Genomic DNA, 108,892 nt, shown 5'->3' on the forward strand with positions numbered 1-108,892 from the left:
ATTTCAGTGGTTGAATATCCAGAAGATTGATAACAGTACAGTACACCATAGGCAGTAAGCTTAACATAGAACATTAAATGGCTATCAACCATGGGTGATTTAACATTTGAGTGAAGAAATTTGTGAAGCATCTCTAAGCATACATCTGGATCTGAAAGAAAACACTTATCTTTATAAATTACATAAATTTTTGTTTAAAAGTTATTATTTGACTGGTAACCTCATGATGGTTTGATCTGAATCTCTTAGCTGGAACACAAGAAAAAGGCAGCAGAAACAATCCCAATTTTATATTTGAAGGCATTAATATACCATCAGATCAGCAACAACGTATTGTCTTAGTTATATGAACCTTAGTTGAGGTGTCTCTCATAAGGCTATGGAGATTGTTGGAGACTCCAATTTATAAACAAGAGCTGGTAAAATTACCAGGTGGTCACTTTTCCTGTTTATCAATTGAAGTCTTGTCCAATGTCTCCTCACCCCAAGAGATTTTCTTTAACCAGTTTTAGCACCATTTTGACCACCTGGAAAACTAGGTGGAAGCATGTTTTTAAATCTATAACCCAAATAAACCTTGATTAAATGGTTTGAAATTCCAAAAAAAGGAAAAAAATTGTTGAGCTCAAATAAAAAGGAATAGTTATTTACCGAGCAGGCAAATGGACATGCATGGACAGATGATCTTTACATTATAAATGGACTGAAAAAACAGACAACAGATATATAGACTGATGGTCATCTTATAAAATTAGAGTGCACTCAAATATATTTGGCCAATTTGAACTATAATAAATAAGACTAGTGTGAACCTTTCTGTAGATCAATTAATAGAGATCTCTTTAAATAAGAATGCCAGAAAAGTAACCTACTTTATGGCTAATCTGATGTAAGTCATAAAGGGAGAAAGGCATATGTATTTTTTTTAATTTTTATTTAAAAAAAGACTAAGCAAAACAGAAAATTGGTAGAAATAATACATTCAGAGAAAAAATGAACAGTAAGAAATCACTAGTTGATGATTACAGATTGTCCTCTTACAAATAGTTGTTCAAGATACTAAAGTGGAGCATATAAAGTGGGGATTCAAACAGTGAGATTGTAACCAGTTCTGTTCAACTATCCAAGAAAAACTTAGAAATATGGTTTTCAATCCTATACACTTAAACATACATGCAGTTATCCATATCTTCAATTATACTGAGATTGAATAAACCCAAGCAGGCTAATATCACTCTTAAAAAGAATAATACTATTGCTGGGTTTCACATTATGACACTTCAAGATCAGCACTGGCTACGTTAGTGTCTCTTTTTCTTCAAAGTATCTGTTCATTTCATCATGTTCATAAAATCAGTTCTCATAAACTGTTTATAGATTCTACACATGCATGAGTCTTAACAGCTATTTCCTTTCTGTATTACAGGGAGAAACAAAACAAAGCAAGGCAAAACAAAACATATTCCTATAAACACATGAAATGAAATAAACACATAAGACCGTTGCACAAAGAGTTCTACCATGGTTCCTGTGTTGTCTCGTTATCTCCAATAGAATTGGCTATATCATCAGACGTAGTATAATTGAATATATCAGTACATACAGTACTAATAAAAACACAACTTTGTATATAGTATAGAACTTCAAAAACTGGCAGTTATCAAACCAGAATGTGTATTGTAGAGTCTTGTCATCTTCAGTGTAGTTGTCTATACTCTCAGACTTGATACTATCAATCATATAAGTTTTGAATAAAATCTTCTCTGCCTCATTTCTGTTATGCTCTTTTTTTGCTATCAGTTGTCTGCTTATCTTCTTCATTCTGTTTTCTGCTCCATGCAATGAGGCCTCTCTGCCCCTGTTCCTGGAATTCTAGTACTTTTCTCTCTCTCTAGAATGCCCTGCAGTATTCTCTGTAGAGTTGGATTGGTGGTTGCAAATTTCCCAAGTTCCTCTTTGTCTTGGAAGCATCTTGTTTCTCCATTAATTTGTAGAGACAGTTTAGCAGGGAATATCAATAAAGGTTATTTTCTTTCAGGGCTTGGAATATTTCACTCCAGGCTCTTCTTGAATTGATGGCTTGTGTCAAGACATCTGCTGTTATTCTGATGGTCATTCCTCTATAGGTTATCTGTTTCTTGTCTCTAACAGCTTTTAATATTCTGTTCTTATATTGAATTTCTGGGATCTTGATTATTATATGCCTGGGTGTAGCTCTGTTTTTGTTGTAGGTGGCTGGAGTTCTCTATGCCTCATATATCAGAATATCATTTATTTTTCCTATGTTTGGGAAGTTTTCCTTAATTATTTCTGTGAATAACCTTTGTAGTTCCTTTGTTTATAACCCTGCTTCTTCATTGACATTTTTTATTCTCAAATTATAGATCCTTTTGTTGTCTTCTAGCCTTTGTATTTTTACTGCTTGTTTCCTTGTTATTTTTAAAGAGTTTTCCCTTTCATGTTCCCACATTGCAAAATTGTCCCCCAGTTTGGATAATCTATCCTTAGTTTCTTTTAAGCTGACTTGCCATATTTCCATAGAGTTTTTAATTTCCTGGTGATCTCTTTGAATCTGCCTCATGTGTTCTATATTTTTTATATTCTTCATCAAATGGTTCTCTCTTTTGTTGGAGTTCCTCCCTTCTTCTGTCTGTGTCTGCTTGAGGGGTGCTTAGTATCTCTTTTATTAATCTTCTTATATCTTGCTTTATTTGGCTAAATATTTCACTTTTGAACTCATCTATGAGGTCCTGAATATATCTCTTTATGTCCACTGGCACTGTGTCTGATATTGCATATTTGCTGTCTTCATTCTCCTTTGTATCTACCTATCCTGGGTCCATGTTCTCAGGGTTGGGACCTGGGGACTTTTTGTTGCTGCTTCCTCTTTCTATCTTTTTTGCTTCTTCCAGGAGGCCCCAGTTTCTTTCTTTGTTGGTTACAATTCTTCTGAAGCGTGCTGGCTAGGTGACCCTTCACACTGCAGTGTGCTAATGAGTTGTAGACAGGGACAGCGTATGCCAGCCCTTCCCCTCCGGATCAGTCAAGCTGCTATAGCCTGCAATGTATTTCTTTGTGCTGCCTCTCCTCCAGGTGGCAGCAGCAGCGGCAGTGGCAGCAGGGGCAGGGGTGGGGGCAGCCCGTGGGCACCCAGTCACTCTGCTCCTCCAGCCTCCAGCAGGCCCACAGCAACAGGTCTCGCCAGTGGCCCAGAGGCACTGGAGGCGGCTGCACTGGAGGTGGCAGCACTGGGGTCAGTCAAGCTGCTATGGCCTGCACTGTCAGTCAAACTTCTGGGGTTTCACTGGGTTAGTGTGGTTAGTGTGCGCCACTGCTGTAGGGACTTGACCTTGGATAACCTATTGAGTCTCAGCCAGGTCATGTGACCCAGGCCTCGCTCACTCCACCAATCCTGTTTGGGAAGGGAACAACTGACTAAAGTCACTGCTGTCCCTTGTACTTGCCAGTCCTGCCTAGTCCCAGAATGTCATCCGCTGGAGCCCCCCTATTTATGGAATGGCTCCACTCCCGTCACTCACCACAGGTTGATGTAGGCACCCTGCCAACTCAACTCTCCTTTTGGCTCGCTGACCTCCGAACTCAATGTTGAAAGGGCAGGACCCCAGACAGCTCAGCAAGTTGCAGCAGGACCTCGGATGGTAGGCAAGTCGCCATAATTTCTTCTTGGGATAAGAGAATTCATCTCCCTCTGTTTGGGGCTCCCCACTCTGTATTATGTTGAATTCTAAGTTGACTATCTCAGAGAGCTTCTGTAGCCACTTGTTATTTATCCACCATCTTTGCTTCTCCCCCAAGGCACATGTATATTAACAAGTCCCTGGGGCCAGCCTTCTCTTGAAATAGGAGCAGAGATTGAGGAAGTGGAGTAGATGATCATTGAGTAGCCAATTGTCTGGCAGGCGTGTATGGGCGATTATCCAATGATTAGATATAAAGCTGCTGCCCATCAACAGGAGACAAGGAAACACAGGCTGCTGGCGCCTCACTGTGTGCCCTGCAGTGATTTAGCCGCTGCTCGAAGCCCAGTGAACTGTCATGTGGGCCACACCAGGGTGATTGTTGCTGATCACACAAGGGGGCGGCCATTGACCATGAGACCTGTCCCAAGATGGTGGCACCCACCAGCGGTGGAGGGCCCTAAAATGGCAGCTGTCCCCCACCTGAGCTGCAGCAACCATGTGGCCCGCCAGAAGGCTGGAGTGCCCGAGACCTAGTATGGTGAGCTGGCAGAGAAAATGTCGACGAAGGAGAAGGAGACAAAGAATCCTCAGGACAGACAGCTCCAGCAGAGGGGAGTGAGAGGTCAGAGACTGGGGAGAAATGCTAAGGGAGGGGATAGAGATGCTGGGGGAATGCTCGGAGGCCCTAGGGGAAGAATTAGGGACCCTGGAGGGAAGGGAGGATGGCTGTGCAGAGGGAGATAATTGCATGGCAGGAGCAGGAATCTTTGATTGAGAAGGCTGCAGGGTTTGATCTGAGGGACAGGGAGGAGGGGTGGGTTAAAGACTGGGGAGACCTCGTCCAGAGGGTCTTGGGGGCAGGAAAGGAAAATTTGTGGTGTAGTAGAGCTAGCTGAAAATATTTGAGCAGGTGTACATGATTTAATGAAAGAAGAATATGTTCTTAGGGTAAGGAAGGCCTGTATATATGGAATTTCTGCTAACTTGTTGCCAGTGTAGCAAAACTCATATAAATTTTTGAGAATACAGGGGTCAAACATCCCCTCTTTAGGCCACAGGCTGCTGTTAAGTTTGTAGATCAGCCAAGCCTCCTGGCAGTAAAAGATTAATTGTTTAGTTCTTATGGTACCCAGGTTACAAACCAGGCACCCCAAAGGTGTGGTTTTTGGGGGAAAGGAAAAAGTATTTCCCATGATCCAATCACAGTAAAGTGAGCCAATGGACCATGACCAAAGCAGACCAGGTCATCACCTAGCCTTTTGGACCAACGGTAATCAGTTCCAACTCGTCCCACTCAGCCATCATTAAAGGGCACGAGTGGAGTCCTAGTGGATTAAAGTAACAGCTCTGCCACGGGCTGCCCAAGGGATGTGAGAACCACTACCCCAGTCCAGGGACGGAAAGGAAGATCCAGCGTGGGGCCCGGCCCATGACCACGGAGTAATCCTCGGACAGAAATTGGTTCACCTGCGGTAAATGAATTAGACCAGTGTTGTTTGCAAACCAGCAGTGACAAGTTCAGCAGCTCCCGCATGTTTAGAATTGAGGAATTAATCCAGGATGCAATCCAGTCTGTGAATCGGCAGGGGACTCAGATTGGGAGGATGCCTGAGTCACTCACCCACCGTTCCCGGTCATGGAACCAACTGATAGAATTTTCAGTGTGCTAAAAAGATAGAAATATGAAATTAAAGTGGCCTTTATTCTAATAACGTGGAGAGAATACCCCACAACCACTGAGGTCTGGCTTTTCTCTGTGCCAGACACATGGTGAGGGGGCATACATGTAGCTTTGGTCTGCAGTGGTGCCTAAGGGGCACTACTGATGCACAGGTAGCCCACTGGAATTAATTTCACGCCACAGATAAATTGCCTAGTAGCAGGGAAGATGACCTCAAGATAGAGCCCCTGGGTTCCGCCTCCTAGCCTCCCACCGCTGCAGTGTCCAGGGCAAAACGCTTTCACTGTGTCCTAAACATGATCCAGAAAAGTTTCCTTACCTCAGTGTCTTAGTTTAACCACATATGGAAAGTCCCTGCTATGTAAGTTAAGGAAGTCACAGGTCCAGGACCCAGAATGTAGATTCGGAGCCAGAGAATTTCCCCATCATATATCGGGGAGAGTCAGCCATGCCTCTTCAGCCTCAGGGCCTTGATCTCCCGCCTTCTGGGAAGATTGGCAGCTGACAATTCCCAGTAGCTCCCTCTCCAGATGTTGCTTTTAACCAAAAAGAATCACTTTGCCCAAAGTCACACTCCATCACCAGGGACTGATTGCCTGAGTCCATGACTGACAGATACAGGAGGGAATAGTTCTGGCCTCCAGAGCTACCTAACTCCATCCTTGGCCCTTGCTCCTCCCTCTTCCTACAGGAGCTGGGTCCCAAGTGCAGCCCCAGTGAATCCTGTCCCCTTCCAAGGTGGGCTTCCTGGGCTAAGGCGATACTAACCTTACAGATATACAGTAAGCCACCTTTTGAACTGTAAGATCATTCACTGTACCTTTTAAGAAGTAAAATTCATTAACAACAACAAAAAAAGATGAAAAGTGGAAGCCCAAAGACTGGCTTAAAATACTGTGGATATTGAAAGATATCAAATACTTGGCTTAAGGAATTAGCCATGGATTTTGAAAGGATTGGTGTAATCCAACATTTCAACATAATTTTCAATGAGAATTAGCCACTGAATAATTCAAGAAGGTCAGGGTTAACACTGCTAATCTTGACTTTCAGGTCTGGTTCTGTTTGTGCTTTTTAATATCTTTAGGTTGTGGTTTCCTTGCCTACAAATAAGATAATTGGTTGTCGGGGCCTAAAATGCAATCAAAAGAAGTATATTCATACTTATTAGAAAATCTGAGAAATGAGAACCAAACAACTGGACCTTCGAAAAAAACACTGAATATTGTTTCTTTCAGCTATCAGGCACTCAGGTGGTTCCCAAGCTCTGAAAAAAAGGCAAAGAAAGGCCCAAGGCCCCACAAATGGCAGGTGGCCATTTGAAATATGCCTTTGAAAATACACTGTCTTATTGTAAAACCCTAAACAGATTCCGACTTCCATATTCTACACTGTGTAAATTTCTGATACAGGTTAATGAATGATCAGCTGAATATGTGTCCTCATTTATCACTCCATTTAGGATAGAAATATTGTCCTATAGATTACGAATACAAGTATTCATATAATGCCCTATTCTAGAATCATACCTTTTGTGTCTATTAGGTCATTAGAAATAGTAAATAAAATATTCTGTATTGCTCTCACTGGTCGCATTGAATGGCTGAGGACAGCATTTTGTTTTCCTTTTATTTACTTACTTATTTTGGAACTAGGGATCGAACTCACAACCTTGCACTTGCTAGGCAGATGCTTACACCACTGAGCTAAATCCCCAGCCACAAGGATAATATTTTAAATGAGCTGGCAAACATAGCAGATGCTTTCTGCAGTCACCGAGCCACTGCATTTGGGGCTGACCCTGGCAGCACACACCCAGAGTACCTTAGGTGCGTGTGCTGGAAGGAGGTGTGCTGTGGAGTGCACACGCATCCTTCAGCTCTTTTATGAATGACTTCACTGTGAATAAATCACTCCACTTGGCTGGGCTTCTGCAAGTTACAAAAGCATTCATTATTCATTAGTTTTTTATTCAACAAATGTTTCTTGATCATGCACTGAGTGCCAGGAATTGGATTGGTAGCTAGAGATTCAGTTGTGAGTAAACATGGACATAGTCTCTACTTTTCAGCAATTAACCCTCAGCCTGCTTCTCTCCAGTACTGCAAGAACTCAATAAACTAATGTACTTGAAAGTTTTTTGTTACAGTGGAATAAAGGTAGATGCTAAAATGTCAGTGCCCACCACTCTCATTCAGTTGTTAAAGTATTCTTAAAAGCACAGGGAACAGCGTAACAAGCCTGTGTGTATCTGTCCTCCAGCCCTTGTCACCCTCACGCTTTCCTGATAGTTTAAACTCATATCTGTCTACATCTTCCCAATTTTATTATCTGTTATCTGTTGTCAATTGTTTTTTGTACTGGATGAACTTGCAGCTTCTGGCTGGGGCAAAAGTAGCCTGAAAATGGATTTTTCTGCTTCTCCAAGACTTTCTCTGGGCCAGCATCCTAAGGAGATTATAATTTGCATGAATGTCCATTTGAAGGAGTGTCCAACTGCAGTAGGCAGCCACAGCATTGCGTAAGGAGCCAGACTGGCACTGGGCAGTTGCGCAACCACTGCCAGCACTGGCCCATTTTGACCAGAGGAGAGGTGTGTGATGGGAGAGAATGCATCATGTCCACAGCAACCAGGCTTGCGGGTCAGCAGGCTGGGCAGGCACCCTCATGAACTCCCAGTGATGCCCACTCCCTCCTCTCTCCAGGTGACAGACCCAGGCTACTTATAAACCAGGACTTGGAAGGCTCTCTGGGCTACTCGTTGGTAGTGCCTGGGAGGCAGGGTTTGGCAGATGGACAGGACCCAGCCAGGCAGAAGAGGTATCAGTCACAAGGTGGCACATGTTCCTATAAAGCTCTGTGTGTGTGCCAGGCACTAACCTCTCAGTTGCTGGATTTTAAAGAGGTGGGAAGGGAAGTCCTAGCGAGACTCTGGAGTAGTGATGAGGTAGGAGGGAAGGGCTCAGCGCTTCTCTACAGGTACTTTTCTTTTCTCTGCTGCTCCCCGGGATCCCTCTAACCTTTGCGTCTGCGCAGGCACTGCAGCTGCTTGGGTAGATCCTGGCTCTGGCAGCAGCTTCTTTTGCAGACCTCCCCAGGTGACCCCACCTGCAGCCTCTGACTCCTCCCTCTGTAGTCCTCCTTGTTCAGGTCCATGAGGGACCTCTCCTCCACCCATGACCGCACAGACAATCTTACATTGTTTATGCAGGAACCAGACTTTTGTCCCTACAAAAGGGTGGGCAATGGTACAGTTGTTAGGAGGCTCAAGAACAAGCCCACGCCTGATTTCCCTCCTCTATGTGGCTAGGAACTCTTGTTGGCCAGTGACAGTTACATTAGGAGCTGGGACACCTGCGGGCCCCAGCTGTACCCAACCCGCCTGAAAGCATTTCAGTACCTTAACTACAGTGTGTGGAAGTTGTAGCAGATACCTCTTTCTCTGACTTTGAACAATATTTTAGGTGTTGATTTTTTTCAGCATCCTGAAAAAAATTCATGGTTCTCTGAGTTTTACTGTTGGTGCTGAGAAGTGTGCTCACGTATGTTTCTTGTCTTGTATTTTTAAGCTCTTCATTCCGACTTTTCAGTTTTCATAGGATGTGTCTAGCTATATCTATGTTTTATTTATTCCCATTAAAAATTGTATTTTCTGAATCAGAGACATGTCTCATCAAATAGTGATATTTCAGATGTTATGTCCTTGAACATTCCCCAACTACATTCCTTCCTGGTTCCCCATCAGAATTATCATTACACTCGCCCCTTCCATGCCCCAGTCTGTTAACCTCTCTCTCATGATTTCATCTTTACTGTTTGGTTTCCCACCGAGTGAGGGAGAAGAGACAGGTAACAGGAGGAAGGAAAACAGACTTTATTGAGAGCACGAGAGGGCTGCTGAAGAGAAACCAGCAGCCTTAGACGCTTCAGGAACAATCATGGACTGTTTTATCTGGAACCTAACAGGGGTGGAGGTAAAGGAGTGAGCAGAATGACGCACTGACAGCCGCTAGAAGGAACCTTTGCACATGCGCAAAGAGCGGGAGGTTTGACTTGCGGGTTTACGAAAAGAACACAAGGGGGCGCTGTCCAGTGCCAAAGGGAGCTCCTACATGAGGAAAAAACGTATCATCGACATCTTTGGTTGTTAAGAGGCTCTATGTCTCTCTGACTACTTCCTGTGGAACACGGCCGTTGTGTTGGGCATTGGAAGGGTTAACAGGATGGCAGGTAGCTTCACATGAGCTCACATGGTGGAGATGTTGCTGAAGACAAGGAGTTCTTTGGCAGTGAAAGCATGGGTCCTATACTGAATGAACCTCAAACCAAGTTTAAAGGCACAAGGAGCTGTGAGCAGAAAAAGAATAATGGTGACGAGAGGGCCTAGGATGGGAAGTGGGATCGGGGCCCATGAATGTAACGTAGGCCACTAAGAGACCAAGGAGTGGAATTGGAGGCTGTGTACCTTTGACAAGTCCACTGAAGTTCTCTGAGCATCTTCACCTGTCCTTTCACACCATACCTGACTGATTTACAAAGTAACAACATTCTTCCCCTGACATTGCAATACCCCCTTTTCAGCTGTGAGTACATCACGCATAAGTCCCTGCTGGAGGATGCCCACAGCCAATGAATCGATTTGGTCGTGAAGTGAGTCAACAGATTTTTCTTTTTTTGGTACCGGGGATCAAACTCATGACCTCCTGTTTTCCAGGCAGGCACTTATGCCACTGAGCTAAATCCCTAGCCCAAGTCAACAGTTTTTGAGACTGCATCAATAAAGGGTTTTAGGTCACATGATAATGATAACTGACTATGGTAGTGGGCACTCATCCTAGCCCCCCTACCCCCATTCCCATAGCTGAAAAGACTCCTATTCCTGTCCAGATAGAAGTGCAGCAGCTTTGTGGGTAAGTGTATGAGGGATAAGTGAGAGAGAAATCTGCTGTCATATGAGTTATGTTTCTGTATGGACCGTTGCTTGTAGGGCTACGACTGCTACTATACATCAGCCCTGCCAGACAGACAAGAGGCAGGAATATGCTCCATGTCCAAAGACAAAGAATTGTCCACAAGGTGGACATATTGGTGAGGACTCATGAAACACATTTTATAAGTGAGTACACGAAGATAAAGTACCTACATGTGGAATGGCCTTGGAGTTGTTTGCATGATGAATCCGTGTAAGATTTGCAGGCCAGAGTTATCCAGGAGCTAGCAGGAGGGGCCCAAATTTTGGCCAGTGGATGTGTTTGAAAGGTGGATTGGTTCACCTGGACTGGGTGAGCCATGTATAGATCTTGTTGCATATACAACAGTTGGAGAGAAGGGTATTGTCCTCTGAAAGCTGGATGCTGCTCTCACAAACTGGTAAGTGTTGTTGAGAAGGAAGGCAAGGTATGGGCAGGGAATGTGGGCAGGTCTGGGAGTAAGGCAGGTGATAGGAGGGTGTCTGTGGTGCTGTGTATAATAGAGAACAGCATTTGTGAAATGCTGTAAACATGCGTTTAGGGGTGTAGGGGCGACATACAGATGAAAGCCCCACATTTGACTTCAGGGAAGTAGTAGAAATGTTTCTGGATTTTTTTATGTGAACATGCAAGACCAATGTATATGTGTGGTGGTTATGTTTATGTAAGAGTAATCATCATGAGTTGTCCAAAATTGAAAATTACTACATCCTATGGCTTCACATCCCTGGAGGGGCAATGAAAACTGGAAAAGTCAAAATGTGGTGCATAGTTGGGGTTTTCAGGGCAGCCGTAACACTGGGGGACAGCAGTTCCATATACAGGTTGTCCATTACGGTAACCTTTAACAGTGAGCACACTCCAAGGGCTGTTAAACGTTAAAGGTCCTGAAATCCAGCTGGCTTGAACAATAGTGGTGTGGGGTAGCCAGCAGCTCCTCCATGTTTGGAGAAATGGAAGTTATAGGTTGGGGAGGGCAAGTGGTGATTGTGACAGGGAAATAGGAGTAGTGTCCAATTGGGAAGAAGATTATGTTTGCTGAGACAATTGAAAACAGTGAAGAGGCCAACCATGAACAGGAAGAGCCCTATGAAGGCAATCTTGTGTATAATGTTAGCATCCTTGAGACAGACTGTTAGAAAGGCTACCATGGCAAACAGAACTACAATACCTTAGAGAGCCAAAAACCAGTCTGCATAGCAAAGCATCTGTCAAGTGGGTGTGTGTAGCTGTTGATTTTTAGTGATGTGGAGACGGGTGGGGACCACGAACTGGGAGGACCACTGTGTGTGTTTAGGGCTGAGATTACCAGATAATGGATGATATCTCTTCGTCTGGGTGATGTGGAACCAAGACAGTAGTCTGGAGACCTTGACAGCAGTTAGAGACACAAGCTACATGAGATAAGGTCTGTCCCACTTTGGTTGAAGTCTTGTACCTGTAGACTTAGGAAATTTGAGGTAAATTATGTCTCCTGAGATATAGGAGGGTCAGGAGCTGTTCCATCTGAAGGTTGAGGGAAACAAGGTCAGCATGCTGACACAGCAAGTGTTAAAGAGGGGAAAGAATTCAGCAAGAGGAGGAGAGTCTGGGGAAGGGGGGAGGTTGCATAACAGGAAGGGTTGTCCATACATGAGCTCGAATGGGCTTAAAAAGGTAAGTGCCTAGGGAAGGACCCTAAGTTCAGTTAGCCCTAAGGGAAGAAGTTAAGGCCAAGGCTGATCTAATTCTAAAATAAGCTTGGTGAGGTGAGTTTTTATGAATCCATTTGCCTTTTCTACTTTTCTTGAGGATTATGGACGATATGGTACATGTACGCACCAGGAGATATTGCAACTTGCAGAAACCTGTTGAGTGATCTGTGAGGTAAAAATTGGACCATTATCTGATTGCACACTCTGAGGCAGACCTAATCTGGGAGTGATTTCTTGTAATAAGGCTTTTATGACCACAGTTTCCCTGGTTGTTGGAAAGGACTCTCTACATCCTGAAAACCTACAGACAAGGATAAGAAGATATTTTACAGTTTGTGTCTAAGCATAGGGGTGGAGTCTATCTGCCAATCCTGCCGTGAAACTGGTGAGTAGGAAAAGGCAGGTGGCACGTGTCCCTGAGGAGAGGTTTTAGCACAGAGCCGTCAGGCACGAGCTATCTAGTAGATGATAGCCGTCCAGTAAGGATGTGTGACCAAGAGTCTCTATAGTGCCAGTAATCCTATGTGAAAACAGTTGTGTAAATTAGTAACAATATCTCGAACCTGCTGATCTGAAAGAACAATTTTGACTCTTGAAGATCCATCCTTGTGTGCTTTGTGTATATTCTGGTTTTTGAAGCAACTGTAGTTGTTGCAAAGAATATTTAGGAGAAGGAAGACCACTGGGGACTAGTGGAAGAAGATGGGAGGACACGGCTGATGTGCAGCTGCTTTAGTTTGTATGTCCACAAAGGCATTACTCTGACAGATAAAGTCTGGTGAAGACTTGTATCCCTTACAATGAATGACTTCTGTCTGTCCTGGAAGTTGGGCTGCCTCTAGTAGTTTAAGAATGAGGGTGCATTTGTGATAGGGACTCCCTAAATGCTGATGAGAACCCTTTCCTGCCATATCACAGCATGAGAGTGAAGGATACTAACAATGTACTTTGAGTCTCTGTATATATTGATTATTTTATCTTTGACCAGTGTGAGAGCTCATATAAGTGCCATGAGTTCAGCCTTCTGTGAAGATGTTCGTGGGGGCAGTGCACTTGCCTCGATCACCCCAGACTTGCTGACTACATAGCACATCCTGCTCGCTCCTGAGCATCCATGTTTGTTGAGCTGCCGTCTATAAACCATGTAAGCTGTAGGTAGAGGTGTGCTGCTAACGTGAGGAAAAGGAGTGGAGTCATCTACAGGACTTCAATGCAGTCATGAGACAGGGAATAAAGGGCTGGGTTGAGGGCTCTTCAGATTGTGACTGTAAGATCTTGTGTAAGTGTCGGGTGGTCCTGTTGTAAACAGGACGGAGTCATCAGAGCAGAGAGTGCCTGATGTGAGCATAAGCCAACAAGACAATGTGGTGAATAAACCATGACTGTTTGTCCTAAGGTGAACTTTTTTGCCTCCTGAGTTAAAATAGCTGCCACGGCTAGTGCACAAAGGCAAGCAGGCCATCAAACTGTTTGGAGAGATACGCTACTGCCTGAGACGTGGGTCCCTTTTGGTGTCCTACGGCCCCTACAGCATTGTTTTTGAGTTGAGGTATTAATATAAAATGTAGGGTATGATTGGAGAGGGTTCGAGCCAGAGCTTTAAGCAAAGCATCCTTAAGTTTGAGAAATGAGTGAATTAGAGCTGTGGGGTCCAGCGGTTCCAATAGGGGTTCCTTCAAAACCAGTATAATGGTTGCGCCAAAGAGGCAAAGTTGGGAATCCAAAATCAAAAAAAGTTTGCTAAACCTAAGAAAGACAGCATTTGTTGTTTAGTAACTGGCATCTGGAGATCACAAAGTAAAGTTTTGTGATCAGAAGTTATGGAACATATGGTAGGAGTGACGAGCCCTAATATTTGACCTTTGGTGAAGCTATCTGAGCTTTGGTAGGGGAAACTCTGTATCCCCAATCAGAGAGAAAGTTGAACAGGGTAGCAGTGTTGGGTATACCTGAAGCGTGGGCAGGGGAACAAAAGAGATCATCAACATACTGGATAAGTGTACTGGGTTGGAGGTCAGTTGCTGCGAGGTCAGTGGCAAGGGCTGGACTACAGAAGTGTGGGCTGTCCCTGAGGCCTTGAGGTAGGACCATCCATGTGAGTTGTGCAGATGTCCAAATCTTTCCACATAAAAGCAAAGAGATCCTGGCAGTCAGCGTGAAAGGGTAGAGTAAAGAAAGCGTCCTTGAGAGAGGTGGATGGGGGAATACGAGACTTATAGTATAGGGGTTTGCTACACCTGGGTGAACTGGCATGACTGTATTATTTATAGCCCTGAGGTCTTACACTAATCAATATGAACCATCTGGTCTGAGTACAAGGAGAATCAGTATATTGTAAGGGGAATGTGTAGCTTTTAAGAATCCATTAGGTAGCAGATAGCAGATAAGAGGTTTGAGTCCCACAGGTGTTTGGGGGCTATAGGGTATTGTGGGAACTCAAGGGGAAACGGAGGGATCCTCGAGCAAAGTAAAACCAGGATAGCCATGAGTGGCATGCGTAGGGTTGGCAGTGTCCAGACTACTGGATCAGCAAGGGAGGAGGGCGGGGGAGGGGGGGAGGTTTAGCAGTGCATCAGGATCGGGGTGGGAGTGTGCAGGCTCAGAGAAAAGTGAAGGTGAGAAAATGAAGTTTCTGAAGTAAGTCTCTTAGTAAAAGAGACACAGGACAGGTCGGGGTGACTAAAAGGTTACGTGTAAAGAACAAGTTGTGAAATTGAGAGGGCATGAGGCTGTCTGTAGAGGCTGTTGGTTTATCATCGGTCTCCACAACAGAATCGTGCCTGAGAGTATCAGCCTATAAACACAGGTATCACATTATATCCAGCCCCTGTGTTGATAAGGAAAGAAAGTGTTTTACCTGAAATATCCAGCAAAATTTGAGGTTCTGAGAGAGTCACCTTGGTGGAGGCTATGGACCCCAAGCCCTGTCATTCGTCTCCAGTGGCAAATCCAAGCAGATCGCTCAAAGATGAACCTAGAGGCGGAGGCGACCATGTTGTTGGTGCCTGTGACAGCAGGAAAGCTGTTGACTTACCCACTATCTAGTGGACAAGGCAGGTGACCTTCCAGTAGCCCTCTTGATTGCAGAGGAGACATGGCCCTGGAGGAGGCCTTGGATCAGGGCAAGCTCATGTCCATGTCCTTCCTCGTTGCATTTGAAGCATGGTCCTGGAGGGGTTCAGGGCTTGGATGCCATACTGGCAACTTCACCGGTTGGTGTGTCTCTCTGAGCCCTGAGTGCCACCGTGAAAAACTGACTTTAGAGTTTGGCCTAAAGTCTAATCTTTTCTAAGGCCTGTTTACCTTGTAATTTGAGCTCTTTTAGTTTGTCCTGTTTAAGTTGTTACTCTCTATTTTTAGAAACGAGAAAGGCTACATCTAAAAGATCCTTTTGTGGGGACTGAGGACCTGGATTAGATTTTTAAAATTTGGTTTATATATCCTGTACTGCCTGAGAAATGAAGTGAGAATTGAACAGAATAAATCCTTCAGGTGTTGCAGAGTCTACATCAGTAAATTTAGTAAGAGCTTCAGTAAGCTGAATGAGAAACACCACCAAGTTATCATCTGCCCATTGGGTTCGCTCTTCCAATGTTAACCTGTTTGTGAGAAATTTTGTGGAGACCCTGTATAAGACATTCAGTCATATGGGCTATATTTTTGGAGCCAGCAGCATCAGGTTGATAACTCCATTTGGGGTCCTGGTTGTTATAAGCTCAAAAGCCCAAAGTGTGCTGTACTTACAACTTGTTCTCTTCCTGTAAAACTTGTGTAATTGCCAGTTAAGTTGTTAGCTTGTAACATGCCCACCAGTAACCCCTTCCCTGCTTTCCTGGTTCCTGTAACTGCTTGTTCCGCTCCCTGGTTCCCTTTATGGGGACAAACTGATCCTAAGACTCTGACCCCTCCCCTTGCAGCTTGCTACTTTACAACTCCCTGCAAGCCCCTGGCTCTGGCACACACTTCCCTGGCTGCTTTCCTGGGACAGCATTGCCACTGAGCTCAGCTAATAAAGCATTGTTTTTAATTTTTTTGGAGTCCGTCATTTTTCTGTCCATATCACAGGTTGGGAACAACCATCACCCCTATAGGAAACTCTTGCTTAAATTTATGTCTCTTACCTGCAACCATCTGAGTCACTTGCTGTAGCTCCAATTTTTGAGTGGGAGAGAGGGTGGAAGAGAGTATAATCTGAATATCCTCATAGGTAAATTTGTATGCCTGAAAAATGAATTTGAGTTGTTTGGTGAAATAAAAAGGGTCCTCATTGAAAAAGCCTACATGGTCCAAAATGTGTGACAGATCAGCTGTAGAAAAAGGAACATGACCATGGACAAGACCTTCAGTGCTGCCAACTTCACTAAAGGGGAGGAGGGGCCGAGTAGGGAGGCAGAGGAGTTGGTTGTCATATAAAGCACCACCATACTGTTCTGTATGCACCGTCACCCTGGTAACCTGTTTTCTGTGTTAACCTTTGTTCCCTTTGCAAAGGACAATTGTTCCTGGAATCAGTCGACCTCAAGTTACCTATATTCCTCTCAACCTTTGTCCCCTTTTGTGAAAGATAGTTGATCCTGAAATTAGTAGACAGAGGACTGTAAATACTTGCTAAACTTCTCTGCCCTCAAGCAAGGGAAACAAACGTCTTCCTCATTCGTTACCCCACCCAACATTTACTTTGCGATTGTTCTTTCTATAAAAGACTGTCAAAATTTTAACCCAGTTACACAGCTTTGCAAACTCCAACTGCACTGTGTCACTGGTGCCAGCTTAAATAAAGCACTCCTTTTGGGGCTGGAGATTTAGCTCAGCGGCATAAGCGCCTGCCTTGCAAGCAGGCAGTCGTGAGTTCGATCCCTGGTACCAGGAAAAAGACAAAAAAAATAAAAAAATAAAGCACTCCTTTTTCTTTGCAAAGACTTTTTGCCCCATTTTTTGGATGACATCTCAGGGTCTTATTTTTGGGGTACAACATTTGGGGGATCATTTGGGATTACTCAGGGACCCCCTCCCCAAATAATTTTTCTCCAATCAATCAGCTTAAACATCTGTACATATTTGGGTCTTTTTGCCCATTTGTAATTTGGGTGCACACATTTGTTTGCAGATGAGCCCAATGCTCCTTCTGCAACGCAGTGGGACACCCTCCAGGAGCTTTTTGCCCATTTGTCTTTATTTTCAGTATTTTGGTACTTTGGAGTTCTCTGCCTATTTGAATCTGTTACTAACTTTGGGGTTTTTTTGGCCATTTGAACTTGTTGAATTTGTTATTAACTTAGGGGCTAATTGCTCATTTCTGTTGCAGGATCCATGTAGCTTATTGGACTCAAGAATCACAATGAAAACTATTTCCCTTTAGTACGCTGGACTGTGGACAGAAAAGCCTTCATTTGTGTCTTTAATGTTGGTCTTTTCTTTTGTGGTGCCTTGTTTAATGTTTTTAGTCCTCAACTGGTTACTTGCAACCTCAGCATGCCTTTAAAAAGTATTTTTATTTCTGGTTTAAAAAAAAATATATATATATATAGTTTTAAAAATCATATTAAGTTTACCAAGTGAAATCAGGTCATACTGTAATTGAGCCAGAAAGTTATAGTTTTTAAAGTGTAGCAATTTAAGGTGGTTAAAACACATGAAATGATTCAATATATATTTTAGACTACTGAAAGAAAATTGCTTCAAGGATTTTGTTGAAGGTTTTAATGTTGTCTGAGAAGTGAGAGAGAAGGTAATTGACTGGTAATAAGTAAGAAAAGAAAAACAGGGACAAAGAAAGTGGTTTTGTCTTTAAGTAAAATGTCTGGCTGTGCCAGAATGTGAAAGAGGAAAAGCTTCATTTGACAATGTGTAGTAAGTAGCAGAAAGCTTGAGGGGATGTGAATTTTGTTTGCTTTGAATTATAGTACCTATAAATAACAGGCTTTTTTTAAAGAGAGAGAGAGAGAGAGAGAGAGAGAGAGAGAGAGAGAGAGAGAGAGAGAAAGAAAATATGTTCAGAATTTGATAGAATTGGATTAGTAAACCTTTACTGCAAGATGTTTTGGATACATATCGATTGATACCTTATGATATCAAACATTTGGCACAAATGTGCCTGTCTCCTGCTCAATTCCTGCATTTTGATGTAAAGCTAAAAACTCTTGTCTTGGAGCAGGGTCATAAAAATAGAACAGGCCCCAATCTGTGTCCAGCAATAAATGAGGAAATGCTTTCTGGGACAGGAATTTGGGGTCCCCCACCTGAAGAACATTTAGACTTGTGCTGGAAAAAGCTGATCTAAATTTAAAAGAAATAACTATTGTGCCTAGTGTGATTGATGGTGATTGTAGAGATAAAATACTGGTTCTTGCATGTGCTGTGAACATCTGGGTTTTTGAACAGGGAGATGATGTGGCACAATTGATTTTGTTACAGAGTGCCTCACCTTTGGCTCATGAGAGATCCAACCAACAAAAAGGTTTCTTTTTACCTTATGTGGCACCTATTCCAGTTAACTTTTGGGGAAGAGATTTGTTACAAAAGTGGAAAATAGTGCTGACTAGCAACTCTGATTATTAAAATGGGATATAAGAAAGGCAAAGGACTGGGAAAAAAACCCCTTTGTCCCAAACCTATCGGCCCCCTCCTCTGACACCCTTGGCTTCAGAACTGGAGCTCTCCTCTTATCCTACCCCTCTGTACCATTGTTTATCTTTGTCCCATTCTCCACCTCTGACTCTACAATTGGAAACGCAGAACCCACTCTTTTTCTAAGGATCCCCAAGGCTTCATTTCTCTTCTGGAATCTGTCTGTTTCACTCATCATCCCACTTGGGATGACTGTCAGTAGCTACTGCAGGTACTGGTTACTGCAGAGGACAGAGCACATTCGTACCCTGGGATGAAAAAGCAGTGTGGGATCCAGATGGAAACCTGTCCTCTGGTCCTGAATGCTAGAACTGTGTTTTCCCTTTGTCCTGCTCCATTGGACAACCAGAGAGGTAAGAAGGCTCTTGATCAGCATTGCCAGTTGTTCTCAGAAGCCCTTAAGGGTGCCACCAGAAAAACCCATCAGTTTGCCCAAGGTAGCAGAGGTGAGACAATTGGCTAATGAGTCTCCCTCTGGGGTTTCTGGAAAGATTGCAAAAGGCCTATCACATTTATACACCCATAGATCCGGTAGCACCTGAAAATGCAAGGGCTATTAATATTGCCTTTGTAACCCAGTTAGCCCCTGATATTAAGTGAAAATTGCAAAAGTTTGAGGGATTTTAGGGACCGCCCCTCAGTCAGTTATTAGAGATTGCTTAAAAGATATTTGACAACTGCGAGGACCCTAAAGACCAGAAGCCAACAAAGTCACCCAGTCCAATTGAAGTCTCATCCACCCCTAGATAAAGATCAATGTGCTTATTGCTAAGAGAAGGGGCATTAGCAAAAGAACTGTCCCAAGCTCTTCCTTGACTGTTAGATGAGCTGGGCTATAAGGTCTCTGCAAGAAAGGCCCAACTATGCCAAAAGCATGTGACCTACTTAGGTTACCAAATTCATGAAGGAAAATGGACTCTTTCCTCCCAGCGGGTGCAAGCCATCCAACAGATTCCAGCCCCTGTGACTAAAAAGCAAGTGCAAGAATTTCTAGGAGCTTTAGGATATTGCTGGCTTTGGATTATTAATTTTGCTGAGATAGCTCAGCCTTTTTATGATTCTTTAAGGGGAGCCACTCAGGACCCTCTAGAGTGGACAGACTCTCAAGCCCAGGCTTTTAAACAGCTGAAACTGGCCTTAATGAGGCTCTTGCCCTGGCACTGCCAGATCTGCTAAAACCTTTTTCCCTTTATGTCAATGAGAAGCGAGGAGTACTGACCCAGCTTTTGGGACCCTGGCTGAGATTTGTTGCCTCTCTTTCCAAGAGACTTGATAATGTGGCAGCCAGATAGCCACCTTGTCTGCAGGTGATTTCCTCAGTGGCCATCCTAGTAAAGGAGGCTCAGAAATTTACTTTTGGATGGAAACTCTTTTTTTTTTTTTTTTTTTTTTTTTTTTTTTTTTTTTTTTTTTTGGTCTTTTTTCATTTTTATCGGTACTGGGGATCGAACTGACGACCGCCTGCTTGCAAGGCAGGTGCTTATGCCGCTGAGCTAAACCCCCAGCCCCTGGATGGAAACTCTTAATCGTCCCCTCCCATTCACTGGAGACTCTCATCAAGGCTCCGCTGGACTGATGGCTGCCTAACTCCTGATTCATGAACTATTAGGCATTACTTCTGGATCCCATTACCATCAGTTTCAAGGGGACAGCAGCTTTAAACCCTGCTACTCTGCTGCCTGGTGATGACCCCTTCTTGCCCCTCCACAACTATATTGTGGTTATTGATCATCTCACACGGCTTTGACCAGACTTGACAGATGAGCCACTATCTAGAGTTCCTTTGTATTTCTCTGATAGAAGCAGTTACATCTATCAAGGAGCTGCCATTACCACAGACTCTCAGATTCTATGGGAACAAACCCTAGAGCCAGGAACATCAGCCCACTGGGCTGAGCTCATTGTCCTCACTGAGGCCCTCAACTTGTCAGAAAGTAAAGATAAATATCTATACTGATAGCAGATATGCATTTGCTACTGCCCACATTCATGGGGCCATTTACCAAGAATGGGGATTATTGACTTTAGGGGCCAAAAGATCAAAAATGCTCCCTGAAGTTTAGATTTGTTGGCTGCCATTTGGATGCCAAGGAAAGTGGCTATCATCCACTGTAAAGCCCATCAAGTAGGAGATGATCCTATTATACAAGGAAACAACCTGGCAGATGTCACCACCCAAAGGGTGGCCACAAAATCAGTGGAGATTGAGACAGCCCCAACATTACTGCTGATCCCACCTACTCTATGAGAGCCTATTTACACTCAAAAAGCCTTGCATCTAGCAGCTCAACTTTGAGCAAAGCCTAATATCCCTGGGGGCTAATATCAAAGCTTACCAGTCTGTGAGCCTCAGATGCCCTCAGTGCCAATCAGTGAACCCAAAGCCACAGCAACAAATAGAAACCACTCGCTACCATGGGACCATGCTTGGAGAACATTGGGAAATAGATTTCACATAAATGGAACAAGGCAATAAGTACTTTTTAGTAATGGTTGATACTTTCACTGGCTGGGTCGAAGCCTTTCCTACTAAATCTGAATCAGCTCTGATAATAGTCAAAAAGCTTTTATATGAGGTTGTCCCACAATTTGGCCTCCCTTTATCCCTGGGGTCCAACAATAGCCCAGCTTGTATAGCCCAGATAACTCAAAACCTAACCCAAGCTTTGCAGATTGATTGGAGACTCCATTGTATTTACCAGCCTCACAGTTCAGGACAAGTAGAAAGAATGAACCAGACCTTAAAAATGGTAATAACTGAGACGGGGATTTAACTCAGCAGCCTAAGCACTCATGTGGCAAACACAAAGTTGTGAGTTCAATCCCCGCTACCAAAAAGAAAAAATAAATAAATAAATAAAAATGATAATAACTAAAATGGCCTTGGAAACTGACGAAAATTAGGTGAGTCTCCTTCCTTTTGCCCTCTTGTGTGCATGATGTACCCCCTATGTTGCAGGTATTTCCCCTTTCAAGGCTTTGTATGAGAGACCCCCTCCCCTCATCCCTAAGATTTCTGAAAAAAAAAGAACCTGGCTGATCTAGCTAACCAAGATCTTATTAAGTCCCCTCCAGATCCTTCAGCCAGTTATCACTTCCATCCACTGGTTATTTTAACAACAACATCCTCTGCCCGCAGCCCATTCCGAGAATGAACTCCCTGCAGTGGAACCGGGAACACTAGTTTTCATCAGAAGACATCACCATAAATCTTTCAAGCCATGGTAGGAAGGCCCTTACACTGTGATCCTAATTACTCCAACTGCTGTCAAAATCGCTGGGAAACCTGCCTAGATTCATTGTTCCCACTTCAAGATGGTGCTAGCCTCCGATGATGATCAATGTACAGATAAGTAGACTGTTGTCCCCTTCAAGGACTCTTTAAAGCTTAAAATTGTCAAATGTATTTAATAATCTTGTTCCTGTGTGTTCTACCTTATGGAGACCCCAGAGGTATATCTCATAACTGTTGATTTGAAACTTGAAAGATAACTGATTACAATACTAGTGGGATGTTGGCAACCAACACCACTGTCCATGAGATAATTAAACTAGATTTATGTGCCCTGTTAAATAAGATCCCAATAAAAATTAAACAAAAGGGGATGGAAATAGGACAGTATGCCATGTAATATGTCAGGCAGATTAAAAGAAGACAAACTGGGCCTTGCAAAGTCCTAGAGAGTCAAAAGAGATTACAGTCCATTGGCTGGTACCTCTGCCCCCAGATGCAACAATGAGTTACTGACCTTGCCCATATTGGATTATCTAGAGATCATACCTAGAGGTGTTCATAGTCCTTAGAGACAAAACACTTTTGTAGATATTGGGTTGGCAGGATCAATGGCTGTAGGAGTACCCAGTCTAGTAATCTGAGACCAAAATTACAGGCACTTAAGTGCTCTTATTGATCAGAATCTAGCCACACTCAGTGACTCTGTCTCCAAGCTGGAAGATTCCTTGAGTTCCCTGGCTGAGATGGTTTTACAAAACCAATGGGGACTAGATCTCCTATTCCTAAAAGAGGGAAGTCTTTGTTTGGCTTTAGGAAAAAAACTGCTGCCTGTACGCCAACCATTCTGGGGTCATTAGATAGAACATGACAAGCCTTAAAAGGCAATTTCAAGAATGAGAATGAGCCAGGCAGGCTAAACAGAGCTGATTTAAATGTTGGTTCTCCTTCTCCCCTTGGTTAACAACTTAATAACAGCAGCCTCAGGACCTTTGTTAATCCTCCTCATCTGTGAACTATTGGGCCTTGTATTATAAACAAATTGATAAGTTATGTTAAAAACCAAGTTCAAACTGTTAAATTAATAATCTTAAAGACACAACGCTATGATCAGGTACCACTGTCTGAAATCCACAAGCCAATGATTTGGCTCACTAATGAAAATCAGTGGGGAATGTTATACTGTAACTATAAAGCGCTGCCATACTGTTCTGTATGTGCCTGGTAACCTGTTTGCTGTGTTAACCGTTGCTCCCTTTGCAAAAGACAATTGTTCCTGGAATCAGTCGACCTCAAGTTACCTATATTCCTCTCAACCTTTGTCCCCTTTTGTGAAAGATAGTTGGTCCTGAAATTAGTAGACAGAGGACTGTAAATACTTGCTAAACTCCTCTGCCCTCAAGCAAGGGAAACAAAGGTCTTCCTCATTCGTTACCCCAACCAACATTTACTTTGCGATTGTTTTTTCTATAAAAGTCTGTCAAAATTTTAACCCAGTTACACAGCTTTGCAAACTCCAACTGCACTGTGTCACTGGTGCCAGCTTAAATAAAGCACTCCTTTTTCTTTGCAAAGACTTTTTGCCCCATTTTCTGGATGACATCTCGGGATCTTATTTTTGAGGTACAACATTGGTGACAACAGAAGAAGCTGGGGGAGGGTCCCATGAGAAGGTGTGCAGTGGGTGGGAGGAGTGGAGGAGGATAAGGGGGGCTAGCAAGGAGGAGTGAGGGGGAGGATGGGTGGAGAGTGAGAAAGGTGAAGGAGGTTGTGGGATGGATAGAGATGGCGGAGATGCCAGAGCAGAGGGAGAGGAGTGCGGATGAAGGGGCCTCAACTATTGCAGGAGACTGAAGTAGAAAAGGGAGGGGGACAAAGCAGGAGACTGCCACAGAGGCAAGAGGAGTGGGGGTGTTGATGATGGGGAGGGTTGAGGATCAGCCTGAGAAAGGGACTGTGATGAAGGGGAAGCCGAGAGCATGCATGGATACAGCAGAGGAAGAATGAGGGATGCTGTCGATAGGGTCAGGAGATAAGCGGGGTCCTGGTAAGGGATTTGAGTGGCTTTACAGGGCTGGATAACGTCGGGAGGGACGTGCCTGGAGCTCAGGAAAGGCCTGAACATAGGGAAGTCCCCTCATCTGCCCTTACAGTAGCAGTCATTATCTAAATCTCTAATAGCATCATAATCGAAGATACCTTGCCATGGCCAGCACTTGGCATCATCGAGGGTCCAAAAGCCAAGTGGTTTGGCAGAGGAAAAGAAGCTGTTTGGGTCTGATCACTTGTTTTAGGTAGAGAAGACCCAGGTGCATAAGAGACGGCCAAGAGTGAGTCTCTTCAGTAAGGAGTGAGCATGTCCCCTAATGAGCCAAATGAGAGGCGAGTCGACCAGAACGGGTCCCAGACCTGAGATGGGTTGTCACCAACCACAGGAGCACGTTCAGGTAGAGGTCCCTATAGCTGTGCCCCTGGGCGTCCCCAGGTGAGGAAAAAGAAGAGAAGTCCTGGAGGACAAGCAAGGAAGCATCCCAAAACATGAAGAGATGAGACTGGCCAGTTTGGGGCAGGTGACAGCTGGTACCTGCAGCAGCGGGGATTCCCTGTAACAGGAAAGGAAAAAGGAAAGAGAGAGAGAGGCCTGTGGCCGGGGCATATAGCCTCTGAGCAAAGGCCCCCATCCACTGCAAGATGGCACCAACTGTTTGGTTTCCGTTGAGTGAGAGAGGGGAGAGATAACAGGAGCAAGCAAAACAGGCCTTTATTGAGAGCATGGGAGGGCTGCTGAAAAGACCCAGCAGCCTTCACAACTTTCAGGAACAGTTAGGGACGTTTTATCAGGAACCTAACAGGGGCAGAGTTAAAGAGGCGGGAAGAATGATGCAGTGACAGCCCACAGGAGGAGCCTTTGCATGTGCTCAGAGGTTTGACTTTCGGGTTTGCAAAAAGAACACAAGGGGGCCCTGTCCAGTACCAAAGGGAGCTGTACGTGAGATAAAACCTATCAGATACTAAACCCTGGGTAACTGCTGGGTAAGATTTTTTATTACAAAGTAAGTTTTCTTTTTATCTTTTAAAAATGTTTTCATGTATCAAGGTAAAATATGCAAGTAAATTTAACAAATGGGCAACCAATTTATTTTTTATGGACTCTTTTGTATATGACTTTTGTATCACTAAACTACATGCTCTTGTTGCTGGTTCTTACTTTTTACAGTTAGAGATTGGGTCCATTTTTACTGTTATAATGAAAAATAGTGTCTGAAAACAACAATCCATTCCACCAAGTAACAAGGTGATTCTTCTGCTTCATAGGCTGCCAGCTAAAATGCTGGATGACTAGGTCCCTCTGCCCTTGCCACGTAGCTGGCATTTTGTCCTGGTGGCCAGCAGGGAGTTCAGCAGGAGCTGTCAGCGGACCCCTGCAGTCCTCTTCCACGGCCTCCCACGTGGCAGCTGGACTCCCAGAGTCAGCTATGAGTACTTAGTATTTAAGATTGCTGTGTGTTGCTGTTTAATGTGCCGTCTCATCAGAAGGAAGCATTCCCTTTGATCGCTGGTGATGCTCCCTGTGTGGACATCTAAGTGGCCTGATGTTAATAAATCAAATCAGTTCTATGATTCTGATAAGTGTTCTTTATGGTGATGTCACCACCATACTTACTTCTAAATCCATGGTTTTATATTAAAAGTGACTCTCGGGCTGGGGTGTAGCTCAAGGGTAGAGCACTTGCCTAATATACATGAGGCCCTGGGTTTGATCCCTAGCAAGGAAAACAAAGGTGAATCTCTTGTGAACAACGTATAGTTGGGTCTCGCTATCCTAACCTGTTTGAAACACTCTCCACCTTTTCATTATTGTGCTGGCTTAAGTCTGTTAACTTATCATTTGTTGTCACTTGTCCCTGCAGGTTTTTCTTATTATTCTTGTTTAATGCATTTTTTTGCATTAATTTATGTTTAGTTCTTTGTTTTTAGTGTTCCTTTTATGTATTCTATTGGCTTTGACACACAACTATTTGGTATGTGTAGTGGGGGGGTGTGGTGTGAGGTGTGTGTGTGTGTGTGTGTGTTTTCTTTACTGTGTGTCTTTTAATGACTCCACAAGGCTAGAACCTTTCAACAAAGGGTGATATTGATCCTCAAGGGACATTTAGCAATGTCTGAGGAAATTTTTCCTTGTCTCACTGGAAAGGTAGGTGTAACTGGCATCTAGAGAGGAAAGGTCAGGGATGCTAATAAATCTACAATCTGACAGGACCTGGCCCAAAATGTCAATAATAAGGAGATGAAGAAGTTCTGCTTTAGAGATTAATATAGGCAACTTTAATTTACTATAGAATACTTTGAAATTACACTAAGCCACTTCTCTACTAATAAAAACTCACAAAATATTTACATTTAACATCTTCGTTTTATTTGCTATTTTATCATATACTTTACTTCTACATCTTGTTGAAGAATAGTGTCATTTTTGCGTTATAAGGTCAAGTTTCCTTTTAAACCTTTAAAGAAAATATCATGTTTTATACTTGTCCAAATCTCTAGTGTTGGGTCAATGTGTATCTTCCTTATAAATCTGAGTGGCCATCTGGCAGTGTTTTCGTGCAACCTGAGGCACCTCCTTTAGTGTTTTGTGGTAGTAAAAAAGTGTGTTGTATTAAATTTCCTCAGACTGTGTTAGTCAGAAAATGTCCTTACTTTGCCTTAATTTTTGAAAGCTATGTTCCCTAGGTTCTAACTGACAGGGTGCTTGGATTTTTTTTTTTTTGTTTGTTCAAGACTGTACTCCATGAAGATACCATTTTATCAAAAATTGCAGTCTTTCTTAAGAAAAGTCAGACAGCATTTTCTTTGCATGTGCCAGAGGCTTCTGGCACACTGATGTTTTTCTTCCTGATCTTTTTCTCTCTGGGTTAATTTATGTTGTTCAAGTTCATTGATTCTTTGATTGCATTCTGCAGTCTGCTGTTAAGCCCAATTGCTACAATTTTTATTGCTGATCTTATACTTTTTACAAAAAATATTTTAATTCTAAATTTGTTTGCTTCTCTTTGATATTTTATTTATTTCCTGAAATAATATGTATTTTTACTTATTACATTCATGTTTCATTATTTTTGCTTACAAATGTTTTAGTAGTTTTGTTAGATTTCCTATCTATATCTACATATTTACATCTACATATCTAAGTTTAGTTTTATTGACTGTATTTTCTCTTGTTTAAGAGTCTTATATTTCTGCTTATTTCCATTTTTGTTTTGTTTCCTTTTTATTATTCTCTATGACGACAGCCTCTTAGTAACAGTGAAGGTGATTACCATCTTGTATTCATGTTGAATGGAGTCAAGCCACACTCTTATTAAAGCTTTACTTTGCCTTTAAGTAGTCTAATTACATTAACTTTGTCTCTCTCTGATTTTGTTTGTTTCATTTTTTAAAATTTACATCTGCATTAATATCTACACAGGACCAACAATCCAGTCCTTCCTCTTTTTTAAAGGATTTTCCTGTCAATTCTTTCCTGGTGTTCTTCCAAATAAAACTGTAATTAACTGGTACTGATCTTGAAAAAATTGATCCTACTTTTATCTGGATAGTGGTACATTTATAAGGCACTTGGGGAAGAATCTTCGTTAGGATATTTGATCTTTCTTGCCAAGAATGTGGTCTTTTTCCATTTGTGCCAGGGGGATTCCATGCATGTCAGGCGCCCCAATATTTTCCTTACCGAGGATTTGAACATTGCTTACTGAGTTAATCCCTAGATATTCCATTTCTGTTCATTCTTTTTCTCTCACTAATAGGACCCTTTATTTCCATTGTGTCTTCTAATAGATTACTGTGTATAAGTGTGACGTGTAATGGTTTAGCCTTTAATCATATTACTAAATTTCATTGAATTTGAGATGTACTAACTTTCACCTCCAATGACCACAAGGGCTCCAGAAAAACACTCACTGATGAGGTTTCAGGCTTCCTAGTTTTAGCCTAGGTTGACGTGGCCTAGGGTAACATAGGTTATCCTGAATCAGTAGAGCAAAACAAGTGTCATTAAGAAGGAATTCAATTACAGCCAGAAAAGGAGATGGGAAGGAAATGCCCAGGGGAGGCAATTTTCTGCAGTGATGGAACCCGCTGTCTCAATGGATTTGTGTTTCTCTCAGCGACGCACACTTGTCAGGAGGCGCGGGCACGGGCGGCTGAATCTAGCGTGTATCACTGCATAGATTTTACCTGAATAATCTTTTAAAAAAAGAGTGCTTAGCTACTTTTCTGTTTTTTATTCTAAATAATGCACATAATTATTTTTCCATTATTCATTCTAAATAAATAAATTTCTGCTAAAATACATCAAATCAAAACTAGAGGCAGTTAAAAGTCTGTGCCCTTTCCCCAAGCCTGCTCTTCAGGGTGTTTCTCTAAACTCTGAGGACAATATGGGCCAGGGATATAGCTCAGCAGCACAGCCCTTGCCTGGCAAAGAAGAGGTCATGAGTTTGATTCCCGGTTTAAAAAAAAAAAAAAAAACACTTTGAGAGCAGTATTCTTAGACTTTATATAGTTTACATAACATATGAATTCTCTTGTGCTGGGGACTTAGTGGTACAAGTGCCTGCCTGGCAAGCATGAGGTCATGAGTTTGATCGGTACCAAAATAATAATAATAATAATAATAATATACAAATTCTCTCTGGCTCTTGCCCCTCCTCACACTGCTAAGAGTCCAAACAATCCAGACTCAGTACAGAGAACCTTAAAGGAACAAAATCACGATCCAAATGCAAATATCAAGTGCTTTTTCTCCAGCATAATGACAAGAATGCGTAGTTCACAATTGTATTTCTTAAAATCCTCCTTTTCTTTTCTATGAATTTCCAATACAAATAAAGGCAATTTGTCAACTTTTGGCAAAGATCTGCTGAAAAAAATCTCTTCCCCGTTGTCAGATAACAACTCTCTCTTTTTCCCTGTTTCCTGGCAATCATGATGTGAGCAGCTTTCCTCTACTCTCTCTCTTTTTCCCTCATCCCTTTGCCACTCCTACATCACTAAGACAAAGAACGCCCAGAGGGCTGCTTACACATTCCCTGTTGGAGCCCTGGGGAAAATAAACACAATGAAGGAAGCAGAAAATACCAAGGGGAAGAGAGCAAACCAAGACCAACACCGGCCAATATAAAATTAGATGTGCACACATTTTTACGTATTCAAATTATAGTTCCATTATGCAATGTCCTGCAGTATGATTTTTCTTTACTTAATTGTAAACTCAAAGAACTTAACTATACCATGGACATATAGCTGCTTTACATTATTTCAGGTCCCCAAAAGACCAAAATTCTAACAAGATGGAAGATAACATTATGAAATGACTCTTAATGCTAGAAGTAGGGAAAAGAAAACTATGCCAAGATTTTTAAATGTATTCTGAGTATTATTAACAAAGTATAATGTGCACAAATAGTGTAGTAACTCTCTGGAACATATTAGTAAGCAGATAATTTCAGAGCATACAAAACACTAATAATAGAAAGCTAAGTAAAATTCATATTAATTACATGCTACAAAAATAAATAAGAGGAATTGAGGAGTCCTTAGTCACTCACATATTAAGATTCAGAGGTATGAGTCAGACAAAATAGCTAGGTAGTAGAATTGGTTATTGACAATACTAACTTGGTTGCAACTTGATTCCAACTAAGGAGCATTCTCTAGAGCTTTGAGACTGAACTCTGTCTTTGGTTTTGTTCAGTCTTGGCCACTTTCTCAGCTGCTGTGACAAACGCCCATAACTAAATGGAGGAGAGGTTTATTCTGGATCATGGTTACAGTTCGTAGTCATTTGGCTCCAAGGTAGAAGAACATGAGAGAAGGGCTTGAGCACAGGACAGCTGCTCAAGCCAGGGCAGCCTAGAAGCAGAGAGAGAGGAGCCAGGAAGGGAAAGACACCCTTCCAGGTCACGTCCCAAGTACTCACCTTCTCCAATCAGACCCCAACTCCTAACACCCCGGTCAGCTATGCTGCTCCTGTGGTCCCACCCTCTCCCAAAAGCTCCAGTGAGCACATCAGGCCTTTCATTCAAACTTTTCAACTCTGCTTTTTGGTCCCACTTTTCACAGTAGATAAATAGCTAAAAGGTACCAGCCATATCTGTGACATCACTTCAATACTGGGATGCCGTGAAATTTCTTCTGCCAGACTCCACCACCCTTAAATTCAGTCTCCCACAAAGTCTCAGGACATGAGCAAAATGTAGACAAATTTGTACCCAGAGTCCAACAGCCAAGGAAATTCTTGTTCTAAACTGAAACCCATTGAGCCTGGCCTTTACTGTCTACATTCCTGTAAGTCTTCTGTTCTGAGATCAGATCAGAATCCCCCATCAAACTTGGCTTACAGAATTCTAGAGCTTCTCCAGTAAGCATCTCTAAACCATTCCAAACTCCTTTACAAACCAATTTCAAAAGCTTCTGAACCACACAGTCAATTAGTCACAGCAACAAGTCCACTTCTAGTACCAAAATCTGTCTTAGTCACTGTCTTTATCACTGGGACAAATCCCCAACACTCACAATTTAAAGGGAATGAGGTCTGTTTTGGCTCATGGTTATAGCTTATGGTTCCCTGGCCCCAAATCACAACGGTATAAAAGAAGGGCCTGAGTAGAGGAAAGCTGCTCACATCATGATTGCCAGGAAACAGACAGTGAATGGAGGAGCTAACAGGGACACAGAACTTTGTAGGCCGCGTGCCTGGATACCCAGTCCCTCTAACCAGGCCCCACCTCCTGACAGCAAGTCAGCTGTAGCACCTCCATAGAACAACCCTCTTGTGAAAGCCCCACCTATGATCACATCAAGACTTTGGAGAGACATTCTTCAATATAAACCATAATAAACACGTTCAACTTTTTCCAAAAAATTTAGAATAACATATAAAGTCATGCTTCCCAAAATTAGGTTTGGCACAAGGGTAAGAGATATTACTAATTTAATAGATGATGTAATCTCAATTCAAACTATTCATAAAGTGATAAAAGCAAAAATAAAAAAAGATAAAACATAAAAGTAAAATAGAAAACTTAAAACATAGAGTCAAAGCATCAATAACTACAAAACAAGAAGATATGGGCTAACAACTCAAAAAAAGAAAGTTTTTCATGACCAAAAAAAAAATGTTAAGTAGTAATACTCATAATATCTAAAATAGCTAACATGTTTGTTAATTTACATTAAGAAGAAGTTAACATCAAGATCAAAAACGGTCACAATACCCACAATAACATGACAGTGACCAGCTTTGTTGGCTGTTTTAATTTCCTATGCCTGACTTTAAGGAGGGCATTGACAAACAACAGTGTGCGAGCACAGGCCAACAGAGAGATGGGGGAAAACTATTTTACCTAAACTACTAGTTAATGTGAGCTAAATGAGTCACCTATAGAAGCCATAATTTAGTAGCTGAAGGACTGACATGCGTGAGAAGGAAAGCACAGTGTGTACCATCCGAAAAAGGAGAACAGGGTTAACATATTGAAGTTACGTAAAGGCTGTGCTGATAAGCGATGCTCTTCCTCTTCCTCGGCCTTTTACTATGCCACTGTTATGTATAAAGAAGAAAGAGCTATGCACTTTAATTTTAGGGACAAGACATCATTTACTTAATGTCTCTTCTACTTTGTTCATCTAAGGGGTGACAGAAATGTTTCATCTTAATGTGTCACTGCCAGGACATTTATCATTGCATAGTTACATAAAAGCTGTATATTGGCCGAACTGCCTGGCAAAGATCCAGTGGGAGTAAGACTGGAGAGACAGAAGAATTGTGTAAATACACCAGTGTCTCTGGACCAGAGCAGTCGTGCCATCTCCCTAGGAGGTATTTGGAAGGATGTGAAAATATTTTGGTTGCCACCATAGCTGGGGGAGCATGCTGTCATCTGGTGAGTGATGATGAACATCCTGCAAAACACCCCAGGCTATTCTTGCAGCTGCAGAGAGAAAACCCCGCCCTGTGTTCTGACAGTAGTATGCTGAGAAACACTGCCTTAGGCCATGACTGTGTTCTTGCACACTTTGCTAGGATTGTAGATTGCACAAGGGAAGGTGTGCGAGTGGAGCGGTGCAGTGCTACAGTACCCCTTAGGGGACTTCAGGATTGCTTTTTTGGGTAGGAGCGTTCCCTGCCTTGACTTCCATCCCATAAACTCATAGGTCAAATTTTTACTTGCTCCAGTGAGCACAACTCCTTTTGTGCCAGCGTAGTAACAGACACTGCCCTTCCTACGTTCCTTGTGGCAACTTGGGCTCCACTGCTCGCTGTGCCTTTCCCCCGATAATGAGGTATGATTGACTTCACCTCATCTTAGGCAGTGTGGCTCTGAGCTCAGTCTTCTAGGCTTAGCTAGCATGGTTTCTCTTCTAAGTTGTAGCCAAAACCCAATGGGCCAAATCTGGTACAACATTCATAGGGGGTTCTCGGCATGTTCCAGAAAACGACTGAGAATCAGAGACACACGTGCCATCCACTGTGGGACTTACCAACTTAGGGATAATTTGCCCAGCTCATTCTTTTCACATTAAAAAACTTCCTTTGATACTTTTACCACAATGAACACAGAAGTTCTAAGTAATTTAATTTCTCAGGAGTTTCCAAATGAATACCTCCTGTCTTACCTTTATCTTTTTCTAAATGAATACTCTCTAATGAGTACTGATACCTGCAACTGGTAGGCTCTGCCTTCTATTTCATTTTCCATTCACCTTAGTGAAAAATGTCTCATCCTAGGGTAATTATCAAACTCTTTTCAGTAATAGAGAGTCTGTGAATCCAATTGTTCCTTTGCCAGAACATTTTTTATTCTCATTAAATATAAAGGGAAGAAATTAAAGAAAATACAGGAGAAATGGACAAAATTGTTCATCAATGGACAAAATTGTTCATCAAAGAACTTTCTAGCTTAACCTTTGAGCCACAAAATTGGGAGTGTGCTATAAGCCAAAATTTTTAGATTTTAAAGAACTTTGCAATATAAGGAGTGAAGTGGGGACTGCTGTCTTGCCCATGTATATAGAGAAATATATAAACTATCGATATAAATGCAGCTAATGTCAGTACAACAAATGAGTCTCCTAAAATGCATTGGCAAACTAAGGCCTGTGGCTCACATCAGACTGTCACATATTTTTGCATGGTTTAGAAACTGAGAATCATATTTATATTGATAAATGGTTTAAATTAAATAAAATAATATTCCATGAGATGTGAAAATGTTACATAAAATCCACGTGTTGTTTTTTGTCAATAAGATTTTATTGAGACACTATGCTATGCATGCTCCCATGCACTGTGATTGTTTTGGCACTCAAAAGCTGTTGAGTGCTTGAGTAAGGTGAGTAGTTGCAGCAGGGACTGAGTGGCCCTGAAAGACTCAATGATTTACTGTAATAGTTAATACACTGTATCAATTTGAGAAGTTTAGAAGCTTAATGAAGAAACTCAGTTTCACAACTTAGGGTAGAGAGCACATGCCCTAGGGAGGCTGCTTACACCCTAGGATACTGTAATGGTTGATACATTGTGTGAACTTAAGAATTTTAGTTTAACTAAATGACTCAGCAAGGGGCTGGGATCCTCACTGTGTAAACATCCTCAACCTCTGCAAGAAGAGGCCACAGGGATGGTGAGAGTGCTACACCTGCCTTAGGACAAGTACCCTGCTTACACTATAAGGCGGGAAAGAAGCTTGTTATTCCCCTTTTTGCTCTTGTTGCTGTTTTTGCTGTCTTCTACCACCATGAACTGTGGCCCCTCTGCATGCCACCCTGCCTTGGAGCCAGCAGATTATGGACTGGAACCTTCACAAACTGTGAGCTAAGAAAACCTTTTCCTCCTTAATTTTGGGCATCAGTCATTATAAAGATGTGATGCATGTGTGTTGATTTCCCAAGCTGAATGTTACCAAACATGTAATAAAAAATTTAAAGCAGTACCAGGAAAAGCAAAATCCCTGAATCTGCATCCCATTGCCGCTCCAGTGATAAACAATTCAATCTTCTTACTGTAATTTACTCAACTGTAAAATAGTGGTGAAATTTTTTTGCCCATCTGTTTAAAAATAAGCTACATAACAAAAGGCTAATGTACATGATACAGCACAGGTGTGCAACTCCAGGAACATTAACAATGTAAGCAAACACATAGTTTGTGTCCAATGTCCACCCCAAGCCTCATGAGGTCCAAGGGTTTTTTCTTTGAAGATGGCTGAATCTCGACTGTGATATTAATTCATAGCACAATGCAAAATTACAGAAAAATGTTTTTATTTGTTTTGTTCAAATACGTATCCCCAAAACTTAGTTCCTGGCATGAAGAGATAGTTTCTAACAGTAATGGAATCAAAATCATGTAGATGACATAATATATCCTGACCTCATCAATACAATTGACCAAGCTCCTGCTTCACAGGGACAATAGAAAAGAGAGGACTGATCATAACTGCAATAAGTTGATCATTAGTTAATAATGTTTCCAGTGTTTGTGTATTAGTAAATTCAAGTGATCCTGAAAGAAATGAAAACACAAACACAGTTTTGAACACTCCAATTGTGGAACAGATGGGAAGCATGTCATCCATCGCCATCGAGTTGGAAAAGCTGCCACGGTCCACCTCCAGGCAGATCCTCTAACAAGGGTTATGAACTCCACGAATTGTCCTTCACATTGATCACCTCCTCCAGGTAGCAACCAAAGTTCTGTTTCCCTCTTACCTAGTTTCACCTGGAGATATCCCTTTGGTTGTCTGGCAAACCAGATGAATCCTGCTGATGAGAAACTGGAGCTCTGAGCTTGCACAGCCCAAGGGCTCATAGCAAGTTACATCCAGGATTTGCAGAGAGCAGATTTCATCCCTGACCCCACCTTCACTGGCTCACATCATACACCACAAGTAAATGTGGCCAACTTTGTCCCCTGGATCGACCAGACCAAGTCAAACAACAAAGCCTCATAAAGGTTCAAATATGGGTAAGAAGGACCACTCAGTACAGCTGGACACATCTTCCGCTTATTGTACTATTTCCTCAGTCACCAAGCAAAAGGGGTCAGGAATGTCGGAGGGCACAAAATAGGTTCTTCTGTCACATTTTTCATAGAGAAAAGAGCACAGTTCAGTGAAGAATCCACACATCAAACAGCCCCAAGAATAGAGGCTTCCTGATTTCATCCCAGTAGAGAGAGAACACTCATCAACATAGAGTAGAGACAGAGCATCATGAGGCTACCACACTTTTCCTCTTCTGAGTATCTCTCACCTATGGCTCCTTTAGTACTTAAACCCACACACACTGTGCACTTGCTCATGGCCCCTTCTGCCTCCCCCTCCAGTTCCCCACATTTCACTCTCCACTGAAGTCCCTCAGTCCAGGAGTGGCTTTGGGGGAAGCTCCAGGTAAACAAGGCCCACCCAATTCCCTTCTGTAGGTCTGCATCTAACCTATAGGAAGAAACACAAGACTCATGCACAGTTTGGGAATGATAATTTTTTTTGCAACTGAAGCTTTGCTTTTATTGAAATACTGTGCACATAAAGCACATAAATCAAGTTGTGTAAAAGCTAGGTGAAAAAAGCCACTCCTTACCTTGCAGCTCCAACGCCGTCTCTACAAGCCACTCCTGTGCTTGGAGCCAGCTACTTCCACGCCTCTTAACTCACTGGTGTGGACATTGCAGTGTATGTTTCCAAATAACGGATTCACAGATTCTTAGAGCATTGAGTTATTACTGGGTCTTTGGTGGCATGATAAAGAAACAAGTTCTGTTTTGCAGGTTCCTTGGGATTTGCTTTCACTTTCAGGTACACCAGTGGTTTCCTCATAAAATGACAGATTAGCTCAGACCCAGAAAAATCAAATTGCAAATCTGCTTAGAATTTTAAAAAATGACAACAATGGGCAGTTCACCCCAGGAAAGAACTCCATGTTTTGCTGTAGTAAGCTATACTATTAAGGTCTCAACTAAAGTCACATTATTATTATTCTAGGAACCAAGTGTATTTGCTCACAGATACATTTGCTAACATATTCAGAAAATAGCTTTTAAAACCAAAACAAACACTTGTGCTTAAAATACTTAAATATTGTAAACCCAAATATCGAGTTCAGTCATCCAAGTCTTATAATCCGCTCTCTAGTTTTCCTCACAATCCAAGAAGATACTTTTATAATCCTGTTGAGACATTATTGGAATCCCAGCAGGTTAATTCCAATCTACCATCACCAATGCAACCCACGGCAAGGGTAAAGACATGAAGGCATATTCCAAATTAAGGGCAGCCAAGGGGTCCTAAGTGCAATCCTCCTGAGGACATGTGGACAAAGGCCTGGATCCTAGGCCTCTCCCAGCATTTATTATCTTGTGAAAAGTGGGGGGTGGCTCAGGGATCAGTGATAGTGAGGATGTTGGGAAAGAGGTGAGTAACCTGAGCTGGCTGGCCAGGTGCAACAATGGCATCTTGTAAACTGCAGAGATAGAGACATGCAGAAGGGTCAATTTACATAATCCAGATAAGGTAGCAGTGGAATTGTTTGGGGGGATTCTTGCTTGGTTTCTCATATGCAAACTCTTGTGCCCTGGGGAGTCATAGCATCTTATCTTGAGGCTGTACCCAGTTGTCACTCCTGGAGCTATTTGCTCTAACATCTCCTGTGATTATCTTTCTATCTCTATAGAATATCCTTCAGGACTCTTTGCAGAGTTGGTTTATTAGTCAGGAATTCTCTCAGTTTTTCTGTGTCATGGAAGTATCTTATTTGTCCATTAATTCTGAAAGACACTTTCACAAATTGCAGTAATCTAGGTGGCAAGTTGCTTTCTTTCAGGATTTGCAACACTTTACTCCAACCTCTTCTTGACTTGATGGTTTCTGTTGAGTAGTCTTTCGTGATTCTGACAGGTTTTCCTTTATAGGTGATCTGTTTCTTTTCGCTAACAGCCTTTAATATCCAGAAAAACCAGCCATCCATGGCCTTGCACGCCTGCCACCATCAGGCGAGTCTGGAGAAGCCTGCACTCACAGCTCACTGCCTCCTTGGGAACTTAGGTTAGGAGACAGCCAGGTGCCTGGCCCATACCCCTACATGGCAGATGGGCAGCCAATGTGGGAAGCACCTGGGACCGCACAACCAGATTATCTGTAGGACTCAGGGAAATGTCAAGATGAAAGGGCAAAAGGCAGTCTTAGGTCTCTAGCCCACACAATGAGTCTAGGAGACAAAGACATGGAATAAATTGGAAGTTGCACAACTGAAATTTCTAAAAGAATAGCAACTGAAGTAAAGAAACAACTTCATGAGGCTGTAAAAGTAATTCAATCAGTAATAAAATCTCAGGTAAAAGAATAAATCACAAACACAATGCTGAGCATATCTAAAAAAAGACATAGATTTTTTTAAAAGTACCACAGGAAAATGATGGAAACCTTGAATGAACAATATAGGAAATAATTACAACATATTAAACACATTCCGAGTCATCCAGGAAATAAAAACTCTACAGAAAGCTAGAAAAACCACTTGAAAGAAACTGAAGATGCACTTTCAGACCTTGAAGACAAGATTGCATCTACTGATCACAAAAGAAAGACTGCTTAAAAGTAACAAGGAACCAAGAAATAACAATTCAGTGGCTGCACAGTGATGCAAAGAAAAATAATTTAAAAGTGATAGGTGTAAGTGAAAAAGCAGGGCTCAACACAAATGACATAAAAAGAATAGTTAGAGAAGAAATAGCAGAAAACTTCCCAAGCATGGGAAAAGACCAGACTTACAGATAAGTGAGTCTTACAGAACTCCAACTAGCTATAACCAAAATAAACCTACATCCAGACATATAATAATCAAGATCCCAGAAATTTAACACAAGCACCGAATATTAAAGGCTGTTAGCGAAAACAAACAGATCACCTATAAAGGAAAACCTGTCAGAATCAGGAAAGACTACTCAACAGAAACCATCAAGTCAAGAAGAGGTTGGAGTAAAGTGTTGCAAATCCTAAAAGAAAGCAACTTGCAACCTAGAATACTGCAACTTGTGAAAGTGTCTTTCAGAATTAATGGACAAGTAAGATACTTCCATGACAGAAAAACTGAGAGACTTCCTGACTAATAAACCAACACTTCAAAGAGTGCTGAAGTATATTCTATGGAGAGATAAGGATAATCCTAGTTCAGGAATAACAGCAGAGAGGGATCACTGGGCAGGGCACACAATTGAATGGAAGGTAAAAAGTGGGGGGCCAAAGGCAGGAAAATAGCTTTGCAGAGATGAGCCAGAGCATGTTGACCATAACCATTAATATAGATGGCCTAAACTTGCCAATAAAAAGAAACACAGACACAGTAGATCAGGAGACAGGACTCACCAAGATGCTGTATGCAAGAATCATATCTGACTCAAAAAGAAATTCATGATCTGAAGGTCAGAAGGGAGAAGACAATGCTCCATGCAACAGGGATACAGAAAAAAGCAGGAGTAAGTTGCCCATCAATTGCAGAATGGATAACAAAGGTATGGCATTTTCATATGATGGAAAGCTGATTCCGTTATATAAGAGGACAATCTTGAGACCCTTGTAGATAAATGGATGCAACTTGAGATCATACTGACAGGTGAAATGGTTCAGACTTACAGGGGTGAACACCACATTGTCTCCCTAGTATAAAAACCTGTGGCAGTTAGTGGGATCCAAAATTTACAGTAGATATTATGAAATTAAAAAGGGAGGAAAGATCTCAAAAGGGAAGGTGGTAGCCATTGTTAATTTCCTATTATCTTGTTTGAAGTCCTGTATCACTTGCCTTGTTTTGTTTGGTTTGGTTCTATTCTTTTTTGTTTTGTTTTGTTTGATATTATGTCAGAAGGTATAGGAAGCTATTTTGAAGATAACAAGATACATTATGGGAGCCATGGCTGATTTCCTATTATGTTCTTTGAAAGTCCTGTATCATTTCATTGTTTGCTTTTGATTGGTTCTATTTTGTTCTGTTTTGTTTGATTTTATTATGTGTGACGGTGTGCAGATTATGAAGCTTGTGAAGATAACAAGAAGCATTATGGTGGCCTTCCTATGATCTTGCTTTGAAGTCCTGTATTGAGCTTGTTGTTTTCTTTTTTTTTTTTTTTTTTTTTTTGTCTTTTTCATTTTTTATCGGTACCAGGGATCGAACTCAAGACTGCCTGCTTGCAAGGCAGGCGCTTATGCCGCTGAGCTAAATCCCCAGCCCCGAGCTTGTTGTTTTCTTTGATTGGCTTTATTTTGTTTCATTTGGTTTGATTTTATTGTCCTTAAAATAAAAAAAAGAAAAAAGAAAGCAAAAATAGTCTCTTATTTGCAAGTAACCCATTTGGTATACTGTTGTATTGCTTGTTACATCATCAAGAAGTTAAAGGCAGGAAAACGATCAAATGATGACTCAAAATAGTGTGTATGAAACATTTTGACAATATAACAAACTAGAATACAAAGAAGATGAGAGTCCTACTGTCAGAGAACTCAGTGAGTAATAAGGAAGATACATGATACTCAGGGTAACAATAACACACACGGTGCTACAGGAAAGCAGGGCATAAAGAGTCAGAGGTGATGTTGAAGATGATGTTGAAATGATTCCAAAAGAAACAGGGGTTAGTCATACAAGAAGAAGAAGCAGCTGAAATATATCTGTGGTATAAATGATGAACAAAAAGGAAGGGTTAAAGAACCTTTAAAAAGAGCTGGGGATGAGTCTCACGGGATACTACTTGTGTGGAATACATGCGGCTCTGGGTTCAATCTCCAGTGGTGTGAGACAGAAAAAAAGGGAGAAAAATCCAAACATTGCACTGCTGATTATTAACTGTGACTGAATTTAAAAGTGCCCCTATTTTTTCTCTTAAGCATCTGTATTTTTCTTGAATAGCAACTAGAAATTGCAAGGTAGGGCAAAGAACTGATTTAACTAAATATGAGGCTAGCTTTCAGGTTTTTGAGAAACCTGGAATGCTCCTCATTGCTTTGGGAGTTATCAGCCTGACATGGTACATAAAGTGATTAACAGGACAAAGGACAGAGAGAACAGAAGTTTTTAAATGAAGCTGTTAAGAACCACACATCCAAAACTAAGGCTGAGACAAAGGCCTGCAATGGAGGGCAGAGACAGGAGGCCAGAAAGCCAGCTGCACACCAGGGAAGAGAGTAAATGAGTGTAAGCGAGCCAGCTGAGAACCCCACTCAGTATCTGCCAGCACCGCATGGTCATGACGGGGGGTAGTAGTGACGGGTGACTTAGTAAAACTCAGACAAAGAAACGGTAAATTTCATAATCTAAAAGCCAAGACTGCAGAAATGATAAAACAATTCTTCATCTTGGTTCTGGTAAAATGAAATGATTCCATTCATCAAGCCTCATGAGAACTGAACCGAAATGTCTGAATCCTGCTGTGGAATCTGCTGGACATGGTTGGTCCTTTGACTCTGTGCAGCATTATGCAGGGTAATCAGTAGGCTTTGTTCACTGGCTCAGTTCACTGGGTTAGGTTGCTAGGCCCAATTCAAGTGTCAGACAACGTGGTGCTGCTCTGTGTGTCCCCTCCCTCGGGCTAGCTTGGGCCCATTAGCCTAGCAGGACATGGCAGAAATGACTCTGTGCCAGCTCTGGCCCTAAACTTGAAGAAGCCTCTTGGTTTCACTTCCTGATCTAGGAAGTCAACTATTACAAGCATGGCTCACTTTTGTCTTAGTGCGGAGATGAAATACCTGATGCCCAAAATTAAGGAAGAAAATTCTTAGGTAGCTCTCACTTTGTAAAGATTTCTGTCAGTAATCAGCTAACTTCAAAGTATGGTGGCATGCAAAGGGGCAAAGATCATGGTTTCAAAAGGGAGCAAACACAGTAAGATCAAAAACGGGAGAGCGAGCCCCTTTTCCTCCCTGCTGTGGTGAGCAGGCCACCAGCCAAGCCTGGGTGTAGCACACATCTCTGGGCCTCCTCTTGCACAGGCTCACCAGGTTTACAAAGTCAGGAGCTGGCCCCTGGGTTGCTCTGTTAAAACTCCACAACTTTTCAAATGGGCTCAATGAATCAACCATTACAACATCCCAGCGTGTCAGCAGCCTCCCCGGGGCATGTCCTCTATGCTCTAGGTTGTAGAACTGCTTCCAAACTGCTCAAATTGACACAGTGCGCCAGCCATCACAGCATGTCTTCAGCCTGCTGGAGGTGTGTAGGCCCCTTCCCACAGGGCACCTTCATCCTGATGAGGACGCGTTCTGTGTTCCCAAAGCAGCTGCCTTTGGAGACAATCCAGCACTCAAACCTAGTAACAAATGCAATAAAGCAATTTGAAATGTCCATTTGTTTACTTATTGTATACATCAGAGGAGAGATTTTAATAACATGGGGAGATGTTGAGGCAAATTATGGATATCTGAAAGTTGATTGGGGAATGACATAAAGACAGTGACCATAGATCACTTTGTTGATAAAGAAGGAAATAGGAGGCTTCTAGACAGTGGGAGAGAACAGAGGAGCAACCAAAAGCTCACAGATCGTGGGAGGGACCTGCGGGACTCACACCTTACAGGAGAGAAAGCTGCTGAAGAGAGGGTTTAAACATCTATAGGGAAAAGCTGCATTTGCTAATGTAATAAATAAAAACACAAAAGTGAACAAAATGGAATCTAACATTTTAGAAGCTCCAAGAGAAAAAAGTCTTCCTAAACGGGTGAAGGTAAAGAGGAGACAACACACTGTATGTGTGGGTGATTTAAAAGATGAATGACTGACTAGAAGTGATGCATGCTGGGTAAGTAACCCATCGTACGCGAATCCCACCACGCACGTGAGGAAATAAGCGAAGGGGCAAAGGGCTGTTTCAGTCTAAACGGATGATTCAAAAAGTAAAATCTAAATATGAGTCAAATCAAAAATGGCTGCTAAGTTCCATTAATCCTTAGGGATTCAAATTAAAGTGATAATTAAATGTCCTTTTCCCTATAAAATTGAAACAATAGAATCACTGCATTGATAATATCCAACAGTAAGACGAGGATGTGGACACTCACCTATTCTTGGTTGTGACATAATTGGACAAAGTGGGGGGGTCACTGTGAAAGAACACCTGAATAAAGTACAGACGGACCGGACTGTTTTGTAGCAAACAGAGAAAGACAGATGTATGTATTTATTTCTTAGTATAAAAGGCAAATTTTAGGTCAATAAATATTAAATGAGTCCCTTCCTGATAAAATTATGCAGTAATCTGTCCATAGAGATTTCTTAAATACACTAAGGAGTGGAAAAGAATTTTAATGACTATCAGGCACTTTAGGGAAGATGAAATTTGATAAAAAGATGGGAGAGGAAACATTCACGCTGGACAACCTTACATAGTTTTTATAGTAGTGGAATTATAAATTATGTCATTGTGGAGTGGCTTAGTCAATCCAACTAGCATAATAGTACATCACATAATTTTTGTAGCAAAAACAGTTAACATTGGTTTTCCTGGCAATTCAAGAATTTTAGGGGCTGGGTATTTAGCTCAGTAGCAAAAGCATCTGCCTAGCAGGTACAGGGTCCTGAGTTCGATCCCCAGTGCCAAAACAAAAAAAGTTTTTTGCTTCCGGTTTTTTTGTTTTATTTTGTTTTGGTTTTGCGGTAGCAAAAAAAATGAAAAAAATTCAGTGTTACTTTTTTCTTTTTCCTCTCTTCCTTTCTTCTTTTCCTACCTTTCTTTCCTTCCTTTTTCCCTTCTTTCCTGTCTCTCCTCCATTCTCTCCTTCTTTCCTTTCTTCTCTCCTTTCTTCCATTTTGTCATACTATTGATTGAACCCAGGGCCTTTGCACTGAGCTACATCTTCAACCCATTTTTAATTCCTTATTTTCAAGCAGGGTCTCGCTGAGTCACTAAGTTGCCAAAGCTGGACTCAAACTTCTGAACCTCCCGCTTCAGCCTCCCAGAGTGCTGGGATTACAGTCAACGGCCACCACCTCTGCCTAAATTTTTATCCTTTTTCAAAATGAAGACCTCATAGACTTTTTGAAGTGCTAAAACATATCAGAAATCCCTTCATCCAACTCCTTCATTTTGTGCATGAAAAAAAAGGGGGGTTACTCACAGAGAAAAATAATTTTCTGACCTGGTACCTAAGAAATGTTGGATTTGGACTGACCCAAATCAGAACAGTTTTCATGATGCCACATAAATCCTCTTTAGCCATGATTAAAAGGAAGGACACATTATGCCTGTGATAACTACAAATAGATGTCTTCCAAACAAGGACAGGAATTGTAGAGTAGCTATTAAACAAAATGTACTCCCACCAAGGAGAAATATGACTAAGATGATATAAATATATTGCTATTGTATATTATATAGCATGCATAAAATAAGAGAAGACAGGTGACTTGAATTGATGTATGTTTTTAATACATTTAATAATAATGAGCTTCTGCAAATCCTAAAATTTGCACCATGCTGAAGTTCAAAACACCATGAGAAGCTACTCCATGCTTTCTGGTAGGATTACAGTGCCCCCTTCAGTTTGCTGTAAATAATACATTTTGGGGGGAAAGTAATTAAAATATCAACTGGCATGCTTTAGAAATCCACTTCCCCTTCTTGAACTGCCTGAGGAGGATCAGACTTTAAGCAGAGCACACAGTAGCATCCACAGCAGACACCTAGTTGTGTAAAAAGATGTGCACTATGGAGCAGGATGCAAACGAGCACATCCCTGGGTTATACTGATGGGAGCAGCTTGGCAAACGGGACAGCTGCTTACAGGCAGCTACTGGGATCAACTGTGGGAAGATTTCTCACTGCAAATCGTCCTGTGCTCCTTGAATTTGCTGACCATATGCACACATGAATATTTCAGGTAAGGAAAAGTTAATAAATGCTTTAATTACCTATTAATGCACAGTATGTGTCCAAATTTTAAGCCTCTCTGTCCAGAAATTTCGTACCTCTGGAGAAGTCACTGAATCTTCATTCTTCCCCTGCCTACTTTGGTTAAGTCGCAGCCTACCTCCTGTTACCTTACTCCACACAGCGCCAGTGTGCCCGTGACCCGGAAGCAGTGCATGCAAGGTCACAGCTGGAAAGCTAAAACTCACCATTGGGCCATAAACTGCACTCCGCTTAATAATCTGGAGAGAAACTAGTATGCACACAGTTGGACTGTCAGTAATTACAAATACTCAATGTATGTATAATGATCTTTGTTCCAACTCAGTCCGCCCTCTCCAAATAAGTGTCTGAAAAGAAGAGAAGCAAAGAAAGGGAAGGAGCAGACAGGATGGCTGCTGTACACGGGCAGCGTGAGCTGAGCAGGGCCATCTGTGCAGAGCCCGGGATCCCAGGGATGGAGGAGCTGGGTGGAGCCCACTCCCTGGCAGGCGCAGCAGGGAGAAGGGGCCAGGCTGTGACTCAGGAAGCTGCACAGGGCCAGTGTGGCTGAGGTAGACTGAAATGGGGAGTCAGGCCACAGGGACAAGAAGCCAAGGCAGGCTGAGGGTGTGGCTCAGTGGGGAAGCTGCTGGGAAGCTCTGAGAAGCCCTGATCTCAATTCCAGAGAAAACAAAGGGAAAGGAAAGGAAAGAGAACAAAGGAAAGGGACAGGTCCTGAGAGAAATCAGGCTGGCGACAGTGACAGGGTGACAGCAGCGTCTGGACAGAGGTGACCGGCCCAGAGCTGACCACTCCCTTGCTGTGTTGAGAACACACAGGCCACCAGGTGGTGAGGGGGGTACGTTCCACAAGAAATGACTGAGTTTGGGAGCAGGTGGGCAGCAGAAGGTGAGGTGACAGCTGTTTTCCAAGGAGTCTAGAGGCGGCCCCAGAGGAATTTAGAGACACTGAACACTGACTTGGAGAGAGCAGGAGCTGGGGAGATGGCATTGAGCTTGTAGCCTGGGTACAAAACAGAAGCCTAACCCAAGGCCGCAAGCTGCGGACTGCACAGGTGGGGAGCAGGGCTGGGGCGCTAGGGGCCTTGGGTTTGCAGTACCCCAGACATCATGGTGGGTGAGGAAAGTGAGGCATCTGCTGGCTGCTGAGCCTGGCCAATAACAATGATGGGGGCACAGGAGGCAGAGGGGCCTCCAGGGAGAGTTACAGCCTGCAGGCAGCCTGCAGGCACAGGGCAGGCAGGAGGGTGGGCAGGGGACAGGAATCCACACACGGTCCTCTCCGGGAGCTTTTGACTTCACAGTCAGATAGCAGAAAGGACTTACCTGAAGGAATTCATGGATCCCTTCTGATTCCCTTGTTTTGGATCCTGGGAATCCTTCACAAGCCTCCCCTTCTCCCCTTCTCCCCTGTAGTCTTGTACCCAGGCTACAGGCTCAATGCCATCTCCCCAGCTCCTGCTCTCTCCAAGTCAGTGTTCTGCACAATTGGAGATGCCTCAGGACAGCCTCCAGGACCCGGCCCATTGCCTCAGGAGCAGGACCACTGCATGAGCCTGGGGGTCTGTGCCTCAGCTGTCCCGCTGTGTGCTCAGCTCTGCCCTTTACCCCCAAGCTGACTTCCTCTTAGCTGTAGATCTCACCCCTGATCTGGCCTGTGGATCAATCTGTGGGACTCACCTGGAGAGAGGCCAGGGATGGGGGGCTGGGCAAGAGGAAAGAGAGATGGAGACAAGTTGAGAGGTTCCAATCAAGTCTCGTTTATTCTGAAAATGGTGACAACTATTATATAGGATGGAGATGGGCCAACAGTGCAGGAAGAGGGCATGGAGTGCTATCTGATAGGTCATTGTCACATCCGGATATATGACGTGAGCAGGAGAGGATTATGGGTAATGTAGGCAGATGTGAGGATCATGGGAAATGTAGGCGGATGTGGCAGAGGCCCACAGGAGGGTGAGATAAGGTGGCAGCAGTGAGATATGCCACTCCCTATATCTCCTCCCTTTTTATTTATAATATCAAGAGTATGGCAGGCCTTGTGAGGACGGCACCTGTCTTGGGTCACGGCTCTATTTGTGACCCCAACCAGGCCTTTCCCGTCTTGGGCCTGCAGGACAGCAGTTTGTCTTGTGCCTGTCTTAGATGGCTTGGCCGTGTGACACAAATGTCCAAGTTGCCCATCTCTGTCTGCCCATCCAGTGCCTCAAGGCATTACGACCACATCATTATGTGGTCAAGCAGTGGATGTTCTTTCCTGATAAGTTTGTTGTTCTGCCATGTCCAATTGATGGTAATATACCTGAATGGGCTTTGCCATAAATGCGCCAATCCTGTTATTAAGGAGTGTCATGATCCTCTGGAAAATACAAGGGCCTACAGTAAGGAGTAGCAATAAAGCAGCTAGTGATCCCAAAAGGGGGGCAATGTAAGGGAAGAGACCCCCCCCCACATGGAAGAGAAGGTAGTTTCTCTGAGGCACTCCTTTTCTCTCTTTGAGGTGTTCTCTTAGCTTAGCCATGGACTTTCTGACGACTCCTGAGTGGTTGGCATAAAAACAGCATTGTTCTTTGAGGACAGCACATAAGCCACCCTCCTTCATAAATAAGAGGTCTAGTCCTCTTCTATTTTGTAGGACTACCTCAGATAAAGACGTCAGGAATGCCTGTATAAAGCCATTACAGATCTTTCTATTTCTTTTAAATCTTGATCTAATGCCACCTGTAATTGAGCTAGATGTTGATTTCCCAACACTAGAGCTGTAGTCCCTGTTCCTATCCCCATTGCGACTCCTAACCCTAGTAATACAGCTAAGGTGAGCGTGGCAGGTTCTTTTTTATACATATAGCCAATTTGTGATGCCTGGAGGTAGTAGTCTCCTGGGTGGAATGTTATGCGAGGAAGAACCTGTACAAGATCACAAAAACCTGTAGACTTGTTAAAAACAGTAGTTGCTATGCAGGGTGAGAGGCCAAAATTGCAGGCCCAAGATGCTCCTGGGGGAAGGATGAGGTAATTGTTTGGTTGGAACTCTGAATGAAGCTGGGCACAGGTCGTACTGCCAGTGCTGGTGGGTGGCTGGAGTCCCCAAGACAGGTCCCTCTACCGGAGACGTCAGGGAGAGTCAACTTGTGGTGATTGCCCCAGTCACAGGCAGATGAGCTAGAAGAACTGTTAAAGGTTAAATTGAGGGCCTTTCCTTCATAATATGGAGGAGGAGCAACCAAGCATAGCCAACAGGTTTGGGTGAGATCAGGTTGGGTGTGATTAAGGCCAACATAGGCCCCAGAATTAGGTTGTACAAGTTAAAGTGTGGAGCAAGGGTGGAACTTAAAGGTGCTGGAGCGGCTGAGAAAGTTTGGGGAGAGCTTAAAGAGGGGCAGGCAGTTGTCAATGGGGGTGAAGTTACCACCTGACCAAGAGACCTATGGTCGTTGGGTGGGACCAGCACCGGATTTGGGCCCACTGAGAGAGGTGTGTTGTAATGGGTTTTTTAGAATTTGGATAAGGTTTCTATGGTCGTGGCCCTGTTTGTAGAAATGAATGCCACAGGTATGCCCCGAAGTCCAGCCTTGTTCTTGGGGTGTGGTGACATTGAGGGTCACATTTCCGCAGTTAGCAGTTTGGCGGGAGCCCCACCCCCATATTTTATATCCTCTTGGCTCATAGCCGAGCATGACATGAGTGTCAGAGATTGGGGGAGACCAGCCGGATGTTACCACCATTTCACAACCCCACTAGGCACAAAAATAATGGCCCAGGGAGTGCCAATAAGATTTTCCTAATGTTGGCGAGGGGCACATGTACAAAGGCTGCTTATAGCAAAATTTTCCTGAAGACATTGGAATGACATAACAGGGATCAAATCGAAGGCTAGGGCTTCCAGATCCCTGCCAGGTAGTAACGGGGCACCAGTCTCCTTGGAGCCCGTCCCATTTTTGGACGGTCCATAGGTTGATAGGGATTATCAGTCGTTGTGCACAGGTGTAATCGTGTTAGAAATCCGATGATTGTCCATGAGATGTTATGGTCAGTATTTTTCTGTAAAAAGAACACAGAGAAAAAGCTTCAGGGGGCCACATCATCCCTGGGCGCATGAGAGGCCTGTATTAATTTGTCTGTTTTGTTGTGTATCAACTTGTCTTGTGAGCCATTTGGGGAGCCTAGCTCCCTTTTTTGGTGGGAGTAGATGCAAACAGAGCCTCGTCCCCAGATAAGGACTGGCTCAGGGCCATTCCATGTGTTGGTTAGGGGATCTCTCCATAATACAGATGCAAATTGTGTTGTTGTCTGCGTGTGCCAAAAACGAGATGCCACTCAGCAGCTTGAGGCATCCAGGGATAGAAAATTCAAAATAAAGAGAGCATGTGAAAGAATATTTCTAGGAGACCCTCGGGTTGGGTACCAGGTTCCCCCTTTTATTTTATCTATGGTAGATTTGAGGGAGCGATGTGCACGTTCAACAATACCTTGTCCTTGAGGATTGTAAGGTATACCTGTGGTGTGTAGAATACCAAGGCACTTGCAAAATTGGGCAAAGGAAATACTATTATATCCTGGGCCATTGTTGGTTTTGAGCTGTTGGGGGCATCCCAGAACCGAGAGGGCTGATAGCATATGGGCTATAATATTTTTGGTAGCCTCTCCAGTCTGGAATGTGGCAAAGATTAAGCCACTATAGGTATCAATGACCACATGTATATATTTTAAGTTGCCAAATTCATTAAAATGAGTGACATCCATCTGCCACAAGGCATTGGGGATTAAGCCTCTTGGGTTGACTCCTAGGTGTTGAACAGGCAAGTGAACAGCACAAGAGGGGCAATTTTTTACAATTTGTCTGGCTTGTTCTTGGGTAATTTTGTGGAGGAGGTAGAGAGTCTGGGCAATGAGATGGTGTAGCTGATGAGCCTGTTGTGCCTCAGATATCTTGGAGTCATCTATAGGCTCAGAGTGGGTCATGAAGACCTGTGTCTGTGTGGCAGTATCGGCCAAATGATTTCCCTGAGTGAGAGGGCCCGGGAGACCAGAATGGGCTCGCAAATGGCCAATAAAAAACTTATGGCAGCAGAGCTGTATGATCTCTTGTAACTGCCTGAACAGATTTGCAGCTGGGGAGGCGTGACATATGGTTGCAACAGTTTCTAATAACAGGACAGGCTGGTAGGCACTATCGGTGAACAAATTGAGGGGTTGGTTGGGGTAAGTGGTGAAAACTGCCAGGATGGCCTATAATTCTGCCAGCTGTGCAGAAGAGGTGTCTGTCTGGAGGGTAAAAACATTGTCTTGAGCTACATAGGCAGCCTTGCCGGAGGAGGAGCCATCAGTAAAAAACACTGGGGCACCAGAAAGGGGCTGTGAAGCTGTAATTTTGGGGAATACAAATGGGTGATGATTAGCAAAATCAATTAACTTATTTGGAGGATAATGATCATCAACCATCCCTGAGAAGGAGGCTAGTGCAACAGGCCATGCCTCAGTAGTCTGGAGTAGCCAGTCTACCTGATCTTTGGTGAAAGGTTAGATGATGACATCTGGCTCTTTACCAAAATAGCATTTTCCTTGTTTTCTGCCTGGGATTATCAAGTCAGAGACTGCTTGGTGGTAGGGTAACAGGACCCTTTTCAGGGAAATTGACAAATGAAGCCACATAAGAGGAGCTTGTTGCCAAAACACTGCCGTGGGGGAAAGTTTTGTGTCAAAGATGAGGAGTTGTAAAGGTTTGTTGTAATCTATGAAGGAAACAGTTTGTTGAGCAATAGCCTCTTCTACTCTATGCAAAGCTCTTCTGGCTTCAGGTGTGAATTCACGGGGGAGGTTGGATCAATATGTTCCTTAAGAATTTCATAAAGGGGTTGTAATTCATGTTGGTCAATTTTAAATAGGATAAGAGCCAACTAGTATCTCCTAAGAGTTTTTGGAAATCGTTAAGTGTCTTAAGGCCATCAAGTCTTAGTTGAGGCTTTGGAGAAAACACCTGAGTGCCTTGTACCTGAAAACCTAAATATGTATATGGGTCAGTAAGCTGGACCTTGTCAGGGGCTATTTGGAGCCCAGCCTTTTGTAAGGCAGCTTGTAGTGCCTGGTAACACTGTAAAGTCTGGTCTTGACTATCTCCTGCCATGAGAATATCATCCATATAATGGGAGATATATATACTTGGCCAATGATCTCTGACTGGCTGTATTGCGGCAGTGACAAAAGACTGGCATAGTGTAGGGGAGTTAGCCATTCCTTGTGGAAGTACCCACCACTGGAATCTTTGCATAGGAGCTCTAAAGTTAATTGATGGAAGACTAAAGGCAAAATGCTTTTGGTCATTTGGATGTAAGGGAATAGAAAAAAAGCAATCTTTAAGATCTATGACAATTTTTAAAAATCCCAGGGGGATGGCACTGGGTGAAGGGTGGCCTGGCTGTAAGGGTCCCATTAAAACCATGGTCTTATTTATTGCCCTAAGGTCTTGTAGCAGCCTCCATTTCTCTGACTTTTTTCAAATAACAAAGATAGGTGTGTTCCAGGGGGAGTCACTAGGGACAATGTGGCCTTCATCTAGCTGGTCCTGCACCAGCTGTCATGTGGCTGCAAGCTTTTCAGAGGTAAGGGGCCACTGATCAACCCAAACAGGTTTATCTGACAACCAGGTAATCTCTTTTACATGGGCCGCAGGAGTGTCAATGACCCCTATTGAAAATGGCCTAAGCCAGCTTTTGTTAGGTTGGGGACAAGGGAGATGGGGGCCTTAATGCCTGTGCCCTGTTTTCCTAGGCCCTGATTTGAGAGAAATCCTTTTTTGAGCATTTGTGCTGTGACTATACTGTTGGGCTACCCATAATTATTCCCATTTGGGTAAGTAAGTCTCTCCCCCATAAATTAAGAGGGAGTCCTGTAACAACATATGGCTGTATGTGTCCCTGGTTGCCTTCTTGATCTTTCCATATGAGAAGGTTGGCACTACGCTGGGGGTTTTTTGATTGTCCAATTCCTTGTAGATGGGTCATGGAAGTTTCTAAGGGCCAAGTGAGGGGCCAGTCTCCTTTTTAATAATAGTCACATCAGCACCTGTATCTATGAGGCCTGAAAAACTTTTTCCATCTAACTGTAAGGTCATAAGGGGCTTATCTTTAGATATGGATTGGGCCCAATATATATCTGAGGACCCAAGAGATGAGTCTCCCCTATAGAAAGCCATGGCAGTGTTGGAAGTCTGAACCAATGGCAAAAGCACCAATTGGGCAATACATTGTCCCTGTTTAATAGGGATGACACCAGAAACGGAAGAAGCCATGATTTTAATTTCTCCTGTATAATCACTATCTAAGACCCCGGGGACAATTTGTAACCCTTTAAATATGGTACTGCCATGTCCAACTATCAACCCAAATGTATTGGGAGGAGGGGGGGGCGAAAATCCCTGTAGGGATGACTTGAGCACCCGTATCTGGGGTTAATACTGTGTTGGAGGTGGAACAGAGGTCCAATCCTGCGCTTCCTGGCATGGCCCAGAGGAGGTCTGAGATGGATTGTTTTGTGCTGGGTTGTTTTGTTGTGGGACAAACCTCATAGCCCCTGGGGCTTATCCTGGGTAGGGGGTATGGAGCTGACCCTGATTTCCGATTCCCTGCTGGGGGAGGGGGTTGCCCTCTACATCCATTTTTGATCTGAATTCATTAGCCCAATGATATCCCTTTCTGCATCTCGGGCATAAGTTTGTGGGTTTTGGTTTGGGGTTATTGTGTTGGGACTTTTGGGCCGTAGGGCAGTCTCTGGCAAAATGGCCTGTCTGATCACATTAAAAACATTTGCCATTATTTATTTTCCCTCCTTGCTTGTGTGCGAGGAGGATCTCCTTTACAGCTGCAGCTGTACTTGCAGCTGTGACCTGAGCTTGATGGTAGGCAGGGCCTATGTCAGCACACAAGCGAATATAACCTGATAGATCCTCCTTTTTTGGAGGTTTGATAGCAGCCTAACAGGCAGGATTATCATTTTCATAAGCCAATTGTTTAACAAGGTCAGAGTTGTCCTCGGAGGTGCCAAAGAAATGCTCAGTTGCCTGTAAGAGGTGATCAATGAAATCAGAGAAGGGTTCCTCAGGTTTCTGTTTTATTTTGTAAGGGAAGAAGTGACTCCACCAGAGGGAAGCTTTTTCCATGCTTTGCTTGCTGCCAGAGTGATCTGAGCAAAAAGGCCTGCCTCATATCACATTTGAGGTTGTTGTGTAGCATATCGACCTGTTCCTGTTAACATGGAAAGAGTATAATGATTTCTCCTGTTAGCATTATCTTTAGCTAAAAGTTCACATTGGTCTTGGAATTCCACCTTCCAGAGCAGATAATTGCTCTGGAGAGTGTAGCTCTGGTTAAATCCCTCCAATCATTAGGCGTAATCCAGCCTTGGGTTAAGGAATCTAAAACCGCAAGGGTGAAGGCCACCGTGGGACCATATTGGGATACTGCTGTTTTTAATTCTTTTAGAGCAGTTACTGGGAATGGTATATGGGCCCTACTAGTCCTCAGCGCTAGGGATGGTGGGTCTGTGTCTGTATCACTGTCATGTGGGTCAGAATCATTTTCTTCTTCACTATTATCAGTTTCTATATCCCATGTCTGTAGGCGCGGTGGCTGTCTTTTTTTGTTTCTCCTAGTTGTTGTAATAGTCTGTGTTTTATCCCTTCCATGTTCCTGGCTTGGGGATCGATCCCCACATCTAGTTCGTCTTTTTTGTCTCCCCCTTTCTTTAGTTGTTTCACTGCTGCCATCTTGTGGACCGGCACCATCTTGGGCAGGTCGAGTTGTCTCTCCGCCATTTTGTAAGTCATTGCCACCTGTGCCAGTTGGAGCGGTTTCCATTACCGGAAACAGTAAAGGAGGCACCATTTTTAAGGTATCTGTTTTTGGACGGTGGGTTATTTCTGTTACCGGGAACATCATTGTTGGTGCATCTAAAGGGGGATGAGAGACTACATCTAGCGACTGAAGTTGTAAAATGAGTCTTTGTTTCTCCTGTTTTAATTGAAGCCACTGTTGTAAATAATGGATCTCTGTCTCTAGATCAAGGAGATCAGGAGGTGGAACGGGCGGCTTTTGGAAGCCAAACGGAGGGTTATCTATCTTTTTTGTTATGCCTTTTGTCACTAAGTTAGAATCAACAGATAGTGCAGGGGCTGCAAAAGGGGGTCTCTCACCCTGATACTGAATAGCCCCTTCCTCTAGTTGTGACCAATTAATCTTTGGGAAGTCAGAAAGATCAGGATATATAGGCTTATATGATGGAGGGGGTGTGATGGCACCAAGCTCTAAGGAGCACTGGCAGCCAGTTTGAATGGTGGCGCCATTTTGAGTGCCCCCATGTATTTCAGAAAGGGGAAATGGTGGCAAGTCACCATTTTGGGAGTCTCCAGAGGGGGAGAAGTCGCCATCTTGAGGGGCTCTGGAATATCAAGAACCACAGAGCCAGGAGAGCTGGGTGCTTTGGATAAGTCTGGCGGCTGTGGGGTACAATTGCAGGAGGCAGATAATGCAGCCTCACCCTGAGCAAGGGTCTCTGCAATCTGGGGATCTGTATGACGTTGCGTCAGCAGCTTAGAGATTAAAGTCCAATATGCATAAGAAGTTACCAGAACCTTTTCCAGACTGAAAACTCTATAATAGTCTTTGAGAGCGTCTCCTACTCTTTGCCATCTTTTTGAGTCAATGGAGCCCTCTACAAGGAACCAGGGACACACAGAATGCACAAACTGAAAGTACTGTAATAAATCTTTAGTTTTACCCTTAATCCCTCTAACCTTTAGTGCCTCCCTGAGGCCATTTACAAACAATTTGTGTTCACTAAGTGCTTGCCCATGCCAATCCTGTTCACCTACCATGATTCAGGCGAAACGTAAGGTGGCCATCCGCACGGATCACAGGGACAAAGTCCCGAAACAGTCACGCCAGCCGGCGATTTACTCCCATGAACGGTCCCGCATCGAAATCTCTCATGCCAGGTCGAGCCCCACGTTGGGTGCCACTTGATCTGGTCCACAGATCAATCTGTGGGACTTGCCTGGAGAGAGGACGGGGATGGGGGGCTGGGCAAGAGGAAAGAGAGATGGAGACAAGTTGAGAGGTTCCAATCAAGTCTCATTTATTCTGAAAATGGCAACAACTATTATATAGGGTGGAGGTGGGCCAACAGGGCAGGAAGAGGGCACGGAGTGCTATCTGATAGGTCATCGTCACATCTGGATACATGACGTGAGCAGGAGAGGATTATGGGCAATTAAGGCAGACGTGAGGATCATGGGAAATGTAGGTGGACACGGCAGAGGCTCACAGGAGGGCAAGATAAGGTGGCAGCAGTGAGATATGCCGCTCTCTACACACCCCAAAGCAACCACCCCAGGCCATTCTCCAGCATTCCACAGAAAATGGCCCTTCCTGTCATCATAGGTTATTTTTCCTACATGTTTATTCTGTCATGTCTGCTACCTCCTAGAGACGGTCATTCATAAGAAACCAGCACTCTGACCCCACCATATCTACCTCCTGCATCCCACTCTCCTCTCCTCCCTCTCTTGATCCAGCTTCATTTTTCTTCTCAGTACTTGTTTGTATGTGGTGTGTGCGTGTGTGAGTCTGTGTGTGTGTTTAAAGAGAGAGAGAGACTGAGATACAGATAAAGAGAAACAGAAACCAATAATCAAAGGTATCTGTGTGCTGTTAACCATCTATCTTAAGAGAATGACTGCTGACAGCAGGTGCCTTTTCTGTTCTATGCATTCTATGTCTTTCATCCTAGAGCTTTATGGGGTACTTAGTAGTTACTCAATGAATATTTCTTTTTAAACTTTTGTATTTTTTATTTTATTGGTACATGTTGGTTAATGAGTATTTCTTGATTAACAAATTGGTAAGTTAAATGTTAAGTAAAAATAGAGTATGTAATAGAATGTGTCATACCATAACTCTTTAATAAACATATAATACATACACCTACTACACTGATGACATGAAAGACCATCCATCATAAGCCAGGCATGGTGGACCACACTTGCAATCCCAGCCTTCTGGAGGCAGAGGCAGAAGAATCAAATGTTGAAGCCCAGCTTGGGCATTTTAGTGACTAAGCAAGACACTGTCTCAAAAACTAAATACTTTTCAAAGGGCTGGGGTTGCAGCTCAGTGTGAAAGTCTTGAGTTGCATCCTAAGAATGTAACAAAGAAAGAAAGAAAAAGAAAGACATTATGGCAACCTTCATAACATAGCACAGTGAAGGGCAAATGTGACCCCTCTGCTCTTGAACCAACCCACTTTGTCTCATCAGAGATTTTCATTAAGTATATGTTGCTTCTTCTTCTTCATAAACTCTCTTCAGTTAAATATGTGCAATGTTTGCCTACAATTGAAAAAATAAAAACACATCTTCTTATCTCTGTTTATCTTCTGTGTCAGTCAGTTTTCCAATCCAATGAAAAGACCTGAGATGAGTCAGCCCATAGAGGAGAGGTTGGGCTGATGGTTTCGAAGGATTCAGCGCATGGTGACTTGGTCATATTTGAGCTTGTGGCAATGCATCTTGTGGGAAGTGCAGACAGAGGAGGTCCTCACCATGGGGCTGGAAAGCTAGAGACAAGGCAAGACTGAGATCCACTGTCCTCTCCAAGGGTACAACCCATGGCCCTCTCCTAAGCCTTCTTTTCTGGGTGCTGCCATTCTCCCTGCCCCCCAATTGCAGGCTGTCAAGCTGGTAGCACACAGGGACACTGATCCACACTCTAGTGTCTTACCAGATATAGCCAAATGGCTTCATTCCTAGCATCAAAAAGGGAAGTTTATACTAATTCATGGTGGTTATTCAAGACAAATCTTATATAAGCACAATGATTTTTATTTACTGTTCTATCAGTGCTTGCATGATTAAAATATTAATCATAAAATAGTATGTAGCTGGGCATAGCGGCACATGTCTGTAATCTTAGCACTCTGGAGGCTGAGGCAAAAGGATCATATGAGGGCAGCCTGAGTTACAAAGTGAGTTCAAGGCCAGCCAGAACTGCAGGGCAAGACCAAAAAAAGACATATATGTATATATATATATATATATATATATATATGCAGTGTAAAGTAGATCTATCCTCTCAGGCTTCACTACAAGAAAATTAAGTGTAATCTATATATTCTTTCAGGGAGTATGTATGCAAATCCAGACGTATAAATTGTTCTTGAAAATATAAAACTGGACCACTCTTCACACAATTCTGCATTTTGGGCTTCTTTCAGTTAATGATGCATCTTGGGTAAATTTCAAAAGTACACATAAACACCTAGACCATTCTCTACTGTCTCCATAAGGTCCCATGTATTGGCATTTAATGCACTTCGATCATTTATTCCTGTAAACAGTGTGAAATTAATAGCTTTGCCTGTGTGTGTGTAAATGCACTAAGTGTATGCAGACTATTTAAATGTACCTGGAAAGACATTCATAAAAGTAGAATTACTGGCATAAAGAAAACACAAATCTTCAGTTTTTGTTAATATAGCAATGATGTACTACAACATTTTTAGTATATAAGCAGGATGTAGCCAGGTGTAGTGGTTCATGCCTGTAATCCCAGCACTTCTGAAGCTGAGACCGGAGCACCTCTGTGAGTTCAAGGCCAGCCTGGGCTACAAAATGAGTTCAAGGTCAGCCCTAAACTGCACAGTGAGGCTTTGTCTCAAAAAGACAATAAATAAGAAGAATTTTCAACTCCTTGAAATCGTAATTATAATAATTTAAGGTTATATCTTTGATTAAGGAAAACAATTCTTTTTGGTGCCAGGGATCAAACTCACGATTGCACGCTTGTAAGGCAGGTGCTTATGCTGCTGAGCTAAATCCCCAACCCAGGGAAAATAATTCTTTTTTTTTTTTTTTTTTGTCTTTTTCCTTTTTATGGGTACCGGGGATCGAACTCATGACTGTCTGCTTGCAAGGCAGGCACTTATGCCGCTGAGCTAAACCCCCAGCCTCTAAGGGAAAATAATTCTTGACGCTCCCTAAATCAATCTAGAAGCCGACTAAAACTACGCCTAAGAAAGGTATTAGTACACAGTATGCCACACTTACAGTAAAGGAAAACGAATCTCTACTGGGGCAAAGCATACAATTCTTTTCACTCCAGAGGCAAAGGGAGTTGGAACACGTTGCTAAATGAGTTTCCCAGGTTCTGGGAATTCTATCCATTAGGTCAGTCTCTTAGGAACTGACAGCTATGGAAACAACACAGAGAAAGAACAAAATCTGAGCATAGACTTGCTAAGGCATGCACCAGGCTCCTTATATTTCTGAAACAGTAAGTTCCAACTCTTGTCCTCTGGTTTTCTGTTTTTCTGTTTCGGTTTTCATGTTAGGGAGGTTTTCTTTAAAAGATTGTAATTTTTTTCGACATATATGTGTGTGTGTATATATATATATATATATATGTACACACACACATATACACAAGTACGTATATATGCATATAAACACATATATATCGTTAGATACACACACACACACACACACACACACACACACACACACATAGGTGGAGAACACGGTGCCCGGTGCCCGGTGTCTTCCAGCAGCTGCCAGCTTTGCACTTCTCACCTGGACACCTGCAGATCCAAATCCACAACTCTTCAAATTCCTCACCCTCCCTCCAGGAGGTGGACGCGCCTGCCTCCTCCCAGCTCGACGACGCGGGTGGAACGGCCCATGACGTCACTCCAGGGCGCAGCCCAATGAGGCGCCGCGTCGGGGAAAATTTAAACCCGAGGCGGGGCAGCTGGCCGCAGCGCAGAGCGGGTGGCGGCGGCCATGGCGGAGGCAGCGGCGGTGGCTGTGTGCGTGCGGGTGCGGCCGCTGAGCAGTAGGTGGGTGCGCGGCGCGGTGGCGGTGGCCCAGGCTTGGGGGCGGAGAGCCCGGGGCGGCCGGAGGTCGGGGAGGCCGTGCCCGGACGAGCCCAGCAGGGCCCCGCGCCCTTGGTCACTTTGACGCGGGCTGAGCCCTCCAGCATCCGTGCGGACCCACACCCTTTCCCGCAGGGAAGGAGCCGGGAATAAAGTCAGAGGGGGGCTGCCAGTGGCGGCGGGTTAGTGATCGCTGCCCAGGAGAAGCAGGGCGGCTGCAGAGAGTCTGCGTCTTGCTGGCCTCGGGCTGCGGCTCGAGACGCTGACACTGAGTGAAAAGTTGTTTTTCAGCACCACCTGGAGTTCATCAACCAGGCCCTGGACACTGGGGGTCTCGCGTTTCGAAGAGTGCTCTGCATTCACCTGGCCGGGGGCGGGGGAGGGGTGCAGGAGCTGTGGGCAGCGTCAGGCTGGCAGGATGACAGTTCCGGTGGGGCAGGCTGAGGCCGCAAGTCCTGAGCCTTGCAGGAATGGAAGAATAAGTGGGAAGGTGTCCAGAGACGTGACATCTTTCACTTAAGAGAAACCTTTGGTCAGTCAATTTGTAGGTACTTAGGGTGTATATAGGAATTTAGAGGAAGAGAAGGTTAGAGAAATGATAGGACCGGGTATCATGAACCATGCTTAAGTACTTCAAGCTGCTAAGGTTTGGAAGCAAGAAGGACATAATCCCAGTGCATGTTTAGTCTGACCCTTCAAGGGCCTGAGGATGGGGCTGACCGGCTTCCCTAGGAAACTGCCAGCAGAAGGCAGGAGTCTAAACCCCTCCAAAGAGAGCAGAGCACTATCCCTTCCAAAGACAGACTTTCCAGAGATCTCTTATGTAAGTCATTGCCATCTTTCAAAATGTGCATCAGAGCATGTACATTTTTAGATTACCTTTCCTGTAACAAGAATTCTATTGTCATGTATGCTGTACTTACATGCAGTGTTTTTATTCTGTAGAGAAGAAGAACTTGGAGAAGCTCCCCAGATTTACTGGAAAACTGACCATAATGTTATTTATCAAGTTGATGGGAGTAAATCCTTCAATTTTGGTAAGCTTATTGGCATCCAAAGATTGCTTTTTGCCTTTTACTATTACCAGTACCAAAGGCCTCTCAATATGCCGGGCATAGTGGTTGTTATGGATTAAGAACTGGTGGTCAACTTAACACCAGCTGGATTACATCAGCATGGCCCTGAGCATAGATGTTCCACCTGAGGAAAGTTGCCAGCATAAATAGAGAGGTGGAGAAGGAGAAATCATTGCATTGAGGCATTGTGGGTTCTCCTACGAGTTGCTGTTTGAACCATTGGTTCTCCTGGAGAAGCTCTGGCCCTTACATCTAGCATTGCTTCCTGGCTCTGGAGGGGAAGACATGTGCTGCTTGGTCTCCAGGATGAACACATCATACTGGCTTTCTGGCATGTACTAAATTGTGCTTGTCAGAGGAGGAGCTCTGGTCTCCTTGTCACTGAGGATGGCTGTGGTGTTTTTCAGGACATCCCTGGTCTTTGTTGTGAGTGTGACTTCTTGGCTTCAGTGCAGAACCCTCAACCTGTCAGTACAGCTCCTTCACCGTGCTGGCATAGACTTCCTAGCTTCCACTGCTGACCTTGGGCCCTTCCCAGAATCTGTAAAAAAGACTGGCATGAGTCCTTTTTGTGGGCTCTGGACCTCCAGTTGTATTGGTGGGAGGCATTCTAGGTTTTCATCTGGACTTATGTGGGACACTGCTGTGGGATTTAAGCCTTTGACTAAATAGTCTATGTCTTTGGTGTTGTGGATAGATTTCCTGCAGTTTCTTGTGTTAACTCTAGGAGACCATCATAAAACCATATTATACACACCATGTCCTAATTCTAATTGTTCTGTGTGCAACCCCTGACTACAACAGTGGTACATGCCTATGATCCTAGCACTTGGGAGACTGAGGCAAAAAAAACAAAAAGCATCAATAATACTCCATTTGCCATTAAAGATGTGTTAATTTCTTCATAGGGAAAAAGCTATTTCCCTGTGTATGAGAAGATAAAAAATCATTCTTTAAAATACAGTTATAACCATATTACTGTATGATTAAAAGTACCATTTTCTCCACTAGACCCTTTGTAGTCTTAAACTATAAATCCAACATGTTTCACAATGTCAGGCCATCTTTAAGATCTGTATATATTTCACAATAATTGTAAGTCAAACATCTTAAGTAATAAATGGTACAGATATTTCTTTTATGTCTGTGAAAGTTGGTCAGGGACCAAGTCAGGTTCTGAGGCCTTTGAGATGTGGTGGAGGGGAGGCAGGTTGACAGGACATGCTTTGCAGGGACACAGTGAAGGAATAGCTTAGTGCCAATGTCCTCAAAGGGCCACTCACAGGGAGGACCTGAACTTCAAGGTGACTGAGTTGATGTCATTATTGACTGACGTGTGCAAAGTGCCTATCAAGTACCAGACACTGTTCCAAGCACTTCATGGATATTAATTCACTCACTCAAGTGTTCCAGACCAGTGTCTGCCATGGATTCTGTTACCTGCCCATTTTAAAGAGGAGAAAGGGGGGAGGGCGGAGTTACACAGCCCACAAGAGGAAGAGGGAGGCCATGGCACCCTATCTGCTACAGGGCAGCTCAGGGCCATAGTGTCCTCAGTAGCCAGTATTCCTTACATTTGGGGAAGGGCTTTTCAGAAGCCAAAACTAAAGCAGAGACTGTCTTTAAGTTTTTATGGGCTTAGATCCTGACACTTTTTTTCTTTGGGTAATTACTAATTCAGAATGAAAACACAGCTGATTTAATTTTGCATTTTTTTTTTAAGATCGTGTCTTTCATAGCAATGAAACTACTGCAAATGTATATGAAGAAATAGCAGTGCCGATCATCGATTCTGCCATACAAGGGTATAATGGTTGGTGTTCATTTTATGCTGCAAAAGTGTTTTGTTTTCAGTGTCCGTTCAATAAGTATCGTGAGTCTAAGATACTTAGCTTTAGTTTAAATCTTTGCATATGTGTGTTTTGTCTTTGCAGGAACTATATTTGCCTATGGGCAGACCGCTTCTGGAAAAACCCATACTATGATGGGCTCAGAAGATTGTTTGGGAGTTATACCCAGAGCAATTCATGACATCTTCCAAAAAATTAAGAAGGTAATACCTTAGCGCGTACAGGAAAGAATAGTCATAATCAGCTAGAAATTTGTTGTCATTGGTTTTTGTTCTTTGAGGCAGGTCTTGCTGGTCTTGAACTCAGTATGTAGCCTCGGCTGGCCTCAAACTCAAGGTGATCCTCCTGCCTCAGCCTGCTGAGCACTGGGATTCCAGGCCTGTGCCACCATGCCCTGCTCAGCTAGAAATCTTAATGTTTTTCTCTTACACTGATGAACAGATTTGCACTCCTTTGTGAGTACCCATGAAGAAAAGCGTAGCATAGATTCAGTTTGATGCCCGCAGATAAACTTTATGGAGGTTTAAGTTCACCCATTTGTTCTCTTGGATCCTGCACCAGTAACACATTCAACAAGTGGGTACTAAGTACTAGCGAATCTTCTCCCCATGGCTAGCTCCATGCTGCTGCTGGTGGTTCGCTCCAGTGATTATGCCAGAAAATTAACGAGTAGATGTTGGTGAAGGAAGAAAGGAAACAGCAGGCTGGAATATGCAGCCTATTTAGTTAGGAGTTGGTTTTCAATGAGCATTTTCATTAGAATAAGAACATCTCTTAGGAGGGTTTTATTTTGAGTCTAGAGTTAGATTGTATACTCTGATTTCATGGTAGCATACTTTGCAATTTTTCTGAAGTGATACTTTTGTGTTTTTGTGTTTATGACTGTCAACTTAGAACGGTTGGTTTTATCAAGGTCATTTCTTAATGGATATGCATTCAGTATTAGATTTTCTTAATTGGATGCTTTTTTTGATGTTTGTACATATATTTCTCTTGCAGTTTGCGGACAGAGAGTTTCTCTTGCGTGTGTCTTACATGGAGATATACAACGACACCATTGCAGATTTACTCTGCAGTACTCAAAAAATGAAACCTTTGTTAATTCGAGAAGACATCAATGTGAGTGATGGGAGTTAAGGCGGCTTGAAAACACACTTCTTGGGATGATTCTGCCTAATTTCAGTGTGTATGGAGTTCTGTATTAATACATACAATTTTAAAATGCAGCTGTAATGTTTTGGTTGAAGTGTCTAAACACAGCAAGATGGGGAGATCAGGTTGGAATTTGGTGTGCTTTGATGCAGGCAGTAGATTGTAGGCATTTGTCGATTTGCTTGCTATTTTCCTATGGAATAATAATTCCATGTTTTAACTTCCACAAATGAATTCTGCAAGAGTTTGTACCTGCTTTTTGTATGTAAGGTGTATTTGTGGACTGTTTCTCTTATCTGTGGATAATTCATCTGGTTACAGAGGAATGTATACGTTGCTGATCTCACAGAAGAAGTGGTTTACACGTCTGAAATGGCTTTGCGCTGGATCACAAAGGGAGAAAGTAAGATTCTACCGCATTTGTCTTCTTTAATACACGTTTGACAGCTTTCTTCAGTGAATGATGCTTTTCCTTCTTCAATTCAGATAAAATAGACACAAATCACACTTGTTATTAGTCTAAAGAAAGATTAATGTTTCTGCTGGAGTGCCATATATCTAGCTAAACTATAAATGATTTTCCAGAGAACAGACATTATGGAACAACAAAAATGAATGAAAGAAGCAGTCGTTCACATACCATTTTTAGGATGGTAAGTCCTTACTCTGTTTGTTCCTCTGGTCTTTCCAAGTAAGCATACACTGGTATTTATACAAATGGCCCTTTCTGTGTAGATTCTGGAGAGCAGGGAGAAAGGTGAACCTTCTAACTGTGATGGCTCTATCAAGGTGTCCCATTTGGTGAGTATTCCTAAAGTATAATGTTGCGCCTGCAGGGCCAAAACAAACTTTACCTAAACTATTGTATGTTTGATTTAATTAGAGCTGTTAACTAAATAGGAAACAGAAATCTCTAAATTAGCAAATCACTGATCTCATCAGTAGCATCAGATTACCAGCTGAAATGTTGTAGAAAGAACTGGGAATCTTCCTGTAATGTCACAAGTGCCATCTAAATTGTAGACATAAAGTGTGTGGGAGTGCAGGTTTTTTTAATCTCAGGGAAGCAGGACAAGTAATGTTAAAATGGAAAGATTTTTTTAGTTGGCTGGTATAATTCAGCCTTGTGTGATCAACAAACCATTGGATAGGATGGCTGAGGCATAAATCACATCAAGTTTTTTCTTAGGAAGAATAAGAAAGTGCTTGTGTTACAGATGTTGTCTTTGGATTTCCCCATGTGCTCTGCAGTCACTGTGCCCCTGAGATGTGCCCAGCGTGTAGGCAGGGCTTTCTTTTCTTTTTTTTCTCTTTTTGGTACTGGGGATTAAACTCAGGACCTGGAACTTGCCAGACAGGTGCTTGTGCTTCTGAGCTAAATTCCCATCAGTGCTTTAGAGCCCCGCTTTGGGGCAATGTGGTTTCACCCTCACAACCTCCCACTTGGCATGCAGTCCTCGGCACCCCTCATGAATGTGTGCTGGCATCATCTGTCCCTCTTTTCTTACCGGGTGGCCTCTTGTTCCCCTCTTGCTGCACTGTCACCACTGTCCACTGCCTCCTGTTTTCCTATCCCTTCTCATCATGAATCTAGTCCCCCTCTTCAAGGCCAGATTCTTTAGCTTGGTATTGATGTGATTTCAGGTTATCCTACTTGATTTGAAAACCTTGGGGGGAAAATTAATCTGTCACATGTTTATTCATTTTCAGATTTTGTAAAGTCAGTTTCATTAACATCCATTCCTTACTTTACCTTATTTTGCTATTAAAGTTTAGCAGGTAGTGTAGTGTAGTTTCAACTTAAAAGCCACAATGAAGGAAAATCAAACTTCTGTTCTTCAATGCTGTAATGCCTGTAATGCTTCACTATAGTTTTGACTTTCTCTTAATGATTTGATTTTAATTCTCAGTTATTCAGTGAGCTGTGTGTTGATTTCTCTCTTGTCCTTTGCTGTGTCCTCAGTGATCTTTTTAGAGACCTTTGGCCCGGCCTTCAGTCTGCCCAGTTGTGACAATTTTTGTGAAGAAATGCACCCCAGGAAGCCCATCTGGCCTTGGAGTGGCCCTTCTCTGAGTGTCCTGAGTATCCTGTGTCCTTGGTGGTGGGGGATGACAGTGTCCAAAGTCCCCTGGGCTCTGCTCCTTTGCCACCTCCCCCAGTCTCGATCTTTCTGCTGCTTCCTGGTGGCCTCTGGAGAGTGCTCCCCGGCCTTTCCACTTCGGGTTCTTGCTCTCAGGTCTTGGGGTACCATATCCTTGCTGATGGCCGCCAGATCCTTATGTCTTCTGCAGTCCTGGGTTCTAATTCATACCTCCTTGAAGACTGCTGGAATTTCATATCCCATCCTTATCTCAAACTCCAAGCTCTCTAAAACCAGCTTTCTCCCTTCTGTGAGGACTGTCCCTTCCAGTACGCCCACATCATCCTGCCACTCAGGCTGGACACCCCTGGTAACCGTGGCTCATTTCTCTTTCCTCTCTGTTCATCTCATTTCTTCCTGGTTGCAGTGTGGTGCATTTCTGTGGGTGTCGTCTCCTTTCCACCCTCGTGTCCCTGGCGTCACAGCTTGTGATTGTGAGACCTGACCCCCAGCACCATGCTTTTCCTTCCTTCGTGCCATCACACAGGTTTCTAATTCCCCAACCACACTTTGGTAATGTCGCCTTCAGGACAGGATCCTTCAGCACATTGACTCAGTTCAGACTCCGCTCTGAGGTCTTGTGGGTATGTGGGAGGCTCAGCCCATCCCACGACCCACCTGCACCCATGCTGCCTCCTTCAGCACTGCCCACTCTGGGTGAGTGTCTGCGTCTGGAGTGGACACACAGGACAGCAGAGATTAGAGCCTTTGTGGGTGTTAGCAAAGAGAGTTATGGGAAATCGCTGAAGCCCGAATGTGCAATTGGCTGCCTGAAGATCCCAGAGAAGTGAACAGCAGCCAGGCTTCTTTCAGAGCCTTCAGAACCCACACTGGTGCTTTCCCTGCTCCAAACGGGGCCCTGTGCTTACTCACAGAAGATGCTGCATCCTCCTGCAGAGAGCCTCTGCCGCCTCCTCCCCATCCTGTCCCCCTGCTCCCCACACCCTGCAGAGCCTCCTGTCTGGCCGCCTGCTCCCCATGCCAGGGCACAGCTGAGCTGTGGACGTTGGTGTCAGGTGTGTCCCTGCCCCTGTGTGAGGCCCTCAGGCCTGGAATTCCCATTGAGTTTGGGTAAATCTGTAGTTCTCTGTCACCCTGGCTTGTGCTAGCTCCTGCTCACTGGCTGTGTCCCTCTGCCCTCTGTCACTGGTGTTTTGCTTTGAGACCTGGGCTATTCTTTCTCAGTACAGTTCGCCTTGGTCTCTGATAACTGGCTCCCTCGTCACTGTCTTTCAAACCTTAGTGTAAAGATGAGTCATCCTTGTCATCCAGTTGAAAAACTATTCTGTCCCTCCCAGCTCTGTCCTGATCTTCTGTATTACAGCTGTCACAAGGTCTTTGGTCCTTTCTCCCTCTCCCGAGCCTTCTTAGCTATGTAGGGTGAATAGGACTTTGAGAACAGGGACCTCAGAACCTGCCACACTGTGTGGAGTGTGACAGACAGTCACTTATTTCCAGTGTTATTTTTGAAATGACAGATGCATGCCTTTAAAATGCCACAGGGTAGTCAGTCACACATGACCAGCCCTACAGAGTCAGTGCTCTGAGAATCAGTCCCATCTGTGAAGAGCTCCGGGTGATCCCTGGGATTCAGTCATGCTGTGTGAGGAGGGGAGACATTGGCACAGCCATGCTGGGAAGGTGACCTTTGCCCTGGCCATGAGTGGAGCAAGGGTGGACTAGAATATGGAACTAAAGAAATGGGCAAATCCACTGCCCTCAGTACCAGGTTGTAAAGAATTGTGTGTGCCTCGGCGAAGTCCTGCACTCTGGGGGGAGCCTGCAGTGGTAGCGTTATCCAGCGTGTCCTAAAGGCGGGGACAGGTGGAGGTGAGAGGAAGTGGGTATCAGTGCCTGTGCTGGAGCCAGGACCCAGAGCAATGCTGAGCCAGGACTCAGACCATGTATAGGAAACATTTGTTGAGTAGCTCGGAGATTGTTACTGAAATTACCATACTAAAGTTTGCTTTCCTCCTGCAGAATCTGGTGGATCTGGCAGGCAGTGAGAGAGCCGCTCAAACAGGAGCTGAAGGTAAGCAGAACTCAGGAAATGCAGTGGTCTCTGTCTTCCTGTTGCATGGCATAAAACATACCGCTAAGTGTCTAGTATGGTAATGTGAATTAATGTAAGCACCAGTATCAGCATCTCATTGCCCTGGGGCTGTTCTAGCGTCTGTTGACATGAAATTGTGCCCTTGGTAGGACTGTGCAGCTGGGAAGCCAGAGAGTCGCACAGAAGCAGTCTAAGCTTTCCTGTCCCGGAGCAAAGGAAGTAGTGGGAGGTGTCCTGTCAGCACTGAGGTTCTGAGTCCAGCGTGTCCACGTCTTCCCGTGTTCTGAGTCATCCCGTGTCCACATTCCTGCCATCTTAGCCCTGTCTGCAGGGATGGCTTGATCCCAGTCTAGACACTAGGTGCCAGTAGGCAGTGAAAGGCAGAAGGACAGTCATCCACATCGCTGTGAGGTTGGAAGTCTGTGGGCGCCTGTAGTTAATGATTTGGGAAAAAGAGGATCTAAACTGAGGAGGAGCTCTGTAGGGAAACAGCCTTCCCTCCCGCCCGCCCTCTGCAGTGCCTCTCAGGTGTAAAGGACAGGAAGGATGCTCCTACCAGGTGCACTAAAGCGGGGCTCAGGTCCATCTGAGTCTGATACTTTCCCATAGCAGCTGTCATGTCTAATTTCTCCTAAGCTGCTGTGTATCACCTTATACAGTGACGGTTGGTTTTCATATTTGTCTACTCTAATCAGGTGTGCGATTCAAGGAAGGCTGTAATATAAATCGAAGCTTATTTATTTTGGGACAAGTGATCAAGAAACTAAGTGATGAACAAATTGGGTAAGTTTATTCCGTTAGTCTATTGTTGATAGTTTTTATTGGGTTAAAAATAACACTTGAGTATTTTCTGTCAGAAACACAGCAGAGCTTTGCTAGCTTCTAGTATATGTGACTATAACTGAATGAATTTGCTATTTTAAATATTTTCGTTGCTTTGGTCTATTACATAACCTGTAAAGAATTAGTTTTTATACTTGAATTTTTTTTTTTTTTGGTACTGGTATTGAACTCACGACCTCAAGTTTGCCAGGCAGGTGCCTATGCCATTGAGCTAAATCCCCGGCCCTAGTTTTTATACTTGACTAAGTGTTATATGCTACAAACCAGCCACCTTTGTTACATAAAATTCTGAAATCTCTTTCTCCCCAATCTCTTTGCATGCTAAGTGGTTTTATCAATTATCGAGATAGCAAATTAACTCGAATTCTCCAGAATTCCTTGGGAGGAAATGCAAAAACTCGTATCATCTGCACCATTACGCCAGCCTCTTTTGAGGAAACTCTGACCACTCTACAGGTGAGTTTGATTTTTATCTCAGCCCAACATGGGGCTGAGCAGCTTGCTGGAGGAAAGATGACTGACTTAAAATAGATACAGTTTTTAATAATTATATAGACACACCTGGTATAGTAAAATTGATGCATTATCTACCAAATATCAGCCTTAATCTAGGTTTCCCACACTTCAGTCCTTTGAGTCCCACCTCCATGTTGTTTACTGCAGCTCACTTTGTGTGCTTCGTTTGAAATAAAACCAAACTTTACATCATCCACAGAAACAAAAAGTAGTCTGACTTGCCACAAATAGGAAATAACAAAAGAAGTTGTGTATTTTATACTGAAATTTCTGCTAGCTAATGGATCCCCACCTTTATTCTGAGCCTACGTTATGCTTTTTCAGTTTATAAAAAAAAAAGTAGAACAGCGTTGTCCCTGTTGTGCTGTGTGACTTACTGGTCACCTTCATGTGCCACTTCAAGTGCGTCTGGTGCTCAGACTCTGAAGAAGCAGTGCTTAGCTGCTGAGCCCTGAGTTGAGGTGCTGTGAGCACTCCAAAGATGGAAAGTCAGGTCCGTGGCCATGAGACTCATCTTCCGTGTGGACCTCAGAGCAGGCAGGCTCCCTGGGGGACAGCTCCTCGGAGCGGCACGCGGGGTTTATGTTGGAGCTGTCCCGGGGGTGTTGCCTGCTCTCCTGAAAACCTTGTGCCTGCTGAGTGAGCTGCAGAGAATCACTAGAAAGCTTTGAAGGCTCCCTGAATTCAAATGTGTAAAGCTCGCTGTCAACAGAATTATTTGGTTTCATTTAGTTTTCTTTAAAGAGAATTTGTTAGAGGAAACCTACCAGCTCTTCACTGTTAGAAATTCTGAGTGCTGAACAGTTGTACTTTTGTGTGCTTTTCCCAGTTTGCTAGCACTGCTAAATATATGAAGAACACTCCTTACGTTAATGAGGTGTCAAGTGATGAAGCGCTCCTGAAAAGATACAGAAAGGAAATAGTGGACCTGAGAAAGCAGCTCGAGGAGGTGCGTGCGAGGCTTCATTTCAGTAGACATTAACTTAGCCTGGGGGGATGGGCCCAGGAGCTCTCAGCTCGGGAATATCTGAAGTGCTGGGACTTAATTTTTAAACAAATGTGTTGCAACTATGAAGAAATAATTTATAACAATTTAGGTTTGCTATGTGAACTGAAAGATTTGATATCTTCAAATTATTTTTGACTTTATTCTGTATTTCCAAAGGGTATGATTTGAAATGTTGCTCCAAGTGAACTAAGTAGAAATAGCTTTGTTTTTTAATCTGACAAATACATTTTGAGTTAATTTAGGAAAGAGAAATGTGTAGCAATTTAAAACTACCTTTTATTTCTTCACATCGCCTAAATCCTCTTCTGGGCCTAAGACAGTCATCTAACAATACAGCCAGTCTTGCCATTCTAATTAATTTATATTAATCCTCTCAGTCCCATAGTTTGTAAAAAAATCTTTCATTTTTGTGTCCTTTTAAAAAGCTAAAATATCAACCAGTAATCTCATAAGACAACAGCATCTCTGTTTTTCTCTGTGGTAATTCAACCCTGGGTCTCTTGACTTTCGGACCTGTTATTCAGAGTTCTTAGGCTACTAATAGAATTGTCTTATCAACATTATTGACTACATAATGGAAAGAATAGTGATGAGAAGAAATGTGTTTGATAAATTACTAATTTTGGCAATGACGTGGGGTTCTGCATGTCGGTATATGTTATTCCCGTAAAGGTTAAACGTTTATAAATTCTATGGAAATGTAATATTCTGCTTGCAAGCTCTTTTCAAAGTTCTAAAATCTAGCTTCATATATTGTTAATATCCTGCCATATTACATGTGCTAGGTAAATATAAAGACTCGGGCCCAGGAAATGGAAAAAGACCAGTTGGCCCAGCTTTTGGATGAAAAAGATTTGCTTCAAAAAGTACAGGATGAGAAAATTCACAACTTAACACGGATGCTGGTGACCTCATCTTCCCTCACATCACATCAGGAATTAAAGGTAAAATTAGAAGATGGAACCTTCTAGTGAACAGGGCAGGCTTAGGTCTGGTGTGAGCTGAACGCTTCTTACCCTTTAATAGGGGAGATTCAGGCAGCCTGGAAAGGGTTGTGTGCATTGCTAGTCGGCAGAGTGACTGACAAACAGGAGAGAGCAGGGCCTCAGAGGGTGAGGAGGGCGTGGGAGGGTCTCGAGGAAGAGCAGAAAGGAAGTGGTAGCTAGAGCCAGGTGAGCAGTCACAGTCCATCCTGCTCAAAGGCAGACGCAGCCAGACTCGAGTGTGAAGCTGGGAGGAGGGGGCGGCAGGGAAGACTGATGGCAGATTCCTGAGGGCACAGCCCCACAGAGGGCAGCAGGGTCAGGGCAGGGTGGGGTCCTTGATTCCCAAACTCAGGGCAGGAGACGGACATCGGGGGACCTGAGAAAGTGGCTCCTGCAAGGGCTCTCATTAGTGACCTGGGTACTGCTCCCCCTCTGCTCCTGCCCAGTGAGAGCAAGGTGCCCAGGTTTGCAGCAGGGTGAGCACCCCTGCCACAACCCCAGAGATCCCTAAGGGTTTTGAGTTGACAAGGGCCCTTCGGATGAGTCCTGCAAACTTGTGATTTAAGGGCTGAGGATACGGCTTGGTGGCAGCGTGCCTGCGCAGCCTGGGGAGGCCCTGGGTTTGATCCCATAAACAGAAAGAAGTGAGAACGGTTGCTTCATTGGATGTATTATGGTATCACACACTGGTCTGAAAAATGTGAGAGTACCTTGCTAATTGAAGGACATTCCGAGATATGAAAGAAATCAGTGGTTTTCCAACCTCGTAACTAGTTTCCTGTTGTATTTTGTCGGAACGCCAATGGAGGTAAAGCATTGTTTTTTTGGGTTTTTTTTTGTTTTGTTTTTGCTTTTGTGTTTTAGGCTAAAAGAAAACGAAGAGTCACTTGGTGCTTTGGCAAAATTAACAAAATGAAGGATTCAAACTACGAGAGAGAGTTCAGTATACCAGTGAATGTGACAACCAGGACATCCAGGAATGCTGTCACACTGTTAGGGGAGATTGATGAGAGTAAGTATCTGCAGGGCCTAATAAACGCTTCCCTGTAGAGACAGACTGGGTAACTCAGTATGATACACATGTTGAAGTAGATGGAAATTGTGATTTAATGATAGATAATTTTTAAACTTTCATAAATTGTTCTCTGAATGCCAAATCTCAAGAATGATGCACTATTGGAAATGGATGTGAAAGATATTTTTGTTTATTGTTCTGATTATTATTCATTTAAATTAGTGTAACACTGATGTAACATCTGTCTGAACCTGCCAGTCTTTAAAAGATAGGATTTATGTTAAAAATTATGTTTGAAATAATACAAAAATTATGTTTGAAAATTATACCTCAAGCATTATATTCTTATTTTAGGGGCGTTTTAAAAACCTACTTACAGTGATCATATTTCGTACTCAGAATTTGATTTTTTTACCTCTGTGCTGCGGAGCCCGTGTTTTATCACTGATCCCAGCCAGCTGTCTTAGTTCACACACTGCTGTACATGATCAGCTCTGTTGACGTGTGTCCTTGGCATTCCCATACTGAGGGCACACACACTAATGTGAGCTTATTATGCAGTACTCTGTCACTTTTTAAAATAATGTTTAATTTGACTTTTAGGAAATGTTATACATGTTAACATACACATTTGTTCCCTAATTGTAGCTTTCTTGGAGTCTGATACCTTCAGCAATACTCCTGATACACTAACAGAGATAGAGTGGAATTCAGCGACACAGCTACTAAATGAGGTATTTTACGGAACATGATCTTGTGTTGGTTTTGGGGGTGGCAGCTTGTCTGCAGCTCTGACTCAGTATCAGAGGCAGTTTGGGCTCTAGGAAGATTTCCCTTGTGTTTTTTGACTTGCAGTTGAAAAAGTAGGAGACATGTAGAGGGAGGCTAAAATGTTTATTAGGCAGGCGAGTGCTAACGGGAAAATGTTTGCTTCTAGTTCTTTACCAGCAAATCTTAGCATCTGTCTGGTTTGCTCTGGGCAATCCCGTGGAGTGAAAAAATTAATTGAAAAGCATCAGTATTCCCAGGCAGAAGCACAGGGGTGATCATCAGGGAAATAATGTTGCCAGGTGGTAGGAGAAATAGAGGTAAATGCATTGGTTGTCCCTCTGTCCCCTTGTGCCATGGGCTCTGTGACCCCCACGGACACCTAGGCTGTAGCCGCCTAGTCCCTGCTTAAAAGGCATGACGTGTTTGCACATCACCCTGCCCATCCTGTGCTGAACTTAACCATCTCTTGGACACTGGTGACCCCTGACAGTAGAAATGCTACACGGTAGTTACTACACTGCACTGTCCTGAGAATGGTGACAAGAAGAAAGGCTCCAACTAAGTACTGACACAGCTACTGTGGGCCGAGCACACTTCGCTCTGAGCTTAGTTGCATCCTCGCCTGAGGAGCCTGCATGTGCAGAGGGCTCACGGCAGAGCCCTCGGAGCCGGCCAGAGCGGACACCGTGGCCAGCACCGCTATAGGTTAGCTTTCGGGGTCGCTCTGCAGACTGCTCCAGTTCCAGACAAGTCACACTGTAGTGTACATGTGTCTGTCAAAGAAAACATCATTTTAACTGGGAATACAATTGTACTTCCTGGTAATTATTATCATTGGCTAATGTAAGAAAGTGCTTTTGTGTTCCTGACATATTCTAGGAGTTTGTCATCTTCATTTTTTGTAATTCCTAATTGAAGGTGTTTTTTCATCTCTTTCCCATAATGCTGTGGTAAAATTTAGCACATTGGAGATTGAGGCAGACAGTATGTTGGCTTCCTGAATGGAGTCATCTGAAGAATGAAAGAGCATTCAGATGCATGAGCCATTAATAAGCAGCTTTAATCCTGAGGCACTGTGGGGTTTGGGGTCAAATGGGTTCCCAGCATTTACCTTCTCACTTGGACTTTCCCTGAGCAGAAGCAGACTTATTATATTATCTTTATTCTTCTGTTTTCAAAATAAAATCTCTGTTCACTCTAAGTGAGCTAGTTTACCACAATGGAGTGTCAGAAAGATGCAAGTTGGAGAACCACCAGTGGTCGAGGGGTCCATGTATTATCCACCTGATCTAAAGAAGTGTAGACAATGTGGTTTGCATCCCTTCTGATTGGGAAATTTGTTTTTGTTTATAATAGGAAAACTTAGAAAGTGAGTTGAACTCACTTCGTGCTAAATATGATAATATGGTATTAGACTATGAACAAGTAAGAAGAGAAAATGAAGAAATGAGGTTAAAACTAAAAGAAAGAAGTGACTTGGATGAATTTGAGGCTCTAGAAAGAAAAACTGAAAAAGATCAAGAGGTAAGACAAGTAGAGACGTTAAACTATTTTGTGCATTAAAAAGAAATACCATCCTCTGAAAGATTTTTATTTCTAAGACTGAGGTAACAAGGATTCACCCCTTTTATATGTTTAGACAAGTAGAGAATTTAAGAAACTCAGTATTCAGCTGACATTGTGTTTAAATAGGGAGGCCGTGTTGGCTCCCATCAAGCTTGCTAGAAAAAGGAATGGAATACACGCAGGTGGGGGCTCGCGGGTCTCTGGCTGTGCCCTGAGGAAACAGCCACTCCCTGCTGAGACTAGAAAAGCTGACACAGATCTGGTTGACTGATGTGTGGATGCTGTGTGTGAGTGAATTTCTTTTTTTCTAGCAAGTGTACCTATTGCTAAGGGTTGAAATGTCAGAATCGCTAGAGAAACTGATAAATGACTGAAACCATTAGACTAGGCCCTGGAAATTGCCCTGAGATGTCAGGAACCACACTTCGTGTGGGAGATCTTAGCCTCCACAGTGCAGAATGAGAATCCCAGCCATTATGGGACTCACAAAGTTTTGTGCAACCCTCCCCAGAATAAGAGTGTGTGTTCGTGCATAGGAGCTCGATCTGCTGTGGAGGTGCTTCTCTGGGACAAGGCCCTGAGCAGCTTCAGGGCGTATGGCTGGGTTAGTCTTAGCATGCGGTGGCTTGGGTGAGAGCACCAGGGTTAAGCCCAGATTAGGGGATAACCGACATTTTTGAAAAAAATTTAAGAAAAAGCCTACTTCTGGTCTGGTTTCATGTCCCTGGTTTTCCTAAGGGACATGAAAAATCACAGATAATTTTCAAGTGGGAGTTTAGCAACACAGGATGATTAAATAGTAAATTTTAGAGTAATCCAAAAAAAGTTAAGGGACATGAAAAATCACAGATAATTTTCAAGTGGGAGTTTAGCAACACAGGATGATTAAATAGTAAATTTTAGAGTAATCCAAAAAAAGTACAAGATCAGTACACTTGAGCAGTAAGAGAAAGATCTTATCCATTGACCTATTTTATAACTATTTGTTTAATTTTATAATTTTCATAAGTTGGAAATGTTTGGATATTAGTTCTATAAAGTTTAATGTTTGGTTTCTTCTGCCGAAATTTGTAGTATGGTGTATGTCACAGTGGATTAACTGCTGATCTAATCACATTTAAATGTGTTCCTTCTCACACATTTTGCACCCTTACATGGCGTGTCACTTGCACCTTACAGTTCCACATACAGCAGAGTTAATCTTTTTCTGTTTGTGAGAATAAAAACATTTGATGATGTGAAGATTATTTGTTTTTTCTGGTAAATGTGATTTTTTTTCTTTTTCTACATGACAATCAAAAGTAGGCCGAAAAATCAACAAGTGGAAGCCAGTTTAGATTTCCCAATTAAAAATTTTAAACTACGTGTTCATATATTTCTATTTTCAGCACTGACCTAACACTGGAATATCAGAGCTATTAATAATTTGAAATCTAAAACTAGTCAAGCTAGTTAAGCATGCAGAAAATATTCCTTGACAAGATACCATTTTCTTCAATCCCTTACATTCCATTAGATTTTACTTTCATTCTTTAAGTTGTCATCTGAATGTGAACTTTTAACAGTCCTAAAGAAAATAGGTTTCTTGGTCAATTATAGTCATTTTGAACACAAAATTTTCTGATACTCAAAAATGTAATGCTATAGATGCTTTGAGAGAAGGGAAGACATGAATAGAAATAGTTATACCTTCATACTTTTAACAATATAGAGCAATAAGACTGTATTTCCAACATTGTCTAGAGAATAAATCAAGGTAATAATTGATAATTCCATACCTTTGTAGCTTGGTTGACCAGTGATATGAGAAATATGAAACATTAGTCCAAACCCGTTCCCACACCACGGCTCATTACAAAACTGACAGTGTACAATCAGATATGGCGGCACAGGCCTGTAATCCTAGCGGTCTGGGAAGCTGAGGCAGGAGGATATAAGGTTACAGCTGACCTAGGTCAGTTTAGTGAGAGTTGATCTCAATTAAAAAGAACTGGCAGCATGGCAGAAATGTAGCTCATTGTTTAATCCACAGTAGTAAAATCTTGTAGGATGAACCTATTTTTGTGCTTATGCAAAACAAAAACCTACAAAAAGTACATCTTGCAATTTTGATGAGCACTTTACTAGCTCCTCTAGTTGGTGATTACTAACTTGACCAATGCTGTCATCATTGCTAGTAAAGCAGGTTATATTATTATCAGGGTCGTGCTGAGGTTCTCTCCTTGTTGCTGGTTCTGTGGTCTGGCCTTTCTTCTAGTTGTGAATACTGAGGTGCTGTGTGGTGATACCTTGAGCATTAGGCCTCACCCCTCTACCTGTGTTGGGCGAATCTGAAGCTTTTGCTTTATTAACTGTCGGCTTCCTCTGGTGCCTGTTCACTTGCTGTTTCAGATGCAACTAATTCACGAAATCTCCAACCTGAGGAATTTAGTTAAGCACGCAGAAGTTTATAACCAGGATCTTGAGGTGAGCATTCCTGTTGCTGACTCCATTGATAATGAGAACTGTCAAACATGTATGACACTGAAGATGATGACAAAAACAAGAATTATGCTTTAAGTATTAATCCTTGAATGTTACTGTCACAGGATTAAAAACTGTGTTTTTTAATCCCGTGGAAATGCAGATGGAATAGAAAATTGTGTTTCATTGTTTGATTCTTTTAGAATGAACTAAGCTCCAAAGTAGCACTGCTGAGAGAGAAAGAAGCTGAGATTAAGAAGCTGCAGAACTACATAGACTCCCAGAAGTCAGAGAGCACAGCCTTGGACTCGCCCTTCCCACGGGTAAGATTGGCTGCCTTCCTGTGTGGCCCCTTCCTGTGTGGTGTTTCTGGTTTGTCCCACTCATGGGTGCTAACAGGGGGCCGGCTGTGCACGGGTCGCAGCTGTCACCAGTGCGTTCACATTTCACCTGTCTGCTCTGGGACAAAGGGGCCTTCAGATCATTGCTGCTTTACAGACCCTCACAGGAAGTCGAGTGTGTCACTGTATGATTAAATGTAAGGAAGTTAGGGACATGCTTCCATGGGAAAGAAGTGATTCATCAGCAGCCTAGCAAGAACTCAGCTCTCCATGAAAAGTAAAAAGGTGTTGAAGTTACACCCAGGTGTGTAGGCCCTGGGTTCATTCTTCAGTACCACAAAGTAGGTAAATAACTGAAAAAGCTTCTTATGTTTTCAGTTTTGTACAAATACTAATAGAAGTACATATTAAAGACCGTAAGGAAACCATTTGTGTTGAAATTAATAAGTAACGGTAAGGTATAGGTCATTGATAGTGTAGTATGACTTCATAAATTTCATTTAATTAACAGATATCAAGTATCCCATGATCATGTAAGTACTGTTTTATTTATTAACCTTTTATTTAGGAGAAGTTGGTTTCTTAGAGTGTTTGCAGACATCAGTATTGGTGGGTTTTGTTTCCTGTTATTTGGCCTTGCGTTGGTGGTGGTAGGGACTGAACCCAGGAACTTGCAGATGCCAGGTGAGCACTCTCATACTGACGACATTCGAGCCTAAACATTGCTTTTATGTTTACTTTTCATTCTTTGATCATTAGCATGTCCTCACCCCGGTGGCTCCGTAAGAATATGTGGTGCATCCATGTTTCTAAGTTGCTCAAATCTGCTAAAATTGGAACTGACCAAATCCTTTTATCATCTGTCTAGGACAATGATGATGACTTCAAAGAAATGAAACAATCTTTGTTTGATGCTGAGACTGTAGCCCTTGATGCCAAGAGAGAAGCAGCCTTTCTCCGAAGTGCAAATCTGGAACTGAAAAAACAAATGGTAAGCAACGTTTTAAAAGTTTGTAACAAAGCCATCAAAATAATTAGTACATTTTTGTGACTTTTGGTGTTTGTCTTCGTAGAAAGAACTTGCAAATACGTGCAAACAAATGGAAATTGATACTCAGGTATATCAAAGCCAGTTGGAGGCCAAAAAGAAAATACAAGTTGATCTGGAGAAAGAGTTACAATCTGCCTTTAGTGAAATAACCAAACTCACTTCCCTTGTAGATGGCAAACTTCCAAAAGGTATTTATAATTTCAGACAGCTCTTTGCAAATGTGACTTCCTCTAAAAACATCCCCAGATGATTTGGCCATAGTCCAAGCAGTAAAAATCCTCTAGACTGTTTTCTTTACTTTGTTTTTGGTCCCAGGGATCGAACTTATGACTTTGTGCTTGCCAGGCAGGCACTTATGCTGCTGAGCTAATTCCCTGGCTTCGACTCTGTTTTCATTGATAGCTTAATGTTTAACTCTAATATCGTTCGGTTCCAATGTGTATAAAGACTCCCATGAGGTTCAGATCATTGTGGCTTAATATGAATTTTCAAATACATTGGTCCTGATTTTGCAAAAGTTGGTTTGAGAGCTATTAAGAGTTAGTCCCCATTGTAAGCATTGTTCTCTAAGTTACTGAACTCTTCTTAGATTTGCCCTGCAATTTGGAATTGGAAAGGAGGATTACAGATCTGCAGAAAGAGCTGAGTAAAGAAATTAAAGAAAATGAAGCTTTACAGAAGGAGATTAACTTGCTGTCAGAGCTGAAATCCCTGCCCCCTGAGATAGAAACACTGAAGAAAGAGGTGAGCAGAATTTTAACCAATCAACCCTAGCTTTGAAATAATCTTTCAAATAGTGCCTTACGTGTTTTGATGCAATTGCTTTTTACGAAGCAGAAGAGAAATCCTGTATTAGTTTCACTCCGCCTATTAACAGTGGAAAGAGAAGGATTGGCTCTGGCCTGGCGTGTCATTCCTTCTGTACCAAAAGGAAGATAGAGGCCTTGAAAGAGTGTTGAGCAATGTACCTGGCAGCGTGGCCCCTGTCTTCCTCATGGGTGGGCTCCCCTTCGTGCTCACCTTTCTCTGCTAGCCATAGCACTGTGCAGAGTAAAAGTAAATAAGTAAGTAGAGGGCTGGAGGGTGGTGCGGTGGGGCTCCAGGCCCGAACAGGCTGTCCGGCGGGTGAATGGTTCTGGGAGCCCGCAGCCTGCTGCCTCTCCCTCCCTCCATCCCTTCCAAGAAGAAAAAAAAAAGGCTGAACCTGAGACTTCTTAGCAGGTGCCGTCATTGTACGGAAGAGCTTCAGAAACACCGTTTTAAAATAGTTTTAATGTTTAAAACTAGGTGCTATCACTTCTTAGCCTTTTAGCTAAGATGAAGCAGAAGGCAAAAGTGATGCCTTTTAGTCCTGAAACAGTTACCAGACAAACAGTTGAGCCCCAGATAGCTGCCTGTCAGGCCCCTGAGTGTAACCCCTTGCATATTATTCTTCTCTCAGCTCTCATCTCTGTTTTCCCCTCTCTCTTTGTTTTTCTTTTTCTTTCTGTTTTTGTTTTTTTTTTTTTTTGTACTGGGGATTGAACTCATGACCTCATGCTTGCCAGGCAGGAGCTTATGCTACTAAGCTAAATCATTGGTCCCTCACCTTCTTTTTCACAGTGATTTAAGTTTACATAAACTGGCTGTGGGTTAACTTTTTTTTTTTTTTAAATTTAAGGAGAAAAAGAAAAAAAAAACAGAAAAAGGGTACAAGTTATACAGAATTTCAGAAAAAATAAACAATAGGAAATCACTAGTTAATAGATTACATATTGTTATCTTAGAAATAGTTGTTCAAGTTACAAAATTAAAGCATATAAAGTGGACATTCAAACAGTGAGACTGCAAACAGTTTTGTTCAGTGATCCAACAAAACTCAGTAATATGGTTATCTATCTTATACACTTAAATATACATGCAGTTATATTCTTTAGAGCACTTTCCTTTCTTTTGTACAATGACAATTACACATTTTGGGTTTTATTACTCCCACAGTTCTTATTACTTTTTTTTGAAGAGAGTAAAACCAAATGTGACATAACAGAACAGAGTCAGTCAAATCAAAAGGATGGACATAATAGATAATGTAAAAACAAAATACTAGGGGATCAACAATGGTTACTATACTGCCTCTTGCTATCTTAAAAAGAATTGCCTATATCATCAGTTATAATTAAAATTGAACAAAACAGTAAAGAATAAAACCAAAACATTGGAGACATTACAGGACTTTAAAAGAAGATAATAGTCAACTGGAATGGGCGTCATAATGAATCTTACTGTCTTTACAGTTGTTGCCTATACTTTAGAACTTGGTACTATCAAGCAAAGCAGAATAGAGGAAAATCAGTCAAAGCAAGATAGTGAGGGCTACACAGGGTTTCAAATCAAGTTAATAGGAAATCACAGTGGGTTACTATAATGTATCCTGCTATTTTTTCTTATTTTTCCCTTAATTAAAAAGATAAAAAAGTAAATAATTTTTAAAAAGGAGACTGAGATAAAAGAGGGCATAACAACAAAACTGTGCAGGTCAAAGCATAACCATTTAAGCAAAATAGTGTTTCACCACAAGATATCGTGACATAAAAGTAGTTACCATAGTGTCTCTTTCCTTGAAATCTTTGGGTTTAACTTCGTATACTGTAGCACCAAACATATCAAGAAAATGTAAAACCATTCAAGAGAATGACAGTATTACAGTATTTAGAACCAACTATCAGAAAATGAACAATGGTTTCTGTATAATCTCCTTGTCTATAAAAGTTTTTGCTTGTATTATCACATATAATAAAATCCAATAACATACAACCTGTTAAGACCGATGGAGACAGAAGAATAAAAGCTTGATGAGACTTCAAAGCAAGATTATACTAAATCAGCACTAGCTATTATGATGTCTTGTGAACAGCTATTCTGGGTTAACTTTTTAAAGAATGCTTTTTAAATTTTAAACAGTTATGTATTATTCTTTCATTAACTTTTTGGAAACCTAAATTATAATCAAAGCCTCTAGAAAAAACAATAAGGAACTCTGAGAGGCCGAGATACTGCTGCAAGATGCATTTAGAAAACCTGTTAGAATGAGCGCGAGGAAATCAGCACCCCAATTGTTTCCACAGACTTCTCACACTGTTCTATCCTTACAGGAAGCCAAAGAGACTGGAAAACAACAGCAGAGGGGAAGTTGGACAAGCTTGAGAAACAGGACAGCAGATCATTGCCTTTCCTCAGCCACATGTTTCTGAATTTAAATGATTCTCCTCCCCGCCGAGGGAAACTTGTTCTCCTGAGAATTTTCCCCATTGCTAACACTCCCAAAACTTATGTCTGTTCCTTAGATGCGTGATCGCTCAGAGGAGCTGTCTGTGGTAACATCAGAGAGAGACAGGCTGTGCTCCGAAGTGACCCAGAAGGACAGCAGAATCCAAGCCTTACTTGAGGAAATTGGGAAGACTACAGAGGACCTGGCCACCATCCAGCTGAATTATCAAAACACTGTGCAAGAACTTCAAGATTTCAAAATCCTTTGTGTGGAGTTGGAGCAAAAATATAAAACGGTCCAAGAGGAGAATGAGAAAATGAATCAGCAAGTGGGAAGTCTCTCCAGAGAAACAGAAAACCTTCGTTTGAGTTTAGATACTGTGAGGACTGAGGTTGGTTGGTGTAAAATTGTCATCTGAGAAGCCTGCTTGGCCTGAGTTTGATTTCTGTGCCTGCCATGGCTCTCACTACGTCCCCTGCTCTGTCTTCTTTACAGCTTTCCGACAATGGCCCGCAGCATCAGCAGGAAACAGCCAAGGTTCAGGAGAGGCTGCATGAGGTGGAGCAACTGCAGGAAGAGTTAGAGCGGAGAGACGCTGGGCTCCAAGCTACCGAGCAGGAGAAGGCGCTGGTGAAGCAGCGGCTGCAGCAGACCCTAGAGGAGGTACAAAGCCTGGCCCGGGAGAAGGAGGCCCTGAGCCAGCTGTGTGACAGCCTGCAGGCAGAGCGGGACCAGCTCCAGGACACGGTGAGCATGGCAAGGGTGGCGCTGGGGTCTAAGCTCATCACAGGAACTGTCACTTGTCACTTGTGACCAAGGAGCAGTTGTGAAGTGAGTGCCCTTCCTCTCTAATGGAAATCGTTTCATGTTTCCCTGGGAAGAACACAGACACGCAGGAACAGTTGCGAAATGCCTTGGAGTCCCTGAAGCAACACCAGGAAACAATCACGGCACTGAAAGTGAGAATTTCTGAGGAGTCATCCAGGAATTTGCATGCAGAGGAAACCCAAGGAGAAACCGAGCATGAATTTCACCGAAAGGTAAAGGGTGCTGATTTTCTGAGTTTCCTTTTATTTCTATTTAAACTTACTCTTTAATCCCAAACTCTTACACGTGTCGTGTAGTTTTGTTTTTGGTAATTCACAGTGGTAATAACCAATGATTTTACAAGCCATCGTAATGTCCATTTAAAAAAAGCTTCTAATAAAATTGCTTACAATCAATTTGAAAAGGGAAACAAAGGTATTAGTTCAGACTTTGAAGAGTTAGCATTTTCTGAGACTAGAGGTATTGTGAATATCTTTGAAGGCCTTTCTGAATCCTAACAAGAAGATTGGCTGCTATTAATTATGGCTGAAATGTTCATCTTATATCCGATTTTGTCTCCTGAAGTCACTTAGAGGTCACAGTTCAGTCCAGTCCAGAGCACAGTGCTTGTGAATTTATACAAAAGTTTGATTTGCTGTCGCTTTCTGATTTCCCAAAACAGCTTGTAACTATGTATAACAAATGTTTAATAACTTTTTTACTTCTATTATACTTCATACCACTTTACCCACCATATTACTGTGTTTTTAGAATATTCTTCAATTGGAGATGAGAAAAATAATCTTTACACATCAAAGTTTGAAGAGTATACCGCATATGCATTACTTAACTTTGTGTTAAATGCCTATAATATAAAATGTATCCCCTTAGTAATTTATAAGTATATATTTGAATAGTGTTGCTTTCACATTTTATTGTACCATCAATTAGCAGAACTATTTTCATCTTGCAAAACTGAAACTCTACCCATTAGATAATCATTCTACATTGAGATTTGCAGTGTTATTGAGTATCATTACAGAAAAGTATTTCCACCTACATTATAAAAGTAAAGATGCAAGATTTTGAATTAAGAACTCTTACATACCAGTCCCAGAAGACTGATGAGTCGGTCACTTCGCTCTGTGCCCAGGCATATTCCAGTCAGTAGAGTGGAGCCAAGCAAAACCTGGTTGTATCTATATCCTCTACAGAGAAACAAGCAGCTACTGAAGATCACCTTTTGAAGGCTACTTAAGAGCATGAGAAAACATGTACGATCTCAGTGGAAAAGGCAGGCTGAAACATGCCTTGTAAATTGCCTGTAGTAGTCGATGTTTATAAAAACCTTTTCCTGGAAAAACTCTGAAAGAAAATACATTTTTTGTTTGTTTGTTTGTTTTTCATCTGTACCAGGGATCAGACTCACAAGCGTGCGCTTACAAGGCAGGTGCTTATGCCACTGAGCTAAATCCCCAGCCCCAGAAAATACATTCTTATAGTGACTGTGAGGTTAATGACCTTTGGGGCTGATTATTTCCTTTGTTTTTGTTCTGTATTTTCTAATGTGATTGTAGAACATTTTAAATACTTGAAAAAGCTTGTGTGCTCAGTGCGGGCTGAACAGTGTCGGTCTGTGCCTTCCTTTGCCAGAAGTTCATATATCAGGTTACCTTTGGTTATGGGGTACTGATGGGTTAATTAATTCTTACGATGTGCTTTTTTCAAGAAGTGTAGAAAAATATGTATTAACAAAAGTAAATTATACTATTACAAGATGAGATACATGTCTATGGCAATCATTTTGTCCACTTGTAAACCTCCAGCTTCTTAGGAGTGGAGTCGCTCTGAAAAATGAAGTTTTGCTGTAGAGCGGTTAGGGACAACGCCGAAGGGGACATAAAGGCAGAGAGTGCAAAGCCTATTGCTGCGTCCTCAGAAGTGAAAACAAGTGTGTGTCTCAGGAAGTAATTATAGAACATGGGTGGAAAGGAAGGGCATCTATCTTCAGCTGGATGACTGGTTTGAAGAAAGTTGGTGTCCATGAAGTCAGGTTAAATGTCCATGAAGATACCCATAATATTCAGGGCTGCCCAGGGTTCTTGTCGTCCACGAGAGGGTGCAGGGCTGTGCACTGGTATGTGACTTTGAGCATGCACCTCGCCCCCTGGAGCGACGCTTCTCCATGGGGCAAACGGGGACGATGGCAGCCGCTCCCTGGTAACGGTAGGCAGGCGAAATGTGTTGAGCTGCAGTAGTACCTGATGCATTCCGGCCCCTGAGCATGGCTGTCTTGTGAATAGTGTATTGAGATGGTTGTTATGAAGTACTTAAGAAATTCTTCTTTAATTTCTACTTTAGCTGATTAGTGTAGATGAAAAACAGAATTTGGAAACCGAAACAACTGGAACATTGACTGCAGGTGTGATGGACAGTGAGGAATCTGAGCAACAAAGGAAGATCCGCTCTCTGCTACAGGAGAAAAATGAACTGCAGCAAAGGCTGGAAAGCGTTACAGCGGAGAAGGACCAGCTGAAGACTGATCTCCAGGCAAACATTGAAATGGTAAGGGTGAGCACTGCACACACTCGGCGGTACATGTTTGTGTTTGTTTTAGATTTTTATCAACTTTATGAGGTCTAATCTATCAACGATAAATGGCCAGTTTGATGACGTTTGTCAAACCTGTGGGCTTCACCCCTGGGCTCCCCTTGCTGGAAATAGGAGGTCACAGGGAGGTGTGTGTTGCATTTGATGAGAATTTGCGACACTGATTTCCAAGTTGGTTTTGCCATTTCCCATCCCCATCAGCAAATTAAGAGAATTCCGGGGCTTCCCACCTCCCTGACCAACACGTCAAGTTTATTGTTGTGATTAGTTTCAGCCACTCTGATGCACAGGGTCTTTATCATTGTCATTCACTTTTCCTTTGTGGTGAATAAGGCCACTGAGGTTTTTTTCCTATGCTTCTTGGTTATTGTATGTCTTCTGTGATTTATTGTCTCCATGATGCATTATGGATTTTTAATATATAGATAATTTTGCACATTTTGTTCCATTTGTGCCAAAGTGTTATTCTTACTCTGTTTTAATTTTATTTTCAAATGTTGTTGTTGGTAATATTTCTACCCTAGTTGTGATTTTCATCTGTATGTAGAGGCAATATAGTACTGGTATAGGTTAAAAGTAACCTTTTTGAAATTCACTGTGGATCACGACATTTCCCGGAAATGAGCGCTCAAGCATGAATTCCATTCCATGTCTGGCCAGTTATGTTCCTGTGCCTTTGACACCTGAGAACGTCTCTGTGAGCTTAATGACTGATGAGTTCACATCGTGCTGGCAGGGTGCCTGCAGCACTGGACTTGCTGGTGATCAGTTCTTAAAACCAGCACCACCCAGCACATAGGAAACCTGCAGTTTTGGTGTCCTGGTCCATCTGTGATTGCTCAGCAGCTGCCTGTTGGTCTGAGTGTTGAAATAGGCTGAGCAGTGGAGATAGTGATCAATCCATTGCCAAGTCTGCTCTAGAAATGAAAGGCAGTAAAAAACAGATGAAGAGTAAATTCTTACTCTCTGTATGACTAAAGACTCCCTGTATGTAGATTAGTCATTTTCTAGATAGTTTGCACTAATTTCTTCATCCCCAGGCTCAGGTCAATGCTGATTTTAACCTGATTTGATAAATGTAAGCTAATGTTACATATTTTCATCTCAATTTTTAAAAACATTCCAGACCATTGAAAATCAGGAAGAATTAAGAATTCTTGGAGACAAGCTTAAAAGGCAACAAGAAATAGTCACCCAGGAAAAAAAGCATGCCATTAAGAAAGACGAAGTGCTTGCTCAGACCTGTGAGAGACTGGCAGAAGTTGAAGGAGAGCTACAGGAAAAGGTAAATGCTTCAACTTACCTTCTCGGGTATTTTCCTGAGTAAATGTTTTCCGATCCCCACACTCCTAAATATAGGGAGAGCACAGAGCCTTAAAGTGGACAATCTTCTCACGACATTTTAGACAGCTTTGCTTGTGCCGAGTGAGATCTTACCTAATGTCCTTCTGAGAATGTATTATTATTCTAGAGTCTGTAGGTGAAAAAGGTCAGGGGCTGGGGATTTAGCTCAGCGGCATAAGCGCCTGCCTTGCAAGCAGGCAATCGTGAGTTCGATCCCTGGTACCGATAAAAACGAAAAAGACAAAAAAAAAAAAAAAAAAAGGTCGTATGGCTTCCAAACTAATAGAGTGGTATCATAATCCATGAGGCACTGTCTTAGGCACTTGAGATCCATTAGTCAACAAAGATCCTCCCCACGTGAAGATGCACTAAGACTTACCCCTGAGTACGGCCCCTTCATGTCTGTAGTGTCCTGAATAGAAAGGTGGTGCTGTGGTAAGAGATGTGTGAGACCCAACCTTTCTGCAGCAAACTGTATGGTCTGAGGGTACAGAGATCTTTCCATTTAGGCTGAGAGCTAAGATCCTAGAAGCACACAGTGAAAGCAGCCCCCGTGAAGGCTCGGGGAAGGACGCACCTGCACTTCTGGGCTTCTGGTGTCTCCCAGCTACCCCGGCATTTCCTGGCTTGTAACCATGCCAAGCTCTGCTTCTGTCTTCATCTGACCTTCTTGCCTGGGCCTCTGTGTCCTCTGTCTCCTATAAACTCGCTATCTTCACTTTGAGAACCTGCCCTGATCCATTAGTGTGTCTGGTTGGTTCTTCCTCATGTGAAACTCAGGAAGGGCATGATTTAACGTTTTATAAACAGATGCACATAAAAGATCGGTGTACTTTTTATAATGTGTCTTGATAATCTGCATTGAGAGTAGTACATGGGACTATGTTGATGATTTTTCAGAGAAATTTAGGAAAATATTGACAAAATGTAATGATAAAGTTTTGTGTCTTCAGAATGAGCAGCTCCAAGAAAAACAGCAGCAGCTTCTTACCGCACAAGAGGAGATGAGTAAGATGCAGAAAAAGGTGAATGAAATGGAGAATCTAAAGAATGAGCTGAAAAACCAGGAATCCAGGCTAGAACGTGTGGAAATGGAGAGGCTTGAGCTGGCTCAGAAACTGCATGAAAGCTATGAGGAAACGAAATCCATCACCAAAGAAAGAAACGCCCTAAAGGAATCACGGGAGTCAGCGGAAGCAGAAAGAGACCAGCTTAAAGAATACATCAGGAAACTTGAAGCTGGAGTGAGTGATTCCGTTCTTCATCAGTTAAATGTTTGTTTAAAAGCTGTGTCTGCTGGGAGGGAGGGTGGGGTGGGACAGTGTTCTCACACTGTCTCCACATCTCACCTGCTGGCGAAGCGCCCACATACAGAAGAGGAGTCCGCCATGGCCCCCATGCAGCTAAGTGAACACCAGGAAAACATTGCTGAGCTCCGAAGCCGTGTTGCTGAGACTGAAGCTGAGGAAGTTACTTCTCAGGAGGACTTAGAGGAATCCAGGACCAGTGCGGAAGAAAAGGTGGGTCTCCTCTTCCCCCTGTTGTCCCTTCTGCCTGGCTGTCTCCTGAGGAGGACGTCTGTGCACCGTGTGGTAACTAAGTGTGTGTGTCCAAGTACTGGGTGAGTGTTCAAGCTCAGGACCTTCTCGTAACTCCCTGACGGTCATGCTGGTTCTCAGAATCAGCTGCACAGTCGCATCTGCCCGTGAGGGCCTGGAGCCAGGCCCTGTGCTCCCTGGGCCTCTCGTGCACTGTGCTCTCATCCACTGTCACAGGGCTGCGGGCATGGGGCTCTCGTCTAGTGCCTGCTGTCTCTGAAGGTGCCCTGTGTTCATGTGACAACACGGCCCTCCCACACCTCCCCGTGCCTCTGTCCTCACACAAGCCCTCCTCCCTCGCTCACAATGGGAGCGTTACACACGGGAGGTCTGGGGTGGCCTCTGTGTGGTAGGAGTTGGGTAAAGTCCTCTGCTCCCCAGGGTGGGAGTCTCTAAACAGCAGAGACAGGTGAGTCCTGGTCAGTTCTAGCCTCCAGTAGCCTGGTGAGCACGAGCCAGGCTCCACTGGATGGGGCTCACCTAAGCTGCTCCTTCGCACCTGACTGCTGCTAAAGGCACCCGTCTCTGTCCCCTAGAGTAACACATCCCTGGCTGCCAGCAGTGTGTTTCGTGATTCCCTGAAAATCCAAGAGGCTCAGGACAAACAAGAGCAGCCCTTCACGGGGGGAGAAAAAGTGGAGAGCCCTGAAGGGAGAGAGGTGGAGGAAAGGAAGGAGCGGTCTGAGGCCAGAGACTCTGCCCTGCCGAGGGGGGAAATGGAGAGGCTCCAGCTGTGTGAGAGCCTTGAGGAGAGTCGCCGCCGACTGTCATCCTTAGCGAAGGAGAGAGACGACCTCCAGAGGCTGCAGGGAACGCTGCAGGCAGAGCGTGACCAGCTCACAGAGCGTGTCAGAGAGCTCAGCGCCAAAGTAGGTTCCAGTTTCTCCCTTTTTCAAGATATTTTTGAGCAATGTTTTCATGAGATTAAATTTTTGCCAAAAGTTGGTTACAATGTGCTTATTATGTTTCTGTAAATGTATTGGAATTTCTGTAATAACAAAGCACCAGGACACAGAAGAGGAGCTTACAGTTGCTCATTGCTGCCTGAAAGAGCAAAAAGAAACCATTGATAAGCTGAGGGTGAATCTGTCTGAGAAGGAAGCCGAGCTGGTGGGCGTTGAAAAGGAACTAGAAGCAGCCCGCCAGGAGCTTCAGAAAAAGGTAAGCTGAGAGTGGGGCGCAGTAGGACGAGACTTGGAAGGCGCTAGTGGAAACCATGGTTTCTGTACAAAATTACTTTAGAAAACAAATTTTTTTACTCTTCCTTCAAATAAATGTGTGTATGTATATTTTTGACTAGTACCGTCTTTTACTGTTATTTTTAAGATCCAAAAACTTTATGAGAAAGAACAGCTTATTAATGTAAAAGAAAGTAGTGACACGCAGGAAAAAATGGATGAGCTGGAACAGTTCAGGGAGCTACACAGAGGCAAAGATGGCACTCTGCAGGGTGTAGAGGGTAACAGGCTGGAGCTGAATGGGAACCCGAGGAAAGTCAGGAAGAAATAAAAGTTCTAATTAGGCAGAAGGCTCAGGGGGTCCTGGAGCGGGACAGGGACCCACTGAAGGAAGCCCTCAGGGAAACTGTGGCTAAAGTACGTCACCCTCTCCTGTGTGTTCTGGAAAAAGAATAGGGCCAACTGTGCTCATGATGACCACAGTGAAGTTTTTTTAACTTTAATCGACAAGGAAACAAAGGGGACACGGACCTTCATGCTTCTGTGCCCTGAGAAACTTAGCACCAGGAGGGGTTCGGAGGAGACAGGTGGAGCAGCAGGTATTCAGAGGCTGAGGGAATTTGGGTGCTGAGTTCAGCAGACAGTGGGCCCTGCTTTTGTTAAGTAAGTTGTGGTTTTCCTCATGTTCCTGAGGAAAGAAAGCAGTATGTGTGTCTTAGGCTACAGTGTGACCAGTTGTCCCTTAACTTAGGTGTTTCCCTCAAACCTCACCTCACCTGCTTCCTCAGCTCCAGGAACTTGAGGAGGAACGGCAGTGTCGCAGGGCACAAGCTGCCCAGGAGGCCCAGGAGGCTAGGTGGGACGCAGAGCGCTTCAAAGAGCAGCTGGAGGCCCAGAGGTCGGCCCTGGAAAACATGGACTCGGAGAATAGGAAGTTGACGCAGAGGCTCCATGAAAACCTTGAGGAAATGAGAGCTGTCACACAAGAGCGAGATGACCTCAGGAGTGTGGAGGAGACTCTGAAAGCAGACAGAGAGCGGCTCAGGGAAAGCCTGGAAGACGCTGTGGCCAGAGTGAGTTGCCATCTTACCCTGTGCAGTGATCGCAGCCTCCTGTGCTGTGCTGTGCTGGTGGGGTGCTGGGAGCGTACAAGGGCCCTGAAGTCCGGCTAGAGCGATCTGACACATTTCCAGAATGGTGCAGAGATAGCTATAGGAAATTCATTAGAGCAAGGAGTAATCATAAAATAAAGCCAAGAGAAAAGGAAGAAAGATCAAAAGTGCCCCTTGGGTGGGCAGGCACTGGGTAATGAGGAGAGCACACTGGGGTCGTGGGTCCCGCGCAGCGGGTCTAGAGTGATTTGCCCTGCAGTGGCGCAGCGGGAGCGTCCCGCATGGAGGGGTCGGCTGCAGTGTGAAGCAGCTGTGGCCCGCGGCAGGAGCTCAGGGAGGGAGCCTGGGAGCTCCAGGAGCGGAAGGCCGTGGGGATTCCCCTGAGCCTCTCTGTGCTGCTGCAGTTGTATTATCCTCAATGCAGCAGTGTCCCTCTTTCTCTAATGAAGGACCTGGAAAAACAGGAGGAAGCAAGAATTGCTCACCTGCAGCTGAAAGCGCATCAGGAAACCATCGATGAACTCAGAGGGGTTGTTTCTAAGAAGACAGCCGAGATGCTGAACACGCACGTGGACTTGGAAAGCGCACAGGCGGCCTTGAAAGCGCAGGTACTTTGGCGCTGTCCTCTGAGGAGCTGGGAATCTGGAGCCGATGCTCTGTGCAGTAATGAGCCTAGAAGGCAGTGAGGATTTGCCTGTGCAGTTTTGTTTTTTTTTTTTTTTTTTTTTTTTTTTTAAGACTAGTCAAGTGCAGTAGTGAGAAGGGGGAAAAGAGTAGAACAAGGAGTTCAATCTGTACTGACTGTGAACAATCAATTGAGATAACTCACTACCTTCGGACCAGCCTGCCTGTGCAGTTTTGAAATTATGCTTTGTCTTATCTGAAGGCCCAAGAACTTGAGAAGAAGGACCATCAGCTTCTTCAGGTGGAAAATAATCTCAAAGAAACTACGTTTCAAACGGAAGTGTTGAAGAAGCAAATGGAGACCCAGAATGCAGCTCTGGAGAGCTCGGAGAAGGAGCGATTCAGACTGACCGAGCAGCTGGATGAAAACCGCGAGGAAGTGCAGTTTCTGAAGGAGGAAAATGAGAGCCTGAGAAGTGCGGAGGAGGCCCTGAGAGAGGACAAAGAGCGGCTGCAGGGGAGGCTGAGCAGGGCAGAAGCCCAGGTGAGTGGCGCCCTTCCTCTCCCTGCAGGCCAGTGTGTCGCCGGGGCAGCAGCCCCTCCTAGAAGGAGAGGTGGCACCTTAATGCCCCTGGAGCCTGAGAACCAGTTCTGTAAGCGGCATTTTCTTTATGGCTGCTGTGGTGCGTGTACCCTGACTCGGGCTGTAGAGTGAAACTGTGGAGACGATCACACACAACCTGCCACACAAGCTCTTTACTGTAATAAAAAAGAGAGTGGTGTGAGTGCTCTTCAGAAGGAGACCTGGGCGATAGGAGGGAGGCGTCAGTCCCCTGTGAACCTCAGAGAAAGACACAGGTTCGGGCGCTGCGTGGGAAGCCAGGCCGACCGAGGGCCAAGGTTGCTATGCTGTGTGTGCAGTGCCTTTGCTTCTACGGTGGGGGGAGAGTGGGGTCAGGGGTGAGGGCTCGCTGTCACTGTTGAGAGCAAACTGCAGGAGTGCAGGTGGTCTTGTCTCCCCAAGGACTTGAGTCCCTCCCTTCAGCACTGAACTGTGCAAGTCTCCTTCAAAGGTGCTGCAGATGCAAAAGGAGCTCAAGATGGCACAGGTGCATCAGAGAGAACACCAGGAGACTATCGCTGGCCTCCAGCGGCTTGTTTCGGAGAGGACAGAGGAAGTGGCGACTATGAAGGCGGATTTGGAAACTTCCGGTGCTCAATTTCAAGAAAAGGTATGGGCGGGAGCTCTTGGACTACATGTCTGGTTTGTTCTTTCCTAAACCCCTTAGGGATCTAAAGTCAGTGGGAAGCAGCAGGACAGGGATTCCCAGGACTGACTGTGTCCCTGTGAGGCCTGGTGTCCCTGCTCAGGGTGTACACCCCAGAGGAAGAGCACAGAGACCCCAGGAGTGCTCATGGTGGCCTTAGCAAAATGGGGTAGGAGGGAAAACAGCCCAGGCATTTGCTGCCAGAGCACGGGCAGGGGCATGGCTGTGCTGGTCAGCAGCCAGGAGAGCTGACCAGGTACTACAAGGTCACCACAGTGCTGGCCCCTAGGAAGGGTGCATGGGAGCATTACAGGTGCTGCAGGGTCCTCCACTCTGGTCCAGGTGATAGTTTATAGGTGTATGCACAGGTCAGGAATAGCTGAGCTCCACGCCTAAGATCAGTGTACTTTCCATTTTCGCTGTGTGTGGATTTATGCAGGGTATCAATGAGAGTAATGTGACATGATGGCTTGGTGCCTCTGGGGATTGAACCCAGAACCTCTGCCATGAGCTACATCCACAGCTCTTTATATTTTCTAAGTCTTGATCTTGCTGAGTTCCTAGGCAGGGCTTGAAGTGACCACCCCGCTGCTTCAGCCTCCCAGAGTGCACCACTGCACCCTGCACAGAAGACTCCAGTTTAAATCTAGAAAGTATTTTTTAACCATCCCTTAAAAAACCAAAGCTGTGTCAGTGAGTGTGGTGGGGTACACCTGTCATCCCAGTGTGGGGGCTGAGGCAGGAGGATCAGGTTGGAGACCAGCTTGAACTGTGTGGGGAGACACTGTCTCAGAAAACAAGGCTGTATCCTAACAGATTATTTTATGGTTTCCTGAAGATTAGAAAACTGCAGAATGAGAATGAACGTCTACTCTCTAAATTAAAAGAAGTCAGTGAGACACAAAAAGAGCTCAAGGACCAGAGTGTAATGGTGAGTAAAATGGAAATGGAAAATTTAAATTTGAGTCAGAAAGTTCATAAGTGGCTGAAAGAAATAAAATCCATGGCAAAAAAAAGAGATTTCCTAAAGAGCAGGAGGAGGCCCCACTGCTGCCAGAGACCGCTCAGGGAGCCGCAGCCAGAGTGAGCTGTGCGCCATCCTGCTGCCTGGTCAGCGTTCATCCGTGCTGCACTTCCTGCCCTGAGGACACGTGGCCATACAACCACAACCTCGGGAAGCCATTCATCAGGGTCCTTTAAAAAGTTCCCGCAGTGCACGTGGGGTGCACGAGCTCTTCTTCCAGGCCTGTGTCCTCCTGACACAAGCACACATCTGGGAGTGTGCAGCAGTGTCGCCTGCGAGGGGTGAGGTGACTGATGTCGAGAGGCTGCCCCCATGTCCACCACAGGGGCCCTGGCTCTGTATCCCCCACATTTCTCTAGTAAAGGATCTGGAAACACAACAGGAACTCAAAATTGCTCATAAGCATTTGAGAGAACAGCAAGAAGCTATTGGGAAATTCAGAGAGAGACTTTCAGAAATCACAATTTACATTTCAAATACAAAGAAGTTTAAAAACTTTGAGATTTCAGAGTATTTCAAAATTTCAGGTTTTTGAATTAGGGATTGTCAACCAGTAAAATCTTCAAATATTCCAAAACCAAAAAACTAAACGGAAAGCACTCATTTCAGATAAGGGAAACTCAGCCTGTGTACATGTACGAATGGAACACAGACGCTTTCCCTTCCTTTGCATTCTGATTGTTTGGTAATTATCTTATATCCAAGAACTTCAGCAAAAGTGATGCAGCTTCTTAAGGTAAAAGAAGATGTCAGTAAAAGTCTAAAAAATTGAATGAACTGGAACACTTCGGGCAGCAGTTTGAGGCCCACACTGTGTCTGTGCCAAGTATGGATGGGGATAACTTGGCCTTTGACTATGCAACTTTATGAAAGCCTAGAAGTCAGGAAGGGAGCAGCCAGCTCTGGAGGCTGAAAGAGTCTCCCAAAAGGGTCGCAGGCCAGTTTAGGGCAACCGGGAGGAAGTGGTAGCTAGCACGAGCTCAGGGCCTTTCCCCTGCTGTGAACTGTCTGTAAGAATCCAGCTTTTTGGAAAAAAGAACCAATATGGGGTATTCTGTTGTTTTCTGGAAATTTCTATGACCAGTAAAGGTTAATGGGAAAGTTTATACTGAATTTTACAAAATAGGAAACATATTTTTTAAAGAGATGCAAAAAACCTTCCCAGAAAATGTCAATTTTTTATCTTTAAGAAAAATTATAATAAAAACAGCCTGTTTTCCTTTATATAATTTCTTTAATATAATTTCTAAAGTGTTTCAAAACAAGAATTAGTATTTCTATAAAGGAGATATTAAAAGATTAGATTCATCATCAAGGATTAAAGCCCTGATTTGTATACCTCTACTGATAGAGTTGTAGAAATGGGCTCTTACTGCCAAAGCAGTTGGAATGGAAAAGGCAAGAAGAATAGAGAAGTTTTTCTAGGCTGACGTTATGGGGAGTCAGAATAATACAGCATAAAAGGCCTAATCAAATCCTCTAAGAAGCAGCAATTAAAACAAATAGTTGTATGCAGTCTTTAAAAAAAAAACTATTTCCGTAATTTAATAAAACAAGTGAAAAAGAGTATCATTTACAGTCTCATCAAAACACGATTGACAGTCATCCTTATGTGGGCCCTAACTAAACTGATGCAGAGATTTAATTCCAGAAGTAGTTACTGAAGGTTTAGGCATCCTTCATGTAGCCGAGAGGATCGGTGACACCGGGAGGAGAAAGTGGGTTTTTCCTTCTGTACTTGTTAAAGAGAAATGCAGGCTATGAAGAAGATGTTTCCATTGCAAGGTGCTGGGAAGGCCGTGTCACTAGGCTCGGGTCATGAGCAGTGCAGGTGGTTTTGCTAGTGTTTTTAGCTGGTGGGAATAATTGTAATGCAGAGACTGGGAAGAGCAGGAAGCAGAAATCTATCTGAAACCAAATTTGCAGCCATAGAGACCAAGTTCCGTGTCCCCCTTTTTCCCCGCCGTGAGTAGGGGTCACCATGCTGAGGTCACCTCCTGAGGGTGCAGCATTGGCGGCACTGCTGCATGTGACGCACGTGCACCCCAGGCGTTCTCCGTGAGGGGGCTGAGCCTGTCTGTTTCTTTGCACAGGACTGCCGGCCCTGCCGCCCACGGGAGGCCATGAGCGCTGGAAGGAGGTCACCGCGTGGAGCAGTGCAGCATCTCCCAGGCAACCTGAGGGAAAAGGGCCTCCGGATAGGAGTAAGTGTCCCTATCCCCTGTGGGCCTGCTGCACCCGGCAGGGGCTTCCTGGGCCTGGCATGGACCCTCTGCAGGGGCAGCGGCCACACGCTGTTTCCCCCTGCATCGCATGTGGAAGGGACATGTGTGCACATGCGTGTGCCAATGTGCAGGCACAGAAGGGGAGCACAGGGCTGAGAAGCCTCCAGCACAGGGACAGCAGCGTACATCCCTGAAGGCCCAGGGGATGGTGCAACACAGCTGCCCCAGGCAGAGCTGTGTAGATGGGGAGCCCCGTGCACAGCTGGCTCCAGGCTGCCCCTTCCATGTCTGGAGCCTGAGGAGCAGAGGCCAGTGAGAGCCAGGCCCACGGTCTCAAGGAATGGGGCCCGGCAGGACTTGGCATTTCCTCTGGGCAAGAGGAGAGCTCGGGATCATGTTGCTTAGCATTGGAGCTAAATGTGGGCCTGTGAGGTGACTGCGGCTCTTGACCTGGACAGGTCCACCCCTGTCCTCGGGAGCACTGCCTGGGTCCACACCAGGTGCCGCCAGGTGCCGCCCCGGCTCTCCGGAGAGAGGCTGTGGTGCTGCACTTGTGAAAGAAACCAAGGCAAGAGAGGAAGACTGGTGTGGCCAGCAGTGGCAAGGCTGGCACAGTGACTGAACAAGAATTTGATTCTGCCAGGTCTAATGTAGAAGTTGTACGTTCTTTCCAGTATAACTTTATTTCCTTCAGTTACAGTGTCTGTGTCGGTGCTGCAGATTATACATGCATACACAAGTGGTTCGTCTCTTTCAGCTGATCCCCTAGAAAGTCATGGCAGATGGTCATATGGTAGCTGAGCAAAAGGCTCGGTGACTTCCCGAGTCAGAAGGGTCCAGAGCCCCAGCTTTGGGAAAGGTTAGAAAGCAGAGGCTCATCAGATCCTGAGCCTGTAGGTGTCTTTCTTAAGGCGGCCGAGAGGCAGGAAACTTTGCGTCCTTACCGCCTCTGCTATGTCACACTGCCTTTCACAACCTGTAGCCCACACGGAGCCGTGAGCTCCAGAAGATGCTAGATCGAGTTCTCTCAGGTTTCCCTCCAGACTTGGCTGATCCTCATTCAGATCCCGAAGGCTCAATGTGACAGTGTGATGACGGGGTTGTGGGGCTAGGACTGTGACTCGGTGGTAACAGCACCCACCCTGGCATGCACTTGGCCCTGGGTTTCCTCCCCAGTACCTTTAAAATAATGGTGACAGTATTGTCTCCCTTTCTTCACTGTAAATTGCCTGTATTATCTTAGCTCCCCCAATGTATTATTTCTGTAGCTCCAAATTAATAAGTTTCTTTTTGTTAACATAAAGGTCTTTGTGTTTCCTATGGAAAGTGGTACAATGCGAGTTGTGCTGCAGTTTTAGCGATAGAGCTACTTATTGTTCCATTGGATGAATTATAACTTCCCTCTAGGAGCTTCTGAAGAGATACTCAGAGATGGCTACTGAGTACGAGTGCTTGGACGGATTGTGTCTGGACCTGGAGAAGGAACTTGAAATCAAGAAAGAGCTTTCAACTCAAGTAAACTCGAACCTCTGCCGTTTGTTGCCAGAAACCAAACAGTTTCAGAAATTACTGGCTACCAACCTGAACCGTTCCATGGAATTCCACAGGGTCCTGTGTGGACTGAAGGTAGCACTGGTTTTTAGTATTGTGCATGTAAACCCAGCTGGGAACTCCAGGCACAGCTCTGGGTGTGCTGAAGTATCCCTCAAGGACTTGTCATTTGCTGTGTAGAATCCTTAGCACATGTCAGGGGCACACAGAGCCTGAAAGGCTACATGCAGGATTCTTGGTACAGCTAGTAGCCACTCATATGACCAAGCCCAGCTTTGCCCAGAGGCCAGACCCCGGATCAGAGGGCTCATGAGGCCAAGCTGAGCCCTCTCCCAGACATCTCGGACTCTGGCAGGTGATGCCTGGAACACAGGCACAGATACCAGATAGACGGATACTAGTGCATGCAAGCGGTGTGATGTGGCATGCGTTGGGAGTCATAGGAAAGAAGGCTGCGGTGGAGGCTGACCTCAGGCAGCAGAGTTGGGGCTGATTTTGTAGGTGATTGGGAGTGAGGGATAGGTGTGCAGTGGTGGCAGCAGGCAGAGATTGGTGTGCCGGTGGTCACAGAACCGGAGGAGACAGGCAGTGCAGTGTGCTGCTGGAGAGGTTCACAGGCTGAGAGCAGGAGACAGTGAGGAAGCGGCGGCTTCAGGAGCCAGGCTGTGCTGTGATCCTGGAGGGAAGGCAGGCGAGTTTGGATTGAGTCCTGGGATGTGTGGTGGCCAGGTTTGCAGAGGGCGGGTCCCATCAGCCAAGGTGAAGAAGAAAGGAAGAGAAGCAGGGGTGAGACAGAGCTCACGGACTGCGCGTTTGAGACTGTAATCTCCAGGACAAGACAGCTGATCAGAGCAGCCAGGCCAGCCTCCAGCTGTGAGCCTGGGGCTCAGCAGGAGAAAAGTCCTGGCTGAGGTCTAGGACTCTGCAGAGGAGTGGTGGATGCCACAGTGTGTGTGGAGAGTCAGGTCACACAGAAGGCAGTGGGTGGAGAGTGGATGACATTGCTTTAGAGAAGCCCCAGGCCTGGGCTGCAGGTGGGGCAGCTGGGAGGCACAAGGGGAGCAGGCAGAGTGCGCTCCCTGCAGTCTCAGGCAGAACAGTGTCAGCGTGGAGCGTGATGGCCTCCCATGTGACCGTGTGCTTCAGGGTGGCTGTGAAGTTCTTGCCCTCTGATTGCTTCCCACAGACGCAGTCGGTGCTCCAGTCACATCCATGACCACATTGTCTTCATGGTTGTCATCTTGGGCCCAGCATCTGAAGGCAACCAAGCAGGAAGCCTGAGGCTCTGGTGCCTTCTTGTTGTCCAGTCTTGGCAGAAGGAGCAGATGCTGGACACATGTCCCTGCTATCTGCCTGGGACTTGTATGAACAGCAGCTTAGCCCAGAGAGGACAGCGGACTGAGGAGGGCTTGGCCAGGAAGCGACTGCAAGTGTTTCACCCTCCCATATGTTTCCTTTTTCTCTGCAAGTTTTTGCTAATCGATGTGGCGAAGATGAAGGAGGAAGAGCATGAATCCATCAATAAGTTTGAAATGGCTCTCATCGATGAGGTGGAGAAGCAGGATGAGCTGCACATTAAAATGCGACAGCTCTGGCAGGAGGACAGGGGGCCGGCATCAGAATTCAGGCACCACAAGCTGAATGAGCTCATGGATATGCAGATAGAGGTACAGTTTATTTTAAGTGGATTCAATCAGATGTGAGTCCTTTTTATCAACTAGAAAGCCTCCTGTTCACATGTGCAAAGCCATTTTCATTCATCAGAAAGGAAAAGTGAAGGGCCAAGGATTTAGCTCAGCGACATAAGTGCCTGCCTTGCAAGCATGAGGTTGTGAGTTCGATCCCTGGTACCAAAAAAAAAAAAAATTCACAAAGGAACAGTGGTCTGCAGGGTGACAGCTGGGGTTACAGAGTTGGCCCCCAATGGGCAGCTTCCCTTCTGATTGCTCTGGACTCCAGGAAGCAGGTGTAACACGAGCGAGTGGGGACTCAGGAAATTCCAGAGCAAGATTCCATTGAAAGGCTCTGTCTGTTGTTCTGAGAGAAGAGGAATACGTAGAATATAGAAAGCTCTCAAACTACTCGACCCCTTCTACATCTTCTTTTTTGTGCCCTGGGAGGCAGAAAATACTTCTTCGCAGCAGCTCCCAGCTTGACTGCCATGTGCGCAGAAAAGCAGCCTCAGTGACCCTGTGCATGGGGACAGTTAGTCACAGATGCCTGGCCATGACAGAGCTTGCTCTAACAGGCAACACTGAGGCTGTGCCTCTGTCACACAGCAGAGAGTGCCAAGGTGTTCCGATGCAGGTAACAGAAGTTTCAGCTTGGGACTGTGTTTCCTCGTTTGCTTTAAATCATTCTGAAGAATGAGAGTCCTGTAGGTATTTGCCTTTCTGTGATATGTAGGGTGCTGTGTGTCTCAATGGGTACTGAGATTCGAACCTTCCTGGTGGTGAGGCTCTTCAATACCTGTTTTTCACGCAGGAAATTCTCAAAGACTTCTCAGAAAACGACTTCCCCAGCATGAAAATTGAGCTTCAACAAGCACTGAGTGACCAGAAAGAAATGGTTCGGTTTTTGCAAGAGTGGTTGAGGACTCACTTTGACATAGAAAAGCTTAAAAACGGCCTCCAGGAACAGTATGACAGCATTTGCCAAGTGAATAAATTGTATCATAACAAAAAACATGTAAGTATGAATGCTTTGTGCTGCTTCCTCCTCACTGCCTTTTGCTTTAGCTTTTGTGTCTTGTTTGTAGAATGGCTGGATTGTGAGTAGCTTCATTTATTTATATATGCTTTACAAAAACACTGTTCTTCCCGGAATAGGTTGCTCTTAAGCTAATGAAGTACTGTATAAAAACCTGACTTCTAAGGATAGCAGACCCGTGGTGTTTGTAGTTTGGATAAGAGTCCTGCAGGGGTTGTGTCTCTGTAGAAACGCACGCTCTGTCCGTGGCCTGTCTGCTCAGTGTCTCGGCACTGCCTCTCTGCAGGTTTTTTGTGTGAAGAGGTTTTCTGCTGCTTGTCGCTGATGTCTTTCCTAGATCTTGTCTTTGTGGCCATGTCTGAAATGATCGTCAGACCCAAGGTCACCTGCGTTTCTCCTGTGCTGTCTGCTGAGTGTTAGTTTTTGCTTTATATTGAAGCCCAGGATCTGTTTGAAGTCATGCCCTGTATCAGGGTGCGGATCTATTCTCTTTATGGCAGGCCTGTGGTCCGTGTCGGGCGTCACCCCTTTGCTTGTGGGTGGGAACACTGCTGAAACTCTTCCTTCACCCCGTGCTGCCCATGCACCTGTGTCCAACTCAAGCAGCCCAGGATCTGTCTCTGCAAGCCCACCACTCCTGTGGGCCTGCACACAGTTGTTTTGTAGTTCCCGACATCCGAGGCCAGGTGCGCCCTGGCTGGAATTTTTATTATTGTCCCAAGGTGACTGGCCCAGGTGACCTGATTGCTAAGTAGCAACACTGCTCAGGACGAGTGTATTCACTTGCTTTGCTTTTTATCAATGAGTCTGTCTCTTCTGCTTTCTGATGTGCCCTCCTCCTGAGTGTGACTACGGAGGTCCAGTATCAGAAGGTTGCTTCTGTGGTTGACCTGATAGTGGAGGGAGCTGGGTCCAGTCCATAGCCTCCAAGTTGGCTTATTTCGTGTGTTTGAGGACTTCTCTTCTGACACTTTTCATTTCATTCATGAACAAAACATATGGAAATAAGGAATCGTGCTTTTAGATGAAAAGCTGTGAACTGGGTTGCTCATCCTGTCTTGAGAGTGGTCACCTTGTGAACCAATGATTGACTCTCTCCAAGCATAGTCCCCAGTCAACAGAGAAAGGCACAAAGTCAGCCCTTGATGAGGTAACCTCTGTATTGTGGGGTGGTACTGAGGACTCAGCTGTGGTTCGTTAGAAAGCAGGGATCTCCCCCTGTGGGCCTCTTTTGGCACCCTGCAGTAGGAATTGATAACTTTATGTAGTTTAAGGTCAGCAAACCAGAGCCAAAAAGAGTCCAGGGGACTAGGTATATGGCTTAGTGGCACAGTGCCTGGCTGACGTAGAGTCTAGGATGCCAGAAGCAACAAATTAACTGAAGATTGAACCAGGCGCAGTAGCGTGCACCTATAATCCTACTACTCTGGAGGCCAAAGCAGGAAGATTGCAAGTTCAAGGTCAGCTTAACCAGAGCCTGTCCCAAAATAAAATGGCAAAGGGGGCTGGGGATGTCCCTGGGCTCAGTCTGGAGTCCTGCAAGTCCCTGGGCTAGAAGACGTACCAGAAAACCCCAGAATAATGATCCATCAACCACAGGCATTTGTAGCAGGTACATAAAGTAATCTCTACAGAAAGTACAAAGGTAAGAGCAATGTTTTGATGTGGAGAGGATTGATTAAGTGCTTTCCTCTGCACAGAAATACAGTATTTGCATACTAATTACCAAATATCAGCTGAATGATTTCTGTTAAAAGCACAAGGTGTGGGATGAGAAGGAAGTGGGTGATTTCTATGTTTACCAGCTTTGGGTATCGGACATTCCATCCCCAGCCATGGCCCACTTCAGGGCTCAGCCATCACACTTCCTCCTCCTCCTCAAGTGTCAGCTCATGGCTGAGTCACATCACCTGTGCAGACCAGTGAGCCCCGCCCAGCCTTGCCCTGTTTATTCCCGATGTCAGCAGAAAATACCTGGACCTGCATAACAGGACAACCAGCAAGGAATCTGCATGTTCTCTGAAAGTGCCGTTCCAGGGTGTGCTACACAACGAACTTAGCATCTGCCCCTTCCCAGGATCCGTGTGCTTTCTAACGCTGTGATGGTGCTTGCCATTCACTAGGCCATAGTCGATGAGGCACTGATGTTTGACGAAAGAAGTGCTGCCAGATGCACAGAGCTGGAGCAGTACCTGGACTCAGCAAGAGAGGAACGCAGAGCGCTGCTCAGAGGCTGCCAGGTGCTGCCTGCCTCCCCAGGGTCCAGTGTCCAGAGCGAGCCTGTTGCATGGGCCGACAAGAGTCCTCGTGTCCCCCCAGGAGCTGTGCAGCTGGCCATACAGGTACAGTGCGTCCAGCCACATCCTTCAGCATTTAGCTTCGTTGTGGCATTGAAGCAAACATGTGCAGTAAGTGGTGTGTGGGTGTGAGACTGGCTGGGTTTTTACATGTAATTCTGCTGTCCGCTGTTCACTGAAACTAATTTTAAAGGTAGACTACACCCAAGTCTTCCTTTGGTTTGTAAAACATGCAAATTATAGCTGAATTTGAATACCGGATTCATACAATATGGGTTATTAGTACCCTCTAGGTTTTGTAAGTATTCACTATAAAGTCCCAAAGTCACATGGTTTCTATTAAAATGGAGTCTGTGGAAACAGACATTAACTGGAAGAAAATTAGCAGTTGTAGCTTATCTGACCTTTATGCCTTTATTATTGGTGTCTTGGTTACTTTTCTCTCATTGCTCAGAGATAATACCTGGCATCCAAAATAAAGAAAAAAAAAGTTTATTTAGCTTACGGTTTGTGGAGGTTTCAGTCCATACTCAGGTGGTTCCAAGTCAGGATAGTGTGGCAGCTTTGGCAGATTCTAGAAGCAACCAGAGTAAAAAGGCAAAAAAAAGGGAGAAGCAAGTGGCTTTCCTTCCCTTATGTTGTGTGCTGTGTCACCCCAGGGCAGGTGCAGCACTTACACTGCCAATCCCAGCACTAGACAATAAACCAATCACAAACTGTAGATTCAGCCATCTCCACGCTACATGAGGCTTTTGGGGGCCATCCAAACACAAACCATAACAATTGGTTATATTGCAGTCACAAGAAAAACACGAAAGTATAGCAAGTCTGTTGTGCTCATTGACTTGTGTGGAAGGATCCTGTATTACTTGAATAATCCAATGACATCATGAGCTTCCCTTCCACGGGAGCTGGCAAATGTTACCAGCCTGCTGCCCCATTGTGTCAGTACCCAGAATACTGAGTAGGGAACCCGAGAGGAAGCTGTCATTCAGGGATAGTGAACCTTTCAGAGCTTTGGTTGGTAACAAAATAGCTGGCTGTGACACATCTATATAAGTTCGCCACTGTTGGTACAGTGTATCGGTTTTGCCAAAACAAATAAATGGTAATAAAGCCAACCACATGTTTAATCATTAATTACCAATGGACACTGGGAAATCACAGATCCAGTGCTTTGATTTTCAGATCGCTGTATAATTTTATCAGCTGATAGGTATGAGACAGGGCAAAGATGAAACCTCCCTTGCCAAGCAATAGTTCACAGAAGCAGGGGAAATGATATCCTCCCCAACCCAAGAATCACCCCAGCAGATGCACACCCCAAGTGTGCAGAAGAGTGTGGCTCACAAGGGCATTGAGGGGAAAGAGCGAGGGCTTCATGTGTGGTCTGAAGCAGTGGCCTGGGTTCCTGTCTCCCATTAAACCACAGAAATTCTAGGTGGGCCAAAATAAAAACCAACTTATAAGTATGTGCATGTGAATACTATAAGTAGGAAAAAAAAGTTATTGAAGTTTATCCTAAATCAGAAGGTAAATATTCCCAAAACTGGGAATACTGTAAATGTTCATTTGTAGGTGACTAATTAATTAATGATGCTTGCATAAGATGAGATTTCTACCCATGTAAACAAAACCTGTGAGCTCTCTGCAAATGTCAGCAGCAGAAGCCCCATGTTCCGGGATGCTTGGGTATGAACTGGAGGGTGTGGGAAGTGCTCCCCGGATAGGAAGGTTTAGTACTCCCCAACTCAGGGCCTTCAGAGGCTCAGGTGGGAGACTTCATTGTGTACCTTAGAATGTCTCCACATTTGACTCTTTTAATTTCAAAGCTAATTAATAAAAGAAAAGGGAAAGATACGTTGCGTGTGTTCTTTAGAGAGAGTGAGATGTTCCCGATGAGTAGTGCTGCCCTGAGGTGTAAGTGGCTGTCTGCGCTTAGCGCTGTGCTAACCGCTGGATGACGTGACCCCGTGCTCTTTTCATCTGTGTCATTTAAGAATTTGCTAGCAGGTTATGTCAAAGTTTGGCAACTTTTAATCTAAAAATCTCCCAAGAGGGAATATTTCTGTAGATTGATTGTAGGCTTTAATTTTCTGTCCTCTGAAATGCAGCACCGCGTTAAAGGTGACCGTCTTTGTCTCAGCTCCATACTGTGATTCTGACTTCAGCCTGTGCCCTGCATGTGCTTCCTCTAACAGAAAATTCAGGAGCTGCAAACTTCCCTTCGAGAAGCGAAAGAAAGCGCTGTGCATAAGGAAGACAAGATTATACAGATGCAGAAAGAATTTGAACAATCCCGTGACCTCATAGTGAAACTTGAAGCCAAAGTTAATGAATCAAATAAATGCCTTGAAAAATCCAATGAAATGATCCAAGAACTTCAGGTAACTTCAGTCAGTTTATAAATAAAAGTTAATTTTTTCAAAAAAGCTGTTAAAATTGAAAAACAATTTGTTGCTGTGTTGTTGTCTCTTGCTGTAACTTTTCAAAATTCTCACAATGTGGAAATTCGTTATTCAAGCTAAAATAGATGAATGGATAGGGCTGGGGATTTAGCTCAGCGGCATGAGCACCTGCTTGGCAAGTGCAAGGTCATGAGTTCAATCCCTGGTACAAAAAAAAAATTGATGAATGGATAAACATCCTGTGGTACATGCATGTGGTGGAATATTACACAGCACTTAAGAGAAATAAGCTATCAAGGCATGAACATGTATGGAGAATCTTAAGTGCATTTTCTTAAGTGAAAGAGGCCAATCTGGAAACCCTACATACCATACATTTCCCAGTATGTGACATTTTGGGAAAGGCCGAACTAGAGAAAGGGTAAAAGGTTTGGTTGGCATTTGCTAGCAGGTAGGAGGAGAGAGGGTGGTGAGTAGGCAGAGCACAAACTCTGCCCTGCTGTGCTGCCGTCTCTAAGTGACTGGTAGTCTCATGTCTGCAGTGGCCCTCAGCCTGGTGCTTGGTGTTAGTAATCAGGGAAAGACGGCTGTGTGTGAGAAGCCATGTTTGCCTCTGATGTTTTCTGTAGAAAGTAAAGTCCACTGATTATTTTAAAGAAAATCTGACAGGTGACTATGTACATAGTTCTCTGAGAAGAACCAGATACGTCTTTGCCCAACTGAGCCGAGGTCTTTTGGTACCAAATGTCTCCATGGTGCTCTGGGACCTGGGTGCGGTTGCAGGTGATGCCCCGTCGCTGCCTGACAAGCTGTCTCCCGTGCCTGGCTCAGCCTTCTCCACCTCTCTCATCCGTCTTTCTGTTCTGCTAGTGGGCCACTTGTTTTCATTGGAAAGAAGCATTGGTCTAAAGAAATAAAAATTATGTCTTCCAGTACTAGCTCACACATACTTTGCTTAAATGTCGCCTTTCTGTTGGGTTAGAGCAAACGCTTCTCTGGGTTTTGATCCCTGTTAGAGCCAAGGCAGCTGATGACTCTTGGAAAATAGAGAAACTGAGACTGATCACTCTTCTGTCTGTAATACTTAGGACAAAGCCGCTCTAGGAGCTAAGCCATACAAGCACGAGATTGAAGTTCTGAAGACGGAGCTGGTGAAATCAGACCTGGATAAGAAGAAAATTGCCAAGGAATTTGAGAAGGAGTATGTCCTTGTTCAGTCTTTAAGTAACTTAAAAGTGACCTTTTCTTGATGCTCAGAACCTGGGGGAATGCACACTTGTGTTTGGTTAGGATTTGACCCAGGTCTCCGTTGGTCTCTTAATTCACCCTCTTCCTGTTGCATTTGTGGAAAGATAACATGTCTTGGCATCCAGGGCCCCAGAACATACCCTCTTCTGTTGACTGACCTCTGTTTTCTGGTTTAAATTCCAGCAGGCCCAGAATTCTTTGTGCTCTAACATAATGGATAGACTTTTCAGCAGGGAGTCCAGAAACTGAAGTGGCCGCTCCCTCTATTAGGTCCTTACATCATAATCAGTGAAAGGACAGGTCTAGATTCCCTAAATCTTCCTGAAGATATCTTTTGGATCCGGATACTTCTTAATGTTGAATAAGTGTCTACTAACGCCCTCTAATTCTGCCTGAGGGTAGCACTCTGAGTCCTCATGCTTCTAACCAGCTTTCTTTGATAAGAACTATGGTTTCAGTAAAAGTTACACTGCCAAGTTCCTAATTGTAAAACCCATTTAATTTAACATACTCCGCAGATATTTTCAGAGAGTGTTAGGATTTGTTTGTTGACTCTGCTGGGAATTGAACCCAGCACCTCGCCTATGCTAGGCAAGAGTTCTAGTACTGAGTTACATCTTCAGCCCCTTATAATTTTTATTTTGAGAGTCTCACTATGGTCCCCAGGCTGGCCTCAAACTTGAGATTCTCATGCCTTAGCCTCTTATTTAAGTAGCTGGGAATAGAGGTACTTAGCACTACGCCCAAGTGCTTTCATACCAGTGAAGAAAGGCAGAAAGTCATAATTTATCAGGGTGAACTAACAATTCAGGGACTGTCTCCCCGGGGAACAGAAGTCCACCCGAACTTGACCTTGCCCACCTCACGTTAGACCCCACCTTGGGGTGGGAGAGGGAGAGGCTGGGCCACCTGCTAGCGCTGTGGGGTGCTCCAAGCGGGGCACCTTCTCCACAGTCCGGCTGCATGGAAAGTGGTTGCTGGGCTTTTGCACACTTTCATCATTGTTCTTGTCAGCATTGCTTCTGCCAGAGCCCTCGTGGATCATCAGAAAGAAGTCATCCGGCAGCTAAGAGAAAACCTCAGGAGGAACCAGCAGGCACACGAGACCTCACGTGAGTCCCCAGCTCCCCAGCGCTGCCCTGGTCAGACTGGCTCCACTTCCTCCTCAGCGTGGCTCCCCGCTGTGCTGTCCATAGATCCTTGCGGGGCCACATTGGTAGGGCTTCCTGGGCTCTGTAATTGCTAAGCTGGGGCCCAGCACAGGTCGGGGCTTGACGTTCCCGGGCGTCTTCCAGGACTGTAGTGCTGTCAGCCCATCTGGAAAACTCCTAAGAGTTTTCTTCCAGGAGAAAGGCAGGTGAAGATTGTCCCTATGTGGGGTCAGGACTTTAATCTCGATTGGTGTGCAAACTGGAGTTCCCTTATCAGAAGTACTTAAGGTTTTGGATTTTTCCAGACTCTGAAATATTTGCACAAACATAAGGCAATGTCTTAGGCCTGGCACCTAAGTCTGAACACAAATCGATAGATTTGTGTTTCTTAGGCCCCTCATTGACATGACTGGAAGGTCAATTTACAGTGTTTCTAATAATTCTGTGCACAGAACCCAGTTTGTGTAGTGGCCACCAGAGAGCAGAGCAGCTCCCGTGGGGATGTCTAGGACATAGTCCCAGCTATCCATGTTGTGGGACCGAGGCAGGGCTCTGAGCACTGCTTGTGGGTGCACCCCCATCTGTGTGGAGCACTTGCTGGCTTTGGCCGATGGGGCATCCAGTGTGGGTGCAGCCCTCAGGTGTCCCGTATGCTGGGGTGGACCCCCAGGTTGTTTCCACCAGCCCCCAAGGAACACAGAAGCCAACTCTGGGGTCCACTGCCATGGCTTCAGGTCCTTGGGAGCTACAGCTGGGTGGAATGTGCTGAGGAGGAGTCTCCAGGCAACTTCCAGGAAGGGATGGAACATGGTTGCCATGGTGACTCGACCTGGGGGAAGAGTGGAATCACCAGCTGGTGTGCTTATCCTGCAGTGGTCCTAGAGCCCGGGCCTGACCCGCCTCGCCAAAAGCCCCTGACCTGCGGCGGGGGCAGTGGCATCGTGCAGAACACTACGGTGCTCATCCTGAAGAGCGAGTTCCTGCGGCTGCAGAAGGAGCTGGCGTCGCTGACGCAGCAAAATGAGCAGCTGATGCAGCAGAAGAGCGAGCTGCTGAGGTGAGCGTCGGGCCTGGTGTCTCTTTATCAGGAAGATGCCCGCAGTCCAGCCTGCGGGCATGCCTGTCACCAGGCCGCTGTGGGAAGCAGAGTGCGGAGGGGCTGACAGCCCTGCCCCTGGCTGTGACTTGGGGAGGAGAGCTGGAGGTCCGGCTGCTTCTCCCAGGGGATATCAGGGGCCCCGTGCCGGTGCCAGGGCCACTGCTGAGACACTGGAAGAGGGCAGGGCATAAAGTCTCACAGGGGCACAGCGCCTCCCAGGAGCCTCTGCGCACAGGCACAGCCTTCAGAAGGATGTGAAAGAGGACCAAAGTCCGGGAGGGAGGCAAAGATCAAAAAGGGAAATCAGAAGGGATCCAGAAGCCAGGGAGGGGGAGCACGGAGGCTGGGAGACTGTCCTGTTTATTAATAAAGGTTCTGACCAAGCCAGACAGAAGGCTGCCGAGCAAGTTCTCACAGCACAGGGGCCACCTGGCTGCTGCCGACTCCTGTGAAAACCTGTCATTTTACTTCAGAGTTTTGTTCAAAATTCTGTGATCACAAAGTCTTAGTTCAGCTCTTCAAATTATATAGACACTGAAAGCTTTAGGCTGGCGAGGCCTGGTGGCTCACACCTGCAGTCCCGGCACTCGGGAGGCTGAGGCAGGAGGATCAGTGGTTCAGAGCCTAACCCAGCCGGCATTATAAGCTGCGGTAAAAACAATAACAAGCAAGAACATTAGATTGCAATGTCAATGTGATAAAACAGTAGAGTTTATCCTGCGTGCATTTTACCACGCTTTTTCCCCACCTGGGCTGCGCTGCAGGGACTGAGTGGTCTGAGTGTCCCATTTTTGTTTCCTTTCCCTTAAGCAATAACCAGCAACTTTCCAAGGAGGTCAGCACTTGGAAGGAGAGGAGCCTCCGAAGAGAGCCTCATGGGGAAGTCACCTGCCAGCCAGTTCTGAGGTCCCCTGCTCGGGTGCCTGGGGACACCCCTCAGAAGCAGCAGGACATCCTTGCTCCACGGGGGGAGCGTAACGTGCAGGACCCTGTGCCGAAGGATTCGCCCAAGTCTCGGTTTTTTGACCCCCGCTCCAAGTCCTTTGTGACCCCTCGTCCAGTTCGCTACTTTGACAACTCCGGCCTGGGCCTTTGCCCAGGTAAGAAGAGGGACTGGTTGCCTGGGATCCAGGCGACCCTGGAGACTCCTGAGTTTTGGGGCTGGAACTGTGTGGCTGCCGGGCTACACTGCCTGCTCTCCAGGCCGCAGCACCTGGCATGGCTGCCTTTCCCCATGCTAAGTCTTCATTCTGCCCCTGCAGCCCTGTGCTTCCCCAGGGAGACAGGCAGCATAGTCAGGGACTCAGGGCCCCTGCTCCCTGCACAGACTGCTCTGTGAGGGCTTCTGGGCAGCGTGCGCCTGAGTCTGCTGTGCACAGTGAGCCATTGCCAGGGCCTCCGTCCTGGGGCCTGCTCACCTCCTCAGCCAACAGCAGAGCTTGCTGCTCCCGCTGCGTCTCGGGCTAGGCCCATGATGTGGTTCTGCCCTGCGGAGCTCGCAGCTGCAGCCAACAGGTCAGGGCTGGGTGCTGGGGTGCACGTGGTCCCTGGTGTGTGCCTGTCGCAGGGAATGGAGGCATCGGGTGAGCGCAGGCTGAGCCGTGTTCTGGGGGGGTGTAGGATGGGTCTGGGGTGCGCACCCTCCTGCAGGTCAGCATCAGTGTGCGGAAGGAAGCAAGCTCTAGCGGTGCAGAGGCTGTGGGTCAGGACTGAGTCCGCCAAGCTGACCCTGAGCGGTTCCCGGGGCGAGCGTCCAGCGAGGGCAGGGAGGGGCTGCAGGCAGATAGGTGGGGCGGCCTCCCCAGGACCAGTGCGTCTCTGGGGGGGGGAAGGGGGCCCTGGCTCTGCCTTGACATCCCCACCTCCCCACAGGCCTTCACAGCTCTCCTTTTGGTTTTTCTTTGCTTTCTCAGTGGAGCAAGCATCAGACACAGAGAACACGGACCCCAGGTTACCGCCCAGCACCTCCCTGAGGGATGCGCCCGAGTGCAGGATGCAGTAGGGCCCGCGGCCTGCATGCCGGCTGCCTGGGAACAGGGCTCTCGACCTGCTGTGTCCTCCTCATGCCACGTCAGCGGGCCGCACGAGCTCCGGTCCACCTTCACCCGGCCGCCGCCACTGGAAGATGAAGGAACAGGAGTAATGGAGATTGGTGACAGCAAGACCTCACGTGTGACGCTTTTAAATGTTGACTTATTTATTTATGTGTTGTAAAGAATGAAGACACTGGGGCTGGGGATTTAACTCGGCGGCATAAGCAGCTCCTGGCAAGTGCAAGGTCATGAGTTCAGTGTGTCGTGTCCCCTTCACCACCCCCCCCCCGCCATTGAAAACAAAGAAGTCACTGAGGGGAATCTCAGTCTGTCAGTGTGGGCACAGTATCCACAGCTGTGTTACTCACACGTTATTTGGGAATGAACAAAATTATAAACCCCTTGTGAGCACTTGCACACTGAATAAACATGTACTTCTGGATCGCAGTTGCAGCAACGTGAATGGTTTCTTGGTGGATCTCATCCTCTGCTCTCACTGGCGCTCAGGAGGTCGCTGTGAATGCTCGACTCGCCTTCTGGATGTCAGTTCTCTCGAGGCAGCAGGGGCTGTGTCAGCCAGACATCTTGGGTTTTAACCCTGCTTTCTTGGGCAGCCCCTCACCCTGGAGCAGGTTTGGTTCATGGAAACAGTTTCTGTTAAGGCCCAGCAGCAGGCAAAGGACGCCCTGTGCAAATGTCGCAGGGGCGTCACACCAAATCCGAGGGCCTATAGGCCATTCACCATAG

At 44.4% G+C, this 108,892-nt stretch overlaps 1 protein-coding gene and 1 long non-coding RNA gene across 3 annotated transcripts; one reads left to right on the top strand and one right to left on the bottom strand.

Moving 5' to 3' along the window:
* Nucleotides 1–45,605: 45,605 nt before the first annotated feature.
* LOC134478672 (uncharacterized) lies at nt 45,606–57,584 on the bottom strand. The gene is made up of 3 exons (XR_010051433.1): nt 57,478–57,584; nt 53,725–53,931; nt 45,606–47,900 (listed from the first exon to the last, which is right to left on the bottom strand). It is a non-coding gene; the product is annotated as an uncharacterized LOC134478672 (long non-coding RNA).
* Nucleotides 57,585–57,611: 27 nt separating this feature from the next.
* On the top strand, nt 57,612–108,592 carry LOC100715877 (centromere-associated protein E). Of its 2 annotated transcripts, XM_013150615.3 has the most exons (46): nt 57,613–57,743; nt 58,725–58,816; nt 60,579–60,668; nt 60,790–60,908; nt 61,705–61,824; nt 62,179–62,260; nt 62,443–62,510; nt 62,593–62,658; nt 65,979–66,030; nt 66,747–66,834; nt 67,221–67,350; nt 68,240–68,359; nt 69,205–69,363; nt 70,270–70,417; nt 71,069–71,154; nt 72,548–72,715; nt 75,149–75,223; nt 75,424–75,543; nt 76,430–76,552; nt 76,635–76,800; nt 77,202–77,356; nt 79,936–80,250; nt 80,355–80,606; nt 80,741–80,899; nt 83,028–83,231; nt 84,403–84,561; nt 85,574–85,864; nt 85,982–86,140; nt 86,755–87,087; nt 87,221–87,379; nt 88,185–88,469; nt 88,958–89,116; nt 89,395–89,676; nt 90,206–90,364; nt 91,239–91,331; nt 93,518–93,628; nt 95,057–95,275; nt 96,670–96,867; nt 97,685–97,888; nt 100,033–100,251; nt 102,408–102,593; nt 103,703–103,815; nt 104,877–104,974; nt 105,887–106,070; nt 106,923–107,212; nt 108,026–108,592. In XM_013150615.3, exons 1-46 carry the CDS (start codon nt 57,688–57,690, stop codon nt 108,112–108,114), a joined length of 7,203 nt encoding a protein of 2,400 aa, XP_013006069.1. In that variant the 5' UTR covers nt 57,613–57,687; the 3' UTR covers nt 108,115–108,592. The 2 variants fall into 2 exon arrangements, with proteins under 2 accessions (XP_063116701.1, XP_013006069.1); XM_063260631.1 differs by lacking the exons at nt 95,057–95,275; nt 96,670–96,867 and having other exon boundaries at nt 57,612–57,743.
* Nucleotides 108,593–108,892: the final 300 nt, after the last annotated feature.

The sequence above is a fragment of the Cavia porcellus genome, unplaced genomic scaffold (genome assembly GCF_034190915.1).
Source record: "Cavia porcellus strain 051 isolate PalLab524CR breed Dunkin Hartley unplaced genomic scaffold, mCavPor4.1 scaffold_14, whole genome shotgun sequence".
Lineage (NCBI taxonomy): Eukaryota > Metazoa > Chordata > Mammalia > Rodentia > Caviidae > Cavia > Cavia porcellus.

Excerpts from the sequence above, each read along its gene's own strand:
- LOC100715877 (XM_013150615.3), top strand. The coding sequence starts at position 57,688 with ATGGCGGAGGCAGCGGCGGTGGCTGTGTGCGTGCGGGTGCGGCCGCTG. Across the intron at positions 80,251-80,354 it reads TAGATACTGTGAGGACTGAG|CTTTCCGACAATGGCCCGCA; the intron begins GTTGGTTGGTGT and ends TCTTCTTTACAG. Across the intron at positions 90,365-91,238 it reads GTGCTCAATTTCAAGAAAAG|ATTAGAAAACTGCAGAATGA; the intron begins GTATGGGCGGGA and ends GGTTTCCTGAAG.